Source organism: Petaurus breviceps, unplaced genomic scaffold (genome assembly GCF_028583685.1).
Source record: "Petaurus breviceps papuanus isolate PSGF00001 unplaced genomic scaffold, PetGlider_PUasm1.0 84, whole genome shotgun sequence".
Lineage (NCBI taxonomy): Eukaryota > Metazoa > Chordata > Mammalia > Diprotodontia > Petauridae > Petaurus > Petaurus breviceps.
In genome coordinates, this window is record NW_027186645.1 from 14,525,002 (window position 1) to 14,637,779 (window position 112,778).

The window sequence follows — 112,778 nt, forward strand, 5'->3', positions numbered from 1 at the left end:
GTGTTAAAACCCAGAGCTTGTTAATCCCACCTGTGGGATGGACTTGTTGACTTGAAAAGAGAGACACGAACTGGGAGGAGCTGGTGATGTAGATTTGGAGAGACAAGAGAGAGGCAGAAGAACTTTTTGGAGAATTGCTGGGGGACTTTTGAGACCTGCTCACTGAGCTGCCAAGGACTGAGGAGACATGGCTGTTTTGCTGGTACTTTGTCTGTCTGTTTTGATGTTCTTTTGCCAGATTTGTCCACTGGTGAAAGACAGTCCTTTTGTTGAAGAAGTCCTGGAACCTGTCTGTTGGCTAAGAAGCCCTGAGACTGTCCTGCAGACAGAGAGTGAATACTGTCCACTGGTGAAGGACAGTGCTGTTGTTGCAGGGGTCTGGAGACTGTCCTGCAGACAGAGTGAATACTATCCACTGGTGAAGGACAGTGCTGTTGTTGCAGGGGTCTGGGAACCTTTCTGTTGGTTCAGAAGCCCTGAAGAAGGATTTTCTTGTTGTATGTTTACAGAAATCCTGGGAGAGGGTTTTGCTAATGTTTTCAGGGGTTCTAGGACTGTTCTGCAGACAGAGGATGAATTAATGAAGAGACTGGCAATGTATCTTGTGGCTTTGCTAAGCCTTGTCTCCCCAGGAACCAAGATTGCTGAGAACTTGCCTCTGTCAAGATGAAGAAAAGACCTCCATTTGGGTATTAAGTGCTGTGCTTAAACTTGATGTAACTCTGGGGTAGATTCAATTGTGATCCAGGGGTGGGGAACTTTTGACCTTTTTGTGCTCTGTGATTGAACAAATGAAGGTATTTTACTTATGTTTGGAAACTAATCTCCATTTGAGAAGAGGGGCTATGTGGTGGACTAAATGAAGGTACAGCCTAGGGGTAGAGTAGTATTTAGAACAGGGACTTTGTAATTGATTGAATGAATGGAAGGTCCTGGGGTGGGGTAGTACTTGGAGATTATTTAATCACCCTTAGTAAATGCTGTATTTTGAATGATGTCATATTTTGATCTTCTCTGTTCTTGGTTGGTCACTGAATAAAATGGAGAGCACCTATGCTGGTATTCTGAACCTTGGGAAGTTGCCTTTCCTTGGCATTACATTACATAGTGTTAATCAGGAAAGGTTTCTTGGAGACATATTTGTACAAGGTTTTGAAGTATATGTAGCTAAAAAATTCCCCTTTGGCAAGAAAGAAGTTATGCTGGTTTGATTTTTGTTTTTTTTTTCCCCATAGCTCCTACTACTCTATCTACTTTTAACAGAGCAGCTGCATTTCCAGTTATACGGTAGTTGTTCTGTGTGATTACTGGTAGCCTGTGTTATGCTGCTGATGTGGAGTGTTCCTGAAAGATACACTGAGTCCATAATAATGGTGGTGAGTGATTCACCTGACTGTGAATTGGTCCTAGATGGATAAGCAGGAGTAGGGAAGAACAGGAGAACAGGCTTCACAAAGGTGGTGACATCTTTCTTCTTTGAAGTCCTCTTTATTGTTTTTTCCTTCAAAGAGACAATCCCAACTTGGCTGAAACACAGACAGGTCTGACTATTATACTCAACTGGATGTCCCCTTCTATTATGCAGATCATAATCCGTGTCTTGCAGCCATGCCTGGTCATTCTGTGGGACTCTAGTCCAGATCATCCTTTAATTTCCCCCACAGGGAGTCCTTTCAGTATTCTGGAGGGCTTCCTTAGTTTTTCTTGACATATCAAAGGTAACAATAGAACACTGCTAGCCCTGGCCCTCTCCATTAACCTGTTTTCCCTTCTTGTTGTGCATTTCTCTAATGAAATCTTAACTACTTATATTTTTATAAGTTCTGTACTGACTAGGTGTTGCATCCTTATTATGCTCCAGAACCCACCTGTCTATTGTCCTCTGTATAGTCACTTTCAATGTTTCTGAAGCTGTTGTATTGCCCTGCAGTCATATAAGAAAATGAGTAGGATATTGGTACTCATTTATACCTTTTCTGTCAAGACAATTTTTAGCAATCATCTTTACAAGATTTTAAGTTCTAAATTTTCTCCCTCACTCCCCTCTCCTTTTTCCTAAAATGGCAGGCAATTTGATATAGGTTATACATGTGCTATTACATAAAACATGTTTACATATTAGTCATAATTGTGAAAGAAGAAATGGATTAAAAGAAAAAAAACACTAAAAAGAATAAAGTGAAAAAGCATGCTTTGATCTGCTGTCAGAGTCCATCATATGGATGGATATGGATAGCATTTTCCTTTCTTAGTCCTTTATACTCCTCTTGAATCATTGTGTTGCTGAGAAGAGCTGAGTCTTTCATATTTGATCTTCACACAGCATTGCTAATACTGTGTACAATGTTTTCCTGGTTCTGCTCATTTCACTTTGCATCAGTTTGTACAAGTCTTCCCAGGTTTTTCTGAAATCTGCCAGCTCATTATTTCTTACTGCAAAGTAGTATTCCATTACATTCATATACCACAGCTTGTTCAGTCATTCCCCAATAGATGGGCATCCCCATAATTTCCAATATTTTGCCACCACAAAAAGGGCTGCTATGAATATATTTACACATGTAGGTCCTTTTCCCTTTTTTATGATTTCTTTGGGATACAGCCCTACTAATAGTATTGCTGGATCAAAGGGTATGCACAGTTTGGTTTCCCTTTAGGCTTAGTTCCAAACTGTTGTCCAGATTAGTTGGAGCAATTTACAACTCCACCAAAAGTGCATTAGTGTTCCAATTTTCGCACATCCTCTCCAAAATTTATCATTTTCCTTTTTTTGTCACATTATCCAATCTGGTAGGTATGAGGTGGTACCTCAGAGTTATTTTAATTTGTTATTTCTCTAATCAAAAGTGGTTTAGTGCATGTCTTCATATGCCTATAGAAAGCTTTGATTTCTTCATCTGAAAACAGACTATTTATATCCTTAGGTCATTTATCAATTGAGGAATAGCTTGTATTCTTATAAATTTGACTCTGTTCTCTATATATTTGAGAAATGAGGCCTTTATCGAGACACTTGCTGTAATGACTGTTTCCCAGCTTTTGGCTTTCCTTCTAATCCTTGGCTGCATTGGTTTTGTTTGCACAAAAGCTTTTTCATCTCATATAATCAAAATGATCTATTTTACATTCCATAATGTTCTCTTATCTCTTGTTTAGTCATGAAACTGTAACTCATTTAACTTCTTTAAGAATTTGGGTGCTATACCACTTGATGCATATTATGTTTAGTATTGATATTACTTCATTGTCTATGGTATGTTTGAGCAAGATGTAGTTTCCTTCCTTATCTCTTTTAATTAGGTCTATTTTTCCTTTTGCTTTGTCTGAGATCAGGATTGTTCCCCTGCTTTTTTTTTTTTACTTCAGCTGAAGTATAGTAGATTCTGCTCTAGCCCCTTACTTTACTCTGTGTGTGTCTCTCTGCTTCAGGTGTGTTTCTTGTAAACAATATACTGTAGAATTCTGGTTTTTCTACCCTCTGCTATCTGCTTCTGTTTTATAGTAGAGTTCATCCCATTCACATTCACATTTATGATTATTAACAGTGTATTTCCCTCCATCCTATTTTTCCTCCTGTTTGTCTTCTCTCTCCCTTCACCCTTTCCCTCCTCACCAGTGTTTTGCTTCTGTCTGCTGCCTCCCCTTGGTCTGCCCTCTCTTCTATCAGTCTCCCTTTATTTAATCTCCTCCCCTCCTACTTTCCTGTCAGGTGAGACAGAGTTCTTATATTCAACTGACTGTTTATATTATTCCTTCTTTGAGCCAATACTGATGAGAGTAAGATTCAAGTGATGCCCATCGACCACCATCCCATCTTTCCCTCCTCTGTAATAGGTTTTTCATGTCTCTTCATGTGAAATAAATTACCCTATTGTACCTCTCCCTTCCTTTTGTACCCAGTGAACTTCTCTTTCTCAATCCCTTAATTTTTTTTAATGTAATTCCCTCAAATTCACCTTATACCTGTATCTTCTATGTATATTCCTTCTAGCTGTACTATGAGTGGTACAATTTTTTTAAATTACAAGTATCATTTTCCCATTTTCCCACAGTTCAGCTCAATTGAATCCTTTATGTTTTCTTTTCCCTCTTTTCCCTTTTTAGACTTCTCTTGGGTTTTGATATTGGAGAGCAAATATTTTTGTTCATTTCTGGTCTTCTCTTTATAAAAGCCTGAAATCTTTCTATTTCATCGAATAACTATTTTTTTCCTTTGAAGTATTCTGCTTCATTTTGTCAGGTAGGTAATTCTCTGTTGTTGTCCCAGCTACTTTGCCGTCTGGAATATCATGTTCTCTGATCTCTGATCTTTTAACACTGCAGCTGTTAAGTCCTGTGTAATCCTGATTGTGGCTCCCTGATATTTGAATTTTTTTTTCTGGCCACTTGCAGTATTTTTTCTTTGATTTGATAGTTCTGTAATTTGATTATAATGTTCCTTGGAGTTTTCATTTTGGGAGCTCTTTCCTGATGTGATTGGTGGACTTTTTCAATGCCTATTTTGCCCTCTGGTTCCAGGATATCAGGGCAGTTTTCCTTGATAATTTCCTTAAAGATGCTGTATGGTCTTCTTTTTGATTATGGCTTTCAAATAGTTCAATGATGCTGACACTGTCTCTCTCCTGTATCTGTTTTCCAGGTCAGTTGTTTTTCCAATCAGGCATTTTACATTTTCTTCTATTTTTCCATTATTTTGAATTTGATTGATTGATTCTTGATGTCTCATAGAGTCATTAGCTTCTACTTTCTCAATTCTAACTTTGACGGAGTTGTTTTTCTTGGTTAGCTTTGTGCTTCTTTTTCCATTTGAACAATTGGCTTTTTAAGGAGTTGTTTTCTTCAGTGAATTTTTGTATCACCTTTTCCATTTGTCCACTTCTACTTTTTAAGCAGTCATTTTCTTTTCCCAAGCTGTTGACTTATTTTTCATAATTCTCTTGCATCACTCTAATTCCTTTTCCCAATTTTTATTCTACCTGTCTTATGTGAAATTTAAGCTCATTTTTTAGCTCTTCCATGAGTTCTACCACTCCATATTTTTCTTTGTGGTTTTGCCTACAGGTGTTTTGATATTGTTGTCCTTTTCTGAGTTTGTGTCTTGATCTTCCCTGTCACCATAATAACTTTCTATTGTTGTTTTTTGCTCATCTTTTTTTGATGTTTTTCCTTTGTTTTAAATTTGAGCTTCTGCTCTGGGGTGGAAGGGGCACTGTCTCAGGCTTCTTGTGCCAGAGCTTGCAGGCTCTGAATAGCTGAATACAATCTGACAGGTTGCTCAATTGCCAAGGCTAAAAGATTGGACAGCTAGGTGGCATAGTACGTAAAATGCCAGAACTAAAGTCAGGAAAACTCATCTTCCTGTATTAGTGTTACCCTGAGGCCCATGGGGGCTCTTGAGTCTAGTACTATGCTGAGAGAGTAGGGTGGGGGGTAGTTGGCACTGCTGGAGGCTACAGGGATCTGTCAGTTTACCTGGTGCTGAGCCAGGATCCTAGGGCTGGTGCTGAGGCTGGTGGGGTGTTTCTGTATTTCCTCGGTGCTTCACTGAAGCAATTGACAGGCTGGGTACTGGAGGCTCCCTGTTTGCCTGGAGCTATGCTGTAGCAGATTAGCTAGTCAGTCTAGAGGTTCTCCTGGTGGTTCTCAAAGCTAGAAACTGCCACTCCCCTGGCTATGTTGTGTGCAAGTGTTGACATTTGCCTACTCTACCACACTGGGGATCAGGATCTCTCGCTGGTTTGCTGAGTTGGAGCTTGCTGAGACGTTTCCTTTCCTGGATTGTGTTCCCCTTTTACCCAAGTGAGACAGACTCTTCTTGCCAATCCTTCAAGTTTTTTTTTGGCTATAAGATTGTTTCACCTCATCTTTTTGTGGGTTCTGCTGCTCCAGGATTTGTTTGGAGGTGCTATTTTATGGTTGTTTGGTGGTGAATATGGGAGAGTTATGGTAATTTAATGCTTACTCCGCCCTCTTGGCTCCCAGAAGTTACCAAAGATCTCATTTATACCTTTTGTATAAAAATAAGGACATGTAGCATGAATTGACAATTCTAGGACCAAACTTCCCAAGGTCAAAACAGGATTATGAGAAAGTAGGTCATACAAAGTCCATCCTGATATCCTCAGGTTAGAATCTGACCATTTGTAATCCACCAAATATCCCCACAGGCTGTCTTCTTTCTCCCACAGTACATTCTTCTGGTCTTTAAAAAAAGATGCCTTAGAGCTCTACAGTGAACTTTTGTGCAGCTGGCTCACTTTAATATGTTGAAAAGAAATGTTTGCAAGGCCAAATTGATGAACAATGATTTTTGCATATTTTTCTGTGAGCTAAAATGTCATAGAATCATAGCTCTACAGTTGCCAGGCATTAGAAAGGCTAAACTGTCCAAATACAACAGTTCACAAATGAGGAAACCAGAGCCCTGAAATGTTAACTGACTTGTTCAGGGTCACATAAATAGTAAATAAAAGAACCAATATTTGAAATCAGGTCCTATGACTCCAGTTCATTACTCTTTCCACTAAAAAATGTTTATCTGTCTGTATGCTTTCTACATTAACACCCTTGTGAGGACCTGTGAGAAAGTGAATAGATAAATACAATCTGACAGGTTGCTCAGTTAACAAGGCTAAAAGACTGGACAGCTAGGTGGCACAGTAGATAGAGTGCCAGGCCTGAAGTCAGGAAGACTCATCTTCCTGAATTCAAACCTGGCCTCAGACACTTAACTAGCTGTGTGACACTGGGCAAATCACTTAATCCTGTTTGCCTCAGTTTTCTCATCTGTAAAATGAACTAGAGAAGGAAATGGCAAACCACTCCTATATCTTCGCCAACCCCAAATGGGGATTACAAAGAGTCAGACATGACTGAAACGACTGAACATCAACAAAAAGATGCTAAGTTCAAGAGACTCTTGGAACATATTTATAAAAGAAGGACAAGCACTTGGAAGACCCATCTCCAACCATTCTGGTAAAGAATGCCAGCAGAGAATGTTAAAGAAGAAAATCTTACTAATAATGAAGAATGCTTGGGTGTGTTGCATCTCCTGAGTCTCTTTAATTATCTGAGAGGGATGGGAGTGGTCCTGTTACAGAAAGGCTTGTTAAGAACTATATGTTACTGTTGGTATCACCATGGAGACCAGAAGGTAAAGTCTACACACTCTCTGACTCAAATTATTGCAAAATATTATCAGATATGGGTGAGGCTGCTAGGAGGAAGGGAAGTTAGTAAAAATTTACTGAAAATCTTCTGGGTAGAAGACATTGGTATTACCAGGCCCTTGTTAGCTGTGGTAAGAGAACACATCTGATGGAGGAGAGACAAGGAGTAAAATCTAAGCATAAGAGAACAAATCTTTAAATCTTCATGGATATCAGAGAAACACCGTAAATGATCTGAGGGAAAAGTCTTTGGTGAAAATCCCTTCCACCCTCTTTGTTTAGGTTTACTGACTGAAGCAATAGCTTAGCTACCTACCAGGCAAACCCTACCATGCTTGGGAGTCACAAAAAGAGAGAGACACATCTGTCACTAAACATATTTTTGGCTCTTTCTGAAGTTAGTAAGCTAGAGGCAATTAGTCTTTGCTAAATTTTATTTTACAGAAAAGAACAGATTTTAGGTTTATTATCCAGGACTGACCAATGACAGAGTGGTAATTTTATCTACCAACACATCCTAATCAATCTATAACCATTTATTAAACACCTATTCTGTGCCAGTCAACCACTGGCATTGTTCAATGAATGAAATAATCCCTATTCAGAAGGAGCTTATATTTTAATGTTGTCAAGACAAAAAGCACCTACCGGTACCTACTTTCTCACATCTCAACCAGTATCATCATGTCCTCTCCCCCCAGTGGCCCTATCAAACCTTGTTTTCAGTTATTTGACCTTCTTGAGAGTCTAATAAATGTGTTCACAGAGTCAGGATAATAGCACTGTGGTACAATGAAAAGACCACTGGATTTGGATTTGGAAGATCTGAGTTTGAGTCCTTGTTCTCCACTTAGCACCTCTAGGACCTTAAGCAGACAGATTGCTCAATGCCCTTTTGGTTCTCAGTTTTCTTATCTAGAAAGTGAGGGGTTGGACTCAATGGTATATAAGGTCCCTCTAAGCCTATGATTTATGATATAGGTCCAAGACTCAGTTAGTTGTGACAATGGGCAAATTACTTAATCTTTTTGAACCCTAGTATGTATATGCATGTATAATTAGATAATTATATAATATTTAATTAAATAATATATTATTGTCATTGACTCATGTCTGACTCTTCATGACCCCATTTTGGATTTTCTTGGCAAAGATATTAGAGTGCTTTCCATTTCCTTATCTAGTGCATTTTACAGTTGAGGAACTGAGGCAAAAGGGTTAAATGATTTGCCCAAGGTCACACAGCTAGTAAATGTCTGAGGCCACATTTGAACTCAGGTCTTTCTGATTTCAGGCCTGGCACCACTGAGCTGCCCTTAGATTTTATATATCTATATGCATATAGAAATATAGTGTGGTTAGATATCTAACTAAACATACATAAATATAATAGTGACAATAATATTTACACATACCTCACACAGTTGTGAGAAGTTATTCTGAAAAAGACTATATAAGTGTGAGTTATTTTAAAGGATAAGCAATAGTTTCATTTTTTACTTTGTATTTTTACCTTTGGACAAGCAGGTCATTTAGTTAGAACACAGCGCTAAGTTGTGGGTTTGAGCCCTCTGTTGGCTTGTTAGTTTTGCTTCCTTCTTTGCTTGTAATTTTACTCTTAAAAGAAGCCAGCTGCTCACAAGAGAAGCCCCATCATCACCAACACAGAACATGTGATTTGAAGGAAAAATCATCAGGCAAAGCAATTCAAAATCCATACCCTATTTTCAGTATGCTCACCATTAAGCTAAGAAGTATAATTGTGTTTAATTAAGGCTGTGACTCACCAATGGTCATACAACCAATATGTGTTAGAGGTAAGACTTAAACCCAGGACTTCCTGACTCCTTCAACGTCGGTTTTTTATCCATTACACCATATTGCCTCCTACAACATATGCATCTCCTCATTCTCACCCCACATCTGTATGTATGGGGTACCAATGCTACCTGCTGACGAAGATGGTAATAAATTAAAGCCCAGTGCTAATAAAATTAGACAAGGTAATAGGTTTCAACATTTTGTGGAACAATTGGTCTGCTCTTATTCTTTGACTACAGATCTCACTCATAATCCAGGACAGCTATTCAAAGGGGTTGTTAAGAGCACATATACATCACTATAAATCCCTCTCTTCTATTATGACAGCATCTATCTGTACTCTTACAGTTTACAAAGTGCTTTCATCACAGCAACACTGTGAGATATTGATCATTTATTCCTATTTTCTAGGTGAGGAAACAGACTCAAGAGGGCTGAAATGATTTGTATAGTCTCACACATCTAAAAACGGTAGACCCAGGACTTGAACCTCCATTTTATAACGACAAGTAAACTAAAAAATGAAGGCATAAATGGAAATTTATCAATAAAACACTCTATAATCACCTTTGATACTTATGTTTGTGTGTGACCAAGGAATAATCACTTTGTAATTATAATAATAAATCTCCTGTTTGAGCTTATTTCCTTATCTGTAAAATGGAGAAAATAATATTCCATGTACCTTATAGGCTTATTATAAGAAGTGTGTTTGGAAACTTCAAAGAACTATATAGCTATAAGTTAAAAGTTGGATGTTAAAATTTTTTTAGTATATTTAGGTATATTATCTCACTTGGGTTGAGCGGTAGATATGAAATGTATGTCATTTCTTATGCCATATGTTATATGTCGGTGGTGATGGATTTTCATTGATCAATTCACTCTCTTCTCAGGACCCCTGCCCCCACCTCTACCCCTTTTGAATAGCTGGTTGGAGTTATGAACGAGTTCTGTAGCCAAAGAATAACAGCAAAGCTAACTGTCTTACAGTGTTGAGACTTTTAGCCTTATTAACACTGTGTTCTAATTTACCATCAGCCTAGTCACCCTTTTATGCCTCCCTCTCTCTCACCCACCTCATCCAATCTGCCCAAATCCTGATCATCCTACCTCTAAAAATCTGTTCCCTCCTCCTACTGTTATTACCCTACCTAGTCCAGTCCTTATATTGCTATAATAGTCTCCCTAGCTACTTTCCTGCTTTCATTTTTTTCTCCCTCAAGTCCATCCACAAACCTACTGCCAGGTCCAAAAGCACAGGCCTGGTTCTATCACTCCCCTACAAGTATAAACTTTTTAGACTGTCATTCAAGGACTTATGCAATCTGATTTCAGACTACCTTGATGACTTTATTTCACATTGGAGTAGATAACATTTACTTAGTGTTTTACAGTTAGCAAAATCTTCATCTAAATTATCTCATTTGATCCTCACAACAATCCTGTGAGTTATTTCAGTAGTAATTCCTGTTGAACAGTGTGAAACCTGAAAATTGGAGAAATTAAGTGACACTTATGGTCACATAACTATTAAATATCAGAAATGGAATAAAGGGACAGAAATAGAACCCAGAAGGGTGGAAGTTGCAGAAAGGCAGGGGTGATAGGGAAAAGGCTATGGTGTTAAGTGACTTGCCCAGGGTCACACAGCTAGTGAGTATCTGAGGCTGCATTTGAATACAGGCCCTCATGACTCAACCTCTATCCACTGTACCAACCAGATACCCCTGGATTTAGTTTTGATAAAAGAAAAAAACCCTAAACAGTTAGAGTTGTCCAAACCTCTGAACAAATAGAGCTGTCCTGGCAGGATGAACTTCCTCCCTGAGGATATAGTGTAGATTTCCCTTTACTACAGCTTTTTCAAGGGAAGGCTGGATTTTTAAGGGATGTTGTAGAGGGGGGTTTCTAATGTGTTAACTGGAGTATTTGGCCTCTGAGGTCCCTTCTAACTCAAATTTGATGAAGATATTTCTGTGAGGTTTCTCCATCCCCTTCCTAACACTGACCTAACTTGTCCATTCAGTTTTGGGTGTAGATAGCCCATAGCCATTCTTAGCTGCATACCTTAGCATATTTGATTTCCTATGCTTAGAAACCTACCTCCTTTTCCCTCCCTGCCCAAGACTTAAGTCAGTCAGTCAAACATTTACTGAAGGTCCTATTTCAGCTCAATTGCCACTTCCTTCTCTGGTTGCCCTCCCCCTTCAAGAGTTTCTTCCCTTCTGTGAACTTTCATAATACTTTTTTTGTGCTTCTCATAAAATTTTCACGTTCCGATTTGAACTGTTTTTATTTGCAAACAAGTCTTATCTCTTTACTAGACTGACTGGAGGTACCCAGTTTTACTCAGACGAATTTCCAGTTTTGCACATAAGTGCTCATAAACCAGTGCTTTATATGTTGCCTCCGCCCCCACCCCCCATGAGAATGGATGGTCCCAGAGGAAGGGGACTTTTTTTTTTGTTAATTTTTAAACCCCACTGTTCCTGAAGCTTCATAAATGTTTGTTGCCTTTAAATTCTCCTTAATGCCAGGAATATTACCTTCTCTGAGCTCATCCCCAATTTATGTCGTTTTCACTCTATTTGCATGCGAACTCCTTTAGGGCAAGGACTGTTGTTTTTAACTGTACCTGGCACGTAGTAGGAGCCTGACCAAGGTTTGCTGACCTTACATTCACCGAAGGGTTTAAACTGCTTGGTATTTTAGAAGCGAGATGTCAGCAAAGACCAGACGCGGGAGAACGTCAGGGCTGTACTTTTTAAAGACCGCCATTCTCCAAAATGGGCCGGGTCCCCAGGGCGCCTGCTGGTCTCAAAAGAACCCCCGCAGCAGGTTTGAAAAGAGCTGGGGACGAAAAAAGATTGGCTCCACCAGTCCTTTTATGGCAATCAGCGCCTCTCCTCCACGGCGAGGCAGCTCCCAGCACATCCGCCCTCAGCAAGTCCACCCACGAGGAGAGCCTCATTGGCTGGGCGGGGCGAGGAGAGGAAAGCGAACTATCTGCTTTCCGAGAGAGGTCAAAAAAGGAAGCCTCGGATCTTCCAGCCCCGCCGAGCCACCCTTCAGTCTTCCCTTCCCAATCTGAGGCACGAGCGCCCGCCCGCGCGCCCTCCTAGCAGAAGGGAGGCGGTCACTTGCCGGGGTGAGGAGGGAAGGGTGGTGGGGAAGGGAGAAGAGGGAGCAGGCGCTAGCGCGCGACTGCGGGCCTCCGGCTCCCCGGCCCCGCCCCTTGCGGGGGCGCGCGGCGCCTGGGACCGTACGGGAAGAGGGAAGTCAGGTGGCCGCTGCCGCCGCCGCTTGTAGCCAGAAGAAAGATGGCGGATCTGGAGGAGCAGTTGTCGGATGAGGAAAAGGTAGGAGAAGGGAGGACGGCGGAGCCCCCTTGGAATCTTGAGACGCCCGGTGCGTGGGGTTGGGGGAGAGAAGAGGGCTTTCCCCGAATTCGACGGCTGGGGAGGAAGATCCGCCGCCTGTCTGCCCGCCCGACTCGGCCGCTGCCCCTGTCAGTCAGCCGGAGGCCGCTCGCCTGTTCCCTCCGCTCCTTGTAGGGTGTGTGAGCGCCGAAAATAGGAAGCTGGAGCCGGGGCGGGGGCTCCCCAGCCCGGGGAAGTGGCCCGAGGCGCGGGGGAGGGGGTGAGCGGCCGCTCTGCGGGGGCCCCCCACTCCTGCCAGGGCTGCGGGCGGAGCCCCGGGGCCGGGGACCGAGGGGAAGGTGGCATCCGGAGTGGGGAGCGGCCCGAGGGCAGTGCCAGCCGGAAGAGGGGCTGCGGGGAGGCGCCAAAGAAATCATCCCCCCCCCGAACTGTTAAAAACATCACCCCCACTTTATTCTGGTGATCCTTTTTCCCCACCCGGCTTTTCACCTTCCTTCTCTCGAAGGGTTGTATTTTCCGTTTGGGCTCACGGGTGTGCCGGGCAGACGGGCAGACTTGGACTTCCCTGCTTAGAGCTGCTGTGGTCGAGGAAGGTGTGGAGTCCCATCCACTTTCTAGAGCCGCCCCCCCCCCTTCCCCCATTCTTGCGACCTCTCCAAACCCCCTACAGCACCACCGCAGGGTGCTGATGTTGTGGCGCCTGATGGTCCTGCTCTCTTAGAAATGGGGGAGATTGTGCAACTCCTTAGAGTATTTGGCACTTGGATGATGCTTTGGTAGCATAGGAGTTAAGACTAACGTTTGATTTTTCAGACTTTAAGTAACAAATAGATCGCAGTACCATAGACGGTTGCATTTTGCAAAGATTTATATGTTTTGGAATTATGTGACTGTTTGGGGGTTCTGACAGGCTACCCCTCTACCCCACCACACAAAAAAACAAACTACTTTTGATTGTTTAGGATAATTGGGGAGAGTATTGGTATGACCTCTCTCGAATCCAGAACCAGTCAATATAATGCACAAATAAGGAAATGATTCCATTTCAGAAGTCTCTAAGCCACCAGTTTAACCAGTTATCAACCAGATGCTGTAAATGTTCCTAAGCAGAATAAAAGTTCATCTTAGGTGTCATCTCATCTTCCTTTCTAGTTCTTCGGTGGAAGTGATTAGTGAATGACTAAAGTAGGGGGAAAAAAAAGCAAAAGACCTAGTTAACAGAAATTCTAGTCAGTCCCTGAACTCCCGAAGTTTTGCATTATCTATTTAGTGTTTGCAGTTAGAATATAGTGTTTGCAGTTAGAATATGGAGGGGAGTTTGTCATTGAAACTGTTCTCCACCTATCATATCTCATGAAATTTAAGAAAGAAGTGGAAAGACCCCCAATTTGGAGTCAGAAGAGCTAAGTTAGAATCTTAACACTGAACTAATAATCTTCAAATATATTCTAACTGATTACTCAGAAATCAGATAGTTGAGGATCTTGTAATGTGGATGATTATAGAACTACTATGCAGTATGCTCGAGAGTACATGCATGTGTTCAACTGGCATCAGAAAGGAAACATTACAAAGTTTGATTTGAGTGAATTTAGTCTTTCCGTTAGAAAAAATAGTATTTTCAAGTTTGTTAAAATCTAATTTTCTCTAATTATATAGACTTATGCAGATTTGCAATAAACTTTTATCACTGTAAAGACTCAATTAAATTCAAATAAATACTTAAACAAAAGTGGTATTTTTGTTTCTAGATCAGTTATCTAAATCATCTCATCATTTTTAGCTAGAATATTAGCTTTGTGGAACTGAAGGGTTTTTTTTTTTTTAAAGAAAGAATCAGAAGTCCTCTCTTTAGTCAAGAATTGTTTATAGGGCTATGGTGCCTCCTGAGTTTCAGTCCTACCTTTGATACAAACTAGCCCTGTGACACTGGGCAATTCATTTAACTTCCCAGTGCTCTAGGCAACTCTGTAATTGCAGAGAAGGTGCTGCTGCTGTCTTGTGGTTGGGGGAGGTCCTCAGAGGGAGTTCCTTACCCTGATTCCTGTCACTTGAATTATTTGATTACTTTGCTACTTCTGCTTCTTATTTTAATTTTCAAGAGTGGCCTATGTATTGTAGAAGAAAAAACTTTAGCTAAAGATCTGATCCCTGACTCCTGGAATTTACAGTCTAATGAGGGATATGACATACATGAATCACTATAATATGTGACTGCATCAGAAAAGTACAAAAAAATGCTCTGTGAGGACCAAAGACTCGGGGAAATTAGAGAAGGCTTCATAGAAGTTTTAGAACCTGCCTAGGGCACTGAAAAGTTAAATGGCTTGTCAGACAGCCTACTGCCCTTATGTGTCAGTTTTGACTTGAATCCAGATCTTCCAGACTTTGAAGCCACCTCTCTGTATGTTCTAGTACTAGGTCAGACTGTCTTTCAAAACAGTTATCTTTAGTAATTTCAGGTACTTCCTTTTTTTTTTTTTTAATTTATTGCGAATCAGTTGAAAGTAATGCCTTTTTCTTTATCTGCTTCTATTTGTATTGCCTTATGTTGACTAGAGAGAAAGCAGTCTTTTCTGTGTAAAAAATTCATAAGTAAAAACAAAGTTCTGTTTTCTATAATTAATAATTTAATTATTTTAGAATTGTTTTCAAAGTTAACCCTTTAAAAATGTTATTTGTGCCAACATTGTAACTTTTGTTTCAGGTTATAATAATTTAAGTCCTACTTGGGAGATTTCAAAATATTTCTTCTACCTCTTTGGGCAACTTTTCTGGTTGTATACAGGTTTTGTTCAGTAATAGCAATGTAAAAAAAAAGTAAAAGCCCATTGGGGGCCATTGATGGAATTTACAGGTCTTCACGGAATTAAAAGATCCAGTGAATAATGAAAGCCTTAGGCCCTTTTTGTCTTAGTAGAAGACAGTCTAGGAAAGGGACTAGTGAGTCACTAATTCCCACACTTGAACAAAGATTTTCATGTCCAAACTAAAGCAGCTCCAGTGACAGTGACCAGTACACCCATTCCTCACATCCCTCCTGTGCCCCCCAGGATAGATATATATGCTATGAGTAGGAAAAGCAAAGAAGGGAAACTTCTAAGAATGTTGTCTAGGATCTCAGGCATAACCTTAATGCCATGACAGGAAGAGAGTTTAGATAGCTCTTGTAAAAAATTACATCAAGTTCTTTACAGGAATTCCTAGGTCTACTTTCACTCCATGCTTAAATTAAGAGCTGCTTAGGTTCTTCACATGGCTAGACAGAATATGACTTGTTTTCTACCTTGAAGGTGCCAGGAAACTAGGAAACTGGAAGTATTTCCCTTGGAATTTTCCAGGCCTACAGCATTCACATATGGGGAGGTTCCAAAGAAGGTACAGGAGGCAGGAGCATGGGTGCCCATGGCAAAGATAGCTTGTTGGACAGAAAAGAATATGACATAGAATCTTCAACTTAGGGTCCATGAACTTGTTTTTTTTAAATATTTGTTATAACTGTATTTCATTATAATTTTATTTCCTTTGTAATCTTATTTTATGTATGACAAGGGGTCTGTAAGTTTCACCAGCCTGCAAAAAGAAGTCCATGACACAAAAAAGTTTAAGAATCCTTATTTTAAAGGTTCTCTTACAGTTGCCACAGAGTTCTGCTGCAGAGAAATGTAATATATTTTGGGAATCCTTTATACCTAATCAAAAGCAATGGTAGACTATGAGGGGTAAGGGTCACATTGACAAGAATACTAACTTCATTTGCTAAAATCACTACTGCCTTCAGATGCAGAAATTAAATACAATTTTAACTCTTTAATTCCTAAACTAACAAGGGTCATTTCTATTCTGTCAGCTTGTGAAACAATTTTATGAGAACTTCAGTTTGTTTGAAGGTTTGTGACTTTAATCTTACAAAAAGAACCACATCAAACATTTAAGGTCATAGATTTAGAACTGGAAGGGACCTTCAAGATCAGGTCCAAAGAGATTTAAGTGATTTGCTCAGGGTCATATAGCAAATAAATGTAAATGTCTAAGGTGGTATTCAAACACAGGTCTTCCTGACTTCCGTATCAGGTCTTCTCTACCCATTACACTTCTCTGAAATTGGTAATATTGAGGAAGTCTACATTTTCTCTGTAGTGATCCTATCATTTATACGTAGATAACTCCCAAATTTTTGTGTCCAGTTCTGTCTTTTCTCATGGAGCTCCTATTCCACATTTAAACTATTTAGGCAGTTTTACCTAGATACCCCTCAGGTATCTTAAAATCGCCATGTCTAAAAACAAGCTCATGGTCTCCAAAACCAGCTCTTTATCCAGAATTCCTAATCTCTGTTAATGCTTCCAGCCCCTCAGACTAATAAATTTGAAGTCATCTATGATGTTTCCATTTGTATCCAATTAATGGCCAAGTCTTGTGTCACTGCCTCCTTTTGAATATATTCCTTTCATTTCCATTGTCTGCTATCCAAGTTCAGGTCTTTATTATCTTATGCTCTACTATGACAATAGATAGCCTCCTTTCTGGTCTCCCAGCACCTAGTCTCTTCGTTTTCATGCTGCCACCAGATAAATCTTCCTAAAGCAGTGCTGTGATATTGATACTCCCATGCTAGCTTCTGAGTAACTGCTAGTCTCCTTAGCCTGGCAGTAAAACCAGTACAGAATCTCTTTTCAACCTACCTTTCCAACCTCATCACTTCTCCACTAGTCACACATGATACTTTAAGGTTTATAAAACACTTTCCTCACCCCTCCCCTTGTGAGAATACTGGTCATTTACTAATAAGCATGTTTTGTACTTTACTCCCTCCAGTTGCTAACACTGTTCCTACACTTTGTAAGTTTTCTTACTCTTTCCTCCCTGCCCCCAAGATATTGTTTATGAAAATTTCAGTCATTTTTTAAGAATCACTTAAAATACTTCCTATGTGGGGCCAGTTCTGTTCAATCCAACTAGAAGAAAAGTTTGATCCTCTGAAATTTATATTTCAACCTCAGCAAACGTTTATTAAATGTCTCTTACGTATAATGCGCTGTAGGAAACAATTCTACTGGATTGTGTACACTTGTAGGTATAGAATATGTTACTGCTTGTTACAATATTGCTACTGCCCTTTACTGTCCCTATTTATATCCATACTTTATCTTTGCTAATTTTTAAGTTTCTTGAGGGCAAGGCTTGGCCATTGATCTTTCTGTTCCTTATAGTGCCTTTTATAAGATATCCAAATTTTTAAAAATGAATTATGAATTTATATTTGAAAGAAAAGGATAATATAATAGGGCCAAAAAAATAGTTGTGCTATGTGGCCAGCTTTTAGGTGAGAGTAGGGATAGGAAGAATCAGTCTATTTTTCTTTCCTGAATTGTTTTATAACCAAAAGAACCTCATACACAGTCAGATGAAGTGCCTCATGCATTTTGAGATGCAGATGGTGATGCTTGTTACAGTTCAATCACCAACATATTTTCTGTTGCTGTGAAATCATTCACATCATGAGAAATTATTCTTTGAATTCTTCTGAGTATTCTAACCAACACTTCATGTATCATAGAAAGTAGGATAGGGGCAGCTAGGTAGCGCAGTGAGTGAAGCGCCAGCCCTGGAGTCAGGAGGATTTGAGTTCGGTTCCGGCCTCAGACACTTAACACCCACACAAAAAGACTAGCCGTGTAACCTTGGGCAGGTTAGTTGGCCCCAATTGCCTTCCAAAAAGCAAAAAAAAAAAAAGTAGGATCAGGATCTTTTCAAAGAGCTTATCTTTACTTTTTATTTACCTTTGAATAATACAAGTTCTATAACCTAGGCAGATGGCAAATCAAGGTGCTTTGGTTTTATCATTAGGTTATATTTTTCACAAGTACATGAAGAGATTTTTTGAAGACCATTTATTACTAAGTGAAAATTTTTTATTAATTGATGATAAATAATTTATATAGTTAAGGCTTGCAAAGTGCTATCCTTGCAGTAGCACTATGATTTAAATAATGCTTGCATTACCTTCATTTTACACTGAGGAAACTGATGCTCAGACGATTTCAGTTTTCATACATGCTTTATTTTCCCTGTTGTCTTTGAGGGCAGGAACAGGTCTTATTTCTATAGACCTTTAGGTTATACTTATATACTTAACTTAAGTAGACCTCCTTCTTTTCATGACCCTATCTGGGATTTTCTTGGCAAAGATACCGTGGTTTGTCATTTCTTTTTGCACTTCATTTTACATATGAGGAAACTGAGGCAGACAGGGTTAAGTGATTTGCACAGTTTCACAAAGCTAGGAAGTATCTGAGATGAGATTTAAACTCAAGAAGATGGATCTCTCTAACTTCAGCCCTTATACTCAATATCTCTCCACTGCACCACCTAACTGCCACATTTACATCTATAGAAATGATAAATTTATTAAGGAAAAGGTTGGTGGTACTGATTTTAGGTTTATGATTAAGCCCTGTATTTGTGAATCCTAGATAAACATGCTGTTTATAATTACCACTCAACACAGTTAAATATCAGTGATGGCTTATTTACAAAGAAAATTAATCCTGATGTGAACAAAGGTTTTTACCCCTGTAACATCTTCATCATGACCTAGGAATTTATGACATATATTAAGAATATGAGTAATCCCTCTGATACCATCATATTAACATGAGGCATAATAATGATATTGGACTTTTAAGATTCTTTGATTTTATGTGTGTACTCACCCTCCCTTGATAGGTTCTATCAGTTCCTGCTGTGTGCAGAATATTATACTTGACCTTTGGGAAATGAGAAGTTTAGAGGCACAGATCATGGCCCCTCTTAAAAATATCTTCACTACCCCTGTCCTTAAAAACCTCTTGACCTTGCCATTTCCTCAAGCCTGTCTGTGTGCCCTCCTTTTCACTGTCAAGTGCCTGCATCACTATCCACTCACTCCTTGAAATCTTACTCTTCTGTACAGTTTGAATGAAATAGCTCCCTCTGGGTACCAGAAGACACACCCTACCCCCACCCCCGGAGCTATTAAATCTTGGAACCTCTTTTCAGGTTTTATTCTCCCAGACAGTTCTGCTGTTTCCCTTGGTTTCCCTGATATTTCTGGTTCTCTCTCTTCCTGTCTGTCTGACAGTTTTTTCTCAGTCTCATTTACTGAATCTTCAGCTTCATTATTGTGTGTTTGTCCTGAAGACCTAAGTAGAGAGTTCAAATAGAAGTTGGGGAGGTTGTCACTCCCAGAGAAAGGGTCTGCATAGTACATCATCCTGCAGCCAACCTAGTGTTGATCTTCTCAACATTAAATTGGGTACAATGGAAAAAGTACTGTATGTGGTGTCAGAAGATTCAAGTTCAAATGCAATTTCTGCCAAAGTCACCCATGTGACTGAGCAAGTAACTTAACCTCTCTGGGCCTTATTTTCTTTAACTGTAAAATAAGAGAGTTGAACCAAATGATCTCAAAGGTCCTTTTCATCTCTAAGAGTATGATATGTACTTGTGAGATTTTATGGGAAGTTAAATATCATCCTCAATATCAAATGTAATATTAATGATTGCTTAATGTTAGTGTGTTTTGATAGTATAATTTATCATAGAAGTTCCTATTCTAGGGGCGGCTAGGTGGTACAGTGAATAGAGCACCAGCCCTGGAGTCAGGATTACCTGAGTTCAAATCCGGCCTCAGACACTTAACACCAAAACTAGCCGTGTGACCTTGGGCAAGTCACTTAACCCCAATTGCCATACCTCCCCCTCTCCAAAAAAGCAAAAGAAAAAAGAAAAAAAGTTCCTATTCTCAATGAGCCTGTGTTCTTAGTGGATTGGAAAGAGGAATGTAAAGTGTTCTGTTGGCATATAGAATGAGATAATGAACAGATGGTAAAATTATGTGTATGTCCTTGACTTTTTTAAACCAAATGTTATCTCCCACAAAATCCTCCTTTACTTCATCATGGCATGGAGGTGATCAAGGGTTCTCCAAATCAGACTCTAAAAGATCTTTCCAAGATGAAAAGACTTTAATACAGCCTGAAGCCAGACTTTGTGCTTGTAAATTTAAAGACCAGCCTACCTAAATTTGGAGGATTTCATCACCAGTAGATGAGCCCGCAATTCATTAAATTTATCTTTACTTTTAAAAGTGTAGAGAGATTGTGATAATTATAGGGGAAGATTGTTACCCACAAAATCATTAATTCATAGACTTTTAGAGTTAAAAGAGGTCAGTTAGCCTTACCCCCACCAATCAGTCAGTCAGTAATCATTTGCTAAATGCCTAGGGTGTACCAGGCACTGTGATAAGTATTGGGAAGACAAAGGCAAAAGGTCCGTCTTCTTAATCTGCTTACAGTTTAATGGTACAGCATGCAAACAACTATGTACAAATAAACTACATACAAGATAAATTGGAAATAATCAATAGAAGGAAGGCCATAGAATAAAGAAATATCAGGGAAAGCTTCTTGTAGAAGACGTGATTTTAGCTGTGACTTGAAGAAAACTAGGTGATAGATATGAGAAGGTATAACATTCCAGGTGTGGGCAAGAAATACTGAAAATTCATGGTGTTGGGAAATGGATTGTCTTGTTTGAGGAACTACAAAGAGTTCAGTGTTACTGCATTGAAAAGTTAGGGAAGGGGGTGTGAGGTATAAAAAGAATAAAAAGGAGAGCAGGTAATGAGCTTTGAACACCAAAGAAACGATTTTATATTTCATCCTGAAGGTGATAGGGAGCTGCTATAGTTTTTTGAGTCTCACCAGAAACATGAATTTAGTCCTTCCCCTGTGGATACTTAGCCAACTTCTACTTCAAGCCCTCCAGTGATAGTTCTTCATTACCTTCAAGAGCAGCCATTTAATTTTTTGCTAGTTCTGATTATTGGAATTTTTTCCCCTTATATGGAATCAAACTGTACCCTTCCATTGATGTAGAAACACATATTTAACCCCAAAATATAATCTAAAGATATTTGATTATTCATTGCTGTTTTTTAATTAGGAAAAAACAGGTATGATATCCAGGGTGTCCCATAATGCCCTGTATCATCAAAGTAGAGATTGGAGAAAAAACAGGGAAACAAACTGGACTTGACATTAACTTTGGGAGAAAAATAGAGACTGAGAAACTTTGAAGATATGTAAACATTGGTGTTAGACATGAAATTAATAGAATTTGTGTAGTAAGTCATGGTTACTTTATTTAAAATATTTTATTAAACGTTTGTGGTTTTAGGCATCAGAATTATTAAAAAGTCAACTTGAAATATGGTTATTTTATCATATATAATATATATTATTATATGATTATTTCATCAAACAATCCATAGGGGTTAGATTTTTACAAATTTTGATTCTTGTTAGTTTTACAGATAGGTACCTACTTAAAGGGTAAGGTCAATAATATGAGATGAATAATGTTGTTCTCACCTATTTTATTGTCAGGGTACATCTGAGGGGATTGTGGAAATGTATGAGGTTTAAATTGAGGGGAATTTTTGCTGCTCAGGGAAACCCTCAGGAAACAGTAACTACTGATAAGCAATTGGTTCCATTTCCTGCATATTTGAGTCATTAATTGTAGGATTCATGGATACTGAAAGTGTTTAAGTATAGGAGGGGATTAATATTGATCTTTTAACTATTTTGAAATTTGGGTTCAAAGTGAGAAAGGGAGGAGAGACTAGTTTTTCAGAGAAAAAATGTACAGTTTGTACAGATACTTTAGCCCCATAATAAAGTCAACTTGAACTTTATCATTTTGAATGTAAGTGTTGCGAAAGGGAAAAAAACTTAACAGCTTACTTTGTAAGATTTCTAAAGTCAGAAAGTAATTTTGATACCCAAATAGGAAAATTGTTGGCATCTTTTGTTTGAGAGCAGCTTCAAATAACTTACATAATGTCATTTTGACTAGATAATTTTTGATAGTAAGATTCAATAGTGAACTGTTTGTAAAAGTTTGGGTTTTTTTTTTAAATAGTTTTTATAAATATGTAGTTGGAAGTAGAAGTGATCTTAAGCTTAAAAACTGATTTATCTGCAGTGTCTTGTGTCACCTTCATGGATTTTGAAGAAAAACAGATATTTTATCTCAGGTATTTCTTACTCTAGTAGCAAAGGTATTTACTGTTAAATAAGGAGGGTGACACTAGATAATTTCTTAAGATCCTGTCTCCAGAATTTTAAGAAGTAAAGAGCTTAGCTCTTTCACTTAGTAACCAAGCCCCCCCCATTTTGAATAATAGACTTTTTCTTTAAAATATTGTGGTAAATTTGTTTTTATCTAGAATCCAAGAAATAATAAAAATAAAATAATTGAGTTAGAGTATGTGATATACTTCTGTGAGAAAAATATAAATGAAAAGCTATCAGGTTTTTAAAAATAACTTTCAAGGTAATTAGAGGACTAATACAAAATCAGACCAATCTGCATATACTTTTTTTTTTTTTTAAAGCAATCGGGGTTAAGTAACTTGCTCAAGGTTACACGGCCAGTTATTTCTGGGTGTGGTGCTGAGTATCTGAGCCCAGATTTGATCCCCAGGTCATCCTGACACTGGAGCCGGTGCTCTTACTCGGTGAGCCACCTGGCCACCCCTTGCATATACTTTTACATTTCAGTGGATCTGTGATCCTACCAAAGTTATGTACTCCTTCAGCAGTTCAAATCACAACCCATCTAAGCTTCCTCATGTGAAGGTTATTGTCCTTATCTAATCCTTTTGGAGGCATTCTTTGGATACTTTTTGAATATCAGACTACTACTTGTCTGTTAGCACAGAATCTTAGATTTAGAACTGCAAGGGATTTCAGAGGTCATCTTTCCAAACCTCTCATTTCATTTTACATATGAGAAAATCTGCCCATGGTGACCCAGGTAAGAAGAACTGGAATTGAACTCTTATTCCACATGTAGCTCTTTTTGTTGCATGGCTGTCTTGCTCTTGTTACATGACCCCCAAACTCTTGTTATATGACCAGTACACTCCTTTCTGGTCATACACATCCTAGATAAAGCCTTTTATACTTATGACTTAGAAATTATTAAAATCAACATGAATGTTTGCATTGACCTTGAATGACTTATAGTTTTGATTCTTCAAAGATTTTGGTATTCTCACCCTTTTTTTGAACTTTCCATTCTTTTGAGTCTTTGTTATATATTTTGGGAGGTTAGAAGTTTGCTTTGGAGGTTCGCTCATGAGAAGGATCTTTTGATTTCCTGGTCGAGACTATGAGTAAGTTGTATGTTCAGAGCTCCCTGACTGCTTAGATGTCTATATTCCCTCAATCCAATAATGTATGTAAAATGTATAGCAATACTGCTATGTCGGATAGTTGGAGCCCTGTCTGTTGGTGTTTGTGCTAATTTCTCTACTTGTATTTTCTCCACATTTAGGGTGCTGACCTTTCCCTTGGACTAGTGAATATAATCAAAGAAGATTGTTGACTTCTTAAAAGTTGCTTTCCTTTAAGAAAAGCAGATCCAAGAACCTGTGCTAGCAGATCATCCTGAGTGTGCCAGGGTGCTTGTTGTTACAATTGTTCAGTCTTTTCCAACATCATGACTACCTTGGACCTTATTGTCCATGGGATTTTCTTAGCAAAGATACTGCAGTGGTTTGCCATTTCCTGCTCCAGTTAATTAAGGTAAACAGAGGTTAAGTAGCTTGCCCAGGGTCACACAGTTAGTGAGTGTGTGAGGCCAGATTTGAATTAAGGTCTTCCTGATTCCTGACCCAGCACTCTATCCACTAAGCCACCTAGCTGCCTCCTCTTTTAACTGGGCTATTGCAATAGTATTCTTATTGGTTTTCCAACCTAAAAACTCTTCTTTTCATTGCATCCTCCATAAAGTTGCCAAAGTATTATTCCTAAAGCATAATAGGTCTTTTCATGTCACTCTTTTACTCATAAACTTAAGTGGCTTCTTATCATCTCTAGGATCTTTTGTTTGGCATTTAAAGCCTTTCAAAATGTAACTCCTGCCTCCTTTTCCAGCTTTATTGTATGTTTGTCTTCATTAATGCAGTCTAGCCAATTGGCTTTTCTGTTAGTCATGTGTAAAATTTCTTGACTTGATGCCTTGAATACATCCTCCTCCAGTTTGCCTCTTAGAAATGACACCACCTGCATAAACCTTTCCCAAAGTATAGATATAGATGCTAGAGGATTAACTCAAAAGATTACCCCTTCATTTATTATGTATTTATCTACTTGGTTTTCCCAGTTAGGCTAATCTCTTTAGATTGACTGTGGATCTCACTGAGGCAACCCACGAGATCTTCTATATTGTACAATAATAATAGAAGTTCTTAATCGTGAACTTAAAGGGTATAGTATCTAGAAATACCTCCTGAGTCATCAAAGAAAGGTTTAATTATAATCTTTGTAGTTTTAATGTTAGGTATATATCTTATTAAATTTGATGTCTTTGAAAATTAGTGATCTATGTACCATCTTATTATTTATGGCAACTTTTAACTAAAATAGTCCTTTAAAGAGATCTTGACTTAAGAGTTAGGAGAGACCTACATTCAAATGCTACCTCTGATTTTTATTAGTTCTGTGACTGGGCACATTAATTAAAGTCTCAACAAATTTGTTTTCTCATCTGTAAGATGAGGATAATAACTATAGAGCTTATAACACGGATTGTTATAAGCATCAAATATTTTGTTAATTTTATAGTGCTGTAGAAATGCTTATTAGTATTTAATCAAAGTAATGCAGTTAGCCTACATATTCCCTTGAGTCATACATTTTAAATGTTAGAGAATTTAATAGTTGTATGTAAAGTGAAACATGTTTGTTAACCCTTTCCTATGGACAATTTATAAACATAAAAATAATTCTTAAGAAGAAATAAAAGTTCATAAAGACTACAGTAAACATTTTTTTTAATAACATATCTGGGAAAACACAATGTTCTAATAGAACCCTGATAGAGCTAATGGAACATTAATAGAGCACTCAGACTAAATTGCAAACTAACAGGATAACAACAGGATTAAGATGATTTATTTTATACACAAGAATTGGCTAAGCATTAAAAGGAAGGTTATGTGTAGGAAATTCATGTTTTACCCAAAAGAGCAAAGCAAACAATCCGTTGATAGAATTTGACCCAAATTAGCTATCCACCTGAATTTCTTCCCCATAATTGACATAAGATTGGTAATCATTATGATCCTAGCTTTTTTGTTTCCTGGTGATATTTAGGTGTGTTTCTTACATCTATACAGTTCTACTTAACCTAGTTGCTAAGATTGTACTTTTTCATATGCTTCTTTTGTTAGTTTTTTGTTGTAATTTATTTGTAGAAAATCAGTCTTTATCTTTTATTATAGTTTCTTTTCATCTCAGTTTATCATTGTTTTCCCTCAAAGAATTCTTTAGCTTTCACTATTTCCTGCTTTGGGTGATGGAAGAGCTAGTACTCCTATTTTTTCTGGTTGGCCTTTTATGCAGTTAAAAAAAAAATCCCTTGCCTTATAGTGCACAGAGTTATACACTCAGCTACATCCTGGTCTGTAGTCTTGTTGGATTATTCATTTAATCCATTCCACAGATAGATAGGGTACTTGAGGGAAAGTACTATTTTGATTTTGCCTTTATTATCTTCCAGGTCTGCTACACAAGAGGGTCTTAATAAAAGCTTTTTCAATTGAGTGAGTCCTCATTGTCACTTCTTTTACTGATCAAACTAGATGACTATTAAAGCAAAAAATTAAACAGAATAACAAAGAAATAGAGGAAATTGAATCAGATATTAACTATATACATTTTCCCAAATGGCTACCTTGTCTTCTCACCTTCCCCCTCACCACCCTCCAAAATCCCAGGAAGCACTGGGATCTTTCTTCAGAATATACCAGGTGGTACAGTGGATAGAACCCTCAGCCTGGAGTCAGGTAGTCCTGAGTTCAACTATGACCTTCAACATTTAATAGCTCTGTGACTGTGGGGAACTCACTTAAACTCTCTCAGCCTCAGTTTCCTCAATTCTAAAATGAGGTTAATAACCTCAAAAGGTTGTTGTGAGATTAAAATGAGATAATATTTATGAAGTGCTTCACACAGTTCCTGGCACATAGAAGTTTAATAAATCCTTTTTCCTTTTCTCTATCCTGAATAGAATCTGCCCCTGAGAATATGTTTTTTATTGAAAGGTGTTATAAAATTCACCACAGCTAAAGAAAGTCTGAGGCTTCTTACACCTTGACAATCAGTGGATGGTTACTGAAATCCCAAGACAGTCTTGAGAGTGCTGTTTATCTCAAGCAAGGGATCAGGCTAATAATCCAAAACCTTAGTCTGTGTGAATCAGACATCCCAAAGTTTAAGACACAGCTGCCATGTTCTGCCCATCTCTCCCCTGGACTTCTCCACTCTATTTCATGAGAGTTTCTCCAGTGTCCTTTATAGATCCTCCACCTTGAGACTCCTCATGTAAGTAGATTCACAATCTTCTGCATTATATTGTTCCAAAGAGAAGGTAAATGTCAGGGACCTGGATAATTACCTGCTTCAGAGTATGGCTGGCTGTAAAGTTGGGAAGTGGATCTTTTTCTAGTAGATCTAAAGGAAACTTGGAAACTTTTTCTTGAAATTTAACAAAACCAATTTGAGGTACAGCATGTTTCATATCTTTTGTTTTAATTGTGAAATACTATAAAAGCTTCCAGCAATTCCCATTTAAATAACTAGTGTCTCAGTTTCTCCAATCAGTTCTTTGGATCTATTTAAAAGCAAGAGCAGTTGAATCATTTGACTGATGAACAGGGTTAAGATAACCTTTCTTGTCTACAACTCCTTTGGTAGTCTGGTAAGTCCTATGGAGTCAGAATAATTTTTTTTAAATTCTTAAGTGAAGGAAATATTAGATTTGACATAGGGGTCAGTGAAAATAAAGATGTTAAGTTTTTTTCCCATCCAAGTTTATGGAACCTTTGAAGATACCTGTGGGCCCCTTTGGGATATAACTGAACCTCAGGGCACAGAAATTTTATTCTAAGGGCTCTTAAAAGTCTCAGTGTATCCCATGGTACCAAAGAAAAGTCTTAACACACTGTTACTGAAATACTTTTAAATGTGTTTATAGACTTTTATATATGTAAACATTCTTAACTATAGTACATGTATATGTGTAGTCGTTTCTTATATTAATAGATGATATCTTACTATTGTGGTAGAAATAAACTGCAGGAGAAGGAAAAAATGAGGAAGAGGAAGAAAAAAGTGAGTGAAAAAGAAGAAGCAATCAGGAGAGGAGAGGTCCATTGAAAGTAGAAAGGAAGAAAAGATGAGAAGACTAGGAAAAGAATTTGGAGAAAATACATGGTTAGGTGAGTGAGAGAGTGAATATCCTTATGGTAGGTGTCTTATATAGGTGAGAATGGGTGATAAATACAGTAACTAATAAGAATTTATGTTGTATCTGTTAATTTCTTGATCATCCTAACCCATATGAAATAGTGTAAACATTGCCATCTCCATTTTAAAGATGATTTACTTGGACTACAGATTAAGTGATTCCAAAACTCATGCTCCTACTCCTCAGTTGCCATGGGATGCTAATACATATATTTATGTCTATATTGTAAGTTGTCTTTAATTGTCCTTCAGGAATTTGCTGTGTAGAATGTTGGACAGTATAAGTTCTCCAGTGTTTTTATTATGTCTCATAAATTATTTTTTTTATTTTTCAAATGATTTATTAACTTTTGATTTACATCATTCATTTCCGCCAGATTTTGAGTTACAAATTTTCTCCCCGTTTTTCCCCTACCCACCGCCCCAAAATAGCAGGCCCAGAGGATATCCCCTCCTCCAATTTGCTCTCTCCCATATTTTCTCCCATACCCCTTTTGACTTTTCCAGTGGATCTCTATGCCCCAGTGCCTGTATATCTTATTTCCCAATTACATGTAAAATAGTATTAATAATAGTATATGTATGTATTTGAGTATTTGATTTTAAAACTTTGAATTCCAGATTCATTCCCTTCCTCCCTTGTCACCCACCCTTACTGGGAAGATAAGCAGTTCAGTATAGGTTGTACATGTGTGGCTAATGCAAAACAATAACATAGTAGATATATTGTAAAAGACTGACTATATTTCCCTCCCTCCTATCCTGCCTCCCACTTGTTCTATTCTCTGCTTTGATCCCATCCCTTTTCAAAAGTAAGTGCTTCCAACTTCCCTCCTCCCCCAGCCTGCCCTCCCTTCCATCATCCCCCCTCTCATCCCCTTCCCCACCTACTTTCCTGGAGGGTGAGATACCCTATTTAGTGTGTATTATTCTTCCCCTCCATTGTAACCATTTTCACTTGCATCTTCTATATGAGATAGTTTACCCCACCATTCTGTCTCTCCCCATCTCCTCTCATTATTCACCTTTTAAGTATCATCCCTTCCTGTTAAATTGGTCCTGTGCCCTCTATCTATGTAGACCTGTAAACATATATACACACATTCACATATGTATTCATATGCCCATATACCCTCATATATAGACACACACACACACACACACACACACACATATATTTCTGTTACCTTCAACTACTGAGAAAAGTTTCATAAGTTACAATTTTTCATTTCATTTACATTTTCATTTCATTTTCAATTCATAAGTTACAGTTTTTCCATTTAGGAATGTTAATAGTTCAACTTTGATAAGCTCCTTATGATTTCCTTTCCCTGTTTACCTTCTCATGCTTCTCTTTCTTCTTGTGTCTGAATGTCAAATTTTCTATTCAACTCTGGTTTTTTCAGCAAGAATGCTTGAAAGTCCTCTATTCCACTGAATTACCATATTTTCCCCTGAAACATGATACTCAGTTTTGCTGGGTAGGTGACTCTTGGTTTTAATCCCAGCTCCTTTGACCTCTGGAATATCATATTCCAAGCCCTTTGATCTCTCAGTGTAGTAGAAGCTGCCAGATCCTGGGTTATCCTGATTGTGTTTCCACAATATTCAAATTGTTTCTTCCTGGCTGCTTGTAATACTCTCTCCTTAATCTGGGAATTCTGGAACCTGGCTATAATATTCCTAGGAGTTTTCTTTTTGGGATCTTTTTTCAGGAGGTGATCAGTGGATTCTTTCAATCTCTGTTTTGCCCTCTGGTTCTATAACATCAAGGCAGTTTTGTTTGAGAACTTCCTGGAGGATGATTTCTAGGGTCTTACTTTGATCATGACTTTCAGGTAGTCCAGTAATTTTAAAATTATCTTTCCTGGACCTATTTTCCAGGTCAGTGGTTTTCCCCATGAGACATTTCACATTGCCTTCTATTCTTTCATTTGTTTGGATCTGTTTAACAGCATCTTGATTTCTCATAAAGTCATTAGCTTCTATTTGCTCCAGTCTAATTCTGAAGCAATGATTCTCCTCAGTGAGCTTTTGAGATTCTTTTTCCATCTGGCAAATTTGGCTTTTTAAGGCATTCTTCTTCTCATTGCCTTTTTGAGCCTCTTTTGCCATTTGAGTTGTCTATTTTTTAAGGTATGATTTTCCTCAATCAGGCTGTTGACTCTCATTTTGTAATTTTCTTGCATTGTTCTCATTTCTCCTCCCAATTTTTCCTCCACTTCTCTTATCTGCTCCTTAAGTTCCTCTATGGCCTGTAACCAGCTCGTATTTTCCTTTGAAGCTTTTGGTGCAGGAGTTCTGACTTTACTGTCTTCCTCCTGTTCCATGCTTTGCTCCTTTTTGTCCCCAAAATAGGAGTCTAATGTTGGAATCGTCTGTCTGCTTTGTTTTCTTTGCCTGGTCATGTCACCCCTCAGTCACTCGACCCCTGGGCTTTTTGCCACAGTAGGACTCTGCCACCAGACAGGGGAGCTTTCATCCCAAACGCTGAGGTTTTCTCAGCTGCCAGAGGTATTAGATGGGTGCCCTCTCTGAGGTCTGCACACGCTTTGGCAAGCTGGACACAATAGACTTCAATCCAGATCCAAGAAGGTTAAAGCAAGAACATTACCCCTCAGACTGGTGCTTGGTCCCCCTACACTCTTCAGGCCAGGAGCTGAAGCCGCCATGTGGAGCTGGCTGGTTGTGCTGGCATCTCAGTGGCTTCTCCTCCCCGGGGGCAAAAACCAACGTACTCCCACTACTGGGTCCCAAAGTCCAGACTGCACTGACCTCTCACTTTGTCCTTCGCATCTATATGTTGATAAATCTGGAAACAGCCACAGCTGCTGCTCATCTGGAGTCCCTCCGGCGGGCGGCTGGTCAGGCATGGGGCTGGGCTCGGCTCCCAGAGTGCTGCGCTGGCCAATTCCTGCCAACCTGTCGGGCTGTCCTCAGTGGGAAGTTAGCTTCTCTGTGTCATTTTGTGGGTTCTGCAGCTCCAAAGTTTGTTTAGAGTTCCCTTTTTACTTGGATTGGGGAAGGTGGAAGCCGTATCAATGGGGAGGTCCTGCTTCTACTCCGCCATCTTGACTCCCACCATTTCATACATTTTTAACTGTTAAAAGCAGTGATATAAATTATGTACTTGTGAATATATATTCTTTAGCTTAATATTTGTCACTTCAGTGATAGATAATATTTTTTAAAACTCATTTATAACATGAAATCTAAATATTCCTTGTTTTTTTCCCATTTTATCATAAATTTTCGGAAAATTTAATTTTATTATTTTTTAAAAATCTTTTGTGGAGTTATGGATGTAAATTGTTCAGCATAAATATATTAGGCTTTTTAACTTTTCCCTACTTTTTGAAGAATATTTTTATTGGGTAGATGAGAAATCAAAAGCTATTTTTATTTTATCTTTGTGGTATATAATAGAGGAAAACCCTCAAGAATGAAAACACCGAAACAAGAAAAAGCATGATAAATTCAAGTGACTTCTATTTTAAAGTCTTAGTTTTTCCAAAATTAGTGTTCAGGCATTGAAAATCAGTCACAAAATGCATTTTCAATATGCATTTTTAAATTACTAGTTTAAATATACCCTGGTCCACTCTCTCTGAACCTTGATTCTGACCTTCTACTTTCTTAGGTCAGAGATTAATAACCTCTTTTTCATTAGAACAGCTAGCAGAATTCACACTAAGGGGTTTCCATCAGGTCAAAGTATTAGAAACAAGAAATTGTGTGTGATATTTTTTAAAAAGCCTTTTTTCCCCCCATAATGTATATAAACAGGAACAAAAAAAAAAGTTACAATTCACATCTGCCCCAATTAAAAATACAAAAAACCCAACCAATTTAATGAGGGGTTTTTTTTTTGCCTTTGTTAATCATTAAATAAGGTAGTCTTTTTGACTGTGAATACTTGTTTTTAATGTCAGATTTTCAAGACTCCCCTATATAGTAGTTGTATTAATATCCATTGAATAATGAACCCAACAAAGAAAAAATTTTCCATGCCAAGCACTGTCCTTTTTATGTTAGCATTGGAGATAAACGTAACAAAAGCCAAAGAGTCTCTATCTTAAGTCACTTGCATTCCTCAAGGAACTTGGTTGGGAACCACTGATTCAAACAGGTTTGCCTTTAGTTACAGTTAATCTTGCAAGTAAGCATCTGTTGTGATCAAAGCTATGTTTTTAATGGCAGGTAAAATGTTAACTCATGTTAGGGCTCTTAAATCATGTAAGACTCACAATGAAATGATTTTACTGTGTTGGATGGAGCTGAATTACATCAGTGGTAAAGGGGAAAAAAGTGTTGATCTATAAAATCCTAGAAAAACCAGGGCTGTTGCAGTCATGGTCTGGTGAAGGACCAGTTGAGATGATTTAGCCTTAAAATGATTTTAAATTTCTAGAAGTTCATGATAACTGTCTGCTAAGTTAAAGAGAGATTGTTGTCTGCATTGGTACAGGTAGGTACTGGCACCAAATGAAATCACAGTGCTTGAAGCATTCAGGTTTGCCTAGAAACACATAAAAAAGCCATTCTGAAGACTTTTGAGGAGGGATACAAAGAATCTTCGGTGAGAAGAACGCATTGTGTTGCCTTAACCATCTTAGATAATTATTGAAATAAATTGCTTAAAATAATCCTCAAGTTGCTTTGTAATTGTTTCATTTTTCCTTCTTTCTCCTTTCCTATTTCACTAGAGGAAAATTATTTTGTTTTAGTTCTTTAGCCCAGTTGAAATTATTAAAAGGTATTATAAAAATTTATCATTTTATTTTTCTTTGTTCAATAAAAAATAATTGTGAAGATATTTGGGGGAAGCTAGTAAAGATGTGATAGTGAGGTACAGAATATAGATCCCCTTTGTTATTTAAAGTACAAAAATTTTCCATTTTGTAACCATCAAAATGTTGGTAACTTGGTGTTATCACTCATGTAGAAGCATGGATAATTTCTTCAAGTATGCTGAAATGAAGATTCAGGTACTATGGTCTTTGCTTTACCACTAGTTAAAAATATGTCAGAAGAGGTAGAATTAGAGAGAAGACTCTGATTCTCTTTTCCTTCTCAGAATAAATCATTGACAGACTTTGAGGATTTTGAAAGCAGTGATTTCATAAAAGCAAAAGGGATGGAAAGTTAGAATTTCTTTTAAATGTAAGCGTAGGGAAAAAAAAATTTTAAGTGTAGGAGAGAATTTATCTGATTATTAGAAGCAAAATAAACTATCACACCATAATTTCACCATCAGAATAACAATATAAAAATAGAATTATTTTTTCTGAATTTATAATTTACTTTCAGTAGATACATTTTTAAATTAAAATTTTAAAATAATTAATTTATGGATGGGAGAAAGGGAAGGGTACTAGGGCTGAAATAAATTGTGTACTTTGCCTTGGTGGATACTCTTAGTATCTACTTCTACCATTGCACTACTCCTGTTTGTACCAAATGGGTCTCCTTGCCTGTCTTGATAAGAGTTAGTGTGGCCTAGTCAGTCGGTAAATACTTATTAAATGCCTGCTATGTGCCAGGCACTGTGCTAAGTTTTGTGCCTTAGACATGCCTAATAAGTAAGTGCTATGTGGTGGTTTCCTGGGAATGGTAATTATGGGGCTTATTTAGGAACCTTAATTTAGGAAAGTTAAGCTCAATAGCTAACAATTGCTATTACTGACTAAATTTCTTACCAAATTTGAGCTTCAGTTTTGTTCACAAGTACTGTGCACTGATTATTAGAATACATATAGAGTAAAACTGAACAAGGATCAATCAACAGGTGTTCACTAAAGGCCTGTGTGCCAGGCACTGGGGGTGAAACAGTCCCTACCCTTAGGAAGCTTCCATTCTAATGAGATAACAAGTACATATGTAAGTATATACAACAAATATTTAAAATGAGTAAATATAAATCTATACAAAATAATGAAAGACAAGATTGTTTGGGAAAGGGGGAATTAGTATTTTGGAGAAACTTAAATTTAGACTTCTTGGGGGGAAAATGGTATTTAAGCTAATATCTTAAAGGAAATCAAGGTCTCTGCAAGTGAGAGGTAAGAAAGGAGTATATTCCAGATTTGTGGAAATGACCAGAGATGGAGTGTCCTTTGGGATAGGGAAAATAATGTAGTTAATCTGGAACGATGGGTTGGGGCCAGATTGTATAGGGCTTTAAAAGTTAAACAGGGGAATTTCTATATTTTACCTTAGAGGGAATAGGAAGCTACTTGGTCAAATCTCTGCTTAAGGAAAGTTACTTGTCCATATTGTGTAATAATAGTAGCCAGCATTTATATAGCACTTTGCAGATATCTCATTTTACCCCCACTAAAACCCTGGGGGATAATAAATGCTGTTATTGTCCTTGTTTTACAGATGAGGAAACTGAGACCGAGAGAAATGAGGTGAATTGCCTAGGGTTGTACAGCTAGTATATGTGTCCGATGCTGGATTTAAACTCAGTTTTCCTGACTTACACCCTCTCAAGTTGTGAGAGACTTGAGAGAAGGAGACTAATTAGGAGACTTAAAATAATTAGTTCCTCAATTCTCAAAAATATTTGGTCTCAGGACCCCCTTTACCCTCTTAAAAAATTTTTTGAGGACCTTAAAGAGCTTTTTTTTAATGTGGGTTATATCTATTTTTAAAGGGCTTAGCTTATTCATTAAAAATCATAGCAATAAACTTATTGCATGTTAAAATAGATAACATTTTAATGAAAAAATGAATTTTCCAAAATTAAAGAATATTAGTGAGAAAGAAGAATGGCAGTTTTACTTACTTTTGAAAATTTCTTTAATATCTGGCATAATAGAAGATATCTGGATTTGCTTATCTATTTCTACATACAGTTTGTCCCAATAATATTTTTTGTTTGAAATATATGAAGGAAGACTCTGCTTACACAAATATATAGTTGGAAAGGGGAGTTTAATAGGCAAGCAATGTCTTGCTGTTATTATGTAAATAGTTTTGTCCTTATAGGCCTCCCCGCAAAGGTTCTTGGGGATGCCCAAGGGGATGCCCTTGGATCAGACTTTTGAGAACTACTAAAGATAACTGATGTTAAATTATATTACCTGGGGCAGGTAGGTGGCACAGTGGACCGAGCACTGGCCCTTGAGTTAGGAGGACCTGAGTTCAAAGCCAGCCTCAGATACTTGATACTGAGTAGCTGTGTGGCCTTGGGCAAGTCATTTAACCCCAATTGCCTTGCATTACCCCCTCCAAAAAAAATAAAATAGAATAGAATCCTTTAAAAAAAAAAAAAACTGATACTACCTGTACTCTGCTTTAAAAAGTAGACAGGAATTTGACATACATTTTTGTAAAAATTTTCAGTAAGGGTTAAAGCAAAAAGATTTTTGGTTAATTCAGTTTTTAAAAATTCAGTTAACTAGAATATCTCATTTTGTAAGCATCTTAATAAATTGAATTTTTACTGTAAATAGTAAATATTCATTAAACACATATAGGACATAACATAACAACAATTAGGAATTCAATTTAACTTGAAGATGGATCATAAATTCAATTTAGAATATCTTAAATATTCCCTGGCAATTTTGCATACATGAAAGACAGGTTAGAAGTAATTTTTATTTTACAAAGTTTTAAATGAAACTGGTTTAGGAGGGAAAAAAAAAATAAAGATATCAATTATTGTCGAAACCCAAGCCATGCTGTTACAGTACACAACTGTATAAGAATAGGGAACTATGTACAGATCTAAGTTTAAAGGAAAGTAAAAGGGAATAGATATTAATTTACTGTATGAGTAAAGAGAGAATTTTCAAAAGCAGTCGCATTTAAATCATGGCCCAGCCAAAATTAGAATAGCAGTTCACTTGTTAGTCTCCAAGTTGGCTCTGGTATGTATAGATGGAATAATGGCCACCAAATTATCTTTTTAAAATTTACGTATCAAAATAAATTAGGTGAAATTTCTGAAATATGTTTAGATGGCACCATCAAAGTTTGTTCAAAGAAAGTCAGCAGTTGGTGAAAAGAACGGGAATATTGTCATAGTTGCAAACTATTTGAATCAGTGTTTCCATTCTCTTGATAGAGAATTTGTTTTTTTTAATTGTTTTTGGATGGGGAAAGGTGGGGGCAGTTGGCATTAAGTGACTTGCCCAAGGTCACACGGCTAGTTTGTATGTGTGTATGTGTTAAGTGACTGAGGCCGGATCCGAACTCAGGTCTTCCTGACTCCAGGGCTGGCACTCTACTCACTGTGCCACCTAGCCGCCCCTCTATTCACTCTTGATAGAGAGTTTAAGAGTTATTCATAGCCATTTATCTCTCATTTTAAAGCAACACTATTAATATTGCAGAGACAACTGAGTAGCAGTGGATAGTGCTGGACTTGGAGTTAAGATGACCAGAATTAGAGTTCTGCCTCAGATACATACTGGCTTTGTGACCCTGGACAAATCACTTAACCTGCCTCAGTCTCCTCATCTGTAAAATGGAGATAATCATAGCACTTGGTTCACAAGGTTGTGGAGGTGAAATGAGATAAAGTGTAAAGTGTTTTGAAAACCTTAAGGGGCTTTACTGATGCTAACTAATATTACTTCTACTTTGTTGTTATTGTTGAAACTTAGACTTTTTATAAAGAAGATGGTCAATTCCAGTTTTGTCATGTTACAGTTACATCCTGATGGAAAATTGGATTTTTTTTCTCTTCTATATGGAGTGTGTGAAATATTCCATTTTTCCTGAATGAAAATTATTATTCAGAGAGATTTATAATAATTAAAATGTGGTAACTGACTTTAACACTTGTTAACTATATAAATATAGAGGAAGATAAATGGCACCATGTATTCATGTTGGACTTAAGTCAGAAAGGCCTGAATTTAAATTCTGCCTGAGACACTAGCTGCTTGGCAACATTGAGAAAATCACTTAACCTTTCTCAGTCTCAGTTTCCTTATCTGCAAAATGAGAATAATTATGACATCTACCTTACGGGGCTATTATATGGTTCAAATGAAACAACATGTGTAAAATACTTTGCAAAACTTAAAACCTTTTTAAAATGCTAGCTATATATAAGGGATGTTTTTTGGGGTGTTTAGTATAGACACATATACTTATAATAAGAGTATTTTATATTAAAGATCTAATTTTATATCCAATATTTATGATGAGGCAACAAGCAAAAGGCAGCCATGTGGAAGATCTTATTTATCTTCATATATAGTGTACACAAAAGATCTGTTTATCAGGTGAAAAGAAATAGCAGTGCTGGGTTGATAATATAACAAGATGGAGATTTTTTTTCAAGTTCTTTACTGAAAGATGAACTTTTGACTGCATTAGAGATTTGTCTGGTATAGTTTTTGTAATGTACTTGTATTACAAAAATCAGAACTACTTGAAAGAAAATTGACATTATTTGAACATAATTACTATATTCTTAGTAATAAAGCATTATTTAGTAACTTAAATATCCTAATAAGAGTTTAAAGTAAATATTAAGATTCTCATGTAGTACCTGTCTTTGTCTTTTCCACTACTAAAATCAAAGTTTATTTTATTTTTCTATATTTCTAACTTTGCCTAATTCCTTGCCTGCTACCTTTCTGTAAATGTCGAGTGCCAGTTACCTAAGGTGTTGTTTAGATGTAGTTCCAACCTCTGCCCCATCCCCAACATTTGCAGAACTGTTTTAGTAACTTAGAAAAATAATAAAAGTTATTCTTCCCTCTTTAGAGGTCACCTAGAGGAAGGCTGTTGGTGAGGGCAAGAGAGGTTTAATTGAGATATTGGACATATGTTCAAGGTATATCTTCCAGTCAGCTTCAGTCCTCAGGAATAGAGTGATAACAGACACTACAAAAAACTAACGGTTTTTACTTGGCCCTCCTTTCTTCCTTCCCACTCCTCACTCTTTTCACTTCTGAGACTACTTGTAACTGTCCCCATGAAACCTATTTGAAATGAAATTTTTGCAAATCTCTAGCAACTTGTGGATCTCCTATTTGGAGAGATAGCCTGCCTCCTATTTATTACACAGAGTAACAGTGAGGCTTGTAGAAAGCTCTGACATCTATTTTTTAATATAATATAATTTAATTTATTTATTTTTAGTTTTCAGCATTTACATACATAAGTTTAAAATTTTTCCCTCTCCCTTCCCAAGACAGCCAGCAATCTGATATAGGCTTCACATATACATTCCTGTTAAACATATTTTCACATTAGTCTCACTTGTATTTTTTTCTCAGCTACTTTGAAACATTACAGAGCCCTCTGTAAATCAGTGAACACCACAAGTGTATTGGGTTTCTAGAAAGATTTCATGTCTGATGTAGTTGATTCAGGGATGTTTTGTGGAGCATAACATCCAAGGACTTTGCTTCACAAGACACTCCCTTTTAACCGAATGTATACTTTGGACCTTTAGAACAGTCACATAAATGATAAGTGCCAGAGTTCTGTGCCTTCCTCTTTCTGCATGTTCTGTTTTCTAGATAGACGGTTTAGGACTTTTTTACTTTGAACACCTTTCTTAACCTCTTGCCCTTCTACCTTTCCAGTCTTCTTACACCTTACTCCCTTCCATGTACTCTATGACTCAGTAACTATGTCATTGTTCACTCTTCCACACACAAGACATTCTATTTCATCACTCATTTGCTTTTCACTAACTGACCCTCATACCTGGAATGCTTATCACTGCTTCCTGGCTTCTCTGGCTATCTTCAAGTCTCAGCTAAAATCCTATCTTTTTCAAGATGCCTTTACCAGTCTTCTTCAATGTAATGCCTTCCCTCCTTGGTGTAGTGGAAATGCAAATTTAAAGATCTTCCCTGCCCCTAGGCTAAAGTGCACCTGGAGCCTGGGGTGGGAGGCTTGTTTTTCAGTAGATACTTCTTGATTGGCCAGTGGGTCAATAAGGTTGTTACATTCTCTAAGCCAAGAGAAGGCTATATAAAGCCCTGATGTGTAGCTTTGTTTTGGGGCTCACTTTGAGAAGTGTTCTGTGATTTGATCTGAATTCTGGGAAGCCGTTGTTGAGAGTCCGGCTTTGAAAAACCCAGATGTTGAAACCCAGATGTTGATTGGGTATGGATGTAATGGTTGGACAGTTTGGAAATCTGTCTACTTGATCTGTTTCTGTCTTGATAATTCTGTCTGTATATTCTGAAGTTCGGGGTGCTGACCTCTTTCCCCTGGACTAGGTAAACAATACATCTATGGCTGATTAAAGTAAGCTTGTTGCTTTCCTTTATCAAAGCAGATCCAAGAACCTGTGGTGGCAGCAAACCCGGAGGATGCTTGGGGTGCTTGCTGCTACACTTGTTTGCCTCAAAATTTGTTCTTTGTATATTTTGTTTGTGCGTAGTTGTGTGCTTGTTGTCTTCCCCATTAGATTTGTGAACTCCTTGAGGACAGGAAGTGTTTTTGCCTTTCTCTATTCCAAGGTTAGTGTGTGGCACATAGTAGGCCCTTTATTAAGTGCTTGCTAATTGAAGTCCACATTGCAAAACTATAGCTAATGTGTTGAAATTTCAGATGGAATTTGATGTTTTAGCTGTTTTATAAATTGAAAATTTAGTGCTCATGTGATTTTTGTGTCTTTTAACTTTTACATTTTTGTTGGAAATATAAATATCACCTTAAAATTCCACTAGCTCTCCAAAGAATAGTTCACTTTAGTTATATTGTCATTGGGTTATTGTACTGATTTTTTTGTCTATATTAGTTTACTTAGGCAGTGCTTCTCATACATAATCTTGCTGTAAAAATTATTTCCACAAGCATAATGGGTTCCTACAAATGAACCAGAAAATGCACTGGTTGATGGAGGTTTTTTGTTTGCTTTCTCCTCTTGACTTTTTGCTTTCATAAATGCACACATCTTAATTGTGATGAATTATTAAAAATGCCTAGATTAAAAAGGGAATTTTAGATGAAAACCTTTTAATAAAAATGTTTTTAAAAAATAACTTTAAGGTACATCAGGATGAATATTCTCTACAAACATTTCAAAGGTAGTATTCCTGGTATTTTAATCATCTTTAAATTTTTTTATTTTTTATTATTATGAATGTGAATGTTTGGCTTTAATTTACTATTTTAGGCTATTGTTGAAAATTGCTGTTGATTCTATTCTTGCCTGAAATATGCTTCATTATTTGTGTTAATGCTGTTTTCTCTATCATTTATTTTGTGGCTGAAATGTCTCAGCTGCTGCTCTGGTATCATTTTGTGTCTTGCATACCTTGTTACCTTTTTAACCTGTTTTAATTTTCCACTATTTTGTGACAGACCCTTTGCAATCACTGAATCAGTAGCTTTTTTCCTTAAAAAACAGATTTTCTTCTTTCATATGCCTAAATAACACACATCTATTCAGGAAAAGTTCACATTTTTTTGCTTTATATCAAAGATATTCTGAAATATCTAAAATTTGTTGGTAAAAATAAATTTGATTATTAGACAGCTTTTATCATCCAGCTTCTAAACAGCATGTTTTATATTGAAGTTGTATGTTTTAATCAGTATTGATTTTTAAATGGCAATAAATTTTGAATTAATTTTTTCTACTTCCATTAGAACATTCTAGTATTTTCAGTAGAGCTCTACTTTTTAAGGTTTTGCAGGTAGTATGCTTTGCTCACCTTCAAAATAGTTGTTCATTTATTTTTATGTGCTATAATAAATATTTTCATTTCTGTTTCAGGTGCGCATAGCAGCAAAATTCATCATCCATGCCCCTCCAGGAGAATTTAATGAGGTATTTAATGGTGAGTGGTATAATTACTTACTTAATGATTAACATAATGGAAAGTACACTGGATTTAGATTTAGAAGACCTGAGTTCAAATCCCAACCTCACCTCATTTCTAACTAAGTTACTTCCACTGTCTGAGCTTTGTCTTTAAAATCAGGGGCTTGGATTAAATAGTCTCTGAGGTCCCTCTCAGCACCAAATCTATAAGTCATGTTTTTGTCAATGTATGGTTCCTAAACTAAATATAATGTAATTATATCTTTGACTAATCAGTTATCTCCATGTATTGTTTTGACTGGAAAATAATAATTACCTGGCCACCAGTATCTGGTGGATGAGCCTTTCTCAATTTAGACCATCACTAATCTGAGTTACTCTATTATGTAAGTTGATATGTATTTGTTCTAAATAAAAATGGAACTCTTTCTACCAGTGCAAGTCATCACTTTGTCTATAACTTATAAAATAATTGCCTAGAGCACTGAAAAGTTGAAGTGATTTGCCCAGGTGACATCAAACAGCTGATACGTGTTAGAGGCATAACACAAGTCTTCCTGGTTGCAAAACCAGCTTCCTATCCATGACTCCGTAACTCCATATTGCTACCATAAAAGTTATAAGTGGCTTAATTTAACATGTATAAAGCTGTTTTCTGTCCTTTTTTTTTTGTTTACATACTGCTTTAGTCCAAATTAGTTAAGTTTTACAGTAATGAAAAAGCAGAATTGTAGAATATTTGAGATCAGTTTTTTTTGCATAAAGTTTTAAAAATTGTTATGTAAGAAATTACAGAATTTTTTTAGTTGTCAGTGTAACAAATAAGAAATTGCCACTGTTTTTAGGGATCTGATAATGATGAGTTCAAAAGACCCTTCTGTTTTCTCTTTCTAGAAGAAAAACTGCCTTTATCAAATTATCTCATATCTGAATGCTTTAAATATGGTACATGAAATAGTAATTATTTGGAGTGGCCAGGTGGCTCAGCGAGTAAGAGCACCAGCTCCAGTGTCAGGATGACCTGGGGATCAAATCCAGGCTCAGATACTTAGCACCACACCCAGAAATAACTGGCCGTGTAACCTTGAGCAAGTTAACCTCAATTGCTTTAAAAAAAAATAGTGACTATTGATTTTGCATATAAATTTCAGAAGATAAATGCAGGGCCAGTTAGCATACTTACTTTATTCCAGAACTTGTCAGAAGAATAGAGGAAAAAAAGTGATATGTGTTTCAAGCTAAATTTCTTTTTGCCATTCTGGAGCTTTACTTTTTGAGAAGGTAGTAGATTTGAATTGATTTAAATCCATGATTAGGACGACTCGGTTTAATATATTTCTTCTACCAGATAATTCTTATTTAACATAACTTTGCTTTATACTCTTAATAACATATCTGTGTGTAATTTTAGACAGTCCCATATCTTACAAAGAAATCTTTTAGCTTAATTTTGTAGTTTTATACAGATGGTGAATGATGGTTCAATTTTTATTTAATTGAACAAATTGAAGATATGTGCTTCTGAAACAGTCTCCTAAACAATTAGCAATAAATATTTGCAATATATTTAACTGTCTTCTATTTTTGCATTTCTTGGTATCCCCAGTACTTAACACAGTGTCTGACGGTGTAGTAGGTGCTTAATTAATACACATTGACTTGACCTTTATTTTTGAAGACAATAAAAAGATCACTTTAGATTGTTTTATTTAAAGAAACTTTTCAATATTCTTAGTATTATTCTTCAACAAAAAATCTAATGAATTTAACGAAAGTAGTTTTAAAAACTACTGTATTTTTGGGGGATGGCTAGGTGGCACAGTGAATAGAGCACCCCTGGAGTCTAGAGTCCCTGAATTCAAATCCAGCCTCAGATACTTAACTCTTACTAGCCCTGTGATCTTGGACAAGTCACTTAACCCCTGTTGCCCTGCCTTCCCCCCACAAAAAAAAAAAAAAAACCCCAAACTACTGTATTTTAGTTAAAAATGGGAAATGCATTTCTTTTTGTACATATGCTGAAATCAAAATCAAATGAATCTTTCCAGTCTGAAATTCCAAAGGAGGAAAACTTTTTTTGATAGAAGCTGTTACTAAAAAAAACTGGACTTTTCTCAGTTCACTGATATGGCTGTTACTTTTTCTTTTAATAATAAATTAGCAATCTTGTTTTCTACAAGTATTCAACCTTAGGTTAGAAAATTCAAATTAGTATTGTGAAAGGATAATTGTGAGATGACCATGTCATAAAGCCATTTCTCCCATAGTTAAGTTAAGGATAAGCAGCATATGGCTGTTATAATCAATTAATAAAGGTTTTTCTGGAAAAAAAAATTACCTGGTTATGATCCCAAATAACTTGTAGTACAAATAATTCATGTGCTTTGGTGTCTTGGAGTCCTATTTTGAAATGGTTATTTTAATAATAGTTATTTTAATGTGGTTCGTTTGAGGTTTTTCAACACAGCAGCTCACCCCCCTCCCTGGCTTCTTGAAAATTTAAAACAATTAAAATGTAAGAGTGATAAATCTTTTTACACATTTTTGAAAATCATTCATCTTTTTATCCACTCTAGAAAGTATTAAATAGTTGTAATGCATACATAGTCAGCTGAGACTTTTTTAAAGATTTTTTTCCAGATTTTAAAATTTACTGTTTTTTTCTTCCACCTTGAGTACATTTTACCACAGCAACTTTTCCCAAATAAAATAATTGAACCGAAATAATTATGTTTGAAAGATGGGATCATTTTGTTTTCCACTTGCATGACAGTATTTTTCTTAAAAAAAATGGTTTTAACTGGTGATGAGAGTAACAGTTGCATTTGTTGTTGTTGTTGTTGTTTTTAATTTTATCTACTTTCAGTTTTTTTATTTGTTTCTTTGTTTTTTGGCAGCTGGGTTTCTTTATCTTATCTAGGCCACAAGTACAGCAGCCACTCATAGGTCAGCACCCCATACTGAAGAACATCTAAGCTTGGACATGCTCTCTTTTTCCAACCTAGGCTGGTTTGCCTTTCCTCCTTGGTGTGTAATAAAGTCATTAGCTTCCACTTGCCCAATTCTGATTTTTAATGAATTATTTCCTTCAGTGTGTTTTTGGACTTCCTTTTCCATTTGGTCGATTCTGCTTTTTAAGGAGTTTTCTTTTCCTTCAGTAAATTTTTGTACTTCTTTTTACATTTAGCCAATTCTGATTTTCAAGGTATTTTTCTTTTCATTGGATTTTTGTGCCTCTTACCATTTGACCTATTCTTTTTTTTAAGGTGGTTTTTTTTTATTTTTTTGTGATTCCTTTACCAAGCTGTTGACTTTTTTTTATTTTTATGATTTTATTGCATCACTTATTTTCCTTCCCAATTTTTACTCTACCTCTGTTACTTAATTTTTTAAATTCTTTTTGAGCTCTTCCATGGCCTGACACCAATTCATATTTTTTGTTGAGGATATAGGAATTTTTACTATGTTGTCTTCTTTTGAATTTGTATTTTGATCTTCTCTGAGAGATGGAATGTCTTGTTTGTGGAACAACCAGGAGGTCAGTGACACTGGATCAAAGAGTACATGTCAGAGAGTAAGGTGTCAAAAGACTGGAAATGTATGAGGGATCTAGGTTATGAAGGGTTTTGGATGCCAAGCAAAGCATTTAGCTTTTGATTACGGAAATGATAGGAACCACTGTAATTTATTGAGTAAGGAAAATTTAGGAAATTTGGGATTTAGGAAAATTATTTTAGTGGCTGAATGGAGAATGTATTGGAGGCAGGAAGATCCACCTGTAGGCTGTTATTGCAGCACTTCATTCATAAGAGCCTACCCTTGAGCAGTAGTTGTTTAAGATGTCTATTGGACATTGATTTTTAAGATGTCGGAAAGGCAATTGGAGATTCAAGATTGGAGGTCAGAGAGTTTGGAGCAGCATATGTAAATTTGAGAATTATCAGCATAGAGATGGTAGTTAAATCCATGGAAGCTGAGGAGATCATCAAATACTGTATATATAGAGAAAAGAACACCCAAGATAGAACCCCGAAAGGCACCGTGGTTATTAGAGAGTATGATTTAGATGAGGATCCAGCAAAGGAGACTAAGAAGTGGTCTGATAGGTAGAAGGAAAAACAAGAGAGAGAAGTGTCACAAAAGCCTGGAGTAGAAATTGTTAAGGAGACAGAGAGTGATCAAGAGTGTCAAAAGCTACAAGAAGATTAAGGAGAATTAAGATTGAAAAAAGGCCATTGGAATTGGAAATTAAGAGATAATTGTTAACTGGAGAGAGCAGCTTTGGTGGAATGAGGTGGGAAGATAGATTGTAAAAGATAAAAAAGTAAGGAGAGAAAGTGGAAGCACCTATTGTAGATTGACTTTTTGAGGAGTTTAGCTGCAAAGAGCAGAAGGGGCATAGGACAGTAATAAGCAGAGAAGGAATGAAATTTTAAAATGGAATCTCCAAGTTCTCTTTATTTTAATAGAGAAGGATCCTGATTTATATCACTAGACTGTCATGAATACTATTATTTAAAAAGAGTTGCATAAGAAGTCTCCATTGTTTAGTTCCAGTAATTTGAGACCAAATATTATTCTGGCAGTTAGGTTGTTCAGTGGAGAGAGTGCCAGGCTGTAGTTAGGAAGACTCACTTTCAAATTTGGCCTTAGACACTTTATAGTTGTGTGGCCTTGGGCAAGTCGGTTAGCCATGTTTGCCTCAATTTTCTCATCTATAAAAAGAGCTGGAGAAGGAAATGGCAAACCACTCCAGTGTCTTTGCCAAGAAGATCTTAAAAGGGGTTACAAAGAGTTGGGCACGACTATAAAACGAAAACCACTACCACCATTCTACAGTATCTAGATAAACCAACCAAATCAAATCAAAGTAGGCCTCTAGAACCAAAAATAATAGGCTGGGGTTTGGCAGTAGTTTTAATAAAAACCAAATTGCATGTAACATTCATAATTACATGAGCTGGTGAAGTAAGCATTAGTGACAATATTTTTTAAACGATACAGCCGTCATAAATCCATTTGTAAAACCATAATGACGATTAATAGTAGAAATATTAACTGACTTTTTATGACATCACTCTTGGGTATCTTATATCTTGTCACCAAAGTGGGTAGGGCAGTTGCCCAAAAATAAATTAGTTAGATGCATGTGTAGTATGATTGTGATATTCCAAAGTGGGGGAAGGAATGCCTGCAGTTAATGACAAGCTTTTTCCTTGCCTTATCACTTTTCTGTAGAGTGGTTACCTGTGGAACTGCTACTACTGTTGTCATCTTAAGTGATACAATACTTAAAGTGTTCACTGCAGTTATCACATTATCTTTCTGGTGTCCCTCCATTTGTCTAGTTATTTGGGGATACATTATATTTCTTTTTCATCTACTTGCATTTCTGTTCTGAGTGTAAAATATATATTAATTTCCTTTGGTTTTTTTAAGAGTCACTTAGGAATTGACTCACTCTCTTCTAGTCAGTTTCTTCAGGGGGGAAAAGCAGAACAAAACCAGTATTCATTGTGTTCTGTGATTAGACGTAATCTTGGTAAATTTTTCAAATATACACAAATAATGAAATAGTTTTAATAACTTTGTTTTTTCCAGATGTTCGGTTACTGCTTAATAATGATAATCTTCTCAGGGAAGGGGCAGCTCAGTAAGTACTGAATATTATATTCTCTCTATATAAAAATATTTAGAAATAAAAATGTTTTAAGTATTGCTTGTGTTTACAATTCATTGAATAGAATAATTGCTCTCAGAGTTTAATTGTGATTTGGTATCTTTAAACAAGCTAAATGAATTGGGACTTTGAGTCACTGATGGTAGAAAAATACCTCCTCCATTCATTTCATATTAAGTGTGTGTGTATGACATAGGGCCCCAAGTTCTTTCCAACATTAATGATATCGGACATGCAAGCTAATCTTATTTTTAAAACTCTAGTTTTTTAAGAGTCACAGATATTTTGCTCACAGCATTAGCATTCTCTCCCTCCCTTCCCCTTCTCTTTTAAAGCCAAGGCTTCTAAACCTAACAGGTCATTTCAAAAACCTGATACAAGATAATCAGCCACTGCCACATTTTCCTCTTCAAGGCTCAGGAGCATTTCCAGCAAGGAAGAAAGTGTGATTATAGGAGCAACCATAGAATTACCAACCTCGCTCTCTTAATAACTGCCGTCAATATCTCTAGTTCCTGACAATCTTTATAAAGACTTTGGAAAAATGAAAAGTAGAAAAGGGTGAGGATCACTATATTAGGCTATCATATCTTGTTACAGATTGAGATTTTGAAAGAACCAATAATGGTGGGGTGGAGTCAAGATGGTAGAGTAGAAACAGGGCTTCCACTGGGTTCTGGCTCCCACCACCTCCAATTCATGTAAAAGGAGACTGAACAAACTTTGGAGCTACAGAACCCAAAAAATGACACAGAGAAGCTAACCTCCCACTGAGGCTAGGCCAGCAGGGAGCAGCCAGTGCAGCGTTCTGGGAGCCGACCCCAATCCCACATCAGCTGGAGGTTTTAGCCCCAGGGTGGGCCTGACCAGCCACTGCTGGAGCGACTTCAGATCACCAGCAGCTGTGGCAGTTTCCAGAATTATCAACCAATAGATGCTAGGACAAAGTGAGAGGTCAGTGCAGTGTGGACTTTGGGAACAAGTAGTTGGGAGTGTGGTCAGTCTTTATCCCCTGGAGAGAGAATTTGCTGAGGTGCCACAGCTGTGCAGCCACCACTACATGGCAGCTTCAGCTCCTGGCCTGCAGACTGTAGGGGGACCAAGCAATCAGTCTGAGGGGTAATCGCTCTTGCTTTAACCTGCTTGGATCTGGATTGCAGTGTAGGGTAGAGGTCCTGGGGTATATGACCAGCTTGCCAGAGTGTGTGGAGGCTTCAGAGAGGGCACCCAACTAATACCTTCGGCAGCTGAGAAAACCCCAGCATTTGGTACAAAGCTCCCGTCTGGTAGCAGAGTCCTACTGTGCCAGAAAGCCCAAAAGTCAAGTAATTGAGTGGCAACATGATAAACGAGGGAAGCAAAGCAAACAGAGGAATCAAACATTAGACTCCTATTTTGGGGACAAAAAGGATCAAATCATGGAACAGTAGGAAGACAGTAAAGTCAGAACTCCTGCACCAAAAGCTTCCAAGAAAAATACAAGCTGGTCACAGGCCGTAGAGGAGCTTAAAAAGGATTTTGAAAATGAAATAAGAGAAGTGGAGGAAAAATTGGGAAGAGAAATGAAAATGATGCAAGAAAATTATGAAACGAGAGTCAACAACCTGACTGAAGAAAATAACACCTTAAAAAATAGACTAACTCAAATGGTAAAAGAGGCTCAAAAAGGCAATGAGGAACAAAATGCCTTAAAAAGCCAAATTTGCCAAATGGAAAAAAAATCTCAAAAGCTCACTGAAGAGAATCATTCCTTCAGAATTAGATTAGAGCAAATGGAAGCTAATGACTTTATGGGAAATCAAGATACTATTAAACAGATCCAAGCAAATGAAAAAATAGACGGCAATGTGAAATATCTCATTGGGAAAATCACCGACCTGGAAAATAGATTCAGGAGAGATAATTTAAAAATTATTGGACTACCTGAAAGCCATGATCAAAAAAAGAACCTAGAAATCATCCTTCCAGATATTCTCAAGGAATATTGCCCTAATGTTTTAGAACCAGAGGACAAAATAGAGGTTTAAAGAATCCACTGAGCACCTCCTGAAAAAGATCCCAAAAAGAAAACTCCTAGAAATATTATAGCCAGGTTCCAGAATTCCCAGATGAAGGAGAAAATATTACAAGCAGCCAGGAAGAAACAATTTGAATATTGTGGAAACACAATCAGTATAACCCAAGATCTGGCAGCTTCTATACTGAGGGATCAAAGGGCTTGGAATATGATATTCCGGAGGTCGAAGGAGCTGGGATTAAAACCAAGAATCACCTACCTAGCAAAACTGAGTATCATGTTTCAGGGGAAAATATGGTCATTCAGTGGAATAGAGGACTTTCAAGCATTCTTGCTTTTCAGAGTTGAATAGAAAATTTGAATTCAGATACAAGAAGCAAGAGAAGGAAAACAGGGAAAAGAAATCATAAGGAACTTATCAAAGTTGAACTATTTACATTCCTACATGGAAAAGTGGTAATTGTAACTTAAGAAACTTTTCTCAGTATGAGAATAATTGAAGGGAATAGAAATATGTGTGTATATATGAATACATATATGAATGTATGTATATATGTGTACAGGTATGCATAGATACAGGGCACAAGACCAGTTTAATGGGAAGGGATGATACTTAAAAGGTGAAATTAAGAGGTGAGAGGAATATAATGAGAGGAGATGGGGAAAGACAGAATGGGGTAAACTATCTCATATAGAAGAGGCAAGGGAAAATGGTTATAATGGAGGGGAAGAACAGGAAGGGAAAAGGGAGTGGGTCAACCTTTTCTCATTGAATTTGGCTTGGGGAGGGAATGATATACACACTAAATAGAGTATCTCACCCTCAAGGAGAGTAGGGGGGAAGGGAATGAGAGAGGGGATGATGGAAGGGAGGGCAGGCTTGGGGAGAGGGAAGTTGGAAGCACCCACTTTTGATAAGGGACGGGATCAAAGTAGAGAATAGAACAAGTGGGAGGTGGGATAGGAGGGAGGGAAATATAGTCAGTCTTTTACAATATATCTACTATGGAAATGTTTTGCATAGCTACCCATGTACAACCTATATCGAATTGCTTATCTTCCTAGTAAGTGTGGGTGACAAGAGAGGAAGGGAATGAATCTGGAATTCAAAGTTTTAAAAATCAAATATATATATGCTATTATCAATATTATTTTACATGTAAATAGGAAATAAGATATACAGACACAGGGGCATAGAGATCCACCGTGCCATACTGGAAAGTTGGAGGGTGTGTGGGAGAAGATATGTGAGAGAGCAGATTGTAGGAGGGGATATCCATTGGGATCGCTATTTTGGGGTAGGGGAAAAATGGGGAAAAAAATTGTAACTCAAAATCTTGCGGAAATGAACAGTGGAAACTAGAAGTTAAAAATAAAAGCTTCATATAAAAAAAAGAAAGAATCTATCATGGTAAGGTTATGCAGTAGATACCTTTGTGATAATACTGAAGATTTATACTTAGCCTTTTTTTCCTGAAAGCATTCTATCATGTCCACACACGTGTAAGTGGAAATTAGTCTTCTAGAAGTTTCCTTGTTTTATTTCTCTGGTAATTCTAATAGCAAATGCTATTATCATTTGTTTCATACTTGTTGGCTCTAATTATGAATTTCTTTGAAATTTTTCAGGCTTCTTACTCCTTTTAACCTGAAGTGTGTGTGTATATGCACATAATATATGATATGTTTTGTGATCTTTAGCTTTCATAATGCTATAAATACTGTCATATATCAAGTGTTACTATAAAATGGATTTGATTTTATGTGTTTTTTCTGAAATGTACATCTCATGGGTGTTTCATATGTACATTTCTAGAACATTCTTATAACATGAATATTTTTGTCATCAAAATTATTTTGTGTTGAATAAAAATAGCAAAGTAGATGACTGGAACAGATTAGATAGGGGCAAATTGAAACATGAACTTAATTAACCAGGTTTACTGAGGAAAAAAATTAGTTGATGTTAGTATTTGACAAGAACTTTTGAGAAAACAAGAAAGAAGGTTAACAGAAAAGACACTTATACCATATGTCATAATAAATTTGAAATAGTTCCTTATCCCTGAATGTTTAAAGGCATACCACAAACAAAAAAAGAAAACAGATCTGATATTTTTCACACTTAAGAGAGAATCCTCTACTAAACAGGAGATAGATGTGGTCACAGAATATAAAATAAATAATTTTTATTACATGAAATAGGATACCTTTGAAGAAGTAAAGTCCACACAAGTAATATAAGAAAGGATTGATTGGGGGGAAATTTTTTTGTATCGAATATATTCGATAAAAATCTGAATATGTGTATGTATCTATATATCAAATTAATTCAAATGTATAAGATCAAGATCCATTAAACAATTAGCGAAAGAATTGCAGACTACTAACTACCATATGAAAGTCTCCAAGATTTCTAATAAAAAATGCAAATCAAAGCAATTCTGAGGTTTAAAAATGTCAACAGTTGGAAATAGTCAATGTCTTTTGTGCACAGTACAAAAGTACCAGTACCAGGCACATAGTAGGCACTTAATAGGCACATAGTAAGTACTTAATAAATAGTTGTTGATTGTAGATAACTTAGATTTCTTTCCTTGAGAGCTACCTATTCATATCCTTTGACCATTCATCATTTTTCTTATTTTTGTAAATTTGAATCAGTTCTTTATATAGATCTTCTTTATCCCCTGTTTGATCATGATCTCTACTCCATCCATAGATAAAGGAGGGAAGGAAATAAGCATTTATTTATTAACTATTATGCCTTAGGCACTGTGATAAAGTATTTTATAAATATTATCTCATTTGATACTCACAAGAGCCCTGGGAGGTAGGTACTATTATTTTTGCAGCTTAAACTGAGGCAGAGATTAAGTGAATTGCCTGGGGTTTGCATAGCTAGTAAGTATCTGAGGCTTGATTTGAACTCAGGTGTTCTGACTCTGGTTCATTGCTCTGTCCTCTATAATATCTAGCTCCCTCAGATCCAAAAGGTAGTTTCTTTCTTGGTGCTCTGTTTTACTTATGTGCCATTTTATATAGTTCATATATCCATTTGGTGCTAACTTTGTTATATGAGTTGTTGCTCTAAACATAATTGCTATTGACTATTTCTAGTTTTCCCAGCAGTTTTTGTTATAGAATGATTCCTTATCCCAGTATCTGAAGCGTATTGAACCCTAAAGTTTTAGGTTCATTTATTAACATTATTTTCAAGATCTGTCTATTGACTATTTCTAACAACTGTGAGGAATAGAGGGCGATGGATTGTGTTGTTCTTGTTGTTGATATGACAGTTGATTATTTAGAGCCAAGATTTGTTTGATATCACATAAAATTTAACACTGTGACACATGACTTAACTTACGGAATTGAAGTAATAACAGGAGGGTTTTTTTAAATTGATAAATCTGCTTTCAGCATAACATTTAAACCATCTATCCCCATATATTCTCCCTTCAATTCCCTGTAGATTCTTCAAAAAAATAAGAACAAAAAGTGGTTTTGGGACAAAGAGACTTAAACTTTGCTACCTTTCTTTTAGTTAAAAGAACTGTCATTTACAGTTGTCTTTATTTATGTGGAATAATTGTGTTATTCTTTTAGTTATTTTTTTATTCTCCATCATTTCAAACAAGTCTTCCCTATTTTAAAAAAATTTTATCCATGAACAGTTTGTTCACTCATTCCCCCATTCACACTTCTACAGTTTCAAAACAAATTCATGGAAATAAGAAATATTAAGAGCAAGACTTTTTAACTGACAGAGAAGGTTTAAAGAAGGTAGTAGAGATGTCTTTGATTGTATACAAAGCAATTATTCAGTCACACAGAACAAATCAAAATATCCCGCAAAGGTAGTGGGAGATTTATACAATTAAAATTGTACAATTGCACAAAGAATAACTTGCCAATCAAATTCCAATAGACATTCATTCTAAAAGAATGTTTGGTTTCACATTTTGAGTGAACAGAAACATCAAAGACTTATTTTGTTTAGATTTTATAAGAAAGGTGGAAAAGGATATTTTTGAGCAAAAAAAATGACTGTGATCCTATGATGTACATATCAAAATTTGATATTTATTTGTTTCTTTAACATTAGTATTAATTGTGCAAAATTTAACTCATACGATTAATGACTGATTCATTATGTAAAAAGCATATGAGAGAACCAGAGTTGATGCAGAAAGGGACAAAAAAGGTTCCAGTTTGCTGCTTCATCATGATAGTGCCTTAGGTCACAGAACATTCTGTCAGTTTTTGACTGCAAATATTAAATCACCCATCTTATTTATCAAATGTAACTTTGAGTGTCCCCTGTCCTTCTTCTAAAAAGTCAAATCTACCTTAAAAGGATAAAAGTTAATATGCCACAGGTTCTCAACATTTTCAAAGGGAGTTATGAAATGTTGCAACCAGCAGCAGAATGATTAGAATAAATACTATTTAACTTCATAAGGTAACTACAAAAATAAATGTTTTAGCATTTGACTGAGGCCTAATGAAATTTCTGAGATTTTTAGATACAATATAACAGTTTATAATTTGCTTGTGTCAATGTAATATGTTTGTAATATCACAACTTTTTTTTAAATTCAGGTTTTATTTAGAGCTTCTTTAAAGGAATGACAAAGAAGCTTGGTTTCTCCCTTTGACCATTGGTGGTTAGAGATGGAAAGGTTATTGATGCTCACATGAGTAATCATTTTAGGGCTTTGAACCACCTCCATGCCCATAGCTTCTTTTCCACCTAGCCCCAGGATGAATTGCAGTGCCCCACACTGGGATCAGATTAAATGCCACCCAAGTTGAGCTTGAGAGTAGACATAGACATTAATGTTTCCCGTGCCAGACTGGAGGGGACTGTACCAAAACCGAATTCATATGGCTCCATGCAAGATTGGGGTAATGAGAACAATTCTGGGAACTGTTTGTAGACAAGTCTGCTTCTGCAGAGACAGATGGTTTCCTCCAGGGAAATAGCAAGAACTGTCCAAGGAGAGACTGCCACTCAAGGGATAACTGTTCTGGTCTTCAGTGAGCACCAGTCAGCACCAGTCCTATTCTATCTCAAAGTCACAGAACCAGTTAGAGGACTGGTTTTAGTTCCTTATACTTTAATGGAAAATTCCATTTTTACAGAAAATTACCCTTTTTCTTTTAGGTCTTTAAACAGATAAGAAACAAGTTATCTAAATTTGTGTTTTTTATTAAAAGACCTATTTTAAGAGTTTTCTTAATGAAAAAATTTTCAAGGAAAAAAATCACTAAACTTCTTTAAGATAACAGTGGAGATAGTATCATTTATGGTAACCTACTAATAGCTTTTAATGTTGAATTAAGGGTGCATTATTTATTACATTTAATCTGAAAAAATGAATGAAATGAACTCAAGTGATTTGCCTTTTTCCATTTTTTAGTGCATTTGCACAGTATAACTTGGACCAGTTTACTCCAGTAAAAATTGAAGGCTATGAAGAACAGGTATGATAATAATATCTCATTTATACTGCTATAAAGGCATAATAGTAAAAATATTTAACTAAATACAGGGTGTTTCAGGATTACTCATTTGGGAGGATCTAATCTTTAAAAAAAATCTGACTTCCTATTTTTTAATTGCTCTAATGATATATGCCATTAATGATGCTATAAAATGATAGAATTTTTAAAAATTTGTTCTGAACTTAAATGCCAAAGAGCATTTTGATACACTTAGCAGAACCCCAAAAGATGCCTTAAATCTGTGATGCCATAAATCTCCATTTCAAACAGCTTGCTTTTAAAATTTGTAATTCATGTCTTTATTAAATGTTTACAATATTTATATTAAAATACATTTTTTAAAAGTAAGCCTCATGAAATGGAAAGTGTGTGTGTATATTATGTAGATTACTTTTGAAAATATCCTGCTTATTTGTGCTTCCTTCTCAGACTTTCCATTCTGTGCATTTTTTTAATAGCTTCCTTTTTTGACATCACTATTGCTAACCTTCCCCTCTCCACTTCTATTAAAACTTGATGGAAAAGTTAAAAAAAATTCTTTTTAGAAATAATCATACACAAAACAAATCCATGGATTGTTTTTTGGCCACAAAAAACGTATGTCTTTTTACCTGTTACCCATCTCTATAAGAAAGGAAAACATTTTTACATTATAAACAGAGATGGGGAACATTTTTCATCCTACTTCCACAGGATTGATGAGCATTGCTGTGTCTTTCAAAGTGGTTTTTCTTTATAATGTTGCTGTCTTTGTATAATTGTTCTTCTGATTTTACTCACTTCACGCTGCCATTTTGTACAAGCCAGAATTCTCTGAAATTGTCTGTTTTCATTTCTTTATGGTATAATAGTATACCATTTCATTTATATAATGATTTGTCCAGTTATTTGCCAGTTGTCTAAGGGCAAATCTAAGGTACTCTCTTTTAAGTTCCTCTTTTCTCCTTTACCCCTTCCTTTTCCCTCAGTCCTCCCTTCAGGATCAGGAAACTTGTTTTGATTATTACTTTTCCCTCCTTGGTATTATTCTCTCTATTAACCTCCCCTTTTCTGCTTGTTTCCCCTTTGAGTTTGTATTTCTTTTAAGAACAAGTAGTAGTATCTGAGCAGCCTTTATTTTTTAAAATATTCTTTTCATTTGTCAACTTAGTTGTGATCCTCATTCTAAAGTTTTCTGTATTAAATTGTGTAGGATTGGCTTTCATGAAAATACTTAAGATATGTTTAAACATGAAGTAACACTTATTTTTTCAAAATGTATACTTTTATTGTAGGTATTAATAACAGAGCATGGTGATTTAGGAAATGGAAAATTTCTGGATCCCAAAAATAGGGTCTCTTTCAAATTTGATCATTTAAGAAAGGAAGCTACTGACCCCAGGCCCTATGAAGGTGAAAATGCCATTGAATCTTGGAGACATTCAGTGGAGACTGCCATGAGAGCCTATGTAAAGGAACATTACCCTAATGGGGTCTGCACAGTAAGTAAGCAATAGACAGCATAATTTTTAAACAATTTTTTCATAAGTTACAATAGTATTATGAGCTTTTTATTGATCTTTAAAATAGGGTCTTGGCAATGCATGACCTAGTGAAATGTATAATTTTTCATCACAACTAAAATTTTATATGTTTGTCACTTTTTGTCATTATCCATTAAGGACATATTCCTTAGAATTTCCTGAGAAATTCAGTTCAACAAATATTTTTTTTTCTTTTTGGAGGGGGGGGAAGGTGAGGCAGTTGGGGTTAAGTGACTTGCCCAAAGTCACACAGCTAGATTTTTGTGTTAAGTGTCTGAGGCCGGATCTGAACTCAGGTCCTCCTGACTCCAGGACCAGTGCTCTATTCATTGTACCACCTAGTCACCCCCAACAAATATTTCTTAAGTACTTGTCATGCTCAAGGCTCTGTAGTATACAGAAGAGATAGATACAAAGGTAAAAAGGCTGTTGAACCAGCTGGAATTTTAAGATGGTTCTATTTCAACTTCTTTACCATTCCCATTTTCTACCTAAAATGTGTAATTATTTAGTCATGCCTCCCTTTGAAGACTTTAAAAATAATTTCTGTACTTATTGTTCCTCAAACTATTCATTCTAAAATCAAGTGTAGTCAGTGACATTTTCAAATGGAATGGGAAAATGTATGTGTGTGTATACACATAACACATATACATAGAGATTGAACATAAAGGGACTGAGACAAGTACATGCAATTAACATACACATTTTAAATTTTGTGATAAAGCAAGGCATAAATGTTTTCTCATTTTACTTTAAGTGATAAGTATTTATTTAACTTTCCTGCTTATATTTTATTGTTACCAAAGCATTTTTTTAAAAATCACTAGCTTTTTGTACTTTTAAGTTTTTTACAGCTTATTTTGTACAGATTTCTATGAATTTGATTGAATGGCCAGTTATTGTGATTTTTTACAATATTTTGTTTTCACAAGCATTTATTAAATAAGTCAAAAGATCTGTTTTGAGGAATGTATTTTCTGTTGTCCACTATATGTGAATAGTGATTTCCTTTATTGAATATGTAGCTACCAGCATATTGTGCATTCTATGAATAATTTAATAATTGCTTAGTGACTGATATTCTGTTGTCCTAAACTGAGACTTGCATGTATTTTCTTTGTAATAAAGGTTTATGGTAAAACTATAGATGGACAGCAAACCATTATTGCATGCATAGAAAGTCATCAGTTTCAAGCAAAAAACTTTTGGTAAGTTAAAGTTATGTCTTTAATGTTTTCTGAAGGAGAAATTGTTTGAGTCCTCTGCATTGACTACCTTTGTCCTTGTCCATACTTTTTATTAATAAGAGTGACTAATAGCAATCCAAGTATGCTATAATATTCAACTTAACCAACCAGAAAGAAGATAGATAGATAGATACATAGATACATAGATATATGTGTATATACGTGTGTGTATGGCAGTCAGCATTATTTTGTAATAACAGCCATAAATCCTGAAAAAATATGTATATAGGCAGTGACTTCAGGGGGAGGGCATAATAAATGGTTGGATATATTTAGAGAAAACTGTCTCCAAATGGAGACAGGAGGAGAGAGATGCGGTTATTTTTTTTCCAAGATTAAAAAAAATCTAGGAAGCATCAAATTTTAATTCCATAACAATTGTTAAGATTCTATTGTATGCATTGTAAGATGATGATACTGGGGAGGAAATTGTAAGATAGTGTCATTTCTTGGTTTCAGGGAAAGGTTTCCTAAAAAGATGTAGTATATGATGAAGAAAACTGTTTCTTTTTTAACCTTTCTTTTGTGAGTTGCTGGCCTCTCTTCTCAGGTCTTTGATTCCAAAAGGACATTTCCCCAGGAGGGTTGGGTTGTTTAATGGTATACTTAGACTGACATCTCCCTGGGCGTCCAGGTCATGAAGGAGTAAAATAAGTCTCACATACTCTTGAGGAATTGACATAGTTATTTGCACATATCTTTCTTCCATATTCCATTTCTTTAGCATGCAGTCCACGTGAGTTGGGTCTATACAGCACATCAATCTCTGTATTTCCAGTGTCTAGTATGTGCTTTGTCCAGAGCCAACACCAATAGAATATATTAAATTGGATAATACATGGATTAGATTGGATAATGCTGCCATTCAGCCTCAAGACCTAATTACACCTTTTTAATAATATATTTTACATTTTTTTAAATATATAGGCATAATGCACTTAGGTAAAAATCATTATTACATACCTCATATTTTATTAGTTAATTCATAGTACATTCAAAAGAAAGTGTTGCACTTGTGATCAAGAGCCCTGGATTTGCATCCTTCTTTTCAGACACTTATTTTTTGACTCCAAGTCAGTTCACTTCTGTGACATTAGTTTCCTCATCTGTAAAGTACAATTATAATACTTCCGATACATACATGAACTAGCATTGTTATGAGGAAAACGTTTGTCAGTCTTAAAGTGCTATATAAATATAAGCTAGTATTATTCTTATGGTGTCATTGCAAATTTAGAAATGAGTGAGCTTTTGTTTTATTTATTTGAAAAGCGTTTATTAGTTGCCTATTACGTTGTAGGCCAAACATTATGTTTGTGCTGATCTCTACCCTTGAGGAATTTACTTATTGGGGGAAAACTATCCGTGTGTGTGTGTTTTGAAGTAAATATAAAATTTAGCCAGAGTAATTTGGTAGGGCAGCTAGATGACTCAGTGAATAGATTGCTAGCCCTGGAGTCAGGAAGATCTGAGTTCAAATGTGGCCTCAGACACCTGACACTTACTAGCCATGTCCTTGGTCAAGTCACTTAACCCCAATTGCCTTGCCTTCCCTCCCTCCAAAATACAAAGTAATTTGGTGGGTAAGGCCAGAGTTAAGGAGGGAGAGATCAGAATAGGCCATGTGTAGGAGGTGGCACATGAAATGAGCCTTGAAAGAAAGTGGGGATTATAAAGGGCAACCTAGAGACCTTAGATATCCTTTTTTTTTTTTTTGGAGGGGGGAAGGCAGGGCAATTGGGGTTAAGTGACTTGCCCAAGGACACGGCTAGTAAGTATTAAATGTCTGAGGTTGTATTTGAATTCAGATCCTCCTGACTCCAGGGCTGGTGCTCTATTTACTGCACCACCTAAGCAGCCCCAGACCTTAGATATCCTTGATCAGGGAAGACATGGTCATACTTGTATTTTAAGAATATCCATTTGGTAGCTGAGTGAAAGATGGATTGGGAAGAAAAAACAGAGAGGTTATCTAGTAGTGTTGTTGCAGTAATCTAGGCAAGAGGTAATGAGAGAATGAACTGGAGGTAGAAAGGTAGAAATGACAAAATTTGATAACTTTATTGGATGAGGGAGAGGTAAAATCAGATTATGAATCTGGCAGGTTAGAAGGATGTTGGTGCCCTCAGTGAAATAGGGAAGTAAAGAAAGGGTAATAGTTTTGGGGAAAAGATAATGTGTTGTATTTTGGACATGTTGAGTTTATAGATGCCTTCAAAATTTGAAGTTCATGGCAAGTTCAGAGGAAAGAGGCTAGGGATGCATCTATTAATTAGGGAATCATCTGCATAGAGATGATAATTGAATGCATGGCAGCTGATAAGAGCACCAAAGAACAATATAGAAAGAGAAGAGGTCCCTGTACAGAACCTTGAAGTACACTCATAGTTAGAGCATGAGAACTGAATGGTATTCAGCAAAACAGAGTAGGAAGTAACCAGACAGGTAGGAAAAGAACCAGGAGAAAGGTTTGTCACAAAAATCCAAGGAAAAGAGAATATTTAGGAGGAGGGAGTAATCAGCTGTGTCAAATGACCTACAAGGATCAAGATGAGAACTCAAAAGATAAGGACTGAGAAGAAGCCATTAAGGTTACTATACTAAACTTAAGTAGTATAATTGTGACATTTGCCTTTTGGGTATGTTAGTCTTTGGTTAGTTAGTTGGGCATGGTGTTACTGAGATTAGGGCTACATGTGTTGGTGGTGTGATGTTGTTTCAGTCATGTCTGACTCTGTGACCTCATTTGCCCAGGGACACACAGCTACTATCTAACACCAAATTTGAACTAAGGAAGATGAGTCTTTCCAATTCCAAGCCCAGTACTCTATCTAATGTGCCACCTAGCTGCCCCATGAACCATTGTTCTCTCCCACTATCGTAGCATCATTCTAATCTTCTACAAATAGGCATATTCCCCCTACACATACACACAATCTACTTTTAGCAAGAAATTAATGTTTAAAACATAGTTTAGTTATTTTCCCTAATTTATCTATGGCTACTGTTTTTATTTTTAAGGAATGGTCGTTGGAGATCGGAGTGGAAGTTTACAATTACTCCTTCTACCACACAGGTGGTTGGTATCTTGAAAATTCAGGTGGGTTTACCATTAATTAGCTAAGATAGTTAAAAATCGGTATATTCAGTTTTATATAAAATGAAGAAACTTTTATGCTGATTTTATTAGGTGTAGGTCTCTAGTGTCAAATTCAAATAGAAACGATGTCATGGGCAGCATATTGACTTAGAAAATCACAAATTTACATTACCTATGTTCTGTTTTCTTTATATTTATTTTGTCAAACATTTGCCAATTATACTTCAATCTCTTTTTTTTTTTTTTTTAAGCAATTGGGGTTAAGTGACTTACTCAAGGTTACATGGCCAGTTATTTCTGGATGGGTGCTAAGTATCTGAGCCCGGATTCGATCCAGGTCATCCTGACTCTGGGGCCAGTGCGCTTACTTGCTGAGCCACCTGGCCGCCCCAATCATACTTTAATCTTTAGCCATAGGCAGGAGCTTTATAGGCCTTGCCTCATGCTCCAAGTTTGACACTTCTAGTATAGGTTAGTACAGAAAAAGAATATACATTCTTAGCTGCTTATGTTTTTTTACATTAAGCAGTTTGTTGTTAGTCCTCTGTTTTGGGCATAGCTGACAAACTCTAAAACCCATAGAATTAAAAACTACTATTTGTTTTCTGCTTTTCATATATTTGTGGTAGGATCATAAGATTTAGCGTGGCAAAGGTAGGGTTGGACCTTACAGATCACCTGACCCAGCATCCTCATCAATTGTATATATAGGAAACTTAGAGAATTGAAGGCACTTTCCCAGCATCACATGGATAATTCTGGAACTGAGAATACCATACAGATCAGACTCCCATCCCATTGCTCCTTAGATTATAATATACAGCTTTAAGCATTATGCCTTGGTTAGTTTCTGTAGTTTTCAGTTATAGAATATTTTATAACTCATTGTGAATGTTTTGCTCATTGACTTTTGACATTTTAAATGTCTCTGGCTCTTAGTGAAATTTTTAAAGTTCATAGAACATTATTAGAACTTTTTCAGAGAATTATATTTTTTTTAAGTTCATTGTAAAGTTCTTGAACTGCAATTGCTTATGTTATAAATAATAAAGGATAAAATGAACTCTTCCTGTCTTGATGGTACTGTAATGCCAATGCTGTAATTTCTTTGGATAGGTTCACTATTATGAAGATGGTAATGTTCAGCTAGTGAGCCATAAAGACATACAAGAATCTCTAACAGTGTCTGTAAGTAATTATATTTTAATATTTAATTGATCAGCGATCTTATTGTATTTCAGGGGTTGAAAAACTTCCCCTGGGTGTGGCTTCCTCTTCTGCTTTTATATAGCCTCAAGCATAGGTAATCACTTCATTGTTCAGATCATAGTCTATTTGTGCTTTCTCATCCTGGATAATTTTTGTCCATGTTCTCCCAACAGATTGTTAGATCTTTCTAACATATACTAAAGGCCTTCCTCTAGCTATTTGTACATTTTATGCAATGTACAAAAAGTTAAGCTAACTCTTGTTCCTCTCTCTAGTACTTAATAACTCTTATGCCTCTTGTTATTTGTCTTGTTGGAAATATACTACAGCTTACATAAGACCACTGAGCATCTCTCCATTGCACTTTGGGTCACTTGCAAATTTTAGTCTTAAAATGTTGTGCTGGTCCAAGATTCACAATCAAACTGCATCACTGGGAGGATCTAGGTAGTAAAAACAATGAGCATTTATGTTAGGAAACAGCATGAGATCATTGAAAATGCAGCATAATTGCACAAATATTGTCCAGCACACAATTTTCCTTGTAGTCATTTCTGGATGCAGATTATTATTTGTAATTCTTATCAATGTATATGTTGATATATTGACTCAATGGACAAGCCTTCCAGCTACTTATCTAGATAAATACATTTTACATCTGTTTATTTTTTCCTGTATGGATCATTAGGGTAATCCCTTTTGAATAGTCTTGTATCTTACTACAAAACTTAAAGCTCTATAATTGTGAGTTCCTGCTGCTGCTTTACTGCAGTATTCTGAATGTAATCAGCACAATATCATCCACAAATAGAAGCATCTGTAGAATTATATAATCTACAGGTATTCTACCTGCTTCCATTTGCATCTCAGGCAGGACATTGTGTACAACGATAGATAAACACTTTTTGTATACAATAAGTGAATATCTTTGATGAGTTTCTTGTGCCTTAATTTATAATAGCTAATAATACCTGACATTTATATAGCACATTTAAGGTTTGCACAGTGCATTACATATGTTATCTCATCCTCACTGTAAACCTGTGATATAGATGCTATTGTTATTTCCATTTTCTAGAAGAAGAAACTGAAGCAGAGGACAGTGAAATGATTCGTCCAGAATCATGGAGCTAGTAAATATCTGAGGCTGGATTCAAGCTGATCAGCCTGGAAAGTAGCCTGAAGCTGAATTTTAAAGGGCTTTAAATGATAAACAGGAGTTTGTATTTTATTCTAGAGGCAGTAGGGAGCCGTTGAGTCTCCTTTATCAGGAAATGACATGGTAAGATCTTTACTTTAGGATTATCATTTTGGCAGCTATGTGGAGGACAAATCAGAAGGGAAAGAGACTTGAGGCAAGGAGATGAAGTAAAAGGTTGTTGCCATAGTCCAGGAAAGAAGGGATGAGAACCTGAACTAAGTCTAGCTTCTGCCATGATGTTATCATCTTAAGTACCTTTTCCATCACATCACATAGTTTATTAGATAGAATAGTAAAATCTGAAAATGGTCATTTACTGTTCTTTTGATAAGAACATATTTAGAAAGAAACACTAGTAAACCTGTTCATACATTGTACTGCTATTTTTTTGTTCATCCATTTCTGTCTATGAATGATCTTTGCATGATCTGGCTTAGTTTGTTAGGCATTCTTCTGTCTTCATTTTCTCTTCTATTATTTTTCACTGTTTTAAAAGGCAGAATTACCCGTTTTTCTATCATTTCCCTCTGTAATGTTTTCCAAGTGTGCTTGTACTCTAAATGGATGTTAGTTACCCTTTACCACTTAGTAAAGTGACTACTTAGCAAAGATATTAATTGTTTCAGTGGTTGAAAGCAATTCTCTGGGTATTTTGGCCTCTTCATTGTTGTGACTGAATTTTTATTGATTAAACTTCTCCGAGAAGTGGTGAATATGAAAGCTAACCTTTTACCTTTATCCGTTTCCATTTTTCAGTGTTAACATTATGTTTATTTAAACGTATTTTTATCTTCTCATCCTTTCATTTTATGTTCTTTTTTTACCTGTGTGAACCAGTAGCTACACACATATGAGCGCGTGCGCGTACACACAAATACATACCACAGTAATTTCCTGTTATGATAAAATTAGTTCCATTTTTTGTAGTATTTGGTGTTTACTCTGTACATAACCTTCAGCTCTCTTTTGGAGGGGAGGATTGATGACCATTGTAAGACTTCTAAGTAATTTAAAAATGCTTTATATCATAATTTGAAATTTTTGAACCATATTTTTAATAGTTATCACTATTCCCTTTGCCACCCTTTATATATTTAGAGGATCATGTCAGGTTTTCCATAGAATTCCTCTGCTTCTCAGCCTCTGCAATAAATTTTGTTGCATAAGTTTAAGTGATCTTGCTTATGATCATTTTAGATTTTGAAAATGAAAAGTGAGGTGAGCAAGTGCTGACCTATGAAATGTTATGGCTTAATGTCTTTGGGTATACAATAAAAAGAAATCCATTAACTCCTTTATTTACCTCATAAAGGAAAACCAATCCATAGGCCTTTTATATTTAATTGTAATTTCTTTGTGTATTCTAACTTCATTTAAAGCAATAATGTCAGTGAGTTCCATTTTTTCCTAGTATAGCAAACTTTTGGTCATTAGGCAAAAATTCCACGTTTAGAGTAAGTATTAAATTAAATATTTGTAGACAGTGGGATCTTAGCACCATCTGCCATTCTTAGCATTGTCTTCACCATTTTCAAAGGGACTGGCTCAGTACTAAAGACCATCCTCATAACAGAGTAAGCTAATATCACTTAGGGTAAGCAACTTTATACTTCACTAGTCTGATACTTGGTTTTGCACTTTATTTTGTACATAGTTTCTAATTGAGTTTAGTTGATTTCTTTATTGGATAAAATAAAACACCCTTATGTGAAAGTCAGTAAGTTAAAGTAGCAAGTTTTTATTAAGTGTCTGTTCTATGCCAGACCTGGTGCTAAGCACTGCAAACCACAAAGAAAGGAAAAAACAGTCACTGCTTTCAAGGAACTCAGTCTAATTATCTATATCACTTTTAAGGTAGTTAACTTCATTTTATGAAAAGAAGATACCTTTTTTTATATTTCATCATGGTGAGTTAACCAAAGTATAGAATTTATATAATATTTTACATTAAGCTGTACTGTAGATTTAAATGATTTTGCTTTGTTTTCCAATGCCTCTTCATTGGTAAAACTTCACTCAAGTTGTATATAAGCATCTCTGTCATGATTGTTATATAGCCTTCTAAAAATATTTCCTATTGCAAATCAGACAGTGATATTACCTCATTCTCTGTACTATTCATTCCTTTAACAACTATTTGTTGGCATACTTTTTGTGCAAAGTTTTGTGGAAGATAACAAAGAAGGAATAATCCTGCCCTCATGCCATTTATTCTGGTAGGCAAGTAAAATCTATTAACAAATAATTCTAATTCAGGATAGAATGTGGAAGTGTAATAAGAGAACACAGTGCTCCAGGATTTCAGAGGGAGAGAGCTTAAAGCTGATCTGGTTGCTTGTGTTAACACAAACAGGATGAAATAGGATGGTTTGTTGAGTCATGCATTGTTATTATTAACTCTAGTCAAATATTTTAACTCATCCTCAAATATAAATGATTGATTTTTAAAGCTTACTTTATTATTTTTTTTTCTTTAGAATGAAGTCCAAACAGCAAAAGAATTTATAAAGATTGTAGAAGCGGCAGAAAATGAATATCAGGTGTGATTTTCAATTTAGCTTAATACTTTATACTTACTGTTGGATAAGGACGTTGAAAATGAGAGCTCATGTGGCATAGTGGTTAAGGGGACAGACTAGGAGTCAGGAAAACCTGTGTTCTAAGACAGGCCTCTAATACATCCTTAATTTTGTGACTGTGGTGAAGTTACTTAACCACTCAATGCCAGAGGCCCTGTAAATTGCAAAGGAGGGGCTGATCTGAATCTAGAGAGTTGCTCTATCAGGGATTATTTACATTAATAAACTCACAAGTTCAGATTAAAAAAAATAGTGTTGGGGAGTGGGAAGTGGTATTGAAACCTAGTTTAATTTCTAGTTCTAAATTGCTTTATGGAAGTGGATGCTTTTTCAGATGTATAAGCAAGTTTATGTACTTATCTACTCAAAAAGATAGATATTAGATAATTCTGATATTAATTTAAGACCTTTATACATAAGGATTGTTTTCATTCTTTGAACTTGTATCTCTAACACCTAGTGCCAGACACATACCGTGTTTCCCCGATAATAAGACCTATCCCGAAAATAAGCCCTCCCCTTACTGTGTAAGATTCCTCTAAAATAAGCCCTCTCCCGAAAATAAGTCCTATTGAGATTGCTACTGTAGTGAAGGTGATCCCCTGCGCTACATGCTACATTATGGTACCCCCTGTATGCACCATCCCTCCCCCTCCCCCCCCGTGAAACGCATGCCACGCTCCGAGCTGCATCCAATCAGAGCTGCAGCAGTGAGCGCGTCATCCTGTTCTTTATTGAATTCATTATTGAATAAAGGTACATTTTTTTGTTCACATTTACCTGTTTATTAAAATTGCTGTCAATGTTCGTTAAAATAAGCCCTCCCCTGAAAATAAGCCCTCAGGTGTTTTTCTGTCCAAAAAAATTAATAAGACAGTGTCTTATTATCAGGGAAACACGGTAGTATAGTTACTTAATAAATGCTTATTCCTTGAGACTAAGATATTAATTTCAAAATTTTAAAAAAGCATTACCTTTTTAATCCATCCTAATCTGTAGTTCAAAAAAAGTCATAAAATTCCAAGTTATTCTGTTTCATTACGACCAAATTATTTTAATTTTGGAAGTCTGCTTATGGAAAATAGTCCCCCAAACCATTCAGACTAAATTTTTACCCCGCTTTTTACAGTAATTGATCAATGTCCAAAAGTTGAACTTAAACTTTTAGTTTATAACGTAGAAGTATTTAATTACATGCAAACAGAAATTTAAAATCCTTTTCAAGAATGAAATTTTAAACTATTCATATAAAGAATTAGAGCCAGAATATTATCTATTTTTCCATAAATTTATTATTCAAAATAGGAACATACTTTTCTTTTTGCTTCTTTAGCTGTTTTGTAATGTGTTACTTTCATTCTATCAGTTTTTAAAACATTTTGGCATTTTAATGCAGCCACTTAGGAACAGTGAAACAGTGTGCTAACATATGAACAACACAAGTGTTTTTCTGAAAAAACCATCTGTTTTGTAGACTGTTCTGTTCTTTTTATTTTCCTTTATAACTCTAACTCTTTTCTGTTTTTAATAGACTGCCATCAGTGAGAATTATCAGACTATGTCGGACACTACTTTCAAAGCCTTACGTCGACAGTTGCCAGTTACACGCACTAAGATTGACTGGAATAAGATCCTTAGTTACAAAATTGGGAAAGAAATGCAGAATGCTTAAGATGAACACTGCATGACTGGATCATTTTAGTGTCCTTGTATAAAAATAAAAATATTACAAAAGTATTCAAAACTGTCAGCCCGTTTAGCATGGGCTTTTGCCATTGAAAATCACTGTAATTAAGTAGTTTGGTTAGAGCACGAGGCTTAGCTAATCAATCTTTGTTTTTCAATTTTTTGTTTCCTTATGTTCAGAGAGGGTTGCAAATCACATTAGATAAGAAATATTTTGTTTCTTACACTGAAAAGAGGTGATGCCTCTAGTTTTTGGTTAAGAAAAAATTAAAGTGTATGAAAACTATATTTGCTTGATGTAACCCTTTAATTGATGTCTTTAATGAAGTGGATAACTTTTTTGAAGTTTGCCAGATTCTTTTTAATGGGGTCCTTAATGGCCATTTCTAGTTTAAGGTGGTTGATGGATTTAGCCATATATGCTGCTGAAGAAATTGTCTACCTTTCCCCCTTTCCTCTTCCATTGTATGTAAGACTGAGTTTAGAGGGAAAGTATTTTCTATATTAATTATGTTTAAACCTTTCAAGATAGTTATTTAGCTAGCTTAGTGTTTAACTAAACTTTTTTTAAACAAGGCCAAGATCTAATGCTATTTTGAGATTTTGAAATTAAACAAAAATACTTACTTCAGAATTGTATTTAATGCCTTCTTTCCTGTGACAGTTACTCAATTGAGCCTGGATTTTATCTGCCTTCAAGTTACATTTTATCACACAGCCACAAATGTATTATAACAAGGCAGATTGTAATATATATAACCCTGTACTTATGACATGTTTTGGTTTTTCCCTTGGATTGAAATGTACTAAAATTCAATGTGACATTAAAATGAAAATTTTCCTATTTATTTGACTAGAAAGTCACTTACTGGTGAGTCATATACTATTTTAAAATACTTTCTGGATGTTGTGGCTCTTCACTGGTTGTAAATTAGAAAAGCTGGGAGTACATATGGTGTGCTGTAATGTTCTAAATTTTTCCATCTTCTTGTGCTAATAAGCATGTTTGTAATATTAAAAATACATTTATTGATGCTTTGCTACAGGACTTTCAAGCCTGTGGTGACTATTAGCATTTGCTGTAGAGAGTGGAATGGATTATGATTTCATCGACTAAACTAACACTCACTTTGCTTGAGAGTGCAATCCTTTCCTCATCTTCTTCTGCAGATGTCCAGGAGCTGGAAAATGTTTTTTTTAAGAAACACCACTTTTATTATGTACAATAAACTATTTCATTAGCTTGAAATGTATAGATGTTTTAATTCTTTCCAAGCATACCAGATATTCTCTTTATCCCCTTCCTATCTTCCTCTAAGAGGGATTTCAAGTCAACAAATGTGTATTAAATACCTGCAGTTTGCTAATAAGTGCTGAGCATTCATTTTGTCCATAGATAAGTACAAAGCTCTGAATTGAGAGAGCAGGTTTGAGGAGCCAGAGAAGGCTTTCAGTAGGAGGCAGCAAATCAGCTTACTCTGGCAAGGTAAGTGGCAGTGAGGAATTAATTCCACTCACATGTGCTAACAGATACAGAAGATGGAATGTTGAATTTAGGAAATAACTAATAGTCCAATTTGTCTTCAATAAACAGAATACATAAAACTGAATAATGCTAAATAAAGTAAAAAAGGAAGATTAGAAAATGTATTGGTCCTTAAATGTCAAAGTAAGGAGTTTCTATTTTTTTTCTAGAGGCAATAAGGCATTATTGAAGGTTTTGGAACAGGGAAATAACATGTTTGGAGACCTCTATTTTAAAGAAATTATTTTGGCAACTGTATAGGATGGATTAAAGAAGGGAAAGACTGGAAGCTGAGAGACCAGTTAGGAGAATATTCCAATACTGCAAGTAAGAGAGCTAATGATGTCTTAAAAGAGGGTGGTGCACTTGTGAATGAAGGGGAAGGGGATGTGTATGTAAATGTTAGCAAAGTGGAATTGACAAGATTGTAAAAGAGTCGAGGACAACTTAAGAGTTATGAACCTTGGTGATTAGGAAGATGGTGGAGCCTTCTGAAGATATCAGAAAGCTTGAGAGGAGAGTTAATTGGTGGGCAAATTAGTTTTGCTTTAGACATTTTGAATTTGAGAATGAGGCATGAATGCATCTGGATACATCCAGTAGACAACTAGTAGTATATAACTAGTTCAGGAAAGAAATTTATGTGGATTTGGTAGTCATTTGTTCAGAACTAGTTGAATCCATGGGAATTTATGATATCACTCAGACATTGCATAGAGAGAGGAAAAGGGGACCCCAGGACTGAGGACCTTGTCGAGGGCTGAGGGGAGGGGTGGTGAGTGATGATCCAACAAAGAAGCCTAAGAAGGAGCAGCCAAGTACAAGTAGAATAAAAAGAAAATAATATCACAAAAGCCAAAAGGGACCAGAGTATCCAGGAAGAGGGAGTGATCAAACAGGATCCAACAGCAGAATGGTCAAGGGAGAACAAAGATGGTTAAAAAGGCTATAGAATGTAAAAGCAAAGAGATAGTTGGTAACTACTGACATTAGTTTCAGCAGAATTGATGGGGTTGAAAATTAGAATTTTATAGGTTGACAAGTGAGTGGAAGCAGTTAGTGTAGATCAGAGGTGTCAAGTGGGTATTGGGGTTGGCAACATAGTAATTGGAAAATATTTTATAAAAATACAGTATAAATAATGTTATTATGTGGTTTTCTAAGTCATTGTGCTACTGTAAAAATCCTTATATGTCTTTTAGTGGCCTCCATTTGTATTTGACAGCCTTGGTGTAGATGACTCAAGAGTTTGACAGTATTGGGGAGGAAAAAAAGAGTCTAGCAGATTGAGGAGAATAAAAAAGATCTGTGCGTTTTTGTAAGTAGCAAATAAAGATGTAAGAAGGAGAGTGAAAAAGAAGGTCTCATGGGTCACTAAACCAGAGTGGTGTGACAGCCTCTTCATTACAGCATGCCAGGAAATTGGTGATAAGGCCAGGAGAGTCATGTGGTGAAGGCTTCCAGCCCCGGGCTGCAACTGGTCACTTCACTTTACCAGCCTTCTCCAGACATTGCTGATGAGTAACCTTGGGTACAGCAGAATCTTGGAGTGTTGGTGGCAATGGTCGTGGCACTTCTTTCCCTCCTGTGTTGGCAGTGGGTAATTCCAAGATTGCAGTAACAGCACACAGCAACAAGAGACAAACTAACTTCTGCCTCCACAAGAGCAGCCTGGAAGATTCTACAGAAGCAGCTAGGAGAACCACGTATGGAAAACTCTAGTTACTGAGAAAGAGCCAAGTTTGGAGCTCCTATCCTCCTGGATACAATAAACTATTTTATTATTTTCTTGAAATGTCTAGATCTTTTCATCCTTTCTAAGCATCCAAAATGTTTTTTGTTATTGTGAGGAACACATTGGGGGCACCTCCTGTATCCTCATTGTCAGTGGCAGCCCCCTACATGGAGCACTGGTAATGGTGCAAGGCTGATCTTGATTGTTTCACAGCATGATCTTGGGGAATGCTAAGATACTTAAGCCTTTATATCTTTGTAGCTTTAAAATTTATTCTGCACTTGATTGTATCTGAAAATTTTGAAGAAAATGAACTAGTGCTAGTATGTCATTATTTAAAAAAAAATATGCCCAAAAGCAGTGAAAATAATGGACTTAGATGGCTACTATATACTAATAATGGATTTAGATGGCATAGATTTTTAGCTTAGTTGGACAGTGTTGTGAATTATGCTGTGTGATAGGTGGACATTCAAAAGTCAACAAAACATTTACTTAGCCATAGTTTAGAAGAAATATTCTATAAGCATACTACTGCTCTTGGGTAGCTGGGCCCTCCTCACCTGCATATAGAAATGAGTGTGGTCAATTGGGCAAAAAGTGATGACTTGTACAGTCTAGTTGCTTCTGCCAAGTCTTAAAGGTATAGGCTCCACATGAATGGACCTTTTTATGCCCTTAAGCCACCAGGAAACTGCTGAGATAGGCAGCTTGAGTCTTTGCCACTTGAACCAAAGTCCCTGAGAGCTTTGTTATCTTGGTGGGAAGGGGGCTGAAGGAAGAGCCAGGATATATAGTAATCCTTAACACTTGTTAGGATCTTGGGTTTATGATCACTATAAGCTAATTATTGTGTTTCTGTTTTATCACCACCACCGCTACAATTTAAATCTGTTGCTGTTAAGTCATTTCATCTGTGTCCAACTCTTTGTGATCCCATTTGGAGTTTTCTTGGCAAAGATAATAGAATGGTTTGACATTTCTTTCTCCAGCTCATTTTACAGATGAGGAAACTGAGGCAAGCAAGGTTAAGTGACTTGCCCAGGTTCATAGAGCTAGTAAGTATGTGAGTGGGATTTAAATTCGTTTTCCTGACTCCAGGCTCAGCACTCTATTCACTGTGCCACTTAGCTGTTTTGAATATATAGGCTAACTATAATTCTGGTGGGAATACATTAACATCGAAGAACAACTGATGATGGAGTTAGAAGAATTTTAAGGGTTGAAAAGTGAGTGGAGGCAGTTAGTGTAGATTAGAGGTGTCAAAACAGGTAACAGAGTTGGCAGCACAATAGATGGAAAATACTTGATAAAAATACAGTAGAGTATAAATAATGTTATTATGTGGTTTTCATTGACTTACAATGTGCCACTGAAAAGATCCTTATATGTGATTTAGTGGCCCCCATTTGTATTTGAGTTTGATAGACTTGGAGTAGATGACTCAGTTGGACAGTGTTGGGGAGGAGAAAGAGAGCCTGATAAAGTTGAGAAGGATAGGGAAGATCTGTGTGTAACAGTAACTGTAACAATATCAGGAACTATCTTTGCCCAAAAATATTAAAGTAGAAGATAACTTGATACAGACCTTAAAATTTTAACTTCCAGTTAATCCTCCTCAATAGTACAAGCAAGAATTTATCTTCACAGCGATAAAATGGGAAATGTTTGGAAAACATTAAATAATGAGAAATTTTCCACTAGGCTTTCTTTTTTTTTTTTTTAACATTTTCTCATAGTTTTCACCACCATGATAGCTATGGTGAGTGCTTTGCTATAAAACTGAGTCATTTTGAAATTTAAAGGTAGTGATTTCAGCCTCTTAAAACCCTCCACCTCATGTATATTCATATCCCTATAGTGAGGATGGGGAAGCAGCCTAACCTAATTTTAAAAAGGAGGAAGGGAAGAAATATGCTATAAAGAAAAACACTAAATTTGAAATTAGAAGAACAGGTTCAAGTCTGGGCTTGAAATACTAGCAATGTTGGATTGTGTGATCACAGATACAGAACTAGAGGAGACAGAGGTCAGTCAGCTAGTCCAACAACATTTTGCATAAAAGGAAATGAAGATGAAGGGAGATTAACTTGTCCAATGTCACACTGTTATGTTTCAGATGCAGAATTGGAACCGAGGTCCTCTTGCTCAAGAGCCATTGTTCTCTCCATTACATCACAGTCACTTATCTGCATCTCACTTTCCTTTAATGTAAAATAGGGACAATAGTATTTGCGCTGCCTGAACTCAGTGCCCTTTTTCCAATCCATACCTAAATACACATCTGTCTTGTTTCAATTTGAAGAAACTGGAGAACACCTGTAAGAAAGACCTTGAGACTTCCTCATTTAATCCTGGGAGATTGTTGTCAGTAATATGTAGGAACACATAGTATAACCCTATGCTATCTTCATTGAGATCATATGTGTTGGAAATTTATATATGTGTGTATATACACATATATATGTACATACACACACACATATATACATATACACATAATCAGTGTAGTAGAATATTTAACATTTTCCCCTACCAAAACAGCAATCCCACTGAATATACCCTCCCCCAATCTGCTATCTCCTATATCTTCCCCCATACCCCCTTCAACTTTCCAGTAGGGCACAGTGGATCTCTGTGTCCCAGTGCCTGTGTATCTTATTTCCCAGTTGCATGTAAAATAATAATAATAATAATATATTTTTAAACATTTGATTTTAAAACTTTGAATTCCTTCCTCCCTCGTCACCCGCCCTTACTGGGAACATAAGCAATTCAATATAGGTTGTACATGTGTAGCTATGCAAAACATTTCCATAGTGGATATATTGTGAAAGACTATGTTTCCCTCCATCCTATCCCACCCCCCACTTGTTCTATTCTCTACATTGATCCTGTCCCTTTTCAAAAGTGTGTGCTTCCAACTCCCTCCCCCCAACCTGCCCTCCCTTCCATCATATCCCCTCTCATCCCTTCCCCCCTACTCTCCTGTAGGGTAAGATACCCTATTTAGTGGGTATGTCATTCCCTCCCTAAGCCTAATTCAGTGAGAGTAAGGTTGACTCATTCCCTTTTGCCTTCCTGTTCTTCCCCTCCATTGTAACAGTTTTCCCTTGCCTCTTTTATATGAGATTATTTACCCCATTCTGTCTCTCCCCATCTCCTCTCATATTCCTCTCTTACCTCTTAATTTGAAGTTTTAAGTTTCATCCCTTCCTATTCAATTGGTCTGGTGCCCTCTCTATATATATACCTGTACACATATATACACACACTCAGATATGTATACATACACCCATCTACTCTCCTATATAGACATATATGTATGTATATGTGTATACACACACACTTCTATTCCCTTCAGCTATTCTCATACTGAGAAAAGTTTCATAAATTACAATTACCATTTTTCCATGTAGGAATGTAAATAGTTCAATTTTGACAAGTTCCTTATGATTTCTCTGTTTATCTTCTCATGCTTCTCTTTTTTGGGGGCGGGGATTTTTGGAGGGCAATTGGGGTTAAGGGACACGCACAAGGCCATAAGGCTAGTTTTTGGTTTAAGTGTCTGAAGATGGATTTGAACTTAAGTCCTCCTAACTCCAGGGCTGGCACTCTACTTGCTGTGCCACCTAGCCACCCCAAAGTGAAGCTCTGCTTCCAGAGTGAAGCATGCAGTTTCCCAAGCTTCAGTGTTTTTGTACAACTATTTTCAGAAATAATTCTAGAGACCTATAAGTGTTTAGTTTTGGTTTTGGTTTTTTTTTTTTGCTTTTTGGAGGGTAATCGGGGCTAAGTGACTTGCCCAAGGTCAGATGGCTAGTTTTTGGGTTAAATGTCTGAAGCCGGATTTGAACTCACATCCTCCTGACTCCAGGACCAGTGCTCTATTCACTGCACCACCTAGCTGCCCCTTCTCATGCTGCTTTTGCTTCTTGTATCTGAATGTCAAATTTTCTATTCAACTCTGGTTTTTTCATCATGAATGCTTGAAAGTCCTCTATTCCATTGAATCACCATATTTTCCCCTGAACTATGATATTCAGTTTTGCTGGGTAGGTGATTCTTGGTTTTAATCCCAGCTCTTTGACCTCTGGAATATCATATTCCAAACCCTTCGATCCCTCAGTGTAGAAGCTGTCAGATCCTGGGTTATCCTGATTGTGTTTCCACAATATTCAAATTGTTTCTCCCTGGCTGCTTGTAATATTCTCTCCTTGATCTGGGAATTTCAGAACCTGGCTATAATATTCCTAGGAGTTTTCTTTTGGGGATCTTTTTCAGGAGGTGATCAGTGGATTCTTTCAACCTCTATTTTGTCCACTGGTTCTACAACATCAGGGGAATTTTCCTTGAGGACTTCTTGAAGGATGATTTCTATGTTCTTTTTTTGATCATGGCTTTCAGGTAGTCCAATAATTTTTAAATTATCTCCTGGATCTATTTGCCAGGTCAGTGGTTTTTCCAATGAGATATTTCACATTGCCTTCTATTTTTTCATTTGTTTGGATCTGTTTAATAGTATCTTGATTTCTTTTAAAGCTTCCATTTGCTCCAATCAAATTCTGAAGGAATTATTCTCTTCAGTGAGCTTTTGAGATTCTTTTTCCATCTGGCAAATTTGGCTTTTTAAGGCATTCTTCTCCTCATTGCCTTTTTGAGCCTCTTTTGCCATTTGAATTAGTCTGTCTTTTAAGGTGTTATTTTCTTTATTCAGGTTGTTGACTCTAATTTTATAATTTTCTTGCATCATTCTCATTTCTCTTCCCAATTTTTTTCTCTTATTTGGTTTTCAAAATCCTTAAGTTCCTCTATGGCCTGTAACCAGCTTATTCTTTTCTTGAAAGCTTCTGGTACAGGATTTCTGACTTTATCTTCCTCCTGTTCCATGCTTTGATCCTTTTTGTCCCCAAAATAGGAGTGTAAGGCAGGATTGCTGTGCTTGCTTTGCTTCCTTTGCTTGCTCATGTTGCCACTCAATTACTTGACTCTTGAGCTTTTTGCCACAGTAGAACTCTGCTACCAGAGAGGGGAGCTTTGTCCCAATTGCTGGGGTTTTCTCAGCTGCTGGAGCTGTTAGTTGGCTGCCCTCTCTGAAGCCTCCACACACTCTGGCAAACTGGTCATGCACCCCAGGACCTCCACACTAGACAGAGATCCAGATCCAAGCAGGTTAAAGCAAGAGTGATTACCCTCAAACTGGTTGCTTGGTCCCCCTACAACCTGAAGGCCAAGAGCTCTGAAGCAGCCACGCAGAGGCTGCAGCATGGCTGCCACACCTCAGCCACTTCTCCCTCCAGGGGGCAAAGGCCAGACTGCACTCCCGAACTCCAAGTTCCCAAAGTCCACACTGCACTAACCTCTCACTTTGTCCTTAGCATCAATGGGTTGATAATTCTCGAAACTGCCACAGCTGCTAGTGATCTGAAGTCCCTCCATCTGGGGCTGGTTGTGGCTGCCCTGAGGCTAAAACCTCAGGCTCACACAGGGCTGGGCTTGGAGGGTCCCAGAGTGCTGCACTGGCCCTTTCCTGCTGGCCTGCTGGGCTGTCTTCAGTGGGAGGTAACTTCTCTCTGCTATTTTGTGGGTTCTGTAGCTCCAAAGTTTGTTTAGAGTCATTTTTTATATGAATTGGAGGAGATAGAAGCGGGACCTGCAAGGAGGTCCTGTTTCTACTCTGCCATCTTTGAAAAACTATTTTTTTTAATGTTAAGTGAAATTTTAAAAATAAATGTCAGAAATTAGTATTACATGTAATTGGAAAAGTAAAATACTACTTAAAACATAAAATTAAAATTTTCCTCATAATGGAAAAAAAAAATCATGCATTCCTCATGTATTGAGTTAAGATTGCAAAAGCACAAATCCTTGACATGAAGATAATGTGCTGTTGTTTCAATCAGGTGTGACTCTACTGGGGGTTTTCTTGGCAGAGGCATGGATTTTTGCCATTTTCTTTTCCAATTCATTTTACAGATAAGGAAACTAAGGCAAACAGGATTAAATGATTTGCTCAGGGTCTCACAGTAAGTGTCAGATTTGAACTCTCTAGCACACCTACTTGCCCTGCTATGATATTAAGAAAGTCTTGAGGATGTCTTGCATCTCCAGCAGTTCTGTTATTTATAGGCTAAACCAATTCAGCAGTAGGTATAGAAGTATCTCTAGTATCAATAATTTTGTTGATTAGAGTATTTCTTCCCCCAATGCAGATTGGAACCTCTCTATGCCTTAGTCTTTGAGAGTTGCTATGACTGAAAATTCACCAGCTGGTAGCCACCATGGTGATGGGAATAAGCTGGTTTTCAGACAGCAGGAATTGTTCTCCACAAGACTTATAGTCAAAGCCTTTCTCTCTTATGGTGGTTGTTCTCCCCTGGCCTAGATTTAAAAATCCCAGGGTCATCTTTGTGCCATCATGAGTCTTCAGAATAACACTTTATAGTTACGGACAACAAAAGTTTAAAATTATTTAACTGCTAATTGGACTGCTCTGATCTAGGAAAATAAATGCTTATAACTTTATTCCTTGACTGCTTAAGATAATAAAATTTTCAAAACATATTAATAATGACTAACCTTTTGGGGCAGTGAGGGATGACAATCTCAGAGAGGGAGAGTGATTTGTCTATGGTCACACAGCTAGAATCATTCTAAAATAGGATAGAATTCAGGTATATCTTACCTGGGGTGGCTAGGTGGTGATCTTTGTGAGTGTGTGACTGGGCAAATCACTTAACTCTGTTTGCCTAAGTTCCTCATCTATAAAATGAGCTGGAAAAGGAAATGGCAAGCCATTGCAGGATCTTTACCAAAAAACCCAAATGGGGTCACAAAGAGTTGGATATGACTAAAACAGCTGAACAACAAACTTCTCTCTAGTAGATTGTAACTTCACTAAAGACAGACTTATCTTTGTAATCCCCAGTACCTAACACAGTGTTTTGCACATGATGCAAATGCATAATACACACTGGATTGGACTGGGTTGGGCTGCATTAGATTGAAACAGATGTTATCTCTTTTTTTTTTTTTTTTGGCTTTCTGGAGGGCAGTTGGGGTTAAGTGACTTGCCCAAGGTCACATGGCTAGTTTTTGTGTTAAGTGTCTGAGGCTGGATCTGAACCCAGGTCCTCCCGACTCCAGGGCCGGTGGTCTATTCACTGCGCCACCTAGCCACACCATATTGCTTCTCTCTCTTTTTTTTGTTATCTCTTAAATGCAGTAGATAAATTTAATTTGTTAAATATGTGCCTAGCACCATAGGAGAATAAAAAATAAATATACAGCACAGTCTCTACTTGAAAGAATCTTATATTCTTGTTGAGGAAAGTAGACATAATAAAATCATATCCCTGTAGGGACCACAGACAATCTTCACTTTTTTATGATAGGAAACAGATCCCAAGAGATTAAGCAATTTGCCCAAGGCTACATAAAACAGTCAAAGATCAAGTGCCAGCATTTATGATATAGATAAATGTTCTGGGAGGTCAGAAAGGAAGAGGATCAGTGAGAGCTGCTTAATAAGGATATTTTGATACAAACTCCAAACAGGAAAAGCAGCTGAAACTCTCCAATCAAGCACTATGAAGGAGTAGAATTTCAGGAATCTTTTTAAAGGACTAGAAAGTTCACATTCTCTAGGACTGTTCAAGAACAGAGGTTCATATCTGTATCTTTTAATGGTTAACAAACCCCCCCCTTTTTTTTTAATCATTACAACACCCTCTGAAGTAGGTAGTGTAAAAATTCTTTTCAAGCTTGGCCCAAAGAAGATGAGAATGTTCTCATCTCTTCTTTACAAAAGTAGGAGACTATGGGTGTGGAAAACTGTATATGCTGTCAGCCTTGGTTACTTTTGCTGATTCACTTTTTTCCCCTCCTATTTATTCTTTATTACAGATGTTGAGATGTGCAAATTCAGAGATATCTCCACTCCAAATGGTCATATGGACTATTTGTGCCAGACCTGTCGTAGAGCCTTTCAAGCTCCCATTGGTCTGATCAGCCACACTCCAACACGCTACAACATAGTGATGTCATTTTGGCCCTTCTTGAGAAGGAAGTACAGCAACCAATTATAAATGTAAACATTACTTGAAGGGGAAGCAAAGATTTTGTTAGTCATTAACATTTTACTATAAATTAATTCTACTTTATTGCTTTTCTCCAAATGGTTAATAGAGAAAAAACTCCAATGGTATAGGAATAACAGAGAGCAGATGCTAAGGAAAAAGGAAGGGCAATATTGGAACAATGGCATCTGGAGCAGAGATATGGATTGGGTAATAATCTCTACCAAAATGATCACAGAAGCTATGTGAGGTTCACAGCAATAAATAAATCATCACTCAAGTCAGCTAGTTCAAAATCTACCTAACTTTACAGTCATTTAACACATAATTTATCTACCTTGTTTACAAGGATATTGTGAGAGACTGCAAAATGCCTTGCTTAAAATCAGATATTTGTGGCATTCCCCTTAATTGGTTAGCCTAGTGTTTGCTTGTTTACTTTCAGAAAAGAAAGACACAATTAACTTTAGGGAATTAGAGATGACTGGAGCCATAGTAGCATAGGATTTTTAGAGCTGAAAGACCATAAAGGCCACCTAGTCCATCTTAATTTTAGAGATGGAAAAAAAAAGGTTCCTTCAAGAGAAGTAGTGACCTGCACAGTATTTTAACAACAATTAGCATTTATGTAATGCTTTAAAGTTTGCAAAGTGCTTTACAGATATCTCATTTGATCCTTACAACTCTGGGAGGTGGGTGCCATTATTATAATTTTACAGAAGTAAAGATTAAGTTACTTGCCCAGGGTCACACAACTGGTAAATGTCTGAAGCCACATTTGAACACAGATCTTCCTGCCTATATGTACAGTGTTCTACCCACTCTACAACCTAGCAGCTAAATAAATAGGCAGTAAATGGCAGAGTTCAGATAACCCAACTCCAAAATTCAGTTTTCTTTCCACTAAACCATGCAGCAATCTCACATAATCTTCATGCTAGATGGCACAGTACATAGAGAACTAGCCTTGAAGTTAGGAAAACCTGAGTTCAAATCATTCCTCAGACACTGTGTGATCCAGGGCAAGTCACTTAACCACTGCCTGCCTCAGTTTCCTCATCTATGTAATTGCACCACCCTCTCAAGTTGAGGTTCAAAAGACATAATATGTGTGAAATGCTTTGTAAGCCTTAAAGTGCTTTATAAACTCATTTTATATTATTATTTTATTATATATTATAATCATATTTTAACTATATGTTATTATAATCATTCATATTGTTCTATTATTTATATTATAATTCATTCTCTCAGTTAAGAATTCATGAAAGCCTAAATAGGCATAGAATTTATTAAGACCTTCTTTCCACATTACCAAACCTAGAACAGACAACTTGGAGAATCTCCACCTTCAAAGGTAAGCAGTAAACTGTGTGTGTTAGGTGCTAGGGCAATCATTTTCCTATATTAGGTATTCATATCTTCTTTGTTGTTGTTGAGTCCTTTCAGTCAAGTTCCAGTCTTTGTGACCCCATCTGGGGTTTTCATGGCAAAGATACTACAGTGGCTTGCCATTTCCTTCTCCAATATAAATGCTAGCTATTCAAAAATATACTCATAGAAAGAGAATCATGTGGGACAATCAGGCTGTGCCTTCACTATTTATGGACCCAGATGAAAAGTTGAAGGCAATTTCTAGACATTCTGAAGGTTAAAATTTACAATTTCTATTTCAGCAAGGGTAATGGGAAGCTTTGTTGATAATAAGTATTTTGAGAAGTAGAAATAACTGGGAATAGGAAAAATGGCCCAACACATTAGCTTTAAAACTGAAACCCTTTGTTTGCTTTGTCTCTGAGGCTTTAATTAATATAAAAATAGTACCTAGAAGTAGGAAAATTAAGTTTCAGTTCAATAGCAGGAAAAACTTCTTGAATAATGTTAACCAACCAGAAGTAAAATGGGCTCTCTCAGGAAGTTACTCATTTGTGGAGAGGTTATTTGGCAGGCCTTTTATGAAGGGGATTTCCCTTGTCTGCTACAGGGTGGATTAGATAGAGTCCAGGGCTTCTTAAACTGTGGATTGCAACCCCAGGTGGGGTCAAGTTTTTGCAAGAGTAAAAGGTTTCTGAACATACAACAACCAAAAATTAATTTTAAAACACATAATGAATCCTAGGTGTTTGCTTGCCAATGTTGCATCTCTCAACTTCACTGCAGCTTTGGTTTTGAACGCAAAGCATGGGTACTTTGCACTGCGCATGCCCTTGGCCACTCAATGTCAATAGACTCAGCCAAAACACACAAAGAGGTGCAAGTGAAAAAAAGTTGGAGATCACAGATTTAGAGCTGGTAAGAACTTTACAGATAATCTAGCCATTCCTCCTCATTTTGCAAAAGAAGTGACTGAGGCCTAGAGAGATTAAATGAATGACTTATTCAAAGTCACACAAGTGAAATATCTAAGATTGAAACCCAGTTCCTCTGAATCCAAATGCTGCCCTGCACTACACTTATCTCTGAGGTATCATTCAACTCTGAGAGCCTATGATTCTACTCTACTTATAATTGAGATCATTATTATAAAATCCACACATTCCAGGGAAGCCTTTCCTGATCCCTGTTAATGGTTGTCCCTTTCCTCTGTTGATCATTTCCAACTTAGCTTGTAAATATCTTATTTGTATGCAGCTGTTGTACATGTTGCTCAACCTCTCAGTGTCCCAGTTATCTCTTTAAAACTACAGATTATTGACCAATTAGTAATGTGTGACAGAAGGATTTCCCATGCTACATGATCATCTAAATGAAGAGCTATATTTTACTTTCACAAAATTTAAGAATGATTTTAGGTCAAAAGTGCACTTAACATGTTAACAATTCCCTATAATTTTCTCTTACCTAAAAACAATAATACATGACCATTTCCTTCTCTTCTATCTATATCCAGCCTTATTTGGGTGCCAGCACTTTAAGAGGAAGGGGTACATTTTTAGCATGCTTACTTTCATTTCCTTGAATAGCTTAAAGTACTAGTCAGAGCTATGATAAATTTAAAAGTAGATATATACTGTTTAATTTTAATTTTCTGTATGCACAAAACAAAGAAACTTCAGTAAACAGTTTGAAAGTCACTACTCTAAAGGAGGACCCCAAAATTACTGTTTCAGTTATATTTTACATACTAATTATCACCACATGCTATTTCATAAAATTTTATTCATATATGGTCTATCATAAAATTTTTTTTCAAAGTTTTAAAAATAGCCTTTAGCGTGGGAAGTTTATTTTTATTTGGTTCATTTTCATGGCAACTCTTTCCATAGCCTTAGGATGCCCCTAAACATTTAATATATAATAAATCTTATAGAGTATGCAACATTTTGATTCAAGGAGGAGTTAACTAAACAAATTAAATCAGCCTATCTTGAGATCATCATGTACATAAAGTAGATGTGGGTATTTCCCTGGCAAAATTATGATTGTAAGGGATCTGAAAGTTATGTTAGTTGAACTGAGTAAGAAGAAGCCTTTGGTTTGAAAGAAAAGAGACAGAATTTAGTAAGCACATCAAGAAAGTTTTCCCAATAGAAATCATGAAACTAAGAAACTATTTCATAAAAAAATGCTTTGGGGGGTTGGGAAAGCAAATACCTGAGGATGCTGGGAAATGTGAACTAAAGTTTGTCTTACTCTCCTAGTTGATCTTCCATTGACATTGACTCTTAAACCTTTAGTTTGAAATCTATATCTATTCATAGACAGACCCAGCACATTTTGTTAGAACATGTTTCCAGAAAATGTATTTTTTGAAGTGATGTAACTTTTCTGTCTCAATTTCCTCCTCTACAAAATGATGATAATAATAGCACATTCCTCCCAGGGTTATTGTGTAGATCAAAAGAGGTTATATGTGTAAAATGTTTCGTAAACTTTAAAGTGCTATGTATATGCTATTATTATGATAGCTATTATTAAAGGCAAATATTTATTGAGTACTCAGTCATCTTTTTTTGGGGGGGGTATTCCAAGATTTTGTGGTTCCTGAATATTGAAGATTCTCATTCTGAGGAGAAATGGCATAAATAGCTAGGACCCTTCAAATTGAAATATTTCTTTTCTCACAGGTAGAAAAAAACTGCAAAATGAGAATAACAATAAATATCTAACCTGCCTTATTTATAAAAAAAAATCTAAGACTTAACCAAAGTTAATTTTAAAGAAATTAACTGAACTTTATTTTAAAAAATATATATAAACTTAGGGAAAAAAGGTCTTTTAATTAACCTATTCTTCCTCTAAATTATGGCATAATCTTTTCAGCCTTATCCTCTTAGCTAAAAAAATTATTTTTCCAATTGGACACTGCTCACCAAATCCTGAACTTTTCCATGAAGGGCTTACTTACATTAGAGTTTCAGGGCTGGTGACTAGAGGCACATTCTTTTAAAATTTTAAATTTCGACTTCTTTGTTTTTCTTGTCTGTACCTATCAGAGCCTCAGGACCATGAGCTAAACACCAAGTGGCCAGAGGAATCAAATGGGAAAAAATGTCTAGTTGACTTTTCAGTGATCTGGTCCCAGCTACTGAAATCTCTAGACAGGAGTGACAGGACCCTAAAAGCAGGAATTGGAAAGGAAGACAGTTCCTGAGGTCCATATGGGATCTGGGCTTCATCCTACCAAACATGCCACCAGAGCAGGTGAGGGAGTGCCTTGGAGAGTATCTAGAAAAGCCTTAAAAAAGCAGAAGAGGTAAAGCAAAAGGGAAGAGGAGGAGGGAAGCAGGAGCAGGAGCTGCAGCAAAGAAAATCCCCAAAGGCCAGGAAAAAATCCCCACCTCTGTTCTGTAAACTTGATTTTCATATATTGGATTATTCAAGGTACATTTTTAAAAACATAGTTTCTATGGTTTCTTCAGTGAGGTTGTGGTGGGGTTAAGATTCTCCCTTTCTTTCATGGTTAATGGTTTGGAAATCACCAACTTTAGTTTTCAAAACTATCAATCCCAAAAGGAAAAAAAAATATATACATATATATATATATTGAAGTTTAAAGAATAAGTCAGGAGAAATATGGTCATTGAGGCAACTGTCATCTTTTACAAACTTTAGGAATGAAGCTTATCTTTTTAGCTGTGATTTAAAGACAAATTGAACATGAAAGAATGTAGGGTACAATGAATGAGTCTGTTTCAAGAAAGCTTCCTTACCCATCTAGCTCCCCTCTCTTTGTTTCCCTGGATCTTGAGGAAACTGTAGGCCTAGGAGTTGCCGAAGAATAATGAGTAAAGGCAATAAGGGAGGGATATAAAGAGTATGTGAGTCAATGGAAGAAAGAAGGGATATTTTTAGCAAAAGCATTTAATCTACATCATCAAAGGCTCTTACAAATCCATTATCATGCTTTGAAGGCTTGGAACAAAAAGAAAAGGGCTGAGAAATAGAAGGCATTTATTAAAAATCACAAGAAAACAAATGCATATATTCCAGTATGTCAGTCTTTGGTAAATATAATATAAAATGCTAGAGAGTATTTTCTAAATAATGAATAAAAATGACTGAGTGAGGACCCTTAAATATCCTACCTCAAAGACAGATTTAGAATACGTGTGTTTATGTTTTTTAGTCTATTGAAAGAAGGGTCATAAATCTGGGGCAGGAAGGGACTTCAAAAGTCGAGTAGTCTAATCTTCTCATTTTATAGATGAGGAAATTGAGGCCCACAGAGGCTAAGTGACTTGCCCAGGTAGGAAGTGTCAGAGAAAAGATTCAAATACAGCATCTCTGACTCCAAAGCCAAGATGCTTTCCACTTTCCCACTCTGACTTTATCATTGATTATTAGACGTGTAAGGCACTACAGAGATCATGCTTTCAACTCTCATATCACTGATAAAGAAACTAAGGCTTAGAGATTAAGTAGGTCATTGGAGTCCACGCAGTTGGTTACACTAAGTGGTGAAGTGTTTTGAAATCCTGAATTTAAAGGTATTTTTTAAAAAAGCAAAGTAATTTCAACATACTATCACTGGGGAGATTGGGAATGTTTTTCTTGCTAAAGGGGCATACTTTCAACTGAGTTTAAAATGTGGTAATACCAGTGTTATTTTCATGTTCAAGAAATGTAGACCATTTTCTGAAATGGTGTATTTTCTCTATTTGTTTAGTATTATTCTCAGGACTGGCCAATGAGGGCCTAGTCCTGGGAGGAGATGAATGTTTGGTGATCCTGCTTCTGAGTATGCATAATGGAGAGCTCTGTTCTCCACTTTGGGGCATGCACAGTTATTCTATTAATTGTTTCTCGTTCATTCACTAAGTGATAGAGCTGAATTTTGATTGACTTCTGAGACTGAAATGAGCATGTACTCCTAAGGTCCCACTGACTTGACCTTTTCTCTTTCCTGCCTTAATATGTTTTGAGTCAGGAGGCAATAACTGATTAAGCGTTTGGATGTGAAGAGTAGATGACTAATGGGGAGAGTAATTAGCAGCCTACTATTTTTAAACCAGTTATCATCATTTAGCTTTTACAAAGAGATATTTACTGAAAAGACATGGTTAGAACCAAAGGAAAAACATTTCCCCCAGAGAGCAGGAATATACTTCCCCCTCTACTACCTTGTTCCTTGGGAAGAATGGGTTTGGATTTAAAGCCATATCTAAAAATCATTCAACTCCACCAACTTCACCTTCCACTGTGTAATGGTTGATGAACAGAGTGGCTCTCTTGTTTATAGGAACTTGAATCTTGGTTGCAGGATCAGTCTACTTCTAAGCTTGGGTCCTGGTTACTTCTCTTCAACCTTATATATTTTTTAATTTAATAGTATTTTATTTTTTCCAATGTATGTAAAGATAGTTTTCAACAATTCATTTTTATACTATTTTGAGTTCCAAATTTTTTTGTTTCCTCTCCTTCCCCCTCCCCAAGACAGCAAGCAATTTAATATAGGTTATACATGTACAATCATATTAAATATATTTCCACATTAGTCATGTTGTTAAAGAAGAATCAGAACAAAAGGGAAAAACCATGAGAAAAAAAGAAAATAGTATACTTCAATCTACATTCTGACTCCAAAGTTTTTTCTCTGGAAGCCGATTGCACTTTCCCTTGTGAGTCTTTCCCAATTGTCTTAAAGCATCGTATTGCTGAGAAGAGCTAAGTCTATCAAAGTTAGTCATTGTACAATGTTGCTGTTATTGTGCACAATGTTCTCCTGGTTCTGTTCACTTCCCTCAGTAAAAGTTTGTGTAAGTCTGTCCAGGTTTTTCTTAAGTCGATTTGCTCATCATTTCTTATAGAACAATAGTATTCCATTACATTCATATACCACAACTTGTTCTGCCATTCCCCAGTTGATGGGTATCCCTTCAATTTCCAATTCTTGACCACCACAAAAAAGCTACTATAAATGTTTTTTGTACCTATAGGTTCTTTTCCCATTTTTTACAATCTCTTTGAGATACATACTTAGTAGTGCTATTGCTGGGTCAAAAGGTATGCATAGTTTTATAGCCCTTTGTGCATAGTTCCAAATTATTCCCCAGAATGGTTGGATCAGTTCACAACTCTGCCAACAATGCATTAGTATTCCAATTTTCCCATGTCTTCTCCAATATTTGTCATTTTCCTTTCCTGTCACATTAGCCAATCTGATGGGAGTGAGGTGGTACCTCAGAGTTGTTTAATATCTCTAATCAATAGTGATTTAGAGCATTTTTTCATATTATAGATAGCTTTAATTTCTCTATTTGAAAACTGCCTGTTCATATCCTTTGACCATTTTAACTGGGGAATGACTTGAATTCTTATAAATTTGAATCAGTTCTCTATATATTTGAGAAATAAGGCCTTTATCAGAAACACTGGATATAAAAATTGCTTCCCAGCTTTCTGCTTTCCTTCTAATCTTGTTGCACTGGCTTTGTTTGTGCAAAACCTTAAAAACATTTTTTTTTAATTTATTTACTTTGAGTTTACAACATTCAGTTCCACAAGCTTTTGAGGTCCAAATTTTCTCACCTTTTCTCTCCTCCCCCTTCCTTCCCTATGGCAGAATGCAATCCAATTTAGGCTCTTCAAATATCTTCACATTAAATATAGTCAAGTTGTAAAGAAGAATCATATCCAATGGAATGAACAATGAGAAAGAAGAAACAAAACAAAACAAAAAAGAGAGCAAATAGTTTGCTTCAATCTGCATTCAGACTCTGTAATTCTTTCTCTGGATTTGGATAGCCCTTTCCATCATGAGTCTCTTTTGGAGTTGTCTTATAACCTTGCATCGCTGAGAGAAGCCCAGTCTATCACAGATACAATGTATCTGTAATTGTGTACAATGTTCTCCTGGTTCTGCTCCCCTCACTCTATTAATTTAGATAAGTCTCTCCAGGTTATTATGAAGTCTGTCTGCTCCTCGTTTCTTATAGCACAATAGTATTCCATTACATTCATATACCACAACTTGTTTAGTCATTCCCCAATTGATGGGCATCCCCCTGATTTCCAATTCTTTGCCACCACAAAAAGAGCTATGATAAGTATTTCTGTACATACGGATCCTTTTGCCACCTGTACGATCTCTTTGGGATAGAGTCCTAGAAGTGATATTGACGGGTCAAAGGGTATACACATTTTTGTAGCTCTTTGGGCATAGTTCCAAATTGCACTCCAGAATGGTGGGATCAGTTCACAACTCCACCAACAATGCATTAGTGTTCCAATTTTCCTACATCTTCTCTAGCACTTATAATTTTCTTGTTTTATCATGTTAGCCAATCTTACAGGTGAAATTGTACCTCAGAGTTGTTTTGATTTGCATTTCTCTAATCAATAGTGATTTAGAATATTTTTCATCTGATTATAGATATCTTTATTTTCTTCCTCTGAAAACTGCCTGTTCATATCCTTGACCACTTACCAATTGGAGAATGACTTATATTCTTATATATGTGACTCTTTTCTCTTTATATTTTGGAAATGAGGCTTTTATCAGAGAAAACTGCTTAAATTTAATGTAATCAAAATTCTTCATTTTGCATTTCATAATGTTCTCTATCTCTAGTTTGGTCATAAATTCCTCCCTGCCTTCATAAACCTGACAGGTAAACTATTCCTTGCTCTCCTAAATTTGCTTATGGTTTCATCCTTTATGTCTAAATCATGTATCCATTTCAACCTTATCTTGGCATAGGGTTTCCACCACACTATTTTCCAATTTTCCCAGTAGTTTTTGTCAAATAGTAAGTTCTTGTCCTAGAAGCTGGAATCATTGGGTTTATCAAACATAGATTCCTATAGTCATTTACCACTGTGTCTTATATAACTAAACCATTCCAGTGATCCACCACTCTGTTTCTTATCCAGTACCGAATAGTTTTGATGACTGATGCTTTATAATATAGTTTTAGATGTGGTATGGCTAGGCCACCATCCTTTGCATTTCTTTCCCCTTAATTCTCTTGATATTCTTGACCTTTTTTTCTTCCAGGTGAATTTTGTTATTATTTTTTCTAGCTATAGAAATTTTTTGATATTTTTGATAGTTTGAGTGGTATGGTACTGAGTAAGTAAATCAATTTAAGTAGAATTGTCATGTTTAATTATATTAGCTTGGCCTACCCATAAGCAATTGGTATTTTCCCAATTGTTTAGATCTGACTTTATCTGTGTGAAGTGTTTTATAAGTGTGTTCATATAGTTCCTGGGTTTGTCTTGGTAGGTAAACTCCCAAATATTTTATATTGTGTACAGTTCTTTTAAATGTTATTTTTCTTTCTATGTCTTGTTGCTGGGCTTTGTTGGTAACATACAGAAATGCTGATGATTTTTGTGAGTTTATTTTATAATCCTCTGACTTTGCTAAAGTTGTTAATTATCTCAAGTAGTTTTTAGTTGATTCTACAGGATTCTCTATACCATCATATCATCTGCAAAGAGCGATAGTTTTGTTTCCTCATTGCCTATTCGAATTCCTTCCATTTTTTTCTTCTCTTATTGCTAAAGCTAACATTTCTAGTACAATATTGAATAATAGTGATAACTGGCATACTTGTTTCACCCCTGATCATACTGGGAAAGTTTTTAGTTTATCCCCATTACATATGCCTGCTGATTGTTTTAGACAAATACTCCTTATTGTTTTAAAACTCCATTTATTCCTATGCTTTCTAGTGTTTTAAAAAGAATGGGTGCTGTACTTCCTCAAAAGCTTTTTCTGCATCTATTGAGATAATTATATGATTTCTGTTAGTTTTGTTACTAAAAGCTCTCCTAATATTGGATCAATGCTGCATTCCTGGTGTAAATCCCCCAATAGTATATTATCCTGGTGAAGAATTGCTGTAATCTTTTTGCTAATATTTTATTTAAAATTTTGCATCAATATTAGTCAGGGAAATTGGTCTATAATTTTCTTTTTCTTTTTTCAAACTGGATGTCCTGGAAACACTTTATTTTATTAAATATTTTATTTATTTACTTTTAGTTTTCAACATTCATTTCCATAAGATTTTGAGTTACAAATTTTCCCTCTGTCTCTCCCCTACCCTCAATCCAAGATAGAGAGCCTACTGAATACTCCTTCCCCCAATCTGTTCTCTCTTACATTCTCCTGCATCACCCCCCTAACTTCCTAGTAGGGCAAGATGGATTTCTATACCCCAGTGCCTGTATATCTTATTTCCCAGTTGCATGTAAAAAACAATTTTTTTAACATTTGTTTTTAAAACTTTGATTTCCAGATTCTTTCCCTTCTTCCCTCCTCAACCATCCCCACTGGGAAGATAAGCAATTCAATATAGGTTGTACATGTATAGTTATGCAAAATGTTTTCATAGTAGTTATATTGTGAGAGACTAACTATATTTCTCTCCATCCTATCCCACCCCCCACTTATTCTATTTTCTCCTTTGACCCTGTCCTTTTTCAAAAGTGTTTGCTTCTAACTACCCTCTCCCCCCATCTGCCCTCCCTTCTATCATCCCCCCTCTTATCCCTTTTCCCCCTACTTTCCTGTAAGGTAAGATACCCAATTGAGTGTGTATGTTATTCCCTCTTTAAGCCAAATTCAATGAGAGTAAGGTTGACACATTCCCTTTCACCTTCCTGCTCTTCCTTTCCATTGTAACAGTTTTCTTTTACCTCTTTTATATAACTTACACTATTCTATCTCTCTCTTTCTCCTTCTACCAATATATTCCTCTCTCACCCCTTAATTTTATTTTTTAGATATTGTCCCTTCCTATTCAACTAATGCTGTGCCCTCTGTCTATGTATGTATGTACATGCATATGCACGTACTCATATATATATATATATATATATATATATATATATATTTATACACACTTATACCCTTCTATACATATATATGTATGTGGGTGTATATATATACATTTATATTCCCTTCAACTATCATCATACTGAGAAAAGTCTCATGAATTATAATTAGTTTTTCCATGTAGGAATATAAATAGTTCAACTTTAATAAGTTCTTTATGATTTCTTTTTCCTGTTTACCTTCTCATGCTTCTCTTACCTCTTGTATTTGAAAGTCAAATTTTCTGTTCAGCTCTGTTTTTTTTTTTTATCAAGAAAGTCCTCTATTTCACTGAATGACCATATTTTCCCCTGAAGCACTATACTCAGTTTTGCTGGATAGGTGATTCTTGGTTTTAATCCTAGCTCCTTTGACCTCTGGAATATCATATTCCAAGCCCTCTGATACCTTAATGTAGAAGATGCTAGATCTTGTGTTATCCTGATTGTGTTTCCACAATACTCAGATTGTTTCTTCCTGACAGCTTATGATATTTTCTCCTTGACCTGGGAACTCTGGAATTTGGCTATGATATTCCTAGGAGTTTTCTTTTGGGGATCTTTTAAAAGAGGTGATTGGTGAATTCTTTCAATTTCTATTTTGTCATCTGGTTCTAGAATATCAGGGCAATTTTCCTTGAGAATTTCTTGAAGATGATTTCTAGGCTCTTTTTTAAATAATTGTTTCAGTTAGTCCAATAATTTTTAAATTATCTCTCTTGGATCTATTTCCCAAGGCAGTGGTTTTTCCAGTGAGATATTTCACATTGCCTTCTATTTTTTCATTTGTTTGGATCTGTTTAATAGTATCTTGATTTCTCGTAAAGTCATTAGCTTCCATTTGCTCCAATCTAATTTTGAAGGAATTATTTTCTTCAGTGAGTTTTTGAAATTCCTTTTCCATCTGGCCAATTTGGCTTTTTAAGGCATTCTTCTCCTCACTGGCTTTTTGAGCATGTTTTGCCATTTGAGTTAGTCTATTTTTTTTTTTTTTAAAGCAATCGGGGTTAAGTAACTTGCTCAAGGTTACACGGCCAGTTATTTCTGGGTGTGGTGCTGAGTATCTGAGCCCGGATTTGATCCAGGTCATCCCGACACTGGAGCCAATGCTCTTACTCGCTGAGCCACCTGACCTCCCCTAAACAATTGGGGTTAAGTAACTTGTTCAAGGTTACATGGCCAGGTGTTTCTGGGTGGGTGCTAAGTGTCTGAGCCTGGGATTCGATCTCCAGATCTTCTCAACACTGGAGCCGGTGCTCTTACTTGTTGTGCTACCTGGCCGCCCTGAGTTAGTCTATTTTTTAAGGTGTTATTTTCTTCAATCAGGCTGTTGACTCTCTTTTCATGATTTTCTTGCATCATTCTCATTTCTCTTTCCAATTTTTCATCTACTTCTCTCACTTGATTTTCAAAATCTTTCTTGAGCTCCTCCATGGCCTGTAACCAATTCACATTTTTCTTGGAAGCTTTTGATGCAGGAATTTTGACTTTGTTGTCTTCTTCTGGTTCCATGTTTTGATCCTTTTTGTCCCCCAAAAAAGGATTCTGTGATCTGATTGTGCTTCCTCTGCTTACTCATCTTGCCAGTCAATTACTTGACTTTTAAGCTCTTTGCCATGGTCTAACTCTGTTTCCAGAGTTGAGAGAACTGTGTCTCAAATTTCTGGAGTTTTCACAAACGTCAGAGTTATGAGGAGGGCACCCTCTCTACAGCCACCACAAGCTCTGGCACCTTGTTCCTCACCCAAGGACCACCACCCAAAACTGCAACCCAGATCCAAGCAAGTCAAAGCAAGAGTGATTACCCTCTGAATAGTCACTTGGTCCCCCTATGATCTGCAGGCCAGGAGATCAGGTGGCAGCCACAGGACAACAGTTGCAGCTGTCATGCTGCTACTTCTTGCCCAGGGGGCAAGGGCTGGACCCTGCTCTTCTCTCACCCTAGATCAACAGGGTTCCCCACTGTCCTTTTACTTTCTCTTTGGCATTTATGAGTTGAGAAGTTGAAGTCTTCTCTGGCCTGTATGTGCCGCTGGCTGGGGACACCCTGGGTCTGGGCACACACGGCTCAAGCAGGACTGCCCTTGGCTCCCAGTTTGGTGCGATAGACCCTTCCTGTTGGCTGCCTGGCTGCCTTCAGTGGGAGATTTGTTTCTGTCACTTTGTGGGTTCTGTAGCTCTAAAATGTGTTTAGAGTCATATTTTACAGATATTGGAGGTGGCTTTTCTTTCACTGTTTTGACTCTTCCAGCACCATATTGTGTCATAAAAGGAATTTAGTAGGAGTACTTCGCCTATTTATCCAAATAGTTTACATAGTATTAGAATTAATTATTCTTTAAATGTTTGGCAGAATTGACTTGCAAATCCATCTGTCCCTGGAGATTATTTCCTTAGGAAGGTCATGAATGACTTGTTCGATTTCTTTTTCTAAAATGGGGTTAAATATTTTATTTCCTCTTCTGTTAATCTGGGCAATTTGTATTTTTGGAAATATTTATCCATTTCATTTAGACTGTCAGATTTATTGGAATAGAGTTTGGCAAAATAGTTAATTATTGTTTTAATTTCCTCTTCAATGGTGGTGAATTCATCCATTTCATTTTTGATACTGGTAATTTGGTTTTCTTCTTTCTTTTTTATTTTTTCTTTTCTCTTTTTTAAATAAAATTAAAAAAAAGATTTATCTACTTTATTGGTTTTTTTTTAATAAAGTCAGCTCCTAGTTTTATTATTCAATAGTTTTTTTCTTTCAATTTTGTTAATTTCCTTTGATTTTAAGAATTTCTAATATGTGATGTAATCAGGGATTTTAAATTTATTTTTCCAGATTTTTTAAATTGCATGTTCAATTCACTGATCTTCTCTTTCTCTACTTTACTTATGTAAGTATTTAGAGATATACAATTTCCCCTAAGAACTGCTTTGGCTGTATCCCATAAATTTGGAATGTTGTCTCATTATTGTCATTCTCTTTGATGAAATTATTGATTGTTTCTATGATTTGTTGTTTGACCCACTCATTCTTTAGGATTAGATAATTTTGTTTCTAACTAATTTTTAATCTGTCTTTCCATGGCCCTTTATTACATATAATTTTTATTGCATCATAATCTGAGGATGAATTTAATATTAATGTCTTTCTGCATTTGCTTGTGAGGTTTTTATCTCCCGACACATGGTTGATTTTTGTGTAGGTGCCATACACCACTGAGAAAAAGGTATATTCCTTTCTATCCCCATTCAATTTTCTCCAGATGACTATCACATCTAGTTTTTCTAAAATTCTATTTACCAGGAAGACTAGGTGGCACAGTGAATAGAGCACCTGCCCTGGAGTCAGGAAGACCTGAGTTCAAATCCGGCCTCAGACACTTAGCACAAAAAAGTAGCTGTGTGACCCTGGGCAAGTAACCCTAATTGCCCTACCTTCCCCCCTCCAAAAAAATGTCTATTTACCTCCTTAATTTCAAAAATAAGGAACACTTCACAAATTTGTGTATTATCCTCACACAAGGGCCATGCTAATATCTCTGTATCATTCCAGTTTTAGTATATGTCCTGCTGAGCAAGCACCTCTTCAATCTTTCAAAGTTTCAGCATTTCAAAGGTTGTAACTATTTCTAACAATCCTTCACCTAAGAGCAGAAAAGGACATTAAAGAGGCAAAGAACTGAGGCACCATGTATTCGTGGATCACACATTAACCTGGTAAGTAGGGAAATAAGCAGCTGACAACAACACTGCTGCCATCCTTGCTGTGACTTCCCTACCCAAACAAAGGGTTATTTATTAGGAGGGGAGGGAAGGGGTAGGTTGGACTTAGTTTCCCTATCTTGACCAGGCTAAAAATGCAGTGACCACCCATAGGCTCAATTCTATGGACTGAGACAGAAGTTTTCACCTCTGTTCCTTTTAAAAAATTTTTTATTTATTTTATTTTTTTTCAAATGCTTTATTAATTCTGATTTACATCATTCATTTCTGCCAGATTTTGAGTTACAAATTTTCTCCCCGTTTTTCCCCTACCCACTGCCCCAAAATAGCAGTCCCACAGGATATCCCCTCCTCCAATCTGCTCTCTCCCATACCCCTTTTGACTTTTCCAGTGGATCTCTATGCCCCAGTGCCTGCATATCTAAATTCCCAATTACATGGAAATATATATATATATAAATATTTGATTTTAAAATTTTGAATTCCAGATTCATTCCCTTCCTCCCTTGTCACCCACCCTTACTGGGAAGAGAAGAAGTTCAGTATAGGTTGTACATGTGTGGCTAATGCAAAACAATAACATAGTAGATATATTGTAAAAGACTGACTATATTTCCCTCCCTCCTATCCCACCTCCCACTTGTTCTATTCTCTACTTTGATCCCGTCCCTTTTCAAAAGTGAGTGCTTCCACCTTCCCTCCTCCCCCAGCCTGCCCTCCCTTCCATCATCCCCCCTCTCATCCCCTTCCCCCCCTACTCTCCTGGAGGGTGAGATACCCTATTTAGTGTGTATTTCATTCCTTCCTCAAGCCAAATTCAATGGGAATAAGGTTGACCCATTCCCTTTTGCCTTCCTATTCTTCCCCTCCATTGTAACCATTTTCCCTTGCCTCTTCTATATGAGATAGTTTACCCCACCATTCTGTCACTCCCCATCTCCTCTCATTATTTTCCTCTCTCACCTCTTAATTTAACCTTTTAAGTATCATCCCTTCCTGTTAAATTGGTCCTGTGCCCTCTATCTATGTAGACCTGTAAACATATATACACACATTCACATATGTATTCATATGCCCATATACCCTCATATATAGACACACACACACACCTACATATATTTCTATTCCCTTCAACTACTGAGAAAAGTTTCATAAGTTACAATTTTTCATTTCATTTTCAATTCATAAGTTACAGTTTTTCCATGTAGGAATGTTAATAGTTCAACTTTGATAAGTTCCTTATGATTTCTTTTCCCTGTTTACGTTCTCATGCTTCTCTCTCTTTTTTTTAAAGCAATCGGGGTTAAGTAACTTGCTCAAGGTTACACGGCCAGTTATTTCTGGGTGTGGTGCTGAGTATCTGAGCCCGGATTTGATCCAGGTCATCCCGACACTGGAGCCGGTGTTCTTACTCGCTGAGCCACCTGGCCGCCCCTTCTCATGCTTCTCTTGCTTCTTGTATCTGAATGTCAAGTTTTCTATTCAACTCTGGTTTTTTTCAGCAAGAATGCTTGAAAGTCCTCTATTCCACTGAATGACCATATTTTCCCTTGAAACATGATACTTAGTTTTGCTGGGTAGGTGACTCTTGGTTTTAATCCCAGCTCCTTTGACCTCTGGAATATCATATTCCAAGCCCTTCGATCCCTCAGTGTAGCAACTGCCAGATCCTGGGTTATCCTGATTGTGTTTCCACAATATTCAAATTTTTTCTTCCTGGCTGCTTGTAATATTCTCTCCTTGATCTGGGAATTTCGGAACCTGGCTGTAATATACCTAGGAGTTTTCTTTTTGCGATCTTTTTCAGGAGGTGATTGGTGGATTCTTTCAACCTCTATTTTGCCCTCTGGTTCTAAAACATCAGGGCAGTTTTCCTTGAGAATTTCTTGGAGGATGATTTCTAGGTTCTTTCTTTGATCATGGCTTTCAGGTAGTCCAATAATTTTTAAATTATCTCTCCTGGATCTATTTTCCAGGTCAGTGATTTTTCCCATGAGATATTTCACATTGCCTTCTATTCTTTCGTTTGTTTGAATTGGTTTAACAGCATCTTGATTTCTCATAAAGTCATTAGGTTCCATTTACTCCAATCTAATTCTGAAGCAATGATTCTCCTCATTGAGCTTTTGAGATTCTTTTTCCATCTGGCAAATTCGGTTTTTTAAGGCATTCTTCTCCTCATTGCCTTTTTGAACCTCTTTTGCCATTTGAGTTAGTCTGTTTTTTAAGGTGTTATTTTCCTCAGTCAGGCTGTTGACTATCATTTTGTAATTTTCTTGCATCATTCTCATTTCTCTTCCCAATTTTTCCTCCACTTCTCTTATCTGCTTCTTATGGTCCTCTATGGCCTGTAACCAGCTTGTATTTTTCTTGGAAGCTTTTGGTGCAGGAGTTCTGACTTCGCTGTCTTCCTCCTGTTCCATGCTTTGCTCCTTTTTGTTCCCAAAATAGGAGTCTAATGTTGGAATCTTCTGTCTGCTTTGTTTCCTTTGCCTGGTCATGTTGCCCCTCAGTCACTTTACCCCTGGGCTTTTTGCCACAGGGCTCTGCCACCAGACAGAGGAGCTTTCGTCTCAAATTCTGGGGTTTTTTTCAGCTGCTGGAGGTATTAGCTGGGTGCCCTCTCTGAGGTCTCCACACGCTCTGGCAAGCTGGACACACACCCCAGGACCTCCACCCTAGACTGCAATCCAGATCCAAGCAGGTTTCTGGTGCTTGTTCCCCCTATACTCTGCAGGCCAGAAGCTAAAGCTGCCATGTGGCACTGGCTGGCTTGCCCGGGGGGCAAAAGCCATGCACTCCCACTTATTGGGTCCCAAAGTCCAGGCTGCACTGACCTCTCACTTTGTCCTTCGCATCTATGTGTTGATAAATCTGGGAAAGGCCACAGGTGCTGCTGATCTGGAGTCCCTCTGGCCAGAGGCTAGTCAGACCCACCCTGGAGCTAAAGCCTTAGTGTGGGGCTGGGCGCTGCTCCCAGAGCACTGTACTGGCCGATTCCTGCCAGCCTGCTGAGCTGTCCTCAGCAGGAGGTTAGCTTCTCTGTGTCATTTTGTGGGTTCTGCAGCTCCAAAGTTTGTTCAGAGTCCCCTTTTTACATGGCTTGTGGAAGGTGGAAGCTGGAACAGTGGGGAGGTCCTGCTTCTACTTGACTCCACCCCACCTCCTCCTTTGTTTCTAATCTAGAATGCTATTGGCCTCTTTAGGCAGCCTGGTGACCCTGGGCTCACAGGGGCTGACCTTATTGGTGCCAGCCTTATTTCAGACTACTACAGCTAAGGATTCCCAAGCACAAGCTATCTACCTCCCTAGCCTCTTTAGTAATAGGGATTACTGTGTGAGCCACCCCACTCAAAGGCTTAAGCAGTTACTATCTCCTCAATCAAACACACTAAGGCTGGAAAGAGAATAAGGTCAAGTCACTGTAGCCTTCTGTATGCATACTCAGTTCTGACTCAGAAGCATTTGCCACAGGGTGAGCAGACAGGAAACAGTTCTAAAACAACTGCTCTAAAGGGGAGAGCAGGAGCCTCCATCATTCATGCTCAGAAAAGCAGATTCATTAAACAATCATATGTGCGCCTAAGACTGGTCCTTCATTGGCAGAGTTGAATCTCTAATAGATTTACAGTAATCCAGTGGGAACTTCAGAATTAAAGGTAGGGTGTGTGTGTGTGTGTGTGTGTGTGTGTGTGTGTGTGTGTGTGTGTAAGAGAGAGAGGAGAGAGACAGAATGAGAGAGAGACAGAGAGAGAGAGGAGAGCATTGGGAAATAAGGGTGTTAGGAGTAATAGCAGTCTCTAACATTTCTTTAGCACTTTACAATTTACAAAGCACTTTGTTACAGAGGTGATCAGGGAGCTCCCCTGGTCTGTTGGACTGTTATCTCATTTGATTCTCACAACAACTCTATTATATTAAAAATATTATCAATCCCATTTCACAGATGAGGAAACTGAGACTTAGAGAGAGAGAGTTAATAAAAAGGTGGCAGAAAGACTGTCATACGATTCCTGGGAAGGTCACACTCATTTTAAGTTAGGTAGTCAAAATACTTTTTCCCCCTTTATCTTTAGTCTCCCCAACTCTATTTACAACTTGGTGATAAGGAAGTAGGGAAAGGAAAGGAAAATGAATATATATTATTTTAGTGTTGGGTTTCTTCTTTATGTCAGTGTTAAGAGTATGGGATTAGCGTCAGAAGACCCAGGTTCAGATCTCAGACTTACCACTTTTCTCTTTGGCTTTGCACAGGTCACTAGGCCTTGAGTTATTCTCTTATAGGATGAGGAGTTAGACTAGGTGGACTGAGGTCCATTGCAATTCTAAACCTTATATCCTATGAAACTATAAGACTATGGGATGAGAAATATTGAAGAGTAGCTGTTGTAATTAAGGTTTGGTATTTTTTTTAATTAAAGTGTTTTTTTTTTTCTAACCCAAAAGGTAAAATGATTCATTATAACACCACTATACTAAACCACAAAGAAAATGCTCAGTCTGGGTGGAATCAAGATGGCCGAGTAGAAACAGAAAATGCTCAGTCTGGAATGTCAAGAGAATCGTGGATGGCACATAAGTAAGCAGATTGATTTCAGGAAGGTTGATTAAAAGATGGAATATTATTTGACAAGTAGGATGTGAATGGTAGAAAAAATCCTATATTAGACAGTAGAGATCAGAGTTCTGGATCAGTGGGAGAGCTGGTACATGCCTGTTAGGGTGACTTGCCAGGTGTAAACAGGGGTCTGACCACCAGGGAGTGAGAGATGTGGAACAGTAAGAGGAACACTCACTAGGCAGTGACAGTAAGGCATTCCATGTCTCTGTTCCCATTGCATTTGTAGTCAGCACAGCCAGGATATTTTGACCTCTATCTCATCTCTTTCCTCTTATGCTTTGACCTGAGCATTCTCCTCCTTCTTCCATTTCAGCAAGATGGTGCTAAGACCAAGAGGTACTATATAGTTCTGGAATGAATTTCCTCTGTTAATTTGGATTACATTAGTTGCTGGAATACATGGGCCTTGGGTTGTGATTACTTTTTTTTTCAGTTCAACATGTATTCAGTAAGAACACACTATACATACATACATACACACACATATGCCAAAGCATTATGCAAAGACAAATAATACAAAGACAAAAATGAAATGGTCCTTGGCAGTCTTTGTTTTGGTAAGGGAAAACAATGTAAACACAAACAGATAAATAAAAATGATATGCCAGGTAAATAAGTAATTTTTGAGAGGTTAAACACTAAATGGGGATCTGAGGAGGAGAAAGTGGGACCAAGAAAGGTCTTATTCAGGAGATGGCATTTAAGCTTATTCCTTGAATTAGGGACACCAAGAGTGAGAGGTGAGGAAAAAGTACATTCCAAGCAAAGAATCAAAATGGAAAATCTGGATTGGTTTCTAGTGAGAACAACTTAATTATTCCATTAATTAATCATGTTAAATCTCCACTATTTGCTGTCATGTTGATATGGCCCTTGCAAATTGCATGCTTATCTTAAGACACTTGTTAATTAAGCAAGGAAGAGAACCAAGGTCTGCAGGTAGAATTTGTTTCTTACTCTCTACTGAAGGTTGGATGGACTTAGGCTTAAGTAAAACTTGTTTCTGTCTGAGACTTGTCTATACCTAAAAGGGAAATTTTGGTTAACTACATTTTGCTTAGATAACGAGGAGATGAAGACCTTGGAATAAGATATAATTTCCCCAGTGGACAGTTTGCATTTATTTGAAGATTACCTCAGAGATGTGATGCTTAAGTGTTGACAGCAATCAGTGGTGGTTTAAGTATTAAAATTAGATTTGGGGTTTTTAATATTGACTGATCCCTATGGATGAAATTCTTTGCTATACACATTTCATGAGGCTTATTAGTGGAAAAATAATAGATACAATAAAGATTCCCATTACCTAAGGTCTTTCATCAGTTTTAAAAATAGTGAAAGCATATAATTATTTGGTTAAAATACAGTTGAGACCTTTCCATACATTGGCTAGCCAATCAATGGGATCCTACATGGTAAAAACTGTGACTTGGTTAAAGCACAGAACAGAACAGCAGGTTACACAATCATAGGTTTAGAACTGAAGAATCAAGGATGGCCAGGTGGTGCAGTGAGTAAGAGTTCTGGCCCCAGCATTGGAAGACCTCGGGATCGGTTCCGGCCTCAGATATTCAGCACCCACACAAAAATAACTGGCCGGGTAACCTTGAGCAAGTTACTTAACCCCGATTGCTTAAAAAAAAAACAAACCTGAAGAATCTTTGAAACTGTCAATACAACCTTCTCATTTAACAGATGAGGAATCTGAGTCTCAGGAAAGATAAATGACTTGAGGTAATAAACCTCAGAGAGGGAGATTTGAACCCAGTTTCTCTAATCTCAGAGCTGTATTCTTTCCACTGGACCAAAATGAATGTGTCATTTTGAGTTTAACAAAACTTTTACTAAGTTTTGTTAATACAAATTAGCTCTGTGGGGTAAAAAGGTGGGAGGAGGGTATTAATATAGCAAATTGCAGGTAAGATGGCTTTAAAAAATGAAGCCAGTGGAGTTCTGATACATAACCAGGAGGCACCCCAGCTCCCTTTAGATTGTCCATGAAAGGTGTGAACTCATCTTTCAGAGTGCTTGCTGAACTGGTAATGGAGTTCTTTGTTCTTGCATTTACTCAAGCTTCAATTTTTAAATGAGGATGAATGAGTTAATACCATATTGCTAATGCAGTGAAAATGTTGGGAATTATCTTGAAAAGGAAAAAGCAAGGATGGGGAGAGGACAGAAAAACTTGAAGAAGGGCTCCACACAAAGGAAAGAGGCCAATGCAGCCATGGGGACTTCCACCAAACCTCATGCACTGGAAAACCACCAGGTGGTGACACAGGCCAAAGGAGAATTGAGTCAGACATATACTAGGACTTAGGGGAGGAATAGGTAAACTAACTTGGTCATGGATAAAAACACACTGGGTTATTAAACACACTCTTTTGCTACTGATTCCCAGCCAGAGTCTATTGCTGGGAGTTGATTGGCCTGCAGGACCTTAATAAAGGTATTCTATAAGAACAGGTTGCACTATGTCAACAAATATTTGAAACCACAAATTTTGAAAGGACCAACTGGGTGGTTCCATTGCCTTCGGGAGGGCTATAAAAACTTAACTCTATCGTGGCCTACTTCCAGTGTTTGCCAGGAGTTCCTGGCCTGTGCAATGCCAGGCCTTGAATCCCAGCCAATACAAAGCTGACTGTACCACTAGGGACAGGCAAATTGGAGTCTAGTATGGCTGTGTAGGAATTCTTGGCCCAGATGCAAGAGCACTCAATTTAAAATGTGGTACCCTTCCAACACTGCAAATGTTTGTTTTATTGTAAGCTGATATGTACATGTATACATACCTAAATTTTCATACATATGGAAATATACACATGCATTTTGGAGACCCTAATAAATGCTGTGAAAGTCAAAGATGAGTCCACACATTACTTTTGAAATTAGATATATAAATAAGTTAACAAACTGAGGCAGCAACTATATGGTCTCCCAGAATAGGAAGAATCAAAACCAGATGGAGACGTAGACCACCAGGGAGTGAGAGATGTGGAACAATAAGAGGAATATTCACTAGGCAGTGACAGTAAGGTCAAGGAAGGCTGGCAGAGCAGGAATCTATGTGTAGAGGATCAACTTGTACCTAGCCTTTGACTGGTACCATGTATCACTTGAACTGTGTAAGTACTAACAGAAGGTGAAACCTACCAGTGGGAGGTTTTTGAACTCCATAGCAATTCTGGATTTTATACTCTTTTGGGAAGAGGAAGAGGTGGGCTACATCTATAGTATAAGAACCATAAATATAGAGGATTATATAGATTTCTGGGGAAGGTGGAGGCCCACCAAAGAGGAAGGGTATTTTAGCTATTTGTGAGCTTCAATGTAAGTACTTGTTCTGGGTTGGGTTAAATAAAACCTGTCCTATATTCATCGTTTTGTTAACTTGAGTACATGCATAGGAGCTAAGTGCCCTTGGAGTGATATAAATCAAGTTCTAATATTCCAAGAGGAGAGGCAAAATGAACTAAACTCTCATATTCTCAGGGAGGAAACCATGGGTCAGAGGAAAACAAGCCATAGAGATAAGAAATTTGTTAGACTCCTTCAAGTTGAACATAGTTCATTTGAGTTGAAAACTTCAGTAACGGGGCCATCGTTTACAAACAGGATTCAGCTCCTTCTCAATGTCAAACTAACTTTTGCTTCATAGAATTCTAGAATTTGAGAGTTGGAAGAGATTTATATAGGTGAAAGAAAGTCATATGGCCTAAAATCATTTTACAGAAGTGGAAACTGAAAGCCATAAGGGTTGAAAATGACTTGTACAAAGTCACATAGCTGATTAGTGTAAGAAGTGCAAGAAAGGAAGGGAAAGAGAGAAAACCTGTACAAAAAGGCAGACTATGCAAAAAATAAATTGAACTAAATATTTTAACACATGATAAAATCTCATAGGTATCACTGAGGTTTTGTGGGATGGGACTTGCTGACTATGACTATAGCAATGGAAGAAGGGGAGGCAGAGCAACATTGTCCATCAAGAGGATATCCAAATGTGTGGACACCCATGTACATAGTGCAGAGAACTTGGGAAAAAAGCAAAGTAGGGAGAAATAGAGGCACTAAGCTGGAAGAACTGGATGAGTTCTTGACCAAGATCATAAAGCTGACACCATCCCAGGATATAATTATGATAGGGGACTTCAACCATCCAGATATTTGTTGAAGGTCTCTTTCTGTTGAAACCAATTTATGGATTTTTTTACTTCCCTTCATGAGAATTTAATCTTCCGGAGAGTGGCTGAAGCAACAAGCAGCACTGCTATTGTGATATGATTCTGGCTAGTAAAGGAAAAAACTTAAGGGAACATAATCTTTCTCTTCAACTATCTGAAGGACTGTAATATGAAATTTTTCCTAGTTGGCAAGGTCTAGGAAGTCCCCAAAAGGACCAATGAATGGAAGCTACATGGAGATAGGTTTCAACTCCACATAAAAACAAAACAAAAAACTTCCAAACAATTAGAAAAAGGGCAGGATGTTTTTGGAGGGTAGTGGGCTCCTTGTCATTGGATATGTTAAAGCACTGGCTGAATAAATACTTGGGATTGTTAGAGAAAGAACTTATAATTTAAGTCAGGGTCAGAGCAGCCAAACCTCTGACATCCTTTCTGATTCTGAGACTTTATGAAACTAGACAAATTCTAGCTGAAAGCAACGTGCAAACTTTGAAAAAATGTGAGTAATTATTAAGAAGGCAGTGTAGCATATTGGAGTTTAACTTTGTTAAGTGCTGGGCTGAACTCCAGATATCTAAGAACATAGCATTCTCCTGTTCCATTAACTAGATTTTAACTTTAACAATAAGATTGTTTCCACTTTAAAATTTTCTTGTTGTTGTTCAGTCATTTAGTTGTGTCCAAACCCATTTTAGATTTTCTTGGTAGAGATCAGTATCTTTGTGGTTTGCCATTTCCCTCTATAGCTCATTTTACAGATGTAGAAACTAAAGCCAACTGGGTTAAGTGACTTGCCCAGTGTCAACAAGCTAGAACTGAGGCCAAATTTGAACTCAGGTCTTCCTGACTCCAGGCCTGGCACTCTATCTACAACCCTGCCTAGCTGTTGTGCCACTTTAAAATAGATTATGCTTTTTGGTCTATTTTATATACCGGGAGTTTGAGAAAATAATAACAACTTAGCCCCAGACAGTAACCCTATTAGAGAAGGAGAGGAGAAGTGTGAGAGACACTAGATACAGTGAAAAAGCAGATATTAGAATTTCTAGCTATATCAAGGATGTTCTTTCTAAGGATACATTAAAAAAAATTTTTTTTTTGCAGAAGAAAAAACTTTTACAGTAGAGGGGAAGAGAAGGCAGGTGATAGGGAATGAGTGAACCTTCCTCTCATCAGATTTGACTTACGGAGGGAATAACATACACATTCAATTGGGTATGAAAATCTATCTTACCCTACATGAAAGTAGGGGGAAAGGGGATATGAGAGAGGGGGATGATAGAAGGGAGGGCAAATTGGGGGAGGGGGAAATCAGAAGCAAACACTTGAGGAGGGACAGGGTGAAAGGAGAGAATAGAATAAATGGGGGAAGAGTAGGATGGAAGAAAATATAGTCTTTCACAACATGTCTGTTATGGAAGTGTTTTGCATGACTACACATGTATAACCTATATCGAATTGCTTGCCTTCTCAAGGAGGGTACGTGGGGAGGAAGGAAGAGAATTTGGAACTCAAAGTTTTAAAAAGCAATGTTAAAATTTGTTTTATACACAGCTGGAAAATAAGATACATAGGCCATGAGGTATCTATCTTGTCATACAGGAAAATAGAAGGGATGGGGATAAGAGCAGGTGTGTGTGTGTGTGTGTGTGTGTGTGTGTGTGTGTGTGTGTGTGTGAGATAACAGGGAGCACAGATTGGGAGAAGGGGTAGGATAATCAGAATGCACACCATCTTGGGGTGGGGGGAGGGGAGAAAATCTGGAACTCAAAATCTTGTGGAAGGGAATGCTGAAAACTAAAAATAAATTAATAAACGAAAACAAATTTCCAGCAAAACTTTTTTTTTGCAGAAAAGATATTTATTATGGAGCTATAAATTATTTACACTGAAACAAAGATAGGGAAGGATGGGCAATTATATTTTGGGCATCTGACATCTCTCATTCTCCTCCTGGGCCTGGATTTTGAGCTTTTCATTTAGCTGTTTCTTAGCTAGAACCACCTTTGACTGCAGAAAGAAAAAGCCACCCAAGGAAGCTCCTCCTTGTGTATAATCAATAGGGAATGAAAGGCCAGTCACTGGGTAGGGGTAGGAGAAACTGCAGATATCTCAGAGCAGAGATTGTCATAGTGATCTTTGTGTGAAGATGTCCATGCTGCTAGTGACACCTTGGACAGAAGTTCACAGCATGAGGCATCTTCACTAATGCCTCACTAGCCCAAGACATCTGGGATTCCACAGATCACAGGATAGGATGGAGTACTGTTTTTGCACACAAAGCATCCATCGCCCTAGGGATGAGGTGAAATGCACATTCCAGGAACACACAGTCTCTACTTGAATACTTTTAGTTATGAGAAACGCAAAATTTCATACAACAGCTGGTATTCTTTCAGTTCAGTTGTTTCCAACTCTTCATGACCCTTTTGGGTTTTTTTTTTGGCAGAGACACTCAAGTAATTTTCCATGTTCTTCTCTAGTGCACTTTATAGATGAAGAATCTAAAGAAAACAGGGTTAAGTGACTTGCCCAGGGTCACATAGCTAGTAAGTGACTATGGCCAAATTTGAACTCAGATCTTCCTGACTCCAGATCTGGTGCTCTATCCACTATGCCACTTAAGTAATGTGTGTGTGTGTGTGTGTGTGTGTGTGTGTGTGTATAGAACATATATTCTACACACACACACACACACACCTGTCTATCATCAAGCAAAACAAATACCTGCTTTATCCATGTCCCAAAAATATGCTTCAGTCTATCAGTTCTCTATCTGGAGGTGGATAACATGTTTCATCATGATCCTCTAGAACTATGGGTCCATTGTATTGATAAGAGTTCCCAATTCTTTCAAAGTTGTTTGTCTTTTTAGTATTGTTGTCTTTATAGTATAGAATTGCTGTTATTATAGAAATAATATATAGAATAATATATAGAAATTCTTCTAGTTGCGCTCACTTCTTTTTATATCAGTTCATACAAATCTTTCCAGGTTTTTCTAAAACCATCCCCTTCCTCATTTCTTATAACACAACAGCATTACCATTTATACAGGTCAGTCAGCTTTCCTTCCTTCTCTCCTTCCTATTAACAGCAAATCTTCCCTCTTCCCATTTGTTAAAAATAGTGAAAAAAAACATTTACTCATGACTTTTATGGAATAAATGTTTACAAAATTATATAATCCAATAAAAGAAAAATAATATGAAGGGAATGCATCTGAATGTCTAAATGAATTTATTAAACAGTAACCTTAAAAATCATGTAGCAATGTCACCAAATAATATTTTTAAAACTGTTGTACATGTTTAGCAAATATTTGTTGAAGTTGAGAGGAAAAAGTGGTGGATAACATTAATTTCAGAGAACAGAGAAACTGGGGCCAAAAATAAATGTCACCATCTCCAGGGAGTCTGAAATCACCGGGGAATTTATCTAGGAAGAAACTAAGATAATGTATATATGAAGGGATTACATTTAATTATGCCATCAAAATTTTAGATAGAAGTTTAACCACCAGGTGGCATATGAATTATTAGCCAGACTGTAGTTAGCAGGAGGGATGAGAAACTGAGTAAGTTCCATGTTCATGGTACTTCACCTGACAGAAGTGATTAGAAAGTATCAAGTTTTCTATGATTATTCTCAGAAAGTCAGTCAGATCCCTTATCTCTGGGGGGGTTTTGAGTCCCAGTAACCTAAGGGGAGTGATTAGTGTGGATTTAATCAATCAGGAAAGTTCTGAACCCCCACCTCAAGCAAACACTACCTTCTCCTAGACTCTGCTATATTTCACTTTATTTCACTTTGACTTTAGTATAATGGAATCATTCTCCACAGGGACAGACAGGAATACTTGGGGCATTTTATGGTATTTTATTCTTTGTATAGAAACAATATATTATAAACTAACATGTGGACCTGCTCCCATAACTCTGAGACTCAGGACTCTAAACAGAATTTGGGCCACAAAACACAGAAATTCTAGGAAAGGCAAAATTTAGTCTGCTTAACTTTCCACTGCTGTTCTTTCTGCAAGTAGGCAAAGGAATGTAGATTAAAACACATTTCCCAACTTAATATTTTCTTTAGGAATAATCATTAGGGGGAACATTTGGGAACCCTGCGGCTGGGCTTAAGCTCCCTCTGTGGTGGAGAACACAGACTTAAGACTGTGCTTTTCTGCTTGGTGTCCTGTGACTGCAGAGATCTCTGACTCTATCTTGTGGCAGATAGCTCGTTACTTTTGAAATGGACAGAGTAAATTTAATGGCAGGCCCAGGCAAGGAGAAGCCTACTGCAGTCTTTCCACTTGTCATCTTTCTAACTTTGATATCTTAAATTCCAGTTTTTGTGCTTGAAAAGTATATCACACTCCTGTTCCTGTAAGTACTTGGGTAAGCACATAAGTACTACATGTAGAAACATGTAGTTGGCTTTCTTATGTGGATTTGTATTGCCCAAGGACTCAGATTTTTAAATTAATAGAATCAAGATATTTGAAATGGGGTTGAAAAGGGTGGGTAAAAATGTAACCATGCAGCTATGAATAAACTGATAAAGAATACTAGACAAATATGCCTAGACATGTTAGACAAAACCAACTATGTCCATACCTGGGAGCACATTTTTGGTCTATACTGGATAGCCCAAACCCTGCCATTCTGTATAGTGGAGGAGGGGCTGAATATCATGATTACTATGCTACATAAGAACTGAATTAGATTATTATTGGGGAGGAAAATTGTGGACTTATTCTCAAGGGTCTTGGGTTTTCAAATAATAGAATCGGGTTATTTGAGAGAGGGTAAAAGTTAAATACAACTGTAACATGTATCTATCAATAAATTTAGGAAAAACACTAAACAAAGATGCCTAGGTAAATAAAACTAAGTTCAGTTTTGGAATAAACTAATAAGATGTTATCAGTAAATGAAAGTCAAGTACATATTGTTAAATGTAGGCTTTAGTAAGGCACTTGGAGCACAAGGCACTCATATTTACCAACTTTATTCTTGACTCAATGCTCTAATCCTCAAAAAATTGGATAAATAGCTTTCATCAAAGGGACAAATGCAAATTTTAAGTGTTTTACTGGGTAACAATGACAGGGAATTAACAACCTATGAGAAATCACTTATTCAGTTTTAATCATTTACTTACTGGCTTTATTAATATGGAAGTAAAATCTATTAGTTAAATCTTCATATGATATTAACTTGGGCATGATCATATATAGTAATTAACACTAATAAAAAAGGCACTGAGAATGAATTGATAACACAAAATGAAGGAGATAGTTTGTACAGAATTCAACTAACTTGGGTTATGCAGAATTATAGATAGTCATGCTATATAATCCTAGCCCAGAAAATCAGTTTGAGGTTTTAGTGTTTGGATTATTTTTCCACTCTGGCCAAATAAGCCAGATGATTAACACATTTCTCCTTTATTTGTGTGTTTGTATAGTTATTACTGGATATTAGAAACAGAAATGAAAGAAAATTTGATCCATATAATACAAAGCAATATACTGTGATAAAAAGAACTGAAACAAATTTTTCAGTGGGAATAATATATAATTCATAGAAACACCATAAACTATAATTGCATGTGAAGTATAAGAATTACCTCATCCAATGACAAGAAAAAGAAAAAACAAGGCAGTCTGTGCAGAATTAGAGTTTGAGTTCACTGGCTAATTCTATTATTTTACCAGTCACAAAATTATAAATTTTTTGAATTGGTAGGTCCTTTAGCAATCCTGTAATCCAATCTCCTCATTTCACAAATGAGGAAATGGCAGACTAAAATAACATGACCTATTTTACTAATGTTTTTCTTGTGTGCCTGGTTGGTATATCGTTTAAGTTAATGCTGGTTGGAGTTGTGCTGTCATAGGTAAATCTGACCAAATCAATGATCAGTGCACAAGTAAGACAATGGTACCAGCAATCATTAGAAAATATCTTTTGTCTCTTTGTATCCATCTTCTATGTTGGTCTTTATTAGTGCGAAGTGCTTTTGGAAGCATGGTCACGTTAGGAGAATGAAATACAGAAATGTCTCTGTGGCAGTTAGCAAAGATAGCGGCTTAGGACAAGGCAATATAGCCCAGCTCTCTCTCCTACAACTAGTCCAACAAAAATCAAGGTAAACTGTGGTTGATCAGGAAATCAAAGAAGAAACCATAGTAATTTTTTCCAGCTCCCAATAGCCTGCCAGAAACCTTCAAGCACTGGGGAGAGGGTCAAGCCAGGAAGGCTGTTTGGAATACAGAGCAAATAGAGATACCAGGGCAAGGTGTGAGGCTGAAGATCCATGCTAGGTGATTGAGGTTGTGTATAATTCAGAGAACAAGAGCAAGGACCAGCTCTTAGCTCTGTCCTCTGACCTTATGGATACAGAATGGCCTGAGGAAGCAGCTGTAGATCTAGTACAGCTGTGGAGGGAGCAGCTGTACCTCTCTGACTCTTGGGGATCCCCCTTTCAGGGGGTCTTGAAGTTAAGATTATTTTCAAAATCATACTAAGCTGGGGCAACTAGGTGGTGCAGTAGATAGAGTACTGTCCCTGGAGTCAGGAGTACTTTAAGTTCAAATCCAGTCTCAGAAACTTACTAACTGTATGACCCTGAGCAAGTCATTTAACCCCACTGTCTCAAAAAATAAATCATATTAAGCTGTTATTTGCTTTGCTCATTCCTTTTTCAACTATATGTCTGTGAGGCTGGATTTTCTTCATATACTTGAATCAAAATAATGTATCATAAGAAACTGAATAGAGTAGATAAAAGGATCCAGCTGTCTTGTATTAAGCCAGACATTAAGGAGATTTGCAAAGCTATGTAAAATAATGTCATTCTTACTAAATTTATTTTGAAAAATATCATTATTTTTCTAAAAACAGGTCATGTTAACATGTAATAGGTTTATTATTATTTTGAAATGGATAAATAAAATTTTAAAAATTTATCAGTTTAAAATTTTAGTATCATAAATATAGATCAATATAGTCTATATAAACAAAAGCTCTTTGCAGCCCTCAATTTTTAAGAGTGTAACCTAAAAGTAAAAAAAATTGAGAAGTACTACATATAGACAAATAGCCATAATGAAGACTGGTGGAAAATTTAAAAATAAAAGTATTTGCAATGAGGCTACAACAAAATATCAAAAAGATTACAGACTATAGGCAGGTTGTTTTCATACCAGGAATGCAGGGTTAGCTGTTTCAGTAGAAGTAAGTGAAAAGGACTAGAATTCAAGTCTGCTGTTTACTGTTTCAATGTTCTTTCCATTATACCTTGCCATACAATATGACAGCTGGATTTTGTTGAGAAGTTGAATCTTTTCTTTTTCCTTTTTGGAGGGCAATTGAGGTTGTGACATGCCCAAGGTCACATGGCTAGTTTTTATGTTAAGTGTCTAAGGCCGCATTTGAACTCAGGTCCTCCTGACTCCACAGCCCGTCCTGTATTCACTGCACCACCTACCCATCTGGAGAAGTTGAATCTTTGTCGGTATTTTTGACATGATTCATTTATTTATCCCTACATTGTCATTTTACCTTCCTCTAATATCCTCTCCTGGTCAATTGGGAAAATATATGTAAAGTTCCAGGCAAACATTAAAGCACTCTATAACCTTTTAAGTACTATATAGTTACATGGTCAGAAGAAGAAACTATTAATATATGTTCAGAAGGGTTGCTGGTTCATTTTCTTTTCCACTTCCTTTCAAAAGGAGGTTGAGGTTTTGCTTTCCTAATGGAAGCTAGGATTCACCACTCCATTGCCATTGGCAAGTCTTTTAGAGGGGGAGGTTGGGCTAGGCCACCATCAACTTTTAATAAAGCTCTTATTGTTCTCTATCTGGCATCCTGTCAATCAGGATTGTTGTGGGTATCAACAAAGCTCCTTGATCTTATTTTGAAGAGAAATAACAGGTACTGAGAAGTTTCACCTAGAAGTAGATCCTTCCTCAGGACTACAAAATTCAACAATATTTAAACCACATTAAAGAGACAAAGTGACTAAGACTGGGAGATGACATTCCTACTGTACTCTGCCGAAGCCAGACCCCATATGCAGTATTGTGTTCAATTCTGAGGACTAGATTTTAGGGAGAACATTGATCAGCTGGCAGGAATACAGGATAGACAACCTGAGAAGTGCCAGCCAAGGACTGGTTGAAGGAAGTAAGGATCCTTTGCTTAGAAAAATGAAGACTTAGAGGGGACATGATACCTGTTTTTAAGCAGTTGAAAGGCTTTCATATCATAGAAGATTAGAATTGTTTTGCTTGGCTCCATAGGGCAGAACTGGGAGCAGTGAGTGTAAGACAGGCATATTTTATCTCAGTGGTAAGAAAAACTTCCCAGGAACTACAGCCCCAAATTGGGGAGAGGAGAGAATAAAAAGGAGAAAGGAATCGACTGCATTGAAATGTGAGGGTTGTTCCATTACTGGCAAGTGGTCTTATAGCAGAGGCTGGATGCCTACTATTTGGAGAAGTTAGATAGAGGATTCCTTCTCAGGTACAAGTTGTATTAGATGGTCTCTGAACTCTCTTTATACTCTTAGATCCTATGATTCTCTGTATTACTTGCCTTGAAATAAACTTTGAGTTATGTTCACTATTTGGTGGAAAATAAAATCATATTTCTCAGGTGTCAAAAGTATGCATTAGCAATATTAATATTTATGTTATTAATTGAAATGACACTGAATTTCTAAATTCTAAACATATGTTTATGTTAAAATATTTGGTAGTTATGATAACCCATGATTAGTACAATTTACACAGGTACATAAGAAATTGGCTAGGACTAAGAAAAATCATGTTTTAATGTTCTATAGCACTAAAAACATTTGTTGTATGACTTTTAGATGAGGAGTTCCTAACTTTTTTGTGTATGTATCCTGGATGCCTTTGGCAGCCTGGTGAAACTGATGGTTCCTTTCTCAGAAAAACTTTTTTAAAGCAAAAAATAAAATACATAGGATTAAAAGCAGAAACCAGTTATGTATAAATGCAGTAGTAGAATGTTTAAAACAAACAAACTCACAGACCACAGGTTAAAAATCACTACTTTAGAAAGAGGTAGAAATGACTGTGAAAACTCCTATTGACTGAAATTCTTTTTAAGCCTTTTCAAGGATAGTCCACACAATTTTTGATGTAAAAAACATTAAATCATCATTACAATCAAACCTGTTTAAATTAATGTACCTTTAAAAAAAAGCTTGGTATATTGGGAAGTAATGTTGATATCAGATATGCTGGTTATAAAGTAATGTCCTTAATATCAAGGACAGCTATTAATGATTGTGAGGAATAAGCAATGGGGAAGCAGTCATTTATAACAAATTAACTGGCTGATATTCTTGGCATATGAATTATTCAGCACCCTGAATGCCATTTAATAAAATGTCACAGGAAATTAGAACCTTGCAATAGATTTGACATGGGATCTAGAGGGGGTAGTGACCTTTGAGATAATTTAATCCAACTTTTTTATTTTATAGATGGGGAAAGAGAGGCCTAGGGAAGTTAAATAGCTTGCCCAAAGTAATCACAACAGAGCTAAAATTAAAACGCAGGTCCTCCCATGTAAACATTAAGTGCTCTTCCAAATAATTCTCTAACTCCAACATTCAGAGGTCCTTCTAATTTTTTTACACAGCATTCTCTAATAATTTTATTCCATCAAGACTCTAGATAGATTACTGGATGCAAAAATCAATTGGTTTACCATAGATAAAGAAATACATATCAATAGAATTTTCTAACATTTTCCCTCTCCCACATCTTACTCAGTCAGCCATCCCTTGTAAGAAGGCTTAAGAAAAAAAAGTTCTACAAAATTAATCAATGCATTGACCACGTCCAACATATCACTGTAGCAAATTAGATTCAGAACAGACAACCAAAAGTAAAGAAGCTTCGAGAAAATAAATTCATGCATAAAATTCTTACACAAGGTCCTATTCATATTCTTCCTCATAGTGTGAAGTTCCCCCTGAATGCTTTATCTGTCTTCTATCAGGTTGGAAGAATTTTGTATACTGTTTGGGTGTGAATGATAAGTTTTTACTATGAGATCCAGTCGAGCTAAGTAACAAGAGGCTTGTCCATAGATAGGCTACTAGGTGATAAAGTCTTTAACCATAAAACAGAAAAAAAGAAAAAATTGCCATCAGTTCTCTGCAGGCCTTTTTGCTTCCATAGTGACAACAGTGGAGTAGTAGAGAAGGGGAACAGAGGATACCAAGAATCACAACATTTTAGGACACCTACGAGCATTAACTCAGCTGAAAGTACACTGAATAGCAACCAATAAATTGATAGAATCTTGGAAGAACTGAGTAATATCATGTCACTCCTCTGTTCAAAACATTCCTGTGCTTCCATGTTTCCTCCAGGAACAAACACAAACTCCCTGCTTGGTGTGAAAGCCATTTTCTATATGGCTCCAGTCTTCTTTTCAAATCAAAATTTATATTATTCCCTTCTTGTCCTCTTGTTCAACTGAACTGTCCTTGCTGATGTTCCTCATACATGTCTTCTCTCCTCCCATCTTTGTGCTTTTGCCTAGGCTGACCCTTATGCTTGCAATAAGCTCCCTTCTCATCTCTACCTCTTAAAAACCTTAGTCTCCAGGGATGGCTAGGTGGCACAGTGAATAGAGCACTGGCCCCGGAGTCAAGAGGACCTGAATTCAAATCCGGCCTCAGACACTTAACACAAAAACTGTGACACAAAAACTAGCCATGTGACTTTGGGCAAGTCACTTAACCCCAATTGCCCTCCAAAAAGCAAAACAAACAAAAAAACCTTAGTCTCTAAAGCTCAGTTCAAGTACCACCTCCAGTGTGTGGCTCCTTCTCATCTCAGTGGCTACTGCCCATCCTGCTCCTCCATGCCATGAAATGACCTTGTATATAGTTTGTATTGGGGCAGGTAGGTGGCTCAGTGGATAGAGTGCCAGGCCTAAAGTCAGACTCATCTTTCTGAGTTCAAATCCAGCCTCAGGCACTTACTAGCTCTGTGACCCTGGACAAGTCACTTAACCTCGTTTGCCTCAGTTCCTCATTTGTAAAATGAGCTGGAGAAGGAAAGGGCAAACTACTCCAATATCTCTGCAAAGAAAACCACAAGTGGGGCCATCAGGAGTCAGATACTAGTGAAAAAATGACTTAACAGATAGTTTGTATTTACTCATGACAGGTTTAGAAATGGAACAAACCTTTATGGTCTTTTAGTTTAATCCCTTCATTTTGCACTTGAGAAAACTGAAGTCCAGAGAGACTTACCCAGATCATAATAGCATTAAGTGGAAGAGACAGGATTTGAACCCTGGTTCTTTTACTCCAAATCTAGT

General features: G+C 36.7%; 1 protein-coding gene and 1 non-coding gene across 2 annotated transcripts; one reads left to right on the forward strand and one right to left on the reverse strand.

The window, feature by feature from the left end:
• The first annotated feature begins 12,199 nt into the window (after positions 1 to 12,199).
• On the forward strand, positions 12,200 to 67,506 carry CAPZA2 (capping actin protein of muscle Z-line subunit alpha 2). Its single transcript, XM_069107080.1, has 10 exons — positions 12,200 to 12,355; positions 40,454 to 40,517; positions 46,103 to 46,154; positions 53,625 to 53,688; positions 54,984 to 55,190; positions 56,364 to 56,443; positions 59,504 to 59,582; positions 60,699 to 60,770; positions 64,470 to 64,532; positions 66,103 to 67,506. Exons 1-10 carry the CDS (start codon positions 12,317 to 12,319, stop codon positions 66,241 to 66,243), a joined length of 861 nt encoding a protein of 286 aa, XP_068963181.1. The 5' UTR covers positions 12,200 to 12,316; the 3' UTR covers positions 66,244 to 67,506.
• A 24,828-nt stretch (positions 67,507 to 92,334) lies between these two features.
• On the reverse strand, positions 92,335 to 92,439 carry LOC138176304 (U6 spliceosomal RNA). Its single transcript, XR_011172211.1, has one exon. It is a non-coding gene; the product is annotated as a U6 spliceosomal RNA (small nuclear RNA).
• Positions 92,440 to 112,778: the final 20,339 nt, after the last annotated feature.

Coding starts and splice junctions, on each gene's coding strand:
- CAPZA2 (XM_069107080.1), top strand. CDS start 12,317: ATGGCGGATCTGGAGGAGCAGTTGTCGGATGAGGAAAAG. Junction 53,689..54,983: donor TTGAAGGCTATGAAGAACAG/GTATGATAATAA, acceptor CTTTTATTGTAG/GTATTAATAACAGAGCATGG. Junction 56,444..59,503: donor TTTCAAGCAAAAAACTTTTG/GTAAGTTAAAGT, acceptor TTTATTTTTAAG/GAATGGTCGTTGGAGATCGG.